The following is a 116,981-nucleotide window of genomic DNA, read 5'->3' on the forward strand; positions in this document are numbered from 1 at the left end:
GAAGAGAACTGTTGCTATTATTAATCTTAACATCAACCAGAAAGTCGCTAAATGTCACCAGCCAGGTATGGCCAAAAGTCGCTTAATTGGCCACACACAGTAACAGAGAAACTAACAAAAAAAAGATCATAAAGATAATAGTTGTACAACTGTGTGTACTTTTGTCTTCTTTCTAAATATTTTCCCAAAGGACACCAAAATGTTGCTATCTGCAGGCGGGAGCGTGCCTATGTTCCCCGGGTCCTATGTTCCCCGGTTGTTCCTGGGTCTTTGTATGCGACCGGGGAACTTAGGACCCTTTTTCTAAAAAAGGGTCCTATGTTCCCTGCATTGTATCTGGCGAAATTGCGAAATTGTGCCCTGACCAAAACCATCCCTAAACCTAACCTGTCACAGGGCATTGTGGAGCACTTTTTTTTGGCGAAATTGTGCCCTGACCAAAACTATCCCTAAACCTAACCTGTCACAGGGCGTTGTGGAGCACTTTTTTGGCGAAATTGTGCCCTGACCAAAACCATCCCTAAACCTAACCTGTCACAGGGCGTGCGGCAGCAGATAGAGCAACTCAAACGCGAACTTCCTTCCTTCGACAACTTAAACGCGTCTCTGTCATGAGTGTCTGCGTGCGTCTTACTTAGTCGCGCATTGGAAGCAGCGGGGAACATAGAACCCTTTTCTGGAAAAAGTGTTGTACGTTCCCCGCAGCGGGGAACATACAACACTTTTTTTTAAAAAGGGTCCTTAGTTCCCCGGTAGAGGGGAACATAGGACCCGGGTAACATAGGGACGGGGAACATAGGGATGACCCGCTGCAGGCAGCTTGCTAGCTATGATGGCAGCAACGATGTCTGCCAGACAGGAGAGAGTGGTCAGTGACGATCGAATCGAGAAAATGACAAAATGGGTCAAAGACCAAAAAGTTATTAACTGACAGCAGTGACAAATGTCAGACTGTAAACTTTCTCGAAAGAAAAGGACAAAATGGGAAGATGCTGATAATAACAGCAAAATGGAAAATATAAGAATTTCCAAGTAATGCTCAACTCAAGTGTGTGTGTGTGTGTGTGTGCGCGCGTTAAACTTCTTGTTGAATGATTTCAAATTATCTCTGAGTCTGAACTGAGGGAAAGGAAACCAAATTTTGAGCAGTCTCTCACGAGTTCAAAATACCAAATGAGGAGATTCTAAAAGAACAGACCGGTTTATGAAAGACTTGATGGGGGAGGGGCACAGCTAAGAATACTTGAGTGAGATTCTGTGATCCAAATTCGAGATAGAGCTTTTTGATAATGATAATTTGTCAGAGTAAGGTTGTGTAATCAAAATTTGAGAATGAGCTTTGTCAATCAATCAAGAATATTTGCATTAAGTTCTGTGATCAAAATTCAGAAACAACCTTTAATAATTGATAAAGAATATGTGAGTGAGGTTGTGTGATCCATCCAATTTGAGAATTAGCTTTGATAATAATGATTGAGAGCCTCTGGCCCTCTGTGGATCATGGCCGCGGGGCCAATTTTGCCTGGCCCCTTGGGGCCTCTGTGGGTCGTGGCCGCGGGGCCAAGTTGGCCTGGCCCCTTGGGGCCTCTGACCCTCTATGGATCGGGGCCAAGTTGGCCTGACCCCTCGGGGCCTCTGGCCCTCTATGGATCATGGCCGCGGGGCCAAGTTGGCCTGACCCCTTAGGACCTCAGGCCCTCTGTGGGTCGCGGCCGCAGGGCCAAGTTGACCTGGCCCCTTGGGGCCTCTTACCCTCTATGGATCGTGGCCGCGGGGCCAAGTTGACCTGGCCCCTTGGGGCCTCTGGCCTTCTGTGGCTCGCGGCCGCGGGGCCAAGTTGGCCTGGCCCTTTGGGGCCTCTGGCCTTCTGTGGGTCGTGGCCGCGGGGCCAAGTTGGCCTGGCCCCTTGGGGCCTCTGACCGTCTATGGATCGTGGCCGCGGGGCCAAGTTGACCTGGCCCCCTGGGGCCTCTGACCCTCTATGGATCGTGGCCGCGGGGCCAAGTTGGCATGGCCCCTTGGGGCCTCTGACCGTCTATGGATCATGGCCGCGGGGCCATGTTGGCCTGGCCCCTTGGGGCCTCTGGCCCTCTGTGGGTCGCGGCCGCGGGGCCAAGTTGACCTGGCCCCTTGGGGCCTCTTACCCTCTATGGATCATGGCCGCGGGGCCAAGTTGGCCTGGCCCCTTGGGGCTTAAGATTATTATTTTTGCAAAAGTAGTTTTGCTTGGGTCGCGGCCGCGGGGCCAAGTTGGCCTGGCCCCTTGGGGCCTCTGGCCCCCTGGGCCTGGGCCCGGTAGGCCCGGTCATTAATCCACCTATGTCTATTATACAGCATTATTCACATGTGAATAAAATAAATACAGTCTATTATACAGCATTATTCACATGTGAATAATATAAATACATTATACATTTATCCATCCATTTAAGCACAGTCAAAAAGGAACATATGCATTATACAGTCTGATGGCTGTCGGTATGAAGGACTTCCTGTGTCGTTCCGTGTTGCATTTTGGGATTCTGAGCCTTGCAATGAACGCGCTCATTCTCTCCGCCAGGTCCGAGTGTAGTGGGTGGGACGTGTTGACCATAATGGCTAGGAGCTTTGCTAGACTTCTCCTCTCTGACACCACCGCCAGAGAGTCTAGCTCCACTCCCACCACGTTACTGGCCTTCCTTACCAGCTTGTCCAGCCTGTTTGCGTCCCCCGCTCTCAGTCCTCTACCCCAGCAGGCCACGACGTACAAGATGGCGCCCGCCACCACCGACTCGTAGAACATCTTCATCATCTTTGTACAGACGTTGAAGGATCCTAGTCTCCTGAGGAAGTAGAGGCGGCTCTGTCCCTTCTTGTAGAGTGCCTCAGCGTGTTTTGACCCATTCAGCTTGTTGTCAATGTGTACTCCGAGGTATTTATAATCCTCAACCATGTCCACATCGACCCCCCTGATAGAAACAGGGGTCGCCGGAGTACTCCTCCTCCTTCCGAGGTCCACAACCAGCTCCTTGGTCTTCGTCACATTGAGCTGGAGGTGGTTCTTTCCACACCATGTGACAAAGTCTTCCATCAGTGCCCTGTATTCCTCCTCATCACCATCTTCAATACACCCCACTATCGCAGTCATCAGAAAACTTCTGAAGGTGGCAGTACTCTGACTGATAGTGGAAATCGGTGGTGTAGATGGTGAAGAGGAAGGGGGAGAGGACTATGCCCTGCGGGGCCCCGGTGTTGCTGACCAGTCTGTCAGACACAGTCCTGCAGTCGCACGTACTGTGGTGTTTCAGTCAGGTAATCAACAACCCAGTACACCAAGGGGGCCTCCACCTGCATCGTCTCTAACTTCACACCCAGTAGCCTGAGCCGTATGGTATCGAAAGCACTGTCGAGGCTGGTAGGCGAACTGGAGTGGGTCCAGGTGGGGCTTGATCATCGGGCGGGGTTGTTCCAGGACTAACCTCTCCATGGTCTTCATGATATGGGAGGTTAGAGCCACCGGCCTGTAGTCCTTCGACGTGCTGGGTCTTGTGCACTTGGGGATGGGGACCACGCATGAGGTTTTCCACAGTGTGGGGACTTTCTGCAGCCTAAGGCTCATGTTGAAGATGTGCTGAATCACACCACACAGCTGTGGGGTGCAGGCTTTGCGCACCCTGGGGCTCACACCGTCAGGACCCGCGGTTTTGCCTGTGTGTAACTTCTTTAGCTGTGCATTCACCTGGTCTGCAGAAAGACACACTGGGGGGTCTCAGGTGGTTGGGGGAGGGGGGTCGTCAAGCTAAGGGTGAGGTGTTACGTGGGGGGAGGTAGTCATTGGAGTTGGGGTGCTGTGAGGAGGGGGAGGGGTGGAATGGTTCGCTGAAGTTGTCAGCAGGGGGCCGGCTGGCTTGTCTCGGGGGGGGAGGAGCTTGTCGGAGCCACTGTGTCAAACCTGTTAAAGAACTGGTTTAGCTCATTGCCTCTCTCTTTGTCTCCGTCCAACCCCCTACCCCCTGACGGTTTGAGGCCGGTGATGGTCTGCATACCTCTCCAAACCGCCTTCATTTTGTTGTCCTTAAGCTTCCCTTCCAGCTTCCTCCTGTAGTTCTCCTTGGCCTCCCTGAGTTTGGTCTTCAGCATATCTTGTTCTTATTTTCCTTAGCTCAACTTTTGTAAACTCCTTTAGGATATATTGTCTATGAACTGTGCCCGGGAAATATTATTTCACTAAAACTGCCCTCATATATTTGTTGGAACATTTTTCATCACAGAAATAAACATCTTCAATATTAAGGTTTCTCAGACAAGGGGTAGTATTTGAATATAAAACATATTGAGTCAACATAGATTTTAAGGATAGAGGTATTGATTTGGTGATCTTTTGCAACAGATTTTTTGAACAACAACATTGATATTTTTCATACATTTTTTCATACGTAAACAAACTGCCACAACTGTCCATAAAATGTCTGACAGCCCAAATACCTACAGAGTTGCATTCTTCTATATATATGGATTTTTTTATCAACTAGAATGTAACGGTTATTCAAGACTGATCATACGTCCTCTTTTCCACGGACATGTCCTCTTTTGCGGGGCTGTCCGGGCCGTCCGGGCGGGGTTTCTTAAATGCCTCAAATGTCCGGCATTTTGAGTTAGGGTTGCATGTATTTTCAATGAACGTTCAGGGTTAAGAACGGGTTAAAAACAAAACAAATTGTGAAGGTGTGTGCACGCAGCAGTATTCGTGAGGGAGGGGCAGAGACAGAGAGAGCGAGAGAAAAAGGAAGCAAATTGGAACCTGGCAACTACCGACCTGTTTCTATTCTCAGTTCCATTTCGAAAGTAATGGAGAAAATAGTTTATGAACAGGTCAATAGTTACCTTGACACTAATAAACTCATGTACAAATTCCAATCCGGCTTCAGAACTAACCACTCCACTGACACATGCCTTCTCTATCTGACCGACCACATCAAACATGAGGTGGACGCGGGCAAATACTGCGGCATGGTCATGCTGGACCTTCAGAAGGCCTTTGACACCGTTAACCACGCTATACTGTTGGATAAGCTCAGAGCAATCGGATTTAACAAAACCTCATGGGGCTGGATGCAATCTTACTTGGAGGGGAAGGAGCAGGTGGTAGAGGTGAACGGCACCGTGTCCCCCCCCCCCCCCTCTCGGTGAGCTGTGGAGTCCCCCAAGGCAGTATATTGGGACCTTTACTGTTCCTAATATACATAAACGACATGTCATCGGCATGCGACTGTGAATTGTTTTTGTTTGCGGATGACTCTGCCCTGCTGGTATCCGACAAGGACAAGTCACATGTGGAGAAAATCCTCATCGCTGAACTCTGTAGAACTTGCACCTGGCTCGCTGACAACAAGCTATCCATACACTTGGGTAAAACAGAATCCATCCTGTTTGGGTCCCACATCAACCTTAAGAAAGTCAATGACTTCACCATAAAAGTGGGTGACATTGTTATCACCAGGAAAGATGAGGTCACCTACCTAGGTTCCATTCTAGAGGCTAACCTTTCCTGTGATAAAATGGCAACCAAGATAATCAGAAAGGTTAACCAACGAGCGAGATTTCTCTACAGAATCTCCTCTCTGGTCAACAAAAGCACTTTGAGGATTCTGGCGGGAACTCTCGTTCAACCCTTTTTCGATTACGCATGCACCTCCTGGTACCCTAGCACCTCCAAAACCCTCAAATCTAAACTCCAAACATCTCAGAACAAGCTAGTCAGGTTACTTCTAGACCTCCACCCCAGATCCCACCTCACTCCTACCCACTTCTCTGAAGTGAGCTGGCTCAAGGTGGAGGACAGAGTTAAACAACTTGCACTGAGCCTAGTCTATAACATCCACTACACCTCCCTGATACCGAAGTACATGTCAAACTACTTCCTTAACGTAAATGACCGCCATAACCACAACACCAGGGGGAGCTCCACTAACCATGTTAAACCCAGATTCCGAACTAACAAAGGTCTTAACTCATTCTCTTTCTATGCCACATCAATGTGGAATGCGCTCCCAACAGGTATAAAAGAAAGGGCATCTCTATCCTCCTTCAAAACCGCAATAAAAGTTCACCTCCAGGCAGCTACAACCCTAAACTAACACCCTCCCCGGATTGCTAATAATCAAATGTAAACAATCAAATGCAGATACTTTTTCTTATGCCTTCTGATCTCTCTCTCTCTCTCTCTCTCTCTCTCTCTCTCTCTCTCTCTCTCTCTCTCTCTCTCTCTCTCTCTCTCTCTCTCTCTCTCTCTCTCTCTCTCTCTATGTCCACTACTTGCTGTCCATATCCTACCCCCCCCCTCCACACCCCTGATTGTAAATAATGTAAATAATTCAATGTGATTATCTTGTGTGATGACTGTATTATGATGATAGTATATATGATAGTATATATCTGTATCACAAATCAATTTAAGTGGACCCCGACTTAAACAAGTTGAAAAACGTATTCGGGTGTTACCATTTAGTGGTCAATTGTACGGAATATGTACTTCACTGTGCAACCTACTAATAAAAGTCTCAATCAATCAATCAATCAAAGAGTGGAGAGACAGACAGAACACGAGCGAGAAGCCGAAACGTAAATGCAACTTCACGGATGATTTGCGGAAAAGGTATCCGTGTTTTCGTCCTGGCCATGACACATGGGAAGCAGAATGCACTGTGTGCAAAGCAGGAAAGTATATATTTGTGGCAAATAAAGATCTACAAGCCCATATCGACACTACAAAGCACAAAACAGCTGTGCAGGGCGAGAGCTCGTCTGCTGTTTTTTGTTTGAATTTAATTAACTTGTTTTTAGGCATTATTTATGTTTACATTAAATACAAGAGGTTATTTTGAATATTTCTACCTCTGCACTTTTTTCCAAAACTGTGAATGTTACAGCATATAAGTGTGACTTATTTTGTTATACTGTCAAGCAGTGTTGGCGTTAACACATTTTTTGTGTCTTTTTAACGCATTGAAATCAGAAAGGACGCAGATTTTTTTTTTTTTCCCATTTGTGGCCTACAGCTAATGTTTTAAAGGCCCAAGGCACATTCTAAAAATAATATTAAAATAAACAAAAACATAACAAAAGTGAAATAAAAAAGCTTAAAGGTGAAATGTAATTTAGAAAAAGTTGCAATGTTGACTAATAAAACAAAGCTGTTTTTTTTTCTTTCAAACTGTCATTGCTCAAAAATTAATATTGAATCAAAATCAATGTTATTATGAATTATTGACCTATCCAAGGTTCCAATTACTTCACATAAAATATTCCACTTTGAAAAATATTTTTGGTGGAAGGTTTTGCATATTTTGTGTGTTTGCCATAAAAAAACATAGTTTTGTTTGACAGAAAAAGGCGGAAAATAAACAAAAAAACAACATAAAAAAAACTAAAACATTTTGAAATGAGGAATATATCTGAAGTTGATGTAGACTCCAGAGATTTAAGCGTTAAATATAAAATGTATGTATGCCCTGGCACATCATTATCGTCATTTCATGACCGAAGCAAAACACTATTTACACTTTTATACTGAAATAAATACACCTACAACTTATTAAATAAAAACATAGAAAACACTACCAGCAGCGGTAAAGTTTAGATGCATGAAGGAAAGAGGAAAGTGAATGAATGTTTATATCTGAATACATTTACATATGCATACAAATTTGTCTTCTTTTTTTATTATTAGTTTTAATTAACTAAGTAACGTTTATGACAACCTTTTTCCAAAACACAATATAGAATGTGAGATATAACAGGACAATGCATACGTTTATCATTTGTTTTCAAAACGCTTACAAAAAAGTGGGACCCCAAAAATTTAATGTGGGACCCCATTTATATGACTTGATGGGATCCATGGGACCCCATTTTGAAAATTCCGAGTGCCAACACTGCTGTCAACAGAGGAGAAAAAATGCTTTATTTAAATAAATATATTATTTATAAAGCAAGTTCAAGTATCATTTTCAAATTTTCACCTAGTCCCGGCCTTGGCGTGCTGCCCGCCTTGGCACGCATATATGTCAATCAATCAATCAATCAATGTTTATTTATATAGCCCTAAATCACAAAAGTCTCAAAGGGCTGCACAAGCCACAACGACATCCTCGGCACAGAGCCCACACAAGGGACGTCGATGTGAATGACTATGAGAAACCTTGGAGAGGACCGCATATGTGGGTAACCCCCCCTCTAAGTACAGTTCCTAGTGGATCCACATAACAGTGAGAGTCCAGTCCATAGTGGGGCCAGCAGGAGACCATCCCGAGCAGAGACAGGTCAGTAGCGCAGAGACGTCCCCAACCGATGCACAGGCGAGTGGTCCACCCCGGGTCCCAACTCTGGACAGCCAGCACCTCATCCATGGTCACCGGAACCGGAATAACCCGGCGAGGGGGCAAAGGAGAAAAGAAAACGGCAGATCAACTGGTCTAAAAAAGGGGGGTCTATTTAAAGGCTAGAGTATACAAATGAGTTTTAAGATGGGACTTAAATGATTCTACTGAGGTAGCATCTCTAACTTTTACCGGGAGGGCATTCCATAGTACTGAAACCCCAAACAGAAAAAGGCTCTATAGCCCGCAGACTTTTTTTGGGCTCTGGGAATCACTAATAAGCCGGAGTTCTTTGAACACAGATTTCTTGCCGGGACATATGGTACAATACAGTCAGCAAGATAGGATGGAGCTAGACGTGTAGTATTTTATACGTAAGTATCAAAACCTTAAAGTCGCATCTTAAGTGCACAGGAAGCCAGTGCAGGTGAGCCAGTATAGGCGTAATATGATCAAACTTTCTTGTTCTTGTCAAAAGTCTAGCAGCCGCATTTTGTACCAACTGTAATCTGTTAATGCTAGACATAGGGAGACCAGAAAATAATATGTTACAGTATTTTAGATGAGACGTAACGAACGCATGAATAATGATCTCAGCGTCGCTAGTGGACAAAATGGAACAAATTTTAGCGATATTACGGAGATGAAAGAAGGCCGTTTTAGTAACACTCTTAATGTGTGACTCAAACGAGAGAGTTGGGTCGAAAATAATACCCAGATTCTTTACCGAGTCGGCTTGTGTAATTGTTTGGTTGTCAAATGTTAAGGTGGTATTATTAAATAGGTGTCGGTGTTGAGCAGGACCGATAATCAGCATTTCCGTTTTCTTAGCGTTGAGTTGCAAAAAGTTAGTGGACATCCATTGTTTAATTTCATTAAGACACGCCTCCAGCTGACTACAATCCGGCATGTTGGTCAGCTTTAGGGGCATGTAGAGTTGGGTGTCATCAGCATAACAGTGAAAGCTAACACCGTATTTGCGTATGATGTCACCGAGTGGCAGCATGTAAATACTAAAGAGTGCAGGGCCAAGAACCGAACCCTGGGGGACTCCGCACGTTACCTTAACATAGTCCGAGGTCACATTATTATGGGAGGCGCACTGCATCCTGTCAGTAAGATAAGAGTTAAACCAAGACAAGGCTAAGTCTGACATACCAATACGTGTTTTGATACGCTCTAATAAAATATTTTGATCGACGGTATCGAAAGCAGCGCTAAGATCAAGAAGCAGCAACATAGATGACGCATCAGAATCCATCGTTAGCAACATATCTTTAGTCATTTTTGCGAGGGCTGTCTCCGTAGAGTGATCTGCCCTGAAACCGGATTGAAAAGGTTCACAGAGATTGTTAGACACTAAGTGTTCATTTAGCTGCTGTGCAACAATTTTTTCGAGGATTTTCGAGATAAACGGAAGATGGGACACCGGCCGGTAGTTTACCAAGTGTCCTCTTTTTGGGATTTCAGAATATGGTCAGCCTAGGTTATTCCATATATTTAAAGTTAAAAGTTAAAGTTAAAGTACCAATGATTGTCACACACACACTAGGTGTGGTGAAATTTGTCCTCTGCATTTGACCCATCCCCTTGATCACCCCCTGGGAGGTGAGGGGAGCAGTGGGCAGCAGCGGTGCCGCGCCCGGGAATCATTTTTGGTGATTTAACCCCCAATTCCAACCCTTGATGCTGAGTGCCAAGCAGGGAGGTAATGGGTCCCATTTTTATAGTCTTTGGTATGACTCGGCCGGGGTTTGAACTCACAACCTACCGATCTCAGGGCGGACACTCTAACCACTAGGCCACTGAGTAGGTCAGTGGCCTAGTATATGTGTGTTGTGTGGAGAGAAATTGTGTTTAAACAACAATTTCCAGTAAAGTAGGGTCTGTCTGCCAACCAGGAAGTTAATTACAGCATGAGATGTAAACTACATTTCCCATGATCCTTTGGAATTGGAGCTTGTGCAATATGTTTGCCATGGCCTTTGTTGGCCGTCTATAGGCTGTTGTTGTTAATGCCATGGGAAGGGGTCATTTAAGCACCAACCTGCCGTACGAGGTAAGTAGCATAACGCCATTGTCGTTACATTTTCTTTGCTGTTTCAAGTTTTTGTCTTCATATCTTGTGTTTCCGTGACCAGAATTACAACATTATCAGCTAGCGAGCTAGCTAGCTACATAAATAAACGAGCGAGCAGGGCACATATATTTTTGGGACAACAAACATAAACCATTCGCCAGCTTTTTTCAATATACATTATTAGTGGATTTGAGAACATTAAATATATTTACGTATTAAATTGAGTCTCTTTGAGTAGGCTAGCAAGAGACCGCTTGAAAGTTGGCTATTACACAGACAGAGAGAGACTACATGCTAATGTAAATTTACAGGGGTAGTTTCCATCCATCCAGCCATATTTGAGAATAAATGCAAACATTAAACTCCCCTTTGAACTTCTTAACAATTTATTAAAACAGGACTTGGACGTGAGCCTTATTTCCCTCCGAATAATAGTTCATTTTACAAATAACTTTCATATAATTGCAGTGTTTCCCATACATTCATGTACTTGTTGTTGCCTGAGACGAATAATTTTGGCTGCCACAAATATAAAACACTTTATAATGGGACCGTCAGTGACTGTATCTTGTTGTTACAACTCTGTACACTAAATGGTATTGTTAACTCGTAACACACAGAGTTCAAAACGATTTAGCAAGAAGGATCTGTGTTGTCAACATACCAACTTTGTTGCTATATTTAGCAAATTCAGACCAATTGGGGGTTTTTTGCAACTTTTTCTAGTCTTACTGTTTTCATTGTTTTCTATTGTTTAATTGATCTTGTTATCACTTTTTGCAACTATTATGAAACAAACTAAAACGCTCCCTTTTGTCAGTTTGCACAAACGCTGAAGCTGGAGTTCCCCAAAACCTCAATTTTTTTTTGTGAACAAAAACATTTACAGGTAGACGAAACGGCCAAACTCATTGAAAAATATGTAATTTTAAAAAGACCCTTGACTAATTGCAACAGAGTCGCCATCTTTGGGAAGAGCAGGCTTTGGAATCCGAGAGTTTCCACCAAGAGGAGAAGAAAGCTAATTTACCTTGTACAAAATTTGAGATTGAGTATGGATTATGTAGTATTTTAATGAAATAAACTTACGATAGTGCATCGCTGGAACCCAACATAATTTTAAAAGCTCCTAAAATGTGTTTGATAGGACCAATGTATATAATCTTTCTAGTTTTGTCAGTCCCCCAAAGGCAGGGGTGTCCACAGTGTGTTTGGGGACATCTCCTTTTTTTTGCCTCATCATATTGCATAAACACAATTTATTATTTATAATGAGATGTTTTTAGTGCACACATTTGGTTTACCTATTAACACAAAGCTAATATATTGTTTTGTTCAGATAGCTTTGTATATATTGACCTACATTGGATAGTTTTTTAGTATCTTGTACAAAATATATTAATGACAGCGCAACTATGTCAGAAAAAAATAACATTAGGGGCTTTGTGGTTGTTGTTTTTTTTAAAGTTGTATTCATTAGCCTAAATAAGATAATACACACAAGTACATCTGTGTGGTAATTTTTCATGTGGCCATAGATTGACTGACTAAAAATCCAGGATTGGATCAAAAGCATCAAAGCTTCCTCATAAACTTTTATTCATCTCACAATGGGGAAATTATGTGGTTGTAGTGCCGATTCATAAAGTCCCCAAAAAAGTTTTTAAAAGTAAAAAAACAACAACACGACAACAAGACAGAAACATTAAAGAACACAAAGAAGGACATCAAAGAGAAGGACGTAAAAGAGAACAAAGGTGCTGCTACCAGCTGCCACTTCAGCAGCACCGTTTTTACATACAGCAACAAAATTAAAACGATCATGCTCCTTATCTTTCTTGCTTTCTTGTGTCTGGGTTATGCTAGGTTGCTGTGTGATCTTCTTCCTGCGATGAGAGCTGACCACCGGGTCAACCGTATCCCTTACGTCTGCAGTTGATGGATCTGCAGCTGGTACAGAGATGACAGACAGCGTCAGGGCCTTCCTGCGCAATGTTGCGACGGTTAGTGGTAACATACCATTTAAGGCCATGTCCACATGAACACAGATACTTATTAATAAACGCATACTTATCTCTGCGTTTAGACCTCTTGTCCACACGCAGACGCATACTTTTGTCTTTAAAAACGCAGACTTTTGCAAACGCTGGCTAATATATAATAGTATAATAGACTGTATTTATTCACATGTATTAAATACCTAAGTGTTTATTGTTTATTGTGAGCGAACTGTGGTGCTGAATTTCCCCCAGGGATCAATAAAGTACTTTATATTCTATTCTATTCTAAAGTGTAGAGTTCCAAGACTCTCTGCTTAGCGTATGCATGTACACGACACCAACGGAGACTTGTGATGAAGTTACGGTTGTGCACTGTCATTTCCAGAGCTCAACAACACTGCCTTGCTGCCTTTAAACACATTATAAGAGGAATTACTGTTTGTTTGAACGTAAACATGCTGCTATTTTCACTTTACATTGATTAAAAAGACACATCAAAATGGACTTTGCGACACTCCCGCCGGCGCTAATGACAGTCAGCTGTTTGGTTTGGGGCGTGGTTATTTACCGCTAGAATTCACCAACTCGAGTATTTCATATATATTTCATACATATATATATATATATATATATATATATATATATATATATATATATATATATATATATATATATATATATATATATATATATATATACATATGTGTATGAAATACTTGACTTTCAGTGAATTCTAGCTATATATATATTTATTTTATTTACATAAAATAAATACTTGAATTATCTATCCATTAGATGGCAGTATTGTCCTGTTTAACTTCTCTGTTCATGACTAAGAAATCATTTCGGCCACCGTGTTCAATGGAGAAGTCTGTTCTACATACTTACAGGCAACATACACCTTCCCCTTCGAACTGTCCTGGATGAACTGAAATTCTTGTTTCCATTCGTTTTGGAACTTGCAAGCGTATTTATATTGTGGGAAAGCGGACGTGAGAATAGGCTGTCCCCACTCAGTCTCGGATCCGCATTGAGCTGGAGGGGGCGTGGCCTCCAGCTCCGGCTGAATACCGGGAGTTTGTCGGGAGAAAATGTCTGCCGGGAGGTTGTCGGGAGAGGTGCTGAATAACGGGATTCTCCCGCTAAAAACGGGAGGGTTGGCAAGTATGTTACATACTAACTGTAACATTTGGGTGTAGCTTGCAGACACAGCGTTTGCAAAAATGTTAAATTGATGAACACCACTAATTGCGGTAATAATAACAAAATATATCACTAATACTTGGTTAATATATGAATCACGAAATGTAAATGGAGTATTGATGGCAATTTTTGAATGGTTATTGATTGGATTTTATCAGCGAAATAGAGGACCTCCCATTGGCTCTGCTGTAAGCGGACATTTATTAACGTTTATTTACAAGTTAGAATGCATTAAAAAAAAAAAAGTGGCAAAAACAAAGTGCTGTACAAAACAAAACAAACAAGCAAAAACAAAAAAATACAATAATAGAAGAAGAGAAGAAAACACATTCACACACAAACACACGTACACGCACACATACAGCACTATTGACAATAACAAAGCAAAAACAAAACATGGCATGGCGCTGAGGATTTGAGGTAAAACGCCACCTTTGAGGCGTCCACAGTGGCACCCATAGCTTGTTTTTTCGGTGTGTTTTCTAGTGGGTGGGGTTTGATGTGTCGAAGCCAGGTGTTTTCTTTTTGTTTGTTTTTTCACGCAGTGTCTCTGACGACTAGTGAGGTCATGTGATCTTGGGGACAGTTTGGAACATCCTACAATGTAGAAGCGCTTAATTTGTTCACCCTAACCACCTATATAGCACAGTATGGGTATTCTCACCTCATTGGAGCGTTTACAAAAAATATATATATATATTGGTTATTATCGATGTGGCATCATAATTTCCAATATCGACCCAATATTTATCAGACCGATAAACAATAAGAATTGTTATTGTTGTTTATGTTTCACAGGGATGTCTTTGAATGACGGACCACGGGTCAGAGTTGACAGCAAGCGCTATTTATGGGCTAGGAGCGTAACGTTTTACAAAAAAACAGTTTGGATCTTGTCACAGTTTTGTGGTTCGGTTTGGTGACGCACCGCTCATATTCCAAACTACTCATAAGTTGAAGTACCACGGTATCTCCTTTTGAGTTGATTCTCCGTCAAACACACCATCAGCAGCTTCTTCCTATTTTCATGGAAAATGTTCTGCCATTTCGATACTATTGTGATATCCTTGGCTGGGGTTATGGACTCATTCTGCTTAAATATGATACAGACTAGTAGTGCTGCTCTCCAACAGCTTCATCAAGTTGGCTAGCTACATGCTCGCTCACGTTTTTGATTATTTCCTTTGTTAATTCAACATCTATCATCCACTTCTTTTTCTCAGCCCTGTCCTTCACATTCACGTTCTTTCTTCTCATGGTTGGAAAAACAAATTCTTAGCTAAAAGCTAATGCTAGCAAGTCCAACACCGAATGATTTCGTCGGCTCATACGGGGTTCACTGTTTCATTCGCTATGCCAAATAGCGGTGGGTAGGCTCAGAATCCAAATTTTTTCACAAGTCACAACAGGCTGTCAATCATTTCAGACTGCAGGTTAGATAGATTAAGATGTGTGTTTTGTTTTTTGGGGGGAACAGGGGATCAAAGACTCCATATTGGGGATTGGAACAATCTCCAAACTGGATGCACGTATCCAGCAAAAAAGGGAGGAGCAGCGTCGGAGAAGGGCCAGTGGGGCTTTGGCACAGAGACGAGCACAGAGTGAGGAGCGTAAACCTGACAGGTATGTCTAACAGTTGCCCAAATTCCTTGGTTTCATATCCATTGTGGTTGCATGTTAGCTGAAGAGCTAGTGTGAAGTCAGCATTGTAATTGGCAAAACAGGATGGTGAAAGCCTGACCGATTTTAATTGACAACTCCTAGTAAAAAATTATGGAATCACCAGACTTGGAGGACGTTCATTCAGTTGTTTAATTTTGTAGAAAAAAACAAAAAAAGACATCACAAAAAACAATAGTCGTTTTAAATGGCAATTTTCTGGTTTTAAAAAACACTAAAAGAAATCAAGAATATATATTTAGTAGTCTGTAACAGTTTCATTTTTAGATTACCGGTAAGCAGAGTGAAAAAGCATGGAATCACTCAATTCTGAAGAAAATGTACATTTTAATTTCCAAAGCTAACACCTGCAAAAGATGAAATCTGTTAGTCTGCAGTTAGACATGACTGTTCACACCATGGAGAACTGTTGCACCAGGTGTATTGACACAAATCATGGTTCCAACATGAGATATGCCAATTGAAACAAAGGAGAGTATTATCAAACTTCTTTAAGAAGGTAAATCACCACACAATGTTGCAAAAGATGTTGATTGTTCACAGTCAGCTGCGTCTAAAATCTGGACCAATTACTAACAAAATGGGAAAGTTGTAAAATGCAAGCATACTGGTAGACCAAGGAACATTTTAAAATGCGTCAAAACAGAAAACTTGAAGCTGTATGTTCTGAAAACAGAAAATGCACAGCAAAACCGCCTGAAAAACAAAATGGGATTTAAATACAAAAAAGCTAAATGAACACCGTCATTAACACTAATAAACAGGAAAAAAATAGGCTCTAATGGGCTAAGGAACAGCAATCGTGGACTATGGATGACTGGATGACGAATCGCAAATCTTCATTGGGCAAAGGGATGATGCTGGAACTTTTGTTTGGTGCCGTTCCGATGAGATTTTTAAAGACAACTGTGTGAAGAAAACTTGCACATTTCCAAAGTCATTGATGATCTGGGGCTGCATGTCATGTAATGGCACTGGGGAGTTGACTGTCATTACAGCTTCAATAAATGCACACATTTACATTTTGGACACTTTTCTTATTCTGTCAATTGAAAGGATGTTTGTGGATGATGACATGATTTTTCAGGATGATATTGCATATGGCCATAGAGCAAAAACTGTTAACAATTTTCTTAAAGAAAGATATATGAGGTCAATGTCATGGCCTGCAAATAGTCTGCATATCAATCTAAATGAAAATCTTTGGTGGAAATTGAAGAAAATGGTCCATGACAAGACTCCAACCTGCAAAGTTGATGTGGCAACAGCAATCAGGGAAAGTTGAAGCAAGATTGATGAAGAGTACTGTTTGTCACTCGTTAAGTCCATGCCTCAGAGACGGCAAGTTATTATAAAAGCCACAAAGTACTAGTGGCGTGTTGATTTTTTTTTCCACTCTGTTTTACCTAAAAATTAAACTGTTACTGACTGATTTATATTCTTGACTCATTTTAGTGTTTCTTAAAGCCAGAAAGTTGCCATTTGAAATAATTATAGTTTTTTGTCACGTCTGTTATTTGCTTTTTTTCTCCAAAATTAAACAACTGAATGAATATCCTCCAATACTAGTGATTCCATAGTTTTTTCCCCAGCCTTTATTCCTCACGGGGGATTTTTTTTTTTTTAAACATCTACCTTGAATGATTTTCAAGAGTCATATATACAAGGGTAGATTTAAAGTCCTCCACGGACATCCACATTTTACTTGTTTTATCTTGATTTTTTTTCTTTTCTTTGCAGTGACCCTAAAGTAGCTAGCAGGATCTTTCAGTGCTGTGCCTGGAATGGAGGAGTGTTCTGGGTAAGATGTTCAACCTTTATCCTCTTTGAATCTCAGCACCATTGTGTATTGAACAAAAGGTGATCTCAGTTAACTTGTTCGCTTAAGATTTTAATATCACTGTCTTTCCAGCTTAGTCTGTTTCTCTTCTACCGGGTCTTTATCCCACTGCTGCAGACGCTCACTGCAAAAATTATCGGTAAGTATATAAAACTGCTAGTCAAAGAAGGGTGGATTGTTACAATTCCTGACAAGAAACAATCTTTTTGCTCCAGGTGACCCCTCACTCCACGGCAGTGTCTGGTCCTGGTTAGAGTTCATCCTGACCTCCGTCTTCGGTGCTCTCTGGGTTCTCCCACTATTTGTCCTCAGCAAGATAGTTAATGCCATTTGGTTTCAGGTTGGGTACTGATATTATACTATAATCTATAATGTAGGATTATTGATAATGTCTCGAAATTTGCTAAAATGAATAGGGGTGTAACGCTACATGTATTTGGATTCAGATTTTTACTATTGAAAGTTCGGCTTGTAATATAGGTATAATGATTTCACACACTCAGTAGCTGATCATCTACGTGGTTAGCATAAACTCTTTATGCAGTTGTTTCTGACCACAACAAATTAAAGGAGGGCCACATTATTATGGCGACCAGTTACTTCAGTAGCTGATCGTCTGCGTGGTTGTCGTGCTGTGCAGTTGTTTGCTTATTGTACTTTGATGGTCTGAATTGTCTCATGGATACAATTCTAATTTGTTTCGGATAAACTTTTATAGTCTGGTTTAACAGCTGATAAAGATAAGTACAAATTTAGCATTGCCTTAAATGCCGTCATCGCGACATTTTTACAACTGTATTTATAAAACGACCGTACTCTTTAAGCTTACTTATGTAGCGGAACATTTTCCCTGAAAATATACTGGTAGTGTCTAAAAACATTGTTTTTTTCCCACAGTTTCTGCCCATTTATTGTGTTTTGCTTACTTTCTTCATTAATGTCGAAGCGGCACAGCAGTTTTGAATGTTTCACTGCGATAGGCGATTGGAATAATTTTCTTTTCTCCTTTGACCATCAACCTATTCTTTTACCTTTTCATATAAACGTTGGACATTATCTGGAATATAAACACATGACTTTTAGACATATTGGATTGAACTGAAATGTAATTGTCAATGTCGTCCTTTTGTTTATTGTTCATATGTGATCATTTATGGTAAATGCAGTTTTTTTACATAACTTATAAAATATTAATAATATATAATTTTTTAATTTATTATACTGTAAATGTATTTGGATTGCTTTTTTGTTGGTTTTGTCTCTTACGCTTATTCTGGTCACCAAGAGTAATACGGCAAACCCATGTTTATCGCTGTTGATTGGTTCTGAATTTCAACAAAGTAGGAATTATTCATTAAAAATTTTATATTTTCATAGCTAGACCATAATAAACCTGTTTACGACTTTCTTCTACGACATGAAATAACACCCACACCTTTACAGGCCGCAAATATGAATGTGGCGAGGAACGACTATACAGTCCTCATTAGGCTGCAGTCAGCCTTAGCTTCTAGCGTGTTCATTGAGTAATAGTAAAGTCCGAAATGAGGCAGCAAACAATCTTAGTTGGGGCCACAACAATCCTAGGGCCCACCTGGTCACATTATAGCTACAAAAGCTTTTTATGGAAGAGGTTATTTGGTTAGAATGAGTCGGTGGTTCAGAATGTCGATTAGAAACCTGTTAATGTCTATATTTGTTGTTTAGATGAGTTTGCATCCCCATTCCCTTAGGCCATATAACGTTGAGGGTCGACATGTGTTTGAGGAAGTGCTGCACTGTAAAAGTTGGACTGAGTGTGAGTTATCATGGATGGTTACCTTTTCACATTTGAATTGAACGGTATCGATTCCCAGGTATACATTTTTCGTACTTTTGTGTGTTCAGATAGTAATAAATGTTTTTTTAAAATAATAAACTAAGTGTGAATGATAACTGTGTTGTCATGTTGTCATAGCTTGTTTTCTTACACTTCTGAGTCTCATTTGCAGTTTGTCCTTGGTGTGTTTCCGTAGTCAGTAAGGAGTTTTTGTGGTTTAGCTGAATGTGATAGCCTTGTCTTTTGTCAAGTCCCAAAAAGTATTTATACTGTAATTTTAATGTGCATCTCAGTTGTCGTTTTGATTGCCAAATTTACAGGAGTTCAAATTGGCATATAAAATCGCTAATGCTAATCAGTAGCATGTAGATCAGTGGTCCCCAACCTTTTTGTAGCTTCGGACCGGTCAACGCTTGAAAATTTGTCCCACGGACCAGGGGGTGGGGAATGTTTTGGTTTTTTTTGTCATAAAAAAAATACAATCGTGTGCTTACGGACTGTATCCCTGCAGACTCTATTGATCTACATTGATATGTAATGTATATATTGTGTTTTTTTATTTTGATTTAATTTAAAAATATATATATATTTATTTTTATTTTTTTTTATTATTTCTTGTGCGGCCCGGTACCAATCGGTCCACGGACCGGTGGTTGGGGACCACTGATGTAGATGGCATATCCAATTGAGCTCGGCATTTTGAAAAGTGGAGCTTTACTTTCGGGGTTGTATTTATCAGGCATGCTGGCTCAATTGATAAAGAAAATTGCAACATGACCTAGAGGTAGCCCGCTACAAATATTCCTGTTTGCCTGACAAGTGCTTGAGCTGGTGTCGAGTCTGAAATAAGACGTGACGTTGTGCGTAACAAAGGTATACTTGGTACCATTGGATTTTACCTGAATTGGTAAGACAGAATTGGGAATTTTGTACTGCTTGACCCTTTTGGGGTCGCGGAGGTGATGGAGCCTATCCCAGCTGCACTCGGGCGGAAGGTGGGGCACACCGTGGACAAGTCACCACCTCATCGCAGGGCCAACACAGATGTGCCTATCCCTAATCACATATATAATAATATCAGAGTTTTGAATATGCCACATTGTCTATCGTACAGTTTGTTTCAAATTGGGGGCATTAGAAGATACAAAATAATCAGTCCTCTTAGGACAGAGGTGTCCAAACTTTTGTCCATCAACGGCCACATACAAAAAAATTAAAGGATGCGGGGGCTATGTCGATACATTTTTTACATTGGATGCGGGGGCTATGTCGATACATGTTTTACATTAAAGATACTGAAACCAATACAATTTAGGTCAATCAATACATGCTAATCCATCTGAACCACACATCCACAACCTAGATTTGTGTCATAGGTATAACAAAGTACATTTGATATCTCACCCTCTTGAGATATTACATGGTTTGTTTTTAATATTATTCCTTACGATTATTATTAATATTCCGCCAACAAAAACTTTTTTGATAGTCTGAGCAAAATCGAAAATGTACCGTATCTTGCAAAGAAATGTTTATCATGACAGAAAGCACGGAAATCATCAACGAGCATATGCAGTAAGACACACAGGCCGTCTGCCATTTTGTTTTTCTGATCCCTTTTTAAACAAATTTGCGTCGGCTCCATTTTGATTGGTTAGTGAGACAGTTGCATTGATTGGCTGAAATAACAACAATTAGCCTAAATGTCTGGGAAAGTTGTGAGGGATAAGTTGGCGGGAATTAGTTGAATTGGTGTGAATTGTAGGGAATGCAAAAGTGTAGAATGAAAGCTCAAGTAATGGTTGAAAACTGCCCGCACAGAGTTTCACAAACCACATAGCAGTCAGAATAATCTTAATCATTCTGACCTCTTTGCAGGATATAGCTGACCTCGCATTCGAAGTATCTGGCTGTAAAGCGCAGCCGTTCCCCAGTGTAAGCAAGATCATTGCAGACATGCTCTTCAATCTCCTCCTTCAGGCACTCTTCCTCATTCAGGTCAGTACCTTGAATATGTGGTTGTCTTTGATTACTAGTCATTCAGAACCTGTTTTTCTATTTATCTCAATGTTCTTCCATCTCTCTCAGTTGTAAAAAACCTACCATAAAAAAGTATGGAGTGGTGATATCGTTAAGGGTGTTAACGCGTGGTCTTATATTATCAGTTTGATATTGGGAATTATGTTGTCACACCAATAATCAGATAACATAAAAAAAAGCCACGACACCGATAAAAACAAAAAAATAACCCTCCATTGAGGCAAGTTTACACAAAACCAATGTTTCCCCTAATTTTTCATGTGTCTTATCAAAAACACATAAAATGTGCACAAATCTGGTCACACTAGCAGCACACCTGTCCCAAACCTGACATAACCAGTTAAATGTCTAGCAAAACAGTGACACGCACGCATAACACATTGCTAATGTCATTGATTGGCTGCGTGTGACTGTATCATAGTGTAATGACCTGGCATTTACAGTTTGTGTGGTGTTGGAGCTGTCAGACTTTTTGTGTGGCTGTAAACGCATCAGTGGCTAAGTCTGAGGTTGTCTGTTGGCGCAAGTAAGAAAGAGAGAGTGGCTGCTGTTGATATGATAGATTTGGGTGTGGTTTGTACGCCAGAAAATGAGCCTTTTTGATAGATAATAGTTTTTTACTAATGTTTTTGGTGTGGTTTAGGCCGACAATAAACCGCTATGTTCAATAAATTGATCGATGGACCTCCTGTCACTGAAGTGTCTTGACAGACATTACAAAAATTGAACAGCGTTGACGAACATTGTTTTACATTGTTTCAGCTGTTGTGGCTGCTGTGTCTCACCTGTCAATTCACATGGTTGCATTGCAAAATTGTACATAATGAATTATGTGTTTACTTTATTTAGGTAATTAGTAGGATTTTATTTTGTGCACAGTTTAGAATTGGGACGCATAAGCATTGCACAGGCCTTCGAGGGAACATTGCCCCTAGCTTACTGTGCGGTAGGTAGGTGGGTTAGGGTCACAAATGAAGTGGTCCTGCCACGTAGGATAATTCCAGATTGTCTGTAAGGTCACATGACCTCACTAGTCATCGTAATAGGACAGCTCACATGCCCATTGAACCAAATGCCCGGCAAACACTCGAGGAAATAAAAACAAACCTGGCTTTGACACATCAAACCTCACTGGCCACACACTAGTATCCACACTGAAAAAATAAGCTATGGGTGCCTTATTCCGGTGCTAAGTGAATGCAGACCACCTGCAACAAGTGCTTAGCGGTAAAATTGTGCAGGTAACAATCTTGTAAGTAATGTAGCGTCCTGACAGAAGCTCTTATTAAACTTTATTTCCTAAAATAATATGCCAACAGCAGCACTCATTACACGTTAGCGTGACAGCGCTCGCCATGCCAGTAAGCACAGCAACAACACACCACTTTTCATGACGGTAACGAGGTTGCATTCAGGAACACCCAAAATTTTAAGCATCAAACTTTACTACTCTAGTTAAGTCAGGTTTTTTTGACAGTTCTTGTTTGTTCTGTATTTCTGCAATAATTAAGATCATTTGTGGAATATTGTATTTCTTATATAAAAATGTATTAGTTAGATATTATTAAATGTATATCCCTAAAGTATTTAAATTACTAGTCTGTTCAACTTGAATGTCACAAATGTGCCTAAAAATAACAAGGCATTGTTGTTTTAACACATTTTTTTAAGTTTAAACATTTTAAAGTACCAGTTTGGACACCGTTTAGGCTTTAATTTTTAAACTTCGGAATTGGTACTAGTATCAGTTCAAACGATGCCCATCCCTAATCTGGACATAAACTGCACTGATTTATGGATGTGATGTTAGCTCTATCATTGTAGTGATGTCATATTTGGTTCGGACAAATCTACAGATACAGTTTGTCAAATCCACCTTTTTTTGACTCTTTCTTACTTCCAGGTCTGCACAAACTACACTAACAATCTACATCTTCAAAATAATAAATATAAATAAGTTATCTGTATCGGTCTTAAAAAGCAGGAAGTTATCTGTATCTGTACCGGCTTTAAAAAATATGATTGTGCATCCCTATGTAATTGAATGAAGTCATTATTTCCACCACTGTTCATTGTAATCTGATTGTGTCCTCTAGGGCATGATTGTCAGCCTATTTCCCATCGACGCCATTGGACAGATGGTCAGCCTATTACACATGTCTCTACTCTACTCCCTGTACTGCTTTGAGTATCGCTGGTTCAACCATGGTGAGATATCCTCATACTTTCCACGCACATGTAAATGATATGAATGTTGAAATGAAACTGAACCGTGTGGGCATTTATGTTCTAGGCATTGAGATGCACCAACGGCTGTCCAATATTGAGAGGAACTGGCCCTATTACTTCGGCTTTGGTTTGCCCATGGCTTTGCTGACAGCCTTGCCTTCGTCGTACATCATCAGGTGAGGCCTCAAGTACACTGGGAATATTTTTGTCGTATTCCATTGCTGGCATGATTATATTTTGTTCTTGGCACAGCTTCACTGTGGGTGTGACAGTCTGTTCTAGTAGAATGATGATGCTAGGAGTTAGGCTTTGTCATAACGGATTTACAGAATCTCACAAAAATTAGTATACCCTCTCATTTTGGCAACCATTTTTATTCCAGCAGGGTTTCCAATTTATTTAAATTGGGCTATAGGAGTGGTTTCTAATTCCAACTTTGAACAGTAGAAGGCATTGTTTCTCGCCATAGTCAGAAAAATAAATGCTCTTCTGTTAAAAATTACAATGAACTCCATATGCTCGATATTGAGTCCCTTTGGGAATTACCAATGTCGCAGTCCAATTCATACAAATTCAACCAATCCCTGCATGCTACGTGCTGTTTATAACCACAGCTTTGTAGCACATTATGGCCAGTCAACAAAATTTTCGCCAGCGAAACGCACACGTCAACTGTCTAATCAAAATGTATGTACATTTCTTGTGTTGACAAAGCAGGAACAACAATGTGAAACAATATATCAACCATTTATTGCTCAAACGGCACAATTGACGTCCTCCTGCGTAGCGCAGACCTACTTCCTGTTCCTGTCTAAAGCGCTAAGCCTCCTTGGTAAGAATAGCAGGGTTTCCCCTACATGTAACTGATCGTGGCGCACGGCCACTGCAAGATAAATTCTGCCACACCTTCAAAATATATATACCGGTATATATATATATATATATATTTTTTTTTTTACATGAAACCAAATTTAAGTTATTTGTTGTATGAATGGATACACGCTATAACGTCTATTATTTACGAACTATTAGTCAAAAGTTTGAAAAACATCTCAAATATCATAAACGTTCCTCTATGCTTTATTTTGGGGGGAAAAAAGGTACATCTACTGTAAATCGTCTATCTCTCGCGCCCTAAACAGAGTTGGCACTCGGCTAAGGCTGCAGCTAACGATTATTTTTCTATCGATTAATCTATAGATTTTTTATATTTTTTTCGATTAATCGGTTAATCTATAGATTATTTCTTTCGATTAATCTATAGATTATTTTTCCTTTTACCGATTATTTTTTATTTTATTTTATTTAAAATGAAGATGAAAAAATAAATGTAGGCCAGTTTTTTCAAAAGGCATGGCTTTTATTTACAAAAAAAAAAAAAGTATGGCCACTCAGTCAACATTGACAACAACATGACAAAATATTCTGTAACAATGTAAACATTTAAAACTTTTAACATTTAACAAAATTAAATGTAGCTTATTTGCTTTTTAATGTGCAAATATAAAAGTAAACATCCAGTGCAAATCTTAATATTCTGCAATAGAATAAGCATTTCAAAAGTAAAAGTATTGCTTATTTTGCTTTAAAATGTGCAAAAATAAAGATAAACATCCAATACAAAAAAGTGCAAAACGAAATATTCTGTAACAACAGTGTAAACATTTCAACAAAAGTGAAAGTATTGCTTATTTGCTAAAATGTGCAAAAATAAAGATAAACATCCAATACAAAAAAGTGCCAATCTAAATATTCTGGAGCACTGTAAACATTAAGTATTGCTTTTAAAATGTGCAAAATAAACATCCAGTCCAACACAGTACACAATAACCAATTCTACTCATTCCAGTGAGTGACTAACAGTTGTAATGAAGAAAGGTTAGCATGTCTACATGCTCTGGTTCTTTTCTTGTTTACAATATTCCCAGCAGCTGAAAATAGGCGCTCAGAAGGGGTCGATGTGGCTGGAACTGAGAGGTAGTTAGCCTTCACCTCAAACCAGGACTGCGAGTGAGCTGAGCTGCAGTTTAAGTTTCTAGAAGGTCAACGGGCTCACAGTGATGTTACTAGTAGTTGACTGGGAGGTGTTTATTATCATTTGGGGAGAGTCCGCTGCCTGATGCTCACCTGCTAAACACCTATCTGCTCGACGCTGAAGCGCTGACTACATGCGCTCTGAATACGCACTGCTGATTGGCTGGTAACGTTTTGAATACGCACTGCTGATTGGCTGATAATGCTTCGTGTGTACCAATCAGATGGTTGTGTGGGTGGGACAATGCTGCGTGCTGAGACAGAGGCAGAGGAGCGAAGCAGCTTGTTAAGACTTTAGCAGCTAAAGTTAGCTTTAGCTTAGAAACTCGTTCGGTACACCCCCGTGCCGAACCGAAAGCCCCGTACCGAAACGGTTCAATACAAAACACGTACCGTTACACCCCTAGCAGATACAAATGACACATTCATGTTTTTGTGTAATGATGACAACGTATGCTCGCGCGGACGATTGACGAGTTGATGGTTTTCTTTTCAAATGTTCGTTCATAGCCGTTGTGCTGCTATGATAGGCCATTTCCGCTCGACACAGTGTGCATACAACAACATTATTAGGCCGTTTATTGAAATACTCCCACACTTTTGGCATGCTTTTCCCCCCTCGCTCGCACCGCTCGCATCGTCTGCTTTGATCGTCTGCTTTGCGGTCCGCCATGACGGTAGTGTGACGTAAATATGCGACGCGCCGACGCACAAAAACGGCGTCGACGTATTTACGTAACCGATGACGTCGACTACGTCGACGCGTCGTTTCAGCCTTACTATACTGTATGTGCACTGCAATTGGCCATACTAATTTGAGTTAGCTTGTCTATGAGCTGGTCCATTTTATGTTAGCATTAAGCTAGCGGCATTAGAGCTCAACCTTCTTCATACATAATTTTATTGCTTTTTTCAGTTTATTCAAAATTATATTATTAATTTAATGTGATTCCTACATGTATGTTCACTTCATGTGTATATATAATGTACTTTCCTTAGTGTGCTTAGTTTGACAGTGACTTTATTGTGGAGAAGGGCAACAAAAAACTTCAAGTTATTTGTTTCACTCTAATTCAAAAGACTGTTCACATATTTGGCAAACTAAATTGCAACATTCAGGGAGGGCAGAATATAGTGTTACCTTTTACAATAAGCAACAACAATAGAAATTACATCCAACAAAGAGATCACAGCCTACCAAATCAAATTCCTTGCGTGTTAAACATACTGGACAATTACAGCTGATTCTGATAATAAAAGAAAAAATAAGGTTATTATTAATAACTAATAACTAGGGCTGTCAAATGATTAAAATATTTAATCGCGGTTAATTGCATTTTGTTCATAGTTACCTCAAAATTCATCGCAGAAACATACTTTTTATTCATTAATAAGTGTACCTTAGATAGATCATTAAGTTTTTAATACCATGACTGGACAATTAATTTGCTTTATGAGATGTTTTTAAACATTATGCTTTTTGGAACAGCTCAACACAAAAAGGTTATAAACACATTTTTAAAGAGAATTAAAAAAATACCTACAGTGCGTCGGTTTCTTACCATAATTCCTATTTTGTAAGAATACAGAATTTGTATTCCTGCTTTAGGAGCACTTGCACTACACTTCCATGTTTTTGTGTACTCAGAGGGGTACGAAGTCTTTTTCAGGTTACACAATGCTAGATGATTGTGCTCACCTTTCACTTGCCACCCACTATCCACCATCCTGCAGAGCGAACAGCTCCTTCTGTGAAAAGGTGACCTTGGTTTTGGGTCTGCTCGTGGTAGTGCTTAATGAGAAGAGCTGCAATATGGTGGTGGCCAGGGACTATGAGTGGGTTCTTTTCACTTGACTTAAGTTTGAGTCACTACTGCGACCTCCTACTCTAAGGAATCTGTTTTTATCCAGGTAGGGGTCTAGGTTTTTGAGAAGACTGGTTCGGGGTAGATTATCATGTTTTTGCACACACTTCATTTCTTTAGCATACACATCCTGTTTTACTGCTTGAATGATAATGTTTTGGGCTTGGTTTGATTCGTCTACAGTGAGTCTTGTCTCACAGTAGTGCCAACTGATTGATTTTCCTTGGTAACGATTTGAAGTGCAGTAGTCTTGAAACAGAACGTTGGAGAGACTTCCAGGTAGAAAACTTGTTGAATCTGTCAGAGCCAAGTTGTTTGGTTGAGATAGTGGTTTTGAGTGTGGACATCCAATTCTGTGCTAGGCTCAACAAGATCATAAGAGTCATTTGAGGGACTTTGATCTTGAAGCAGTGAGCCTGTTACTCAGGGGTAGCTGGTAAGCAGGAACAAAACGAGTGGTGTGATCTGCTGGGTTCTGACTGCTAGGTATGTAATGCCATTGGCTAAGCTGAGAAGATTTGCGGATTCTTGTAACACGGATAGTCCATCCATCCATCCATTTTCTACCGCTTGTCCCTTTTTGGGTTTGCGGGGGGTGCTGGAGCCTATCTCAGATGCATTTGGGCAGAAGGCGGGGTACCATGTAGACATAAAATCTTCTAGTCTCGTTGTGGATATAACCTAGGACTACTTTACTGTCTGCATAGAATGCAGTGTAGTCTATTTCAAAGCCTAATTCATCTGTGAAAAGATCTGCAAGCTCGACTGCTAACACAGCAGTACTAAGCTCTAATCTTGGTATGGTCTGATCTGGGCTTGGTGCTAGCTTTCCCTTTGCCTTACCTAAAACAAAGCTTACTTCACAGTTCGTAGCTGCATCTGTTACTCTTAAAGAGGCCACTATGGCCAAAAAAACACCTTGTCTTGTAAAGGGTTTTGTCTCGTCTGACACTCTAAAGGTGAAGCAGTCTTTCTTTAAGTCCCAGAGGAGACGCAGGCTATGTTGCATGGGGACTGAATCAGCTTCAAAGTCCAAGTCTTTTAGATCTCTGGCATGATCTTGTGAAGGAAATGCCTCGAGTACCTCTTTTCTGTTAGCTGCTATTTTATCTTACGGTACATATTTTGTCTTAGATTTGAGTTTGCAAGTGTGTCACTGGTTCTTTGTAGTAGGGACCATTTCAACATTGGGGAGGGATTTAAGTCTGTCGTCTACGTAGAAGTCGTGTGTGACCAACTGCTTGACATCTGGATCGCAATCTGGCTGGTTGCGTAGAACAGACTGATGTAAGTCGTATATGGCCCCTGCTGGTGATGGCTATTCCCAAAGACGTGGACTCTCATCCTATACTCTACAATGTCCTTTGGAAATGTCATTGTCACGGAACCACAAAAAACGTCTTGCTCTCGAACATTGTAACAGTAAAACATCTGTTCAATGTCGGCTGTGAAGGCAACAACTTCCTTTCTGAAGCGTATTAGGACGCCTAATACGTGAGTTATTACGGTCTGATCCTGTCAGCAACACATCATTTGGTAACACATTCGCGTACTTCGTGCTGCTGTCAAAGACAACCCTAATCTGTTTGGGATTGCAGGGGTGATAGACACCGAATAGTGTCAAATACCAACATTCGTCTTCGTCTTTCAGTGAAGGGGCAAGCTCTGCATGTTTGTTTTCAAATATTTTGTCAATAAACGTGATGAAATGTTCCTTCATTTCTTCTTTTCTTTTAAAGCTACACACGAAAGACATTAAGCGGTTTAGGGCATGCGGTCTGTTGTTAGGGAGTTTTTGATGCGGCGACTTGAATCTTAATGGAGCTGTCCAGCTGTGTCTTTTATTTTCAAGAATGCATTGTCGGCTGCTACCCACGGTTACCTGTGGGTAGCAATGTTTCATTGAACTGTCCCTGTCAAATAAATACATAAATAAATCCATCCATTTTCTACCGCTTGTCCCTCTCGGGTTTGTGGGGGGGCTGGAGCCAAACCAGCTGCACCCGGGCAAAAGGCAGGGGTACGCGTTAAGCAAAATGTGCCCAAAAAGTGCAGTTTTCCTTTAAGCACAACATTTTGGCCGTACAATAACTGAGACAGTACATGATAACCAGGGGAAAAGTTTGAAATGGAAAAGTTGCGCTGAAGCATGACCATAAGAAACTAAATGTGTGTTCTTTATTTTTTACGCAGTGGCTGCTTGTTTTCCATTCTTTTCCCGCTCTTCATCATCAGTGCTAATGAGGCCAAGACACCCACAAAGCTTTAGTAAGTGCATCAAAGCAAAAAGCTTTGTTTCCCTTCCACCACTTCGCTCATCCCGGTCTGTCTCATTTGTAGCCATTTTCAGCTGCGTCTCTTCTCGCTGGTTGTGCTAATCACCAACAAGCTTTTCCACAAGACGGTCCACCTGCAGTCCTCCATGACATCCTCTACGTCCTCCGAGAGGCTGACGTCTCCGCACACGTCCCCGGCCAGACAGAGGCTTGCGCCCGCCCATTGATGACATCACTTGGAGGAGCCGTGCATAGTAATCATTCTTCCAGAAGGGGTTTTACGAACTCAAGTGTGTTGCACAAAGAGAAAACGTCTTTTTATCTAATCTCTTGGCTCTTTGTGATGCATACATTTTGTTCAAAGTGTCTGTTTGAATTCACGCTGTGTCTCGAACTCAAAAAAATAATAATTTCCTTTTAGGGTTTTTTATTTTATTTTATTTTTTATGTGCCATCTAAGCGGACTCTCCTTTTAGAAATAGCAGCACAATGCATCGTATAGAGCAGGGGTGTCCGAAGCGAGACCTGGAGGCTAATTGCTTGATTTTTATTGTAATATACTATACAAGTATACATCAATGAAGGACTTTGAGTGCCTCGTTAAACAAAGATAACACTATTAAAACTAATTGTTCAAATATACTTCTCGTTGTGTATCTTCACCTACACTGGTTTTAGAGATTTTTTTTTATTAAAAAAAAACTTAAAGAAAGGGTTTGGACTTTGGACACCCCTAATGTAAAGTTTGAAGGAACGTTTTTGCTTTTCGAAGCAAATAGGTTATATTTTTTACCTGTTTGTCTCATTTCTTTTTGTCTATAATGTGCCAGCAGTTCCGGGAAGGACTGTGTTCCGTCAAAGGGAGGATGTTGTATTATTACTTATCTTATATTTGAATTCACAAATGAGAATCTGCAAGGATTTGGGACCTGTCATGAGACAAACCAAAAACAACATGGTTGTTACAGGATGATGAATGGTTTCCTTTGTCAAAATCCGAAGTACTTCTTGCAAACTACAAGGTGACCAAGAAGCTGTCTCACTGTTTGCAGATATCATCAAAGTGATAAATGAGATGACCGTGACATGTGCAATTTATTTTCACTGCTACAAAACTAAAATATTGACAAACCACTCTTGCTTTCTCCAAAATTCATGTTAGTATATATTCTACTTTTTTCTTTAGTGCTGTAAGTAATACTGAAGGTCCAACCACCATGCAATGACCCCACCCAGCGCTCAACTGGTTGCCGAGCGGCCTTTTTGACCACACAAGTATAACTATTGTTAAAAGTATTGTTTAAAAAAAAAAGTGTGAGTGAAGTTTTGTATTGGAAATGCATCTCATTTCAATAAATAAAATCAGTATTTAATATTCACCAAAAATGTTGTACTCAGGGTTGAATCATAACATTATCAATCATTGTTATGATTGATATTGTTAATTATAACAATGATTGTTATGATTAAACAATCATGACAATGACTCTACGGAGACAGCCCTTGCAAAAATGACTAATGATCTATTGCTAACGATGGATTCTGATGCGTCATCTATGTTGCTGCTTCTTGATCTTAGCGCCACTTTCGATACCGTCGATCATAATATTTTATTAGAGTGTATCAAAACACATGTTGGCATGTCAGACTTAGCCTTGTCTTGGTTTAACTCTTATCTTACTGACAGGATGCAGTGCGTCTCCCATAACAATGTGACCTCGGACTATGTCAAGGTAACGTGCGGAGTTCCCCAGGGTTCGTTCTTGGCCCTGCACTCTTTAGTATTAACATGCTGCCGCTAGGTGATATCATACGCAAATACGGTGTTAGCTTTCACTGTTATGCTGATGACACCCAACTCTACATGCCCCTAAAGCTGACCAACATGCCGGATTGTAGTCAGTTGAAGGCGTGTCTTAATGAAATTAAACAATGGATGTCCGTTAACTTTTTGCAACTCAACGCTAAGAAAACGGAAATGCTGATTATCGGTCCTGCTAGACACCGACATCTATTTAATAATACCACCTTAACATTTGACAACCAAACAATTACACAAGGCGACTCGGTAAAGAATCTGGGTATTATCTTTGACCCAACTCTCTCGTTTGAGTCACACATCAAGAGTGTTACTAAAACGGCCTTCTTTCATCTCCGTAACATCGCTAAAATTTGTTCCATTTTGTCCACTAGCGACGCTGAGATCATTATCCATGCGTTCGTTACGTCTCATCTAAAATATTGTAACATATTATTTTCTGGTCTCCCTATGTCTAGCATTAAAAGATTACAGTTGGTACAAAATGCGACTGCTAGACTTTTGACAAGAACAAGAAAGTTTGATCATATTACGCCTATACTGGCTCACCTGCACTGGCTTCCTGTGCACTTAAGATGTGACTTTAAGGTTTTACTACTTACGTATAAAATACTACACGGTCTATCTTGCCGATTGTATTGTACCACATGTCCCCTGCAAGAAATCTGCGTTCAAAGAACTCCGGCTTATTAGTGATTCCCAGAGCCCAAAAAAAGTCTGCGGGCTATAGAGCGTTTTCTATTTGGGCTCCAGTACTGTGGAATGCCCTCCCGGTTTGATTGATTGAGACTTTTATTAGTATGTTGCACAGTGAAGTACATATTCCGTACAATTGACCACTAAATAACACCCGAATAAGTTTTTCAACTTGTTTAAGTCGGGGTCCACTTAAATTGATTCATGATACAGATATATACTATCAGATATATACTATCATAATACAGTCATCACACAAGATAATCACATTGAATTATTTACAATCAGGGGTGTGGGGGGGGGGGGCGTAGGATATGGACAGCAAGTAGTGGACATAGAGAGAGAGAGATCAGAAGGCATAAGAAAAAGTATCTGCATTTGATTGTTTACATTTGATTATTAGCAATCGGGGGAAGGTGTTAGTTTAGGGTTGTAGCTGCCTGGAGGTGAACTTTTATTGCGGTTTTGAAGGAGGATAGAGATGCCCTTTCTTTTATACCTGTTGGGAGCGCATTCCACATTGATGTGGCATAGAAAGAGAATGAGTTAAGACCTTTGATAGTTCGGAATATGGGTTTAACGTGGTTTGTGAAGCTCCCCTCTGGTGTTGTGGTTATGGCGGTCATTTACGTTAAGGAAGTAGTTTGACATGTACTTCGGTATCAGGGAGGTGTGGATTTTATAGACTAGGCTCAGTGCAAGTTGTTTAACTCTGTCCTCCACCTTGAGCCAGCCCACTTTGGATAAGTGGGTAGGAGTGAGGTGGGATCTGTGGTGGAGGTCTAGAAGTAACCTGACTAGCTTGTTCTGGGATGTTTGGAGTTTAGATTTGAGGGTTTTGGAGGTGCTAGGGTACCAGGAGGTGCATGCGTAATCGAAAAAGGGTTGAACGAGAGTTCCCGCCAGAATCCTCATGGTGCTTTTGTTGACCAGAGAGGAGATTCTGTAGAGAAATCTTGTTCGTTGGTTAACCTTTTTGATTACCGGTAACAGTTAGAGATGCTACCTCAGTAGAAGCATTTAAGTCCCAACTTAAAACTCATTTGTATACTCTAGCCTTTAAATAGACCCCCTTTTTAGACCAGTTGATCTGCCGTTTATTTTCTTTTCTCCTCTGTTCCCCTCTCCCTTGTGGAGGGGGAGTTACACATGGATGAAGTGCTGGCTGTCCAGAGTCGGGACCCGGGGTGGACCGCTAGCCTGTGCATCGGTTGGGGACATCTCTGCGCTGCTGACCCGTCTCCGCTCGGGACGGTTTCCTGCTGGCCCCACTATGGACTGGACTTTTGCTGATATGTTGGATCCACTGTGGACTGGACTTTCACAATATTATGTCAGACCCACTCGACATCCATTGCTTTCTGTCTCTCCTTGAGGAGGGGGAGGGTTAACCACATATGTGGTCCTCTCCAAGGTTTCTCATAGTCATTCACATCGACGTCCCACTGGGGTGAGTTTTTCCTTGCCCGTATGTGGGCTCTGTACCGAGGATGTCGTTGTGGCTTGTGCAGCCCTTTGAGACACTTGTGATTTAGGGCTATATAAATAAACATTGATTGATTGATTGATCAAGCTAAAAAAAAATATTTTGGTAACGTTCGTAAAAAAAATAATCACTAAGGCAGCGTTCCTTTTATTTTAGCATATTTCAATCAAAGTCATGACGTGTCATGTTTTGACCAATAGATGGTGACATTAACGGTTGCCAGATGCGAAATGACAAAGCTATGTTCCAGAATGTTAGATCGCATTTTTGATGAATTGGTAGTACATAACCGATTTGACGTTGCTCGGTAAAACAAAGTCTGTAGTAAAACCACTAGAGACTTTGTTTAGGGTACCTTGCAAATAGTTTCGGTACATCCGACCCAGTGAAGGATGTATCGTGTGTGATAGCGAAAGGACATCATTCCGATCATCACTTTACTTGTGGCAACGCGAGGCTACATTAACTTCACTAAGGACACGTCACTACACGCCTGCGTAAGGCAGGGAATATATGCGACTGACAGCTTGAAAAGCCAATCAGAGCCTTGTATGATCATGGTTGACTGACGCTCAACCAATAGGGGGGGGTACAGAGACTTGGTTGGGCGGGAACTGTGTGTGTTCGGTTGTGTACAACGCCTGTGATTCACGGGAGCCGAGCGGGTAAGTGGCTAATTCAACATTGATAATAGAATATTTTTACTCGGAGACAAGATTAAAAATAGAAGTTAGGTTGTTTTGTTGGCTTTTTAGTTGGTATTCACAATGGGGATTTAACTAGGATTGGTAAACGGGCCAGGACTGTACAGTAGGTACATTAGCTGGAGTCCTTTACTAGCCGTGTACACTCTTGCTAGCTAACCAGCACTACAATACTATATTGGAAAAGTGTGCACATACTTGTGTTATTTCATTGCCATTGTGCAATAAATGCATTTAACTTATTTACCCAACAGTTTGTCAACAGCTCTGTGGTATTTCATTGAAAGTTGTCATACTTTAGCTTTAGAATAACGTTGAACTATTATCTATGTTTTTGTGCAAAACATTGCAAACGAATGCAGACTTCCAGCAGAAGCATTTTTTAAATTTCTGCAGTACATTCCCAATAACTTATGCACCTTCTTGTTGCTGACAAGTCAGTGCGTGGCCTTGTCTGGTTGGACAGTTGCAAGATGGAAACGTGTCGGTCATGTGTATTTTGACAGCTTTTTAATTTCATCAGGGCAGTTAAGGTGAGCCATCAAAAATGACCAAAATGGGCTTCCTGCGTTTGTCCTATGAGAAGCAGGACACCCTGCTCAAGCTGCTCATCCTTTCTATGGCTGCTGTCCTATGTGAGTATTACTACTACTTCAATACTTCTACTACTTCAGTACTTCTACTACTACAATACCACTACTACTCAAGTGGGGATGTTGCACCCTAGGTTGTTGTAAAGTTTGAAGATTTTTTTTCCCTGTCATTTAAATATGTAAATCATAGTGGCAGAGGGATTAGTGCGTCTGCCTCACAATACGAAGGTCCTGAGTAGTCCTGAGTTCAATCCCGGCCTCGGGATCTTTCTGTGTGTAGTTTGCATGTCCTCCCCGTGACTGCGTGGGTTCCCTCCGGGTATTCCGGCTTCCTCCCACCTCCAAAGACATGCACCTGGGGATAGGTTGATTGGCAACACTAAATTGGCCCTTGTGTGTGAATGTGAGTGTGAATGTTGTCTGTCTATCTGTGTTGGCCCTGCGATGAGGTGGCGACTTGTCCAGGTTGTACCCCGCCTTCCGCCCGATTGTAGCTGAGATAGGTTCCAGCGTCCCCCGCGACCCCGAAGGGAATAAGCGGTAGAAAATGGATGGATGGAAAAAACAATGCAAAAAAAGTACAGACGTCCGATAATGGCTTTTTTGCAGATATTCCGATATTGTCCAACTCTTCATTACCGGGTTGAGGTGGGCGGAGTTGGAGGGGGGCAGGGTTTGGTGGTAGCGGGGGTGTATATTGTAGCGTCCCAGAAGAGTTAGTGCTGCAAGGGGTTTTGGGTATTTGTTCTGTTGTGTTTATGTTGTGTTACGGTGCGGATGTTCTCCCGAAATGTGTTTGTCATTCTTGTTTGGTATGGGTTCACAGTGTGGCGCATATTTGTAACAGTGTTAAAGTGGTTTATACGGTCACCCTCAGTGTGACCTGTTTGGCTGTTGCATAAAGTCGTAGATATTAAGTGACTGGGCCGGCACGCAAAGGCAGCGCCTTTAAGGTTTATTGGCGCTCTGTACTTCTCCCTACGTCCGTGTACACAGCGGCGTTTTAAAAAGTCATAAATGTTACTTTTTGAAACCGATAACGATAATCTTGAAACCGATACCGTTAATTTCCGATATTAAATTTTAAAGCATTTATCGGCCGATGATATCTGCAGCCCAATATTATTGGACATCCCTAAAAAAAAAGTTGAGTTAAAATAAAAAATAACATTATCCAACACTGATGAGGCATGTCTAAGACTATCTACACCTATCAAAAATGCAAAATGATTTGTTTCACCAGGTTAGCAAACCTCTAACAATTCACTCAACACAGACGTCACAAAGTCATCAAAGCTCAACTTAAAAGGGGAACTAAAATTTTCTGGAATTTTGCCTATTGTTCACAATCCTTATGATAGAAAAGAACACTTGTGTTTTGGGTTTTTTGCATTCTAATTTGTAATAGTCAGCTCGTTCTAGGTGGCGAGCAATGCTGCTAATGGGAGCAATACATTCTGCCTCTAAATCACTCTAAAAATGCATTCAAAAACCGCCAACTATACTTCATTTATTTACGTTCCGTAACCACTAGGGTTGTGAACGATAAACCGATGCGACCGAGTATTCGGTTCAACAAGTGAGCGATTAGATTGCATCGGTAGCAGACTCCTCAATCAATGCGAATAATCCATGAATTCCTAGCTGAATCGGTTATAGAGTCATGGATCGGTTATCGTGAGACTTTGTATGGGTTGGCTAGATTACAATATGCGTCAGCGTCTCTAAAACAACGCGAGAGCTGAAGCTTCTCGCCAAACGCGGTAGCCGCCTAGCTGGTATTAGCACGAGTGATAAACAAGAGACAACACGGAAAATGAATGTGGAGGAGAACGAAAGCGTCAGTCTGACCGAAGGTGATAATGGACCGAGAAAGATTTTCAAAAAACCCACTACAGTGGTGGAAAGAGCAGCAGGACTTGCCACTGCTGTCATCTCTCGCTAAAAGATGCTGCATCCCGGTGTTGTGCCGGGAAACGCACCCCTGCCGTAAAATGCACCCCCTGACGCGGGAGCGCGCTGACGTCACTCGTTTCGAAAAGTATATCTAAACTCGGCTGTAATGATCGAAGTGGCTGAAATCGCCTCTTTTAAATCGCCTCTTTCGGCATAAAAAGTACATAAAGTGAAATAATCCAAGTTTTCTTTACTTGTGGATGGATTAAAAATTGTGAGCCTTTAATGATTTCGCCGTCATTCAAGTGGCTGAAATCGCCTCTTTTGGCATCAAAAAGTACATCAAGTGAAACACGGAATCTGAACGTGTGTTCAGTACTGCGGGAGACATTGTCTCCACAAAACGTAGTCTGCTCAAACATGAGCATGTGGATCAGTTGATTTTCCTTAAAAAAAATCTGCCCTCCAAAAAAACCGAGGACAGTGATGATGAAAATGCACAGGCATAGTGTAAGTGAACTACTGCTTTTTGACCTGAGAAACGGTACCTCACACACAGTAGTTTGATTTTTCTTTTTACATATGTATTTATTTTCTCTATTATTTTACACAAAGCACTTGTCACTGTGCTCATTGTTGCCACATTTTGAGATGTGTTATAGGTGTGTAACTTGTTTACATTGTAATGTTGCACCTTTGTTACCTACCTATAGTGTTCATTGTTACCTAGCTCTAGTGTTCAAAACACTATATGCTCAGGTTGAAATATTGAATCTTTGTTACCTACCTCTAGTGTTCAAAACTATGCTCAGGCTGAAATATTGCACTTTGTTGTTACTATTCTGTGCTACTTTTACCTCTGGAGTTTCCATCCTACAATTCAGCCAGAATTTTTTTGGTCCATATGTCTAAAGATAAATACATTGACATGTGATTTTGTTGTTCTGTTTTTTTTGCCAGTGCCATAAAGCCACAATGCTTGGGGATTTGGAGTCTTGAATATTAACCGTCAAATCGAATCGTATCGTTCGGAATCGAATCGAATCGGTCTGTAATAAAAGGATATCGTTTTTGAATCGAATCGTAACCTGTGTATCTAAATGCATATCGAATCGTTTATCAGAGAGAGATGTGCAACCCTAGTAACCACTATAATAACCAAGCTGTAGCGACATTGTTGTTGTAAGAGCGAAAACTGAGGAACTGTTTTTCTAGCATAGTAACACATTGCGTTGCTCACAGAGACACACAGTCTCACACTGCTACAAATTTAGCAAGAGGAAAACTAGCTTCTGCGTCAGCAGTCGAATAGCTTTTGAGTTTGTAATACACAACACAATGTGATAGGAGCCCAATCTGTACTGACTGAAAAACATGAACAATCATATTTCAGCATCTGTAAAGTAGGGGTGTCAAAAAAAGATAGATTTTCAGGTTAACTGCAATTCTTTTTTGTAACTATTCTTAATGGTTTGAAAAAAAAATCTATTTTGATTTTTTTCCCCCCATTCTGTCCTGTCCTAACCTGACTCTCGCCATATCCTTGTAGTTAGCTGAGCTCCACACAAGGATCTGGGACTTCTCAATAGGAGATGTATTTCAGAAGGCGGGGCCTTGTAAAAAAAAAATCATTGTATGTGATTGGATAAACCACTTGTCCGTTATCTTGAATGATGTGCTACTTCAACCACTCACATCGAAATTAACCCGTGATGCTGATGAGAGCGACGCTGGGAAATCCAAAACAGAACAGCAGACATATTGGATAACGACAGAGCGAAAAGTTAGAGAAGTTTTACTGAAACAACACAGCAATGTCAGTAGACGATCGATGTCGCAAAACAGTTGCAATAGCAGAATCAATGTCAGCACACGACTCCTCGCTGCTTTCCCCCATTGTTGTTTGAATCAAACAGTCGCTTCTATGAAATCCGCCCCGGCGATCCTGAATGGTTCATTATTTTTTGCTATCTTTAAGGAGTTTGCAATGCCCTCAAGACCAGATCCTTGTGTGGAGCTCAGCAAACTACAAGGATCTGGCAAGAGTCAGGTTAGTCCTGTCCAGCCACTCGGGCAAATCATATTGTTGATGTAGATGCCCATATTTGCTGTACAGATTTACTTTATAAAAGAGAAGTGTTGGATACTTCTCTTGTTGCCTTATTTGTATTTAACTTTATTAAATGTTTGGGTATAATTTTACTAAACAAAAACAAGTTTTCTTTTAAGTAATTTAAAATTGTTCAGAGCTGTTTATCCATTTTATGGAGGAATGTAGGTAATCGAATCGTGTGGTTCCCAAAGATTCACAGCCCTACTGTAAAGTATTAGCCCACATTTCATGTTTTTTTGTACACAGCTAGCTCGACAGTGTACGTAGTTGTAATAACAAGCATAATTGTCTGCATGTTGATGCAAAGCTCTTCGGGTAAAGCTACCATATATGGATAATCCGCTGATGTCGCTAATAGGAAAAACATCCCAAATGAGGATAATTCCAAACGGATCGTTTAGCAGAAGTATGAAGTAAGGTGAGATTGTTTGTTTTATAAATATCGCAGCAAAGCCTCCATGGTTTAATTTTTTTTTACAAATTTGGGGACTTATGCAGATCCCAAATACACAAAAGCAGGTACCAGTAGGTAAGAAACGTAGGTTTTGCATAATAGGGCCCCTTTAAAATCAAAAACCTAATTAAAGTTTTCATGTTTTAAAAAAAGCTAGTTTCAACCAAATTAAGGCAATAGTTTGTTTTTAGTGTATGCAAACATGCCAAGTGTGTGTGTGTATTGGGGTGACAAACGTTGAGTTTAGGGTGGCATGAGGGACCCTTTAGAAGTCTTGTATATGGGTGCCCAGAATTTGGCGATACACTCCTACTGCTACTACGTGTACTACTATTGTAATTAACAACTCCTTTCTTTCCTCAGCATTCTCCACCAGACTATTTTCCGTCTTGAGGTTTGAAAGTGTCATCCATGAATTTGATCCGTAAGTGGCGACCCCTTGAGCGGTGCCAGGATCGTTCTAAAACAATAAATTACATTACACTTGTCTCTGACCTTCAAGGTACTTCAACTACCGTACGACACGGTTTCTGACAGAAGAAGGATTTTATAACTTCCATAATTGGTTTGACGACAGAGCATGGTATCCACTTGGTAGGATCATCGGTGGCACCATTTATCCAGGTAGGAACAAGAGAAAACAACATAATGGCTCTCTGTGTATGCTGTGGTACCTCGTTTTTCATTCCAACAGGTCTGAGAAAAACTGAATCGTACAAAAACCAAAGTAATTTATGCTATAGGAATTAATCCATCCATCCATCCATTTTCTACCGCTTATTCCCTCAAATCGACCAAAAACACCAAACACGTTTTATGGAAAATAATTATAATTTAACATGCATAAAACAATATAAATTGATATTTCTGAGCGGGACAAGCGGTAGAAAATGAATGGATGGAACATTTAAACATCACTTTTGTCTGTATTGAAAAGTCTTGTTAGTAAAGAGGAGGAGGAGGAGGGGTGGGGAGGGCCACTACGCCAGTTTTTCCCACAGATTAACAATATACTTGTGGTGGTGGGGGCGCGTCTAGGGGTGTGGTGCGGCGTGACCAGGGCAGCGTCATTAGATTGTATTCACCTGATGTCACGTCCAACTCATTAACTATGCGAGGCTCGAAGTGGTGGGCCAGTGTGAGTCTGTTGTCATAGCGTTTTTCAAAGGCATTTTGCTTTTGTCGAAGTAAAATATGCTATGCTTGCGATGTTTTGGGCTGGGGGAACCGTTAAAATTGCGCAAAGGAAAAGTTTCTTTAGAGTTCCCCGAGAGGTAATCAAGAAGGACGACAGATGTCAAGATTTTACGAAAGACGACGAGACAAGTGGCACGCAATCCAGACCATGGGAACAAAGTTGAAGAACGCACAAGTTTGCAGTGATCACTTTAATGGTTTGTTTCAGGGTTTTCTCTTAATGTAACTGCTGTATTTTTCGGACTATAAGTCGCTCCGGAGTATACGTCGCTTCGGAGTATACGTCGCACTGGCCGAAAATGCACAATAAAGAAGGAAAAAAACATATATATGTCGCAGTATAAGTCGCATTTTTGGGGGAAATTTATTTGATAAAATCCAACACCAAGAATAGACATTTGAAAGGCAATTTAAAATAAATAAAGAATAGTGAACAACAGGCTGAATAAGTGTATGTTATATGACGCATAAATAACCAACTGAGAACGTGCCTGGTATGTTAACGTAACATATTATGGTAATTCAAATAACTATAACATATAGAACATGCTATACGTTTACCAAACAATCTGTCACTCCCGATCGGTAAATCCGATGAAATCTTCCTCCCCGGTGTCGCCTCTGGTATGCGCCGTTTCCTTTCTTTCTGCTGCTAGATCGCCGTTTTCTGACGCATATTTCACTACGTCCAGCTTGTAATCTGCAGTATATGATTTCCTTTTCGGTGCCATTTTAGTTCAGCCCTTCTCAGTTTTTATAAGTTACCGCCAATGTTGAAATAATCCATTTTAATAGCTACGGATGTAGCAGCAGTTAGCATCCCATGACCCACAATGCACTTCTGCCATGACGCACAATGCACTTCTGCCATGACCCGCCCCCTCCGAATTCTTATTGGTTGACGTGTGTGACGATTGCTGACGTGTGTGTGACGATTGCAGACATTTGCTTCGTCTCTTACGCGAATGAGATACATAATATTATTTGATATTTTACGGTAATGTGTTAATAATTTCACATATAAGTCGCTCCGGAGTATATGTCGCACCCCTGGCCAAACTATGAAAAAAACTGAGACTTATAATCCGAAAAATACGGTAAATGTGGCACACCGCCATGGCAAAATCATTGCAGCCAAAGCTTAAAAATATGTTGGGTTTTTTTTCCATGTGAAAAAAAAAAAAATGTATTGTTGCCCCTAGGAAAAGTCACACAAAGTTTTTAACTTTTATTTACGAAATTGTGATAACAGCCTGTAATCATAATTCCAACAGTTTTTACCTCCCGTGCACAAACCTTCGTCTCCATGCTTCCTTGACACACAACACTTCCTCATTCCCGACCAATCTGCTTTCAGGCACAGACGGTATGTTTGGGATTATGGGAAAAATTAACATCAAATCAAAACCATACGGACATAAAACATTACCACTGGCATGTGGTTACAGTATGAATACTTATATATATATATATATATATATATATATATATATATATATATATATATATATATATATATATATATATATATATATATATATATATATATATATATATATATATATATATATTTGGGCTGCAACTAACGATTAATTTGATAATCGATTAATCTGTCAATTATTACTTCGATTAATAATCGGATAAAAGAGACAAACTAAATTTCTATCCTTTCCAGTATTTTATTGAAAAAAAACAGCATACCAGCACCATACTTATTTTGATTATTGTTTCTCAGCTGTTTGTACATGTTGCAGTTTATAAATAAAGGTTTATAAAAATAAAAAAATACATTTAAAAAAAAAATTGCCACTGCGCATAGCATAGATCCAACGAATCGATGACTAAATTAATCGCCAACTATTTTTATAATCGATTTTAATTGATTTAATCGATTAGTTCTTGCAGCCCTAACATATATACACTATATATATGTATATGTGTATATGTATATGTGTGTATATATGTATGTATGTATGTATATATGTATGTATATATATATATATATATATATATATATATATATATATATATATATATATATATATATATATATATATATATATATATATATATATATATATATATATATATATATATCAGTGACGTGCTGTGAGGTCCATGGCTGGTGAGGCACTGACTTCATCACAGTCAGATTTACAAACATATGAACCCTAAAGAGCAGGGGTGTCCAAACTTTTTCTACTGAGGGCCGCACACAGAAAAATTAAAGCATATGGGGGCCACTTTGATATTTCAAACCATAACAAAATATATGCATTTTTTATTTATTTTACCTTTAGGGGTCCGGGACCATAAAGGGTCTCAGTCATTAAAATGTTAAAAATAAGTCAGATTATTATTATTTTTAAATTATTTAACGCTTACAGTAAATCTCTATATCAACTTCAAGTTGATATAAAGTAATACAAATTAAAAACAATGTTGTATGACTTTTCTGTCAAAAACAACTTAGCTTTTTTTATAGTAAAACTGAAATATGCAGTATTTAGTAATTAGAGCCCTAAAAGATCAATAATGCAGGACACCCTTGATTTTAATTATTTCATATTTTTGAGTAATCACAGTGAAAAGATAAATAAAAAAATCACTAAATATATTTGGGATTCAAAAGGTGTCCCACTCATAAAGTGATACATTTTTATTAGGTTTTTCTTTTACTTTCAACACTTAAGTTTCGAGATCAACTTCAGATATATCTGTCGATTTTATGCTGGAACAATTATTTTGTTTGTTTTATGCGCTTTTGTCAAAGAAAACTTTGATGTTTTTATATGGCATCCACACATATGCAATATTTACCACATAAAACATTTTAAAGTGAAATATTTGAAGTAATTGGAGCCCTGAAAATAATTCATTATAACATGGATTTTTTGTCATTATATATTTTTTTTGAGCAATGGCAAAAAAAAGAAAAATAAAGAAAGACAAAAGAAAAAAAAACAGCCTGCATGGCAGCTTTTGTGTCAACATAGCAACTTTTTCTCGTTAGATTTCACCTCAATCCACTTTTTTTAATGTTCTTTTTTAGTTTTACAATAGTATTTCCAGAATGTGTGGCGGGCCGGTAAACAATTAGCTGCAGGCCGCAAATGGCCCCCGGGCCGCACTTTGGATACCCCTGCTAAAGAGTATCTTATTCACCATGTGATTGGCAGCAGTTAACGGGTTATGTTTAAAAGCTCATACCAGCATTCTTTACACATACACACTGTAGCACACAAAAGAGCACATTTAATAAAAAAAACATTATTATGGTCTTACCTTTCTTGCTGGACATCCACACAGCCAGCGTGTGTACCACGCCGTTTGAAAAGAACGGGTCTTCTGTCCCGAAGTCAAAAGCAAATCTTTTAGCTCCGGCGTTGGTCTACCTTAAATTATTACCTCCTGCTTCAATTGAAAGTCCAGTTTAGAAAACTGTTTTATTTTACATATGTAATCCTCCATGTTTTTAATAAAAGTTCAAGCGAGAGGAAGTAAACAATCGCTGCACTTATTGCTAACTTTTTTTTTTTTTTTTTCTGCGGCCAAGGAATGATCTCTGGGATCACTACTGCCCTCTACCACCAGGAGGCCGGATCACTGCGAGCCTCAGCCAGGACGTCTTTTGCAGCAGTTTTATGAACGCTCAGCACAAAAAATACGTTACACACATACAGTTGTTGACAAAATACACTGTACATGATATACCTCAGCTAACTAAACTATGCCATAGTTTAGTTAGCTGATATAATTCATATAGCAATACAGTCTCACTGCACAGCAGGCCAGCAGTTAGCCGAGTCATTGCGCACAATCCATGTTGAGGCACAACTGAGTGACGTGCCTCAACTGGCTGCTAATCACCGCACCGTCTCTTCTCTGTATTTGAACGGCAAATGTGAAAATAAAAATAATCTAAAACTGGTGACTGATATATATATATATATATATATATAATGTGTATGTATGTATGTAGCCTATTATTTGCGCACTATTGACAAGTAATGCACTGAAAATTCAGCCGACAAAAAATACTTTAATCAGCTCAAACAGCGCTGCCAAAACATAATTTTGTGATGAAGTAATAAACAGGATGCACGTGATTGTCTGGACCCTAGTCATCATATCTGCGATGTGGACATAACTTTAATGTATCCGAGATACACCCGCGGACAGCAACCTACTATCCATTCATCCATCTTCTTCCGCTTATCCGAGGTCGGGGTGCGGGGACTCGAGGGAATCCAAAAAGGGCTGGTACGCCGAGCTGCTGTTATGTGCGTAAGCGTAAACAACAGTCAGGACCCGTCCCCCCATCTGAAGGCAGATGGAATATCCCCTTTCGTCTACTGAGTTAAACTCTAACATACAGGCCCCGAGCCGGTGGGGCAACAAGAAATGCCACCCCAGCCCATCACCTCTCACCACTAGCAACGGCAAAGTGGTTGCCTCTTGAGGGGACTGGTTCCAGAGCCCTTGCTGTCTGTCGGTGTGAGTCCGACCTGATCCAGCCGTAACTTCTCCACCTAGCGCACCAGCTCACGAGATGACGGTCCACACCCCAAGAGCTAGCTTCTCTAGCACAGAATCGAACCGCCAAGGACCCTGCTAGAAAAAAAAGATGCTAGATTTGTTTCTATGCGTTTTTAGTAATGACAAAAAGTCTCTAGAGTAGACACTTAAAACATTTTCATCAAAGTACATTGTACAATAAGTAGCAACAATTTAAAATAGAGCAAAACTACATAATATAAAAAAATATACGTTAATATTAATAATAGCACAGATTTGTCTTTAAATCCCCACTTAAGAACTTTCAGTTTTGGTAGATTTTGGCGGCGCCAGTTGACCACATTTCCCCTGTACTGTACATATAAACTGACACGATAATACCACAATGATTCAGTATGACTGATCTTTCCACAGCAGGAAACTACATATTTTACTCAAACTTTGATTTGCGGTTTGCAGTCATTGCATTGTTTCTTCTTTCTACAGTACTTTTGAGTTTGTTGCAAGACTGGTCGTGTCAGTGTGGAACTGCGAGCTATCAAGCTGGTGGCTATTTATTGTTCCCATGCAAATTTCCGATAACATTAGCATAATTATTGATTTGAGCTCGCGCCAGCGATTGAAATTCGAGCCAATGTTGATCCTTCGCTGTCTTTTTATCCAGGTAGCGTCCCTTTTTCTTTATTTGTTTCCTTTGACAAAACTTTTAGTTTTTTGTTGTTTTGCAGCTTCTGCCATGATAGCAGTAATTACACGTATGCGGTCGAATTGACATCCGTCTTTTAACAAATGGGAAAAGAGGGAAGTGACATATGCCGTAAAGCAAGTCAGCACATGTGTATTTTTTTGTGTCACCCTCCACAAAATTGCTTATTGCCAGTGAAAGCGATACAGACCCCCTCAGGCCATGTCAGAGGTGTCATTCAACTGGTTGTAAAGTGATGTATAATCCCAAAAGCTATGAAAATATTTTAGGAAGGTTGAAAAGTTACTTAGTGCTGCTTCAAATGTATGTATACATTTTTTGAGCATTTTTAAAGAAAATCTTAAAGCAAATTATATCATGATGTCATGATGACCATGCCCCACCACACCCACACCGCCACAGGTATTTTGGCAATCTAGGGGAAGCCCTGTGTTTGATATACTTTTAACATTAAGTATTTCCTATTAAAATATTATGTTGATATTATTTGTAAAACAAATAAAAATCTGGCGCTCTTAAAACACATTTTTGCTACGAGTGTTTCATAAAACACCAACTCGGCGAGTCTAAATAAAATGTGAGCAAAACCTAAAATAGTTTTAAGCTTTTACCAAAGGCATCAATCACAAATGAAGTTTTCAGCACATACACAACGTTGACATCTATAGTTATATTTTGATAAAGACGGGGAAAAACACACATACTTGTAAACAACGCTTGCAACAACAACAACAACAAACACGGCTGTAGGCGCAAAGTTAAATCATAAAATGCAACTTAACCCGAGCAATCCGGGAGATTCTCGATACGAATTTCCTTGACCCAGCCACACACAAAGAAGTTGCAGACCTCCATCTTTTCCAAGTTTTTATCTGTTTTTAGTGTAGATTGATGTCTGGCGCACCAGATAGTTGGACATATCTGGGAATGCGACCAACAAATAATCTTTGAGGTCACTTGACAAATCTTTTTTGGTAACGTACATGGATCTCTGCCATTGCAAATTTTTATAGTTTGCTTGTATCTGCTTTTAGTAGTAATATTTGGGCCGCTTGCGTACTCCGATAGTTAGCACTCTGTTTGCTGCACAGTAGCCATGTTTGTTTGGTGGCCCACCACTTTGTTTACTTTCGTTCAAAAGTAATGTGACTGAATACAACCTATATGACGGCATCATAAAATGTGCATAATCTGCAATGTCTTTCATTACCATCCTCTTGCGATAGGAAGCTAGCAAGCTAAAGGCTTACTAAGAGTTGTGTTACTCATAGAGGGGCCGTATTTCCCATAGGTTCATGTAATTGTGGCCACATGTATAATATAAAGCTACCAAAAGTAAACATTTTAGATTTTGTGATACAATAAGTAACACTTTATCTTCCAGCTGACATATGTGCTTCCATCTCCTGCAATCATGTTATACAAAACATCGACTCCGTTATTTGTTTTAAAATTAAAAGTTTGAGCAACATGCTTCCATAGTTAGTCAACACACACAGTGGTGTGTGTGCCGCAGGAGCAGGGGACACACTGAGGAGTACAAAGTTAGAGGTCCGCATTAGTTTCTACAGAGTATGGGGTGTCCAAATTGTGCATTTTCTTGCGTCTATAAAGTTGAATATCTAGGGCACAGGTGTCAAACTCGAGGACCTGGGGCTAAATTTGGCCCGTCACTTCGTTTAATGTAGCCCATCACAAAAGCCTGCAAATAATGTGCATCAATAAAGCACTTCATCTTTCTTGCTTAAGTGTTCGTTCTTTCAATTTTGACAGAAAAATTACATGTAATACATGCAATTGCATGTCTTTTAAAGTACCAATAGAGTGGAAAAACAAGTTGCCTCTATATTGAAGCTAATGTCATATCTATCTGATTTATGACATCGAAATACTTGCAAAGTTAGAGTAAATAAATACGATCCAAATAGTATCAATCTCACAGAGATTCCTGAGCCATTTAGGGAGATAATGAGCTCGCCAGTCGCGTAATCGTGTGACGTAGGGTTAGAAACGGCAGATCCCTTCCCCCACCAACAACAATGCAAATCATGCAGACTATGTGGGAGCCAACAATGACTACTTTTGGACAAATGATAGTCCAGAATTGTATATTGTTGGTCCTGAATATAAGGAGGGTGAGTTACAAGTTTTAAAAGCTCTGCTAAACAGATCCAGCTTTAGTAAAACACTAAGCATCATGTAGCAGTGCTAAACAAAACATACAAACAACAAACATAATAAAACAATAACTTACTGTACAATGTCTGCTCTTACTGTGATGACGACTGATAGGATGTCTATATATTCCAGTTTAAATCAAGAGTTAATTTTAATCCTACGAAGTTTTAAAATAGTTGCTGCTGAGACTGTGTTTGCCTCCATCCCCGGGTATAAACTGAATGTCACAGATGAACAACTTCTAGATTCATGGATAAATCCTCCTATTATCCAGATGAAAGGCATGATTTATAATCTAGAATAACTTTGACGACCCGAGACGCGATGCAGCAGTAGCAAAAACGACAGAAAAATGGGTTATACTTGTATAGCGCTTTTCTACCTTCAAGGTACTCAAAGCGTTTTGACACTATTTCCACATTCACCCAATCACACACACATTCACACACTGATGGCGGGAGCTGCCATGCAAGGCCCTGACCACGACCCATCAGGAGCAAGGGTGAAGTGTCTTGCTCAAGGACACAACGGACGTGACGAGGTTGGTAGAAGGTGAGGATTGAACCAGGACCCCTCAGGTTGCTGGCACGGCCACTCTCCCAACCTCGCCACGCCGTCCCTAAAACAAAGCCATCACCGACTCTATACTACCAAGCTGCATGAGCTTCTTCTTGTTCTTCTTTAAGGTTTTACGGAAGTTTGCATCCATATATGTTGCATTACTGCCATCTTCAGTCTCTCCTTAAGTCCAGTGCAGCATAAACTATAGTTAGCTCTCAGTTATCAGTGTTATAATACTTTGTCTGCGTTAGTGTTTATAATAACATTACTAATAATTGATTACTTTTCATGTCACGAGATGTAAATAGAGTGTTGTTGGTGGGTTTTGGATGGTTATTTAGAGAGTTTTGTGGGCAAAATAGAGAGGAGCGCCCATTGACTCAATGATTGTTAGCTTACTTTTTATTTAGTTGTTTATTTACGACTTAGAATGCCTTCCGCCCGAATGCAGCTGAGATAGGCTCCAGCACCCCCAGCGACCCCGAACGGGACAAGCGGTAGAAAATGGATGGATGGATGCATACAAAAAAGTAAAATGTGTTCATGTCTCATATAAGGATTGTGAATGATAGACAGCACATCTCTCTCTAATTTTTGAATATTTCCAGTATGACTGATCTTATACTATGGTCAGAATGCAGAAGCGTTCCTCCAGTGACGTCAATCTCCGGAAATAACCGGAGATTGACGTTTGAAAATATTCGGAGCAGAATATTCAAAATGGCTGACTGACTTTGTGGCATTTTGTGATGTTTAGACGGTATTTTCACATACTTTGCGGATTGTAAATACAATTCGATATGATTAATGGATACAATGAAACACAATTACCGTAAGCACATAAAGTCAACTTGTTTTTCCACTTTACTGGTACTTTAACTTTAATATTATCTGACCATGCAACAAACGTTATGTCAATCAATCAATCAATCAATGTTTATTTATATAGCCCTAAATCACAAGTGTCTCAAAGGGCTGCACAAGCCATAACGACATCCTAGGTACAGAGCCCACATAAGGGCAAGGAAAAGTCACCCAAATGGGACGTTGATGGGAATGACTATGAAAAACCTTGGAGAGGACCGCATATGTGGGTTACCCCCCCCTCTAGGGGAGACCGAAAGCAATGGATGTCGAGTGGGTCTGACATAGTATTGTGAAAGTCCAGTCCATAGTGGATCTAACATAATAGTGTCAACATGTGTTTCAAGCATTTTTTGTAAAATAAATAAATAATCGTCTTGTCACCCTGACTCATAATTTCAAACCAAGCCCGTAAAAACGTGTGCTGTCAGATGATTATTTTTTTAAATCAGATTAATCAATTTGGATTCATCATGATTAATCACATTATTACTTACTTGCATAATTGATATTACTTACGATTATGCCATATGATTGTTAGAATGTCATACAGTTAATTTTTAGATGTTTTCTTGAATGTCTGTCATTAATTTGCTCAAAACTTGCTAACAGTTTTATCTAAAATACCATCTGGGTGTATTTTGAAGTAAGATTGGCCTGCGAGTACACCAGTCAAAGTCTTCTCACTCCCGTATGCATTGACCAGATTCCTGATTGTATAGCAACACACGCCTTTCAGGTAACCATCCACGCTTAAGGTGAAGGAACGTGCGTTCGTTTTGTGATTCATCTATGTTTATACATGATTATGCAATTATTTTTTGTGATTATTCACATTAGTTATTTTTTGACAGCCCTACAAAATGCATCAAGAAGTGTGCAGGCGGTTATTCATTAATATTCATATATTTTTACTGTTTCAGACTCTTGAGGGCAGTCATAACTGCAATGTGATAAACATTTGTTTGACATCCAAGAGAAACATTGGTTTATTTCATATGGCTAATTTTGGATTTTTTATTCTCTCCCTCACTAGGACTGATGATCACCTCAGCTGCCCTGTACCACACCTTGCATTTTTTCCACATCACCATCGACATCCGCAATGTCTGCGTGTTTCTTGCTCCCTTGTTCTCCTCCTTCACCGCCATCGTCACCTATCACTTCACCAAGGAGCTGAAGGTATTTTAAATGAAGGATAACTTGCCACAATGAATGACATGAATGTTCATGTATGCATTCATCGAATAGTGACTTTAAGGGGTCAGATTTTGATTTTTTTCCTACATTTTAAACACCTCCTTGTGGTCTACATAACATGTAATGGTGTTTGGTCAAAATTTTGCATAGACAAAGTTTTACAAAACACCGTTTTCAATCTGCTTTCTGGCCCTCTCTTCAGGATGCACCGTTTTGTGGGCGATCTTATTTACGTGGTTCCACTTCGACAGCGTCTTCTCCCGGTCATTTTTGTTGTAGTTTTCAACGCTTTCATAATGAGTCTACTGACTGATTACGTTTAAACTAGGGTTGTCCCATTTACTAATAATTTGGTACTGGTACAAAAATGTATATCGATACTTTTTGATATTTTTCAAAACTTTTAAAAATAAAAGAAAGTACAAAAAATGTCCATATTGACAAATCTTACAATACATTAAACATATGTTTCCTATTGCACTTAAATAACAACTTTAGAAGGTTAAAAGGCATTAAACACATTGGGCTTTTCTTGTTGCACTCAAAGAACAATTTACAATTTTCCATACTACACATAGTCTGCCATAATCAAGTATTAGGTTAGAATAGACCAAAAGCTTTATTGACATATTAAATTCTTCATGATTTATGGATGCCAGTCATGGTCTGTGCTTTAAGAAAAATACAATTATTAGTAAATACTAAAAACGAAACTATGGATAAAAGTACACATATAAGAATATAATTAAAGATAAAACCGAAATTGTAGGAATTTGTTACAAAATTCACTCATTTCACTTGCATTAGTTGATGCTAATTGGGCGGTTTTAGCTCCGCTAATATTTGGCATCAAGCCAAGCAGCTGTGTGCGCATCTACGTATCTATATGTGCGCAACAGAAGAGCTGGTTTACTAATGAGAGTAGCATATTTGTTTGCGAGAATGGCAACGTGTTGGCCGAATGACGTCACTGAGTGAATGGGCGAGTAAAGAGAGAATGAGGGAGCGGGTGCACTTTGCAGTAGAGTGACGAACGTTCCCTGTTGTGTCCTGCAAAAAGAATAGTAAAGTGATTGTCACGACTCGGCGGCCTCGTCAGTCTGACCCAAAAGCAGGGCTTAGCACACCCCCCCGACGAAAACATCGACCCTGTAGGGGAACGTCTGCCCTGTGCTCCTCGACTACGGTCTGCACAGGAGCTGAACAGCTAGAAAGGTGTAACAACGACATTACCTGTCACTCTTTATAGCTCCTTGTGCAGATCTGAATGCTTATTATTTAAATTTTTACCTACGTTTGAAGCAAAGCTGGTAATACTAATTGTCACATTTGGCAAGGCGTGTTCTTAAAGCAACACTTGCAGCGCGGCGCATCCCTGTTTAAAGCGTCGCCTTTATTGTTAGTTTTGAAACCCAAATACTTTAATATTGCGCTTCACGCACCCTCTTTATTAACCAGTAGAATTGAAGTTTTTTTCCATTCTTCTCCACGATATTATTGCTTGTAAGCACTTTGTGTGTGCGTTTTGACACACTCAACATCACCTGTAGTACCCGCCGTACAGCAGAGTAAACGGTACCGGTATTTTTCAAAGGTAGTGTAGTACCAAGTTTCCAGTTAGTACCACGGTATTTTACTAGTACCAGTATACCGTACAACCCTACTTCAAACTATACGCTACTTTGTATACTTAGATCTGACCAATCTAAGTATATGAGCATGAACTGATGAAGCCTACTTGGAATAAAGGCAAAACGTCTAAGACACACCAAACAGTCCAGTTGCGGTCGATTGAATGCCCTGAGATTACAATGACCTGGATGAATGAGAACACCCGTAGACAACAAAAGGATAGCGAAAAAGGAGCTTATTGACCACAGCATCAGACTACATTGGCGAATGCACACATAGCTGTTCAAAAATGGAGCAAATTCCAAACGGATCATTTAGCAGAAGTATGAAAGAAGGCAAAATTGGTTTGGAAATATCTCCGCAATGCCTCCTAGGTTTAATTTGAAATTTTTGGGACTAATGAAGATCCAAAATACACAACATTAGGTACCAATGGGTAAAAAAAAATTGGTTTTGTATAAAATAGGCCTCTCTAATATTAGCTAATTATTGCTATTTACTGGTCTTTTGTCTGTTTAGGATGCGGGTGCTGGGCTTCTGGCTGCAGCCATGATCGCTGTGGTGCCTGGTTATATCTCTCGTTCTGTTGCTGGCTCCTATGATAATGAAGGTTTACATTGCATACACATTACATGTAGATTGCATTTTTAGAAGCCCCGAAAATAACATGTTTTTTTTTTGCCATATGTCCAACTTAGGTATTGCCATCTTCTGTATGCTGTTGACTTACTACATGTGGATCAAGGCCGTTAAGTCAGGATCTGTGTACTGGTCCTCGATGTGCGCTCTTGCCTACTTCTACATGGTGAGCAGATCAAGCAAACAAACCAAAGACTACAGGTGTCAAAACTTTTTCCACACAATTTGATGACGGAAAAAACACAGTTTGCGGGAGGGCCCTTTATTTTAGCTTCTAAAGATATTGCAATTAGGGAGGAATGTGCCCATTGATCAGCCGACTTTCGTGAAAAAATACATCATCATTGCCGATAAATACCTTTTTAAAGCAGATCACAAACGCTAATCCTTACTAGATGACACATTAGCAGCTCATTATGTGTCTCTATACACAATGAGGAGAAGCTCCTCTAAGTTAATATTAATCACCTACATTATGGCAAATTAACTGAATTTTTAGTATCTCAAATATGTTTATCAGGTATATTATCACTGAAGGACGAGACTAAACATGTTACACACTGAGAGCAAGCCAGGAGCAGGCATGCTAATAGCTCAGCTATCAACTAAGCTAGCTTTTAACAACACCGAGAAATAATTGCTTGGTAAAGTTTAAGAAGTGTAAATGGAAGCATGTTACAGCAGAAAGTAAGCAGATGTTACCAGTAAATGGCTTATGACCAAGTCCAGGGTGTGTGCCCTGTTGTGTGACGTACTTGGTGGGTAGGAGTTTGGGGAAGGGTCTATAAACACAGAATGGGAGGGCTGCTAAAAACAAAGGTGTGCTGCTCAAATGACGTGTAATTGTTGTTAAAAGCCACTCAATTTAATTTCAGTGAGTTATTTAAAATTGATGCAGGTGGAACTGAGTGTATGGGTACGTCATTCACTAATGGACAGTTGAGCTGTTGCCAGGTTGGCCGACAGCGTGTGGGTTCCAGTTCTGTTTAAATGCCCCAAGGAGATGCTGTCCCTCCGAAACACATCGAAGTTGTCGATGAAGGTGCGAGCGACAGGCAAAAGAGAGCTAGGTGTTGAGGCTAAACAGCCTGCTGAAGTTGCCTATCCCTCTGCTACAGGTGGGGGTGGGACTGGAGATAAAAGTGTTTGCCTGGAACTGAGCGACGGTGGTGAGGAAGTGGATGAAGTCCTGCTTTAGGACTGCTACCTGCGGATGTCGTTTGCCCATGTGTAAATTATGTCCCTTTTCGTCGTTTCGTGAGATTTCAGGATGTCCGGTATTTTCTCTGTTACGTCCATAACGGTGGAACCGAAGAACGGTAGGGTGAACGGCCCGGCCCCATCATGCGGACGTGCCGTACAATGAAATCACTGATAATTAAGGTTGTGGGAACGTCCGCTTAATCGTCAGAGAAGCAAGCTAGTTCAGGTTTCCCGCCTCCCACAACAGTACCCGGGGTGTGATCCCTCGTCAGAAGAAGGGAGGGGTGGAGTGCCAGCGCCCCATGCCCTTAATCAGCCGCCTGCACTGGAAGGAGAAGGAAGAGTGGGGCGGCGACGGCCCCTTGTATTGGACATCCGTCTGCTGAAGCACAGGTAGCTGTAAATAGAGGGATGGCTGCAGTGTCTATGGCACGGGGGCAGGTGCAGCTTCCTGGTGCAGGTCAAGGGTAGTCGTCTTCTCACTCACGGACAGAGCCGCGCAGTGGCAAGCTCAGGAGTGAAGGAGCCACACAGTGAATCTTGCTCGGCGGCCTTCTGCGCCTGCGAACAACCACCTTGGTCCAGGAAGCCCCCTTACTTGGAGTGAAAAACACAAAAGGCAGGAAGAGGTCAGATCCCAGAAAACTGTGTCTCCATTTGCAGAGGGGGGGCTCACCAGTCTGCGATGTTGCTAGACAGCTGGACACCGCCGGAAGACGAGACTTTAGGATGGCCAAGAGTGAGTCTTTCCTCTGCATCTCGTCCGACATGTGTTGGATATATTTATGCATGTGAGACATCTTTTTAAGTAATTGTTCCCGTGGTTTAGCATCCTCATGCATGACTAGCAGGTGATACAACTTTTTAACTTTCGTGTGAGATGGCGTCATCTTTATTCATTGTTGCCAGTAACGGATTCACAAGTCCAATTATTAAAAGTAATCTTCCACATAAGCGTTTTTAAATTAACGTGTGCATTAAGAGAAGGAAAATAAAAATCTAATATAAATAGATTAAGAACGTTAAAAAAATGATAAAAACAGCGCATGCGCTAAAGTGTTTATACAATCATGTAGATCTCTCACTTCCGCTTTAATCCGCATCCAGATGGTCATTGGCAAACTTAAAACGGGCCTTGACATGACCTGGCTTGAGCAAAGGGACATTGAGTGTGCTGCGAGATTTTGGTGTAGTTATAAAACAAACAGTAATTCTTAGAACAAAACTTTTTTAATGACCGTGTTTACTCACACAATGTATTTTTTGCATGTTGGTATCGACATCTCAATAAATGGTAAATGGGTTATACTTGTATAGCGTTTTTCTACCTTCAAGGTACTCAAATCGCTTTGACACTATTTCCACATTCACTCATTCACACACACATTCACACACTGATGGCGGGAGCTGCCAAGCAAGGCACTAACCACGACCCATCAGGAGCAAAGAGTGATGTGACTAATGTGGCGGAAGCCGGGGATCGAACCAGGAACCCTCAGGTTTCTAACACAGCCACTCTACCAACTGTTTTATTGTAAAAATCAACCGAATGTATTTTTCTTTTGTCGGATTTCTTGTCCCTCTCAATCTTTATCCATGCGTATCGTCTAATGGTATTTTTTGTTGTTTTCTTAAGTGGGCATTATTGACATGTTTTTGTGTGTGTAGGTTTCTTCCTGGGGTGGGTACGTGTTCCTGATCAACCTGATCCCTCTTCACGTCCTGGTTCTGATGCTCACAGGAAGGTTTTCTCACCGCATCTATGTGGCTTACTGCACCGTGTACTGCCTGGGCACAATCCTGTCCATGCAGATCTCCTTTGTTGGTTTCCAGGTAATGATCGGTTTGAGAGAATGATTTTTAGAAATGTTTGGTAGAATTCAGTGACCTACAGTTTGTCTATCGCTCCCATTTAGCCCGTGCAGTCATCTGAGCACATGGCGGCCTTCGGTGTGTTCGGCTTGTGCCAAATTCACGCCTTTGTAGACTACCTTCGCAGCAAGCTCAACGCTCAGCAATTTGAGGTGCTGTTTAAGAGCGTCATCTCCCTGGTGGGCTTCTTCCTGCTGTCCGTGGGCACGGTTCTCATGCTGACAGGTGGGTACTAAGATGCCTTTTGAACTAGATTGTTTCCGGAGGAGCACACAAGTAACTAAATGTCATTGATTGCTGTGCCCCCAGGAAAGATCTCTCCATGGACTGGTCGTTTCTACTCCCTGCTGGACCCTTCGTATGCCAAAAACAACATCCCCATCATTGCCTCTGTCTCTGAGCACCAGCCCACAACATGGTCCTCCTATTACTTTGACCTGCAGCTGCTGGTCTTTATGTACCCAGGCAAGTGTGCACTTGAACAACACATTCCTTCTTTTGACACTATTGTGACCACTTGTAAAATCTAAAGACAGACCTCAGTGGTTCCACACGATAGTAGGCTATTTGTGGTGGCGCGAGCATGGCAGAGGGGCAGTGTTATATTTAATGTTTTATTTAAAAACTATTTTTTTCTTTGTAGCTTATAAAGCCAGGCCTTGAAAATAAAAGTTGTTAGTAACACACTCTTTGTTGCCCCACTACAGGTGACAATTCCAGGGATCCCAAACATCTGCTATTTATCTTAATTCAGGCTATTCTTCTTGCCAAAGTGGTATTTTTTTTTGGAAGATATTTTCTAAACTAAAAAACACTATTTATGCTGTGGTACAGTCATGAAAAGGAGGTGTAGTTTTCAGTTAAATGGCATTTAATACATAGAAACCATTGGTCAGTTTTTTTGCATTTTTACAGAATTTCTATTATCGGAAATGCATCTTAAAAATTGTAAAATCGGTGCCCCCTGAAATCCCTAAAAGGGCCCCTTGACCTCCAGCTTTTCAATTCCTGTATTTTTATTTTACCAAACTGGGATCCCTGTATTATAAGAGGCCTTTCTCACACATCTCAACGATGTCACGTTCAAAGACAGAAAGCCGTTTTGCCTCTGCTATTAGGAGAAGGTTATTACAGTGTGACTAACAGAAAATAACGCGAAAGACAGATTTTTACTTCTGGAGGCTGTAAACTTAAACTTTTGATGAGCCTTTTTTTTCTTCTCTTGATTCTGTTACAATCCACTAGCATACTTGTAGTTTTCCCTCGGGCTCAAGATTTTTTGTTTATTGTTCTCTGACATATAAACTAATATTATTTCATACAGCTGTTGTCTCGGATGTTATTAGATTGGACAGGTGGTCAAAATAAAGTATCCATCCATCCATAGGTGCACCCCACACAGGTCTTCGAATGCTCTGAGCACTAATTTGTTTCCTTTCCTTTTTCAAACAGTTGGTCTTTACTACTGTTTCAACAACTTGTCAGATGCAAGGATTTTCATCATCATGTATGGTGTGACCAGCATGTACTTCTCAGCTGTCATGGTACGTCTTGTATAAGCTCACTTGGATTGTTTTACGCAAAGTCAGCTTCACCTCTGTGTATCTTCAAATGGAGAAGAAGAATGTATATTAATGAAGTTATTTTAAAAGAAACTTACTATTGTCCACCTCTGGGATCCAGTTTCAGTTTAAACACCATTGAAATAAGCAGGTCGGAACCATTTTAAGTAAGGTTGTTATGATCTGATATTAATATTGGCTATCAGTCTGATATCAGCAATATCGGCCTGCATCTAAAACGTCTGATATTGAAACTCTAATACAAGCTGTCTGTTCTGCTCCTGCTAACGTCTCTTTTTGCTCGCTTAGCAGACATAAAACAGCTTGTGTCAATGTGGGAGCCTTTTAAGAGTCGTTATTTCAAAACACCTGTAAATCTGAACAAAGTATATCAATATAGCTTACATGAGATATAAAATAACTTTTGTGTGACATTCAAACATAAAAGAAATGCATTAAAATAAATGCAATTGCTTGATATCCCAAAAATATGCTACTTGTTAGCATAGAATATATATATATTTTAAATTGTATAAACAAGGAGGTCTTCAACAGGGAGTCCGCAGCGGTACCGTACGCAGGTGGTTGTGAAATTTTTGGTTAATTATACTTTTTTAATAAATATTTTTTAATTCCCTCTACAAATTTAAATGTCTTTAAATACACATTAAAATGTATCTAATACATTGTAGTGTAGTTTATAAATGGCCGTGCCATGGCCACTCTTCTATTGGCGCTCTAGTCACCAGCCAGCGACTGGCGCTCTAGACGTCAGCTTGCAATTTGCGGTTTAGTCGCCAGCTAGCGATTGACTCGCTAGCCGGCCTGTGTTATACTGAATTATTTATTTATCTTAGTATTGCGCAATAACAACATACCCTTAGGATCAGTTTAATTTAAAACGCAATTTTGCACAGAACACATTAGGGTGTCCTCGCTCCATCTCTGTCAGTTTGGGGGGCCTTGGCCTGAAAAATGTTGAAGACCTTTGGTTTAAACACTTTGTAGCTCAACAAAAGACAAGACTGGCACATTTAGCCTAATGGCAAATACTACTTCCTGACTACAGCAACACACCTAGGACAAACTGAAATGAATGCCTACTTGCAAATGAGACTCAGAAGTCTAAGAAAACAAGATATAACAACTAAATAGTATACAGTTTATTCCTGCCTCCTCTCATTTACTTCTATCCAGCAGTACCAGGATCCAGCATACAGAGCTACAAAATAAGTAAACAATATTATTGCTGATATTGTATCAGATCGAAATTTGTATCGGCCAATATCAATGCCCGCAATATCGGTGTCATATTTGAAGTGACAAAGTTTTATTGGGACCCTATATTTTTAAGGCAATGAATTTATAGTTATGGTAAATACTATCATTAATGTTAGAAGAGTGACAAGAAGGGTATGATAGACCCGCGCTGTCTAAAATAAAAATAACTGTTTACGGCAAATCAGTTAATACAACCAATCATTTAGGCGTATCTAGGGAGTCACACCCAGTTCATATCCTTTGTGGAAATGTACATCTTGTTTCTTGTCTCTTTAGGTTCGTTTGATGTTGGTGTTGGCGCCTGTGATGTGTATCCTGTCCGGCATCGGTGTGTCTCAGGTACTCACCACCTACATGAAGAATTTGGATGTCAGCCGGCCAGACAAAAAGAGCAAAAAGCAGCAGGACTCCACCTACCCCATCAAAAATGAAGTAAGTAGTAGTGTGTAAACGTGAGTGTGAATGTTGTCTATCTGTGTTGGCTCTGTGAAGAGGTGGCGACTTGTCCAGGGTGTACCCTGCCTACTGCCCGAATGCAGCTGAGATTGGCTCCAGCACCAACCGTGGCCCCGAAAAGGGACAAGCGGTAGAAAATGGATGGATGGATGGGTTTGATTGACTCCGAAAATCAAAAGGTACCAGTTAGATTGATTTGATCAACCTTGGACACAATGAACCCTGTTGAAATGCTTTGAAAGAAAGCAATGCTGAGCAAGGCCCATTTAATTTCTATTGTGTTTTTAGCAGTTAATTATAGCTTTACTTCTTACTTTTTTCTATTTTATTTTGATGACTTGTGATTAGGATTGCAAAGGGGTGGAAAGTTTCCGGTAAATTTCCGGAAACTTTCCGGAAATTTACCACGAGAAGTTAAGCTCGGGAAGTTTGGAAATATTGACCATTTTTTGATTATTCAAAGTTGGACACCGTCCATAGGAATTAATGGGAATATATGGGAATTAATGGGGAATTACAATAATTATATATTATTGGGCACTTGTCTATATGCTGCTGCATCTTTGTGGCATTTTTGACGTAGCTCCTTGCACTGTATTTGCAAATGTACACAGCCTTTCCGCCTACATTGGTTGGGGTGAAATGTCTCCACACATCAGATGGTGTACGTAGTATTATTCTGTTTGTATTTATTTTTTCTTGTAAAACACTAATGCAATGCCACACACATATATAAAGTCAGCTAAACAATTGGAGTAGTCTTTAAAAATATTTTACTGATGGACAAATGAATAGAAATAGGCCAGATGAATAAATGAACACTCAATCAGCATGCTAAATCAAACTATAACCTACATTCTTGTATGACAACAAAATGGCTAGCAGAACAGAAGGCAGAGGAAACTACACATTTTGATTTAGTATTTGCTAGTTGAACTTTACAGATCACAAAAAAGGTAACATTGTTAGCATAAATGAATGGGATTTAACATAGAGAAAATTAGCATCACGGCTAACAGAGAAATATTTTCAGTTCATTATGAGACTGTGGTGGTACATAAACCTAGCTAGCTAGAGATATTGGCCCCAGGCAATTACACCTCTATTCAACTTAAATACCATATATCAAATATATTTACCCCAGTAATATCATCAAAATTTACCTGACTGGATGAAGTCATTGGGCTCAAATACTAGTGTGGCTTCAATAGCCCTGCTGTAGTGTGTAGCATGCTGGGAATTATCTGTGCATGTGATGGAAGAATGCACTGCACATGTGATGGAGGAATGCACAGTGAAGGTTTGAAATTCAACTGAATTTGCATTAAATCAGGTTGTTTTAGCTAATAATCATGCTGCAAGATCTAGCATGTTGCGTTAAATGTCTATTCCCATTAAATTCCCATTAATTCCTGTTAATTCCCATATATTCCCGTTAATTCCCATGGAAAGTTTCCAACTTTGAATATTCCTGGAATTTTGCAACCTTACTTGTGATGTGTCCAGTGTCTCACCTTGTTGGCTGTATTGAATCAGTTGATGTTATTTTAGCAGTATAGTCGTGGTATAGTCATCCCGACCGTGGTAAACGAAAGTAGGATTACCGGTATTATGAATAAATCCAATATTTTCAAGAGCAAAAACTGTTTACGACATTATAAAAAGTATTTTTCACATATTTAGAGCCCTCTAAACAGTAAATAACACCTATTTAGTCACATTTACACTCGTTTCACCCAATATAGTAGTAGCCTTGAGCGTGTTCTACAAGCGTCATTGCTATGGCCACCAACACGACCACTACAACATGACATTGTGGGTAAGTCCACTTAAGTTAGAACTGGGCTTCCATATGCTGAAACCACAGCCATCAATTGTTATGCCAAAGGTTGGTCAACTTGACAGTTGCAGCTACGACCATAAACTGTGTTGTTAGCATTCCGTTTTTCTTAGCTTATCATTCCACATCACTCACCCCAACGGCCAACCAATGTCATGTGGAGAAGATGAAGTGCATCAGTTCATCAGCTGCTTATAGCAGTCCTGTTAGCAATAAGTGGCAAGCCGGTACTGGTATGTCTAGTGTCTTGTCTTTTGACAGCGCTCACGCCAAAATCCCACCAATGTGGAGATGTTATTGATGAGGCAGGAGTTGAAGATGAAGTTACTCAAAACTTTTTTCTGCCAAAAGTTGGTCAATTTGATTGTCGTGGTGTAGATTAGCGGCCGTGTTGTTGTCAACATTGTTCACCCTTAACCCGCAAACAGATGTCTGGCTTGGTAAATAGCTTTATTGATCGCCACAACATCATAATAGACAATAAAAGAAATACTTCACTGTAATACATATAAGACTTAATTTAGGCTAAAAATATGTCAAATCTGCTTTAAAAAAAAAACCCTGTGACATTGCGAGCACAGACTGTAATGCAGGGGTCCCCAAACTACGACCCGCCAGCGTCCAAAATCCGGCCCGCGGGAAGTCTCAAGTTTTTTTTTTTTTTATTTGTCCCACCGCTTCCATGCTAGCTACCTCTCTTTGTTTATAATGTCTATTTTCTGCTGGATCTACTCTCTATTTTAAGCTGTCTTTTTTATTTTTTTTTTTTGCTGCAGCTGTTACATATACTGTACAGCAGGGGTATCCAACTCATTTTAGCTCAGCGGCCGCATGGAGGGAAACCTGCGCACCCGTGACTATTAAAATCATGGCATTAAAACTAAAAAATAAAGACAACTTCGGATTGTTTTCTTTGTCTTACTTTGGCCAAAAATAGAACAAACACATTCTGAAAATATTACAATAACAGTATAGAAAAAAATACCAGACAGCGGTAAAATTTAGATCAGTGGTCCCCAAACTACGGCCCGCCAGCGTCCAAAATCCGGCTTGCGTGAAGTCTAATTTTTAATTTTTTTATTTGTCCTTTCTAATGTATTTTCTACCGCTTGTTACTCTCGGGGTCTCCGAGCCGCTCAGGCAAATCATATTGTCTAAAAATGCATTTTCCCATCGATAAAAAGTTTGGGGACCCCTGCTGTAATGCATATATAACACAGAACATTTTAAGTACAGTGGTGTCTTGGCATTCAAGTTGAGTTGGTTCTGTGACGTAGATCGTAACACAAAATACTTGTATCTCAAATCAAAATTCCCCTTTAAACAATTGCCTCTGGGGCTATAAACCCCACAAAACACCACCATTTTAACATGCTTTTTAGTAAGAAAAAAATGAATTTCTAGATTACGGTACCTCCTCTGTCTAAAACAGGGGTCGGCAACCTTTACCACTCAAAGAGCCATTTTGGCAAGTTTCACAAATTAAAGAAAGTAATGGGAGCCACAAAAAAAATTTAAAATGAAAAACACCGCATACAAAGCTTTAATGCTTTGTGCTATGTTAACCAGGGGTCTCCGACACACGTACCGGCACGCACTTTAATGTGGAAATTTGATGTTAGTGCAGCCCGCGAGTTTTGAATGAATGGCGCTTGATAGCGTCATATTTGCCAACCCTCTCATTTTTCCCGGGAGACTCCCGAATATCAGAGCGTGATGACACTGCATTCGGCGCCCTCTTCAGTCTGCCCTAACAGTGTACCTGCTCGACCACACGTAGAATACAATTTCAGCTTGCTCACGTAAGTGACAGCAAGGCTACTACCTCAGCAGCCACACATCTTACACTGACGGTACCAATACCCAGAATCCCATGCAGCCCTAACTCTTCCGCTCAACCAACGCACGGAGAGGGGGGGGTTGATGTGTGGGGGGATTTGGTGGTAGCGGGGGTGTATAATGTAGACCGGAAGAGTTAGGACTGCATGGGATTCTGGGTAATGGTTGTGTTGTGTTTATGTTGTGTTACGGTGGGATGTTCTCCAGAAATGTGTTTTTCATTCTTTTATGGTGTGGGTTCACAGTGTGGCGCATATTTGTAACGTAACAATGTTAAAGTTGTTTGATACGGCTACCGTCAGTGTAAGCTGTGTGGCTGATGAGTAAGTATGCTTTGCTGTCTCCTGTGTGTGCAAGTAATAACAACATGCAACATGTGGCTGGACTGGTACGCTGTATGTAAATGCTATAGAGAACAATTACTGCAGTGCAATTAGAGCACGCCCTTTATTTAGTAATTAGAGTGTAAATAGGATTATTATTATTGTTTCCCTGGGAGTAATCTATGAGAGACACTGAGATCCATAATTCTCCTGGGAAAATCGGGGGAGTCGGCACGTATGTAGCTGAGCCGCATCAGAGTGGTCAAGGAGCCGCATGCGGCTCCGGAGCCGCGGGTTGCCGACCCCTGGTCTAAAACAATACAATGGAATGTAATACAAACAACTACAGTAGTTTTATGAAGTAATGTTATAATAATGTCTGTCATTTAGATATTATTTTAATATTCCTTGCTGGTGTTATAGATTCATTCTACTTCAATATGGTGCAGACTGGCAGTGCTGCGCTCCCAACGGCTTCACCAAGTTAGCTAGCTACACATGATTATGACAAAAATAATAATCACAATTATTTTGATTGATATTGAAATCACGAATAATAACACAATAGTTCATTAAATTGAAATGCATTTATTGTACCACCACAACTTAACTTTAAATGTAATTTAATAAAATGGATATAAATAAATAACAAGTAAAATAATAATAATTATAATATATTAAATATTACTATTTGAAAAAACAGTAAAATTAAGTTTTTCCATTGTTAATTTTTTGAATTATGTTTTTTACCTGTTATACTTATTCAACCACAATAGTGTGTGAGCTTTTTGTGTCATTGATACAATTTATTAAAATGTTTGGTAATTAAATGCAAAACAATCTTCACATATATTGGTGAAATACATCTTTGGACAGTGTTGACCAATATTTTAATTCAATGCATAAAGATTTTATAAATGTATCAATAAGTGTTTTAAGTACACTATGCTTGTGTAAGGTACTTTTTCAAACCTTTATTTGGTTAGCACAGTTAGACCGGATGTTGCGGGAGAAGGGAAAAGTGTGCTGCTGTTCTTAGCTTGACAAGTTTTGAGACGGCTTAAGAGAAAGCCGCTCAAGTAGCGACTGCTGTCCTCCTGTTGTACATTAATGTTACATCAAAGATGTATTTTACTTCAAAACAGGCAGATGAGATGTGTTCTGGGTGAATGGATTGTTCTTGCTTGCTTTGGCTTCTTAGTTCAGTCGGTGGTTCAGGTGGCTGTCTCGATATTCTTTTTTAATTCTTGGATTGTTTTCCTTTGGGGATGAATGAGCTGTCCGGGGCACATTATTTTCCCAAACAAATGTTCCTTCTACTCACAATGACAGCATTTCAGTCACATTTATGTACATTTCCGTGGTATTCTGCGTTCAAAGACGGATTCCTTTTTATTGGCCAATTCTGTGAATCCGTCCGCGGTTACGTAAATGTGGAAATCATATGGCCTTACTTTTTTTGTTGTGTTTAGTGATTATTGGATAGGCATACTAGCACTGTGTCAAATAAGAAGTAGGAACTATGGTGAGATCCCACTGTTTTTTCACGCATTCGCTCCTCATCTATTTCACTGTTATTCATCTGGTTTTTTTTTCCCAATTATATTTTATGATCATGAGAAGCCATGATTGAAATCGGAATTTGATTTAATTGTCCAGCCCTAAGATCATGTTTTCGATGATTAATTTTTTTAAATTTACTGGATAATATCCACTTCTTCATACCACTCAACTTCCTTCGTTGCCATGGTTGAAAATCAATGGTATGTCCATCTATAGCTATAAACTAATGCTAGTGAGTGAAACTCCAGGGGTTGGGCTGATCACAGTAGTCCAGTAGTTTGTTTCCTAACAACAATTGCAGCCTCACTTTTTTGTTCTCTGCAGACCCTCTGACATCCTTCCACAGTCTTGGTATACAATATGCATGTTAGGTTGATAGATACACAGAATGGACTTACGGAACGTTTGATTATCATCAATATGTTGCTTTGACACAGTTAATTGCTGACAAAACAATGTTGTCTGTCCAAGGTTGCCTCTGGAATGATTCTAGTCATGTCCTTCTTCCTCATCACATACACCTTCCACTCTACCTGGGTGACAAGCGAAGCCTACTCTTCTCCCTCAATTGTTCTGTCTGCACGTGGAGGCGATGGCAGTCGCATCATTTTTGATGACTTCAGGGAGGCCTACTACTGGCTTCGTCACAACACTCCTGAGGTCAGTCAAAACCAAAAACCGAAACTTGTCTGCTGTCACTTCCGTTTTGCTTTATGAAAATCCAGGTCAAACCGCTACTCATTTAACTTGGTTGAAATCCATTTGTCAGGCAAATCTACTGTCAACTGAACCTGGTTGCACTTTTTTTATATTAATATTGTATTTTTTTTATGTTGGAAAACAACAGCAAAAGTAGAATGTTGAAAATGTGAGCAGAAAAAGGTTTCCTCTTGTTAATTCAACCTGAAGTGTTGGTTGCAATTTATTCAAATAAGATGTAAAAGCATTGGCCAATAATTGTTTAGTTGTTTTTTTGTATACATCATTTATTTATACCTAATTCCCTTACAAATAATAACATCTATATAGAAAACTTCACTTGCAGTGTCCAGTATCAAGCATTTATTTCACAGTCTCACTGCTTGATTTTGTTTTTGCCAAAAAGTTACTGAAGCGATTTCAACACACTGAATCGTTTGGGATCGTATCATTCTAAAAAAGTAACATCCCTGAATTGTATCAGCAACCACAAATTCTGAATCGAATTGAATCGTTGTTAAAACGACTCTTTACATCCTTAGCAGTTAGGTTTGGAGTGCACACATGCATGTGCACAGCATGGCAGCGTGTAAGTGTGCGCCGGTAACGACATGAACATTTCATATAATGGTTATCGAGACCAAAAGTATCTCGTTTATCATTATTATGGTATTGTTGAATGTGCACACACTAAAATATTTTTCACCAAATAGATAAATAAACAATATACTTACCTTAGCAGAAGAAACATTTAGGGCCTGATTTACTGAAAGTTTACGTGGAATAAAAAACATGCGAAGCTGATCTACTAAACGTGTGCAGAGTGGATTGCGTCTGATAAGTGAGCAGAATAAGGCATGCAATCCATTTTACACGTCTGTCTTCAATAATATGCAAAATATATGCTGATCATCAAAATGCCCACAATACTGTGAGAAGAAGATTCAAATCTAATTATTTAGCACACGTAATGTCATTTATCAACACTCACCACTGTTTTGCGAGCACTATTTTTGCGTTTTATTTAGCACTGCAGGATCAGTGCTCCCGCTGCACAGACAGACGATGGATAGATGACAATTCTCCACCCGACATTTGTGTGTCAACATTTTGGTGGACGGTCAGAAATAAAAAATATCAAATATAATGTCTATTCAGCAACATAATTTTATAGCTGCTTGAGGGGTTGATTAAAAAACATTCAACCGATATGTTTTGGCGTTCTTAAGTATTTTTTTTTATTTAGTTCATTTTTTTCACATATAGAAATATTCTTTAAAAAAATTTTGTTATATGAAAAAAACTTCTTTAAGTTTGCATTTATTTGCTTCAGCCTCTCTCCAAAAATGGCCATAAAAAGTCGTGTCATGTTTCCTGCATCTTTGAAAACAGCAAAACGCCACAAGTATGAGCATGAGGTGCAGGGAATGAGAGTGTCTTTGTGGTGAAAGCCAATTATAGTACAATGCGTTTAAGTAAGTTTAGATTAGGGTATGTCTTTCAATGTCAATCAGCGACGCTAACGATTAGCGGTGTTAGTTAATACTGGTAATCCCTCGTGTGCGCTGATTTTAAAGATAATTTATGACACACACTGAAAGAAGTCCCTCATCTACATCTAGAGGCAATAGCAAAATAAGTCAGAGGATTAGTGAATAAGACAATTTGGAACTGCCAACAATTTAATATACTAACCATCATACACAAAATACTACTACTACTACCTGGGGTGTCCTGATGTACTGTACAACTTTTTCACTTCCGATACGATACCGATACTGGAGCCTTGCATGTTGGCCATTACCAGTATAGATCCAAGCTTATATTAGAGATTTTATATGCAAGCCAATACCATCCGATACTTTTTTTTAAAATATCGGACCGATAGCAATATCAGATTAGGACACGCCTATAATTTACACTTCATTGCGTGTATGCTATATTATCGAATTTATGCGTCATAATGCAGGACCAAGTCAGCACGTTTAAAGTGTGTTAGGAAACAGATGTTACGACGCAACCCACTTTATATAGTTTGAGTTACATGCTACAGACAGGTCCCCCTTTCAATGTGTTTGAGCAAATGTCAACACGCCAAATCTAAAATTACTTTTTGTGGCGGTTCAAATTTACAAATGAATTTAATGTAATGTATAAATTATGGTATGGGGAAACACTGAATTAAATTGTTACATTTGGTGCACGTGTGACTGTGTGCTCGCCACGCCCCTTGAATAAATTAGTGTGAGAAAGGCTGAGCTGATTAGATTTGGAGGAAAAGTGTCTGAATTGTTTTGTCATTGTTCAGGATTCCAAGGTTATGTCATGGTGGGATTATGGCTACCAGATAACAGCCATGGCTAATCGAACCATTCTAGTGGACAACAACACGTGGAATAACACGCACATCTCGAGAGTTGGACAGGTGAGCTAGACGAGGAAATGTTGCTTTGTTAACGAGAATTAATTTGATAAGTTTATATTTTGTTTTTTTAGGCTATGGCATCCACAGAAGAGCGTGCCTATGAGATTATGAGGGAGCTGGATGTCAGTTATGTTCTGGTTATCTTTGGAGGACTTACAGGCTATTCCTCAGATGGTACGTCGCCAAGTCAACACATTTCCCTTGATTTTACCAGTTTTATGGATATACTCATCAATGATTTTCCTAGATTTTAAATGTAATCGCTCATCTACAGTTAGTTGTAGGGGTGCAAGTGGATTGAGAAGATGATAGATGAAAATAACACAATAGGTTACATAATCCAAAGGAAGGTTTAGTACTTCTTCAAAAATGTATCTTGAAATTACTTGGGTTTATAAAGAAAATAATAATAATTTTCTCCTAATGTAATAGTAGGGGTAACTAATTTGATGTAAATTCAGGCAGCTAAGCCTCGGTATCGCTCAGTCTGTCCTAAGAAACAAATGTGGGTTTTGAGGGGAAAAGGTCGGGGGGGCTTTTATCTTTTCTTTTAAATCCGTCGGTAAAGTTGAATCAAATTAGGTATGTGTAACACAACCTACACCCCTTTGCAAATATGCAAAATGGTTCACTCAATACAGACGTCATAACGTCATCAAAGCTTACTTCTATACAATCACTCACAGCTCCAACATTGGGGAACCAGGATGAAATGATAGAAGAAAGAAAAAAATCATTAATCCATTTGTGGCCGCTTTGGACAAAGTTATGTTTAAATTTCACTTTTGCATCTCAAAGTACATAACTGTTGTGTGTGCAAGGACCTTTTGATTTTTATAGACCGTGATGGCATAACTCACGACTGACGCACAAATAATTATAATCATAATAAGAATTATGTATTATCAATCAATCAATCAATGTTTATTTATATAGCCCTAAATCACAAGTGTCTCAAAGGGCTGCACAAGCCACAACGACATCCTCGGTACAGAGCCCACATACGGACAAGGAAAAACTCACCCCAGTGGGACGTCGATGTGAATGACTATGAGAAACCTTGGAGAGGACCGCATATGTGGGTAACCCCTTATGATTATTATCCACTGATGATAATCCTACATAAATCAGATAATCTCTACACTTTGAAGTAAATGAAACTTGACATCAAAATAATAATTGTATTCAGGTGAATGATTGGTTCAAAGGTTATCAAAACTCAAATTTAACTTTTTGGATTGATCACTTTTTTTCAAAACAAAACACCAAATATCTTGGTAGGGTTTAAGGATGTTTTAAGGAGTCTTTAGCCCTCTTAAAAAGGCCTAATGACGTCACTCATTCCAATGCTTCAATAAGAAATAATTGATGAAACTAAGACCTAAACAAGTAAGTACTGTGGGGTTTCTGATCATGCAGTGCGTCATCTACTGTACTTCCTGGTTATCATGTTAGGAAGGCATGTACTGTATGGAGAACGCCAGATCCAATGATGGATGGCTGGGAGTGTTTACATGCGCAATGGAACTGGTTTAATTATCTAGATATGTTCGTTCCATATTTAAAAAGCCAAAAATCTAAATAAGGTTTTTACATGTTTTTAAAAAGCTAGTTTAAACCAAATTAAGTGAATAATTAGTACTTGTTTGTTTTGATTGGTTTAAAAATGTCCGACTAACAGACTGACACCTTTTGGGGGGAAAAAAACAAAACAAACAAAAAAACAGCGTTCACGCTACATGTTCTGTTGTACAGTACCGCCCTCCGCTATACAAACTTATAAAATTATAAATAAACTGCATTAAACTTTAGCATTTTAAGTGTAACTAAGATCTTTATAATAATTATGGATTTGGTTTACATAGAACTTTTTTAGACACTCAAATTAAATGAGATTGTAATGTGGTTGTTATTTGGACAGGAGTTTTAGAGTAAAAGGCAGCACGGTGGGCCTGGGGTTAGTGCATTTGCCTCACAATACGAAGGTCCTGAGTTCAATCCCGGGCTTGGGATCGTTCTGTGTGGAGTTTGCATGTTCTCCCCGTGACTGCGTGGGTTCCCTCCGGGTACTCCGGCTTCCTCCCACCTCCAAAAACATGCACCTGGGTATAGGTTGATTGGCAACACTAAATTGGCCCTAGTGTGTGAATGTGAGTGTGAATGTTGTCTGTCTATCTGTGTTGGCCCTGCGATGAAGTGGCGACTTGTTCAGGGTGTACCCCGCCTTCCGCCCAAATGTAGCTGAGATAGGCTGCAGCACCCCACGCAACCTCGAAAGGGACAAGCGGTAGAAAATGGATGGAGTTTTAGAGTAGGTTATGAAAAAAGGTTACACCACAGAAACTTTTAAAAAACTATATAAAAAAAGGACTTCATAAAACACTGTTTAATGTTTAAATGCCTAAAAATACACATAGCACCGGCAGCTATTATCTCTATGGTGTGTAATGTTGACACAGATATAAACAAGTTCCTGTGGATGGTCCGCATCGGGGGGAGCACAGACACGGGGAAGCACATCAAGGAGCATGACTACTACACGCCCACGGGAGAGTTCCGAGTGGATCGCGAAGGCTCTCCTGTGCTGCTCAACTGCCTCATGTACAAGATGTGCTACTATCGCTTTGGCCAAGTGTACACTGAAGCCAGTGAGTCCAAATGTCTTAGCTTGTCTTTAAACACAATCTGATGAACAGACTGACAATTAATGTCACAGATCTGAAACGCTGATGATGCACTCTTATTTATTCCCGACTGCCTAATTGTCTGTATCTAATACCAAAGTTAATGTTTGCAGAGCGCCCGCCAGGTTATGACAGAGTCAGGAATGCTGAGATTGGCAACAAAGACTTTGAGCTGGATGTGCTGGAAGAGGCCTACACGACAGAGCACTGGCTAGTTAGGATATACAAGGTACTTTACAAATACCATCTTTGCTTTACATCCACAGATGTTTTTGTTTACCTATGAATACTCTGAAACATATCTGCAGGCACTGTAGGACACAGAGTGTCCAATATAATCCCTAATTTATCTTGTAGAGTTGTCATGATACCAGAATTTTAGCAGTCGATACAGATATCTGTTAACTTCCACGATTCTCAATGCTTCTTCATTAGCATGATAAAAATACAAAAAATGGCCATTTACTTTTAAATTCACTTCTTAATTGAAGTGTTTCAAAGTGTCAAGTGTTTAAGATTAATGTCTGTCTAAGTTTATGTATTAGCTGCCAAGAGGTAAATATACATTCAAAAAAAGAACAACAGTGTTCTATAGTCTCCCAGTGTATCAAAACAAACAATACTGTTTGTGTTCATCAAAAACAACTAATGTGTAATAAAACTAGGGTTGTCAAGCGATTAAAATATTTAATCACGATATTCAAATGTTGTTCATAATTAATTTAATTGCAATTAATCACAGATAAATATAATTGTTCATCATTAATAAATGTACCCTAAAAAGTGTTTTAATACCATGACTTGACAATGAGTTACTTTATTAAAATGTTTTTAAAGGGGAGCTGCACTTTTTTGGAATTTTTGCTATCATTCACAATTCTTACAAGAGACAAAAAAAAAAGTATTACATTTTTTTTTTTGCATTCTAACATGTAAAAATCGTCTTATTCTTGGTGGCTAGCAATGCAATTAACAGGAGCAATCAATTCTACCTCTAAATCACTTTAAAAATGCATTCAAAAACCGCCACCAATACTTCATTTACGTTCCGTAACCTGTATAAAAACCAAACTGTAGAAACATTGTTATTGTTAGAGTGAACACTGAGGTACTATTTTTCTAGGGCAGTAACACATCAGCATGCTTCGGTATTTGCAGTAAAAGCTAACTACGGAAAGATTTAAGCTAGCTTCTACGTCAGCACAAAACGCTTTTGAGTTTGTAATGCACAACACTGTGATAACACACCAATCTGTACTGACTGAAAAACATGAACAGTCTTCTTACAGTATCTGTAAAGTATTAGTCCACATTTTATGTTTTGTTCGTACACAGCTAGCCAGACAGCATCTGTACTGTAGTTGTATTAACACGCATGAAGTGCTGCGTGTATAATGATCAATATTAAAGTGTCACTCACTCAATGGCCAGTTTTGCATTTGGTCCAGCTGGCCGGGACATTTTTCCAGTTCATTTTGGTAAGCACTCCATTTATGCCAAAATAGCTTCACTTCAAGTTCCACATTTAAAGCTTGGAGTCACGCCGACCTCACTCTCACTGCTGCAGTCTGCTCCAATGTCTCACCCTTCCTTCGTGCTGGCTTCTAGAAGCAGAAGTTCATCCTCTGTATATTAAGCTTCAAAAATATAAGGTTGTACTTTTCATTTGTCCAAAAACAGTCGTCTTCGTTGTCTAGTACTAAGTCTGCCATGTTTAGAAAACACACTTGGGTTTGTTTCCAGACATGGTAACACACATTTGTTGCCAGAAGTCGAAGTGCGCTGCTATGGAAACGGAAATCAATGCCAAAATCAGTTCCGGGAATGATTGAAATTACTAAAATCTGTTAAATATTGTACATTTTACATCTAGATATGAATGTGTCTGTTATTACATTATATATATAAAATGTTGATGGAGGGCTGTGAAGGCTACAACAGTGACTCCCATTAGCGAAATTTTTAAAGCATTTTTTATCATCTTTAAAATCCTAAAAAAAAATGTGTTCATGTCTCTCATAATGTTTGTGAACAATAGGCAAAATTCCCCCAAAAAAGTGCATTTACCCTTTTTAAATATTAAGCTTTTTTTAACCCTTGTGTGGTGTTCCTATTGTTGTTACTCAGCCAGTGTTTGTGGGTCTGGTGGACCCATTGCATTTTGTGGCTTTTAATCCTCACAATCAAATACTTTTATGTTAAAATACTGACTTATCCCAAAAAACATCTGTAATGAAGTGCTTCGAGAGGCTGGTAAAGGAATACATTGTCTCCAGACTTCCCCCCACATTCGACCCATACCAGTTTGCTTATCGTCCTAACCGCTCCACAGAGGACGCCATCTCCTCTGCACTCCACCTGAGCTTAGCACATCTTGAAGGAAAGGACACACACGTGCGGATGTTGTTTCTGGACTTCAACTCGGCATTCAACGCCATCATCCCACAACACTTGGTGTGCAAACTGGCCCCCCTTGGATTCAGTACCCCCCTATGCAACTGGCTGCTTGACTTCCTCACAGACAGACCCCAGTCTGTGAGAGTGGGCAACAACACCTCTAGTGCCATCTCCCTGAGCACCGGCTCCCCCCAGGGCTGCGTCCTGAGTCCGCTGCTGTTCACGTTGATGACCCATGACTGCTGCGCCAGGTCCACTACTAACCACATTGTGAAGTATGCGGACGACACAACAGTAGTGGGCCTCATCCGTGACAACAACGACATGGACTACAGGGAGGAGGTGAAACATCTGTTTGACTGGTGCAGAACCAACAACCTGGTCCTGAACGTCGACAAGACCAAGGAGATCATGGTCGACTTCAGGAAGCACCAGTCCAGCCACGCTCCACTCTTCATCAACGGCACAGCGATAGAGATAGTAAGCAGCACCAAGTTCCTGGGGGTGCAGATAACTGACAATATGACCTGGTCCCTACACACCGGAGCGCTTGTAAAGAGAGCTCAGCAGCGCATGCACTTTTTGCGTTGGATGAAAAGAGCACAGCTCCCTCCCCCCCTTCTCACCACATTCTACAGAGGCACTATAGAGAGCCTGCTGACCAACAGCACCTCTGTCTGGACTGGAGCCTGCAGTGCCTCAGACTCGAAGTCTCTCCAGAGAGTGGTGAGGATGGCGGAAAAGATCATCAGGACTCCTCTTCCTCCTATCCAGGAGATTGCGTGCGTGCGTGCGGGCGTGTGGTACACAGAACATCAATTTCCACACTTCTATTAGCCCCGGGTCTAGTGGACCCCGGACATCTTATATGTAATAGAAATGTGTAGGGGGGGGTGTATGGTGTGTGTTCATTAAATATGTATTCTGATATATGTTCTTCACAGAAAATGAGCCAAAGCCAGTGAGTCTCAGTTTGAAAAATTAATTAATTGTATCATTTTTATTTTAATAAAAATCGAAAACAGGTCCCACAGACCCGAACACCACACAAGGGTTAAACAGCTCAACACAAAAATGACATCAACATGCTTTTAATGATTACATGAGCTGCGTTGGTGTCTTGCCAGATTTTGTATTTTGTAGTACCGGTAATACAGAATTTGTATTCCTGCTGGAGAAGTATTTGCATTTAGAGCCGGAGCTACACTGTGTTTAGATACCAGTTTCATGCACCTATAACACAAAATATGTATTTTTACAATCATGGTTTGATTGTCAAAAATGTTTGGTAATGTAATCTGTGATATTTTTACCTGAATAAATGCTTCTGGTATTTTGTACACGACATGTTGCACAAGTTAATGATATTCATATTTCTGCATGACAATGTTTTAACCTTCTCTATGTATTGATACAATATAATATTCAGCCTGCTAATCATTCTGTAATTGAGGACCAAACATCATAATGTTATAAAATATACACTTTATTTCAATCTGCCACAAAATTTCCTATTCCTCAATTGATGTACAAGCATGTATTTAAATAGGAATATCACATTACATTACAAAACATCTTTGACAAAGCATGATTGTAATGTTAGACATTTCTTCATTATTATGGTAGTTAGACCGGATGTAACGCGTAGCGCTTTTATTTTGAAGCTGGAAGTGTGTGATTGGTTTGGTTTCTGCCTTACTTCCTGTTGGAATAAATAAAGCAGTAGTGTTCAAAGTGTTGCCAAACCACAGAAGAGTGTCTCCAAGCTGTGTTTTCCTAGCACTTATAGAAGTGCGCTTGGTGGCCGATCTCTGCTCCCACTCGAGCGGCGTTTACTTTTGTGACCGCTCTTATTTTATTACTAAAGAAATTCATGATGCAGAATACACCTCTTTTACTTTTGTTATGTACCTCTACTCGCTAAATATAGAATAGAATAGAATGCCTTTTATTGTCACTATACACAGGTACTACAATGAGATTAAAAGCAACTCCAGTATCAGTGCGACAGTCTATAAATATGCAAAACATAGAAAGGAAAGAAAAAGAAAAATAGTGCAAAAGGAGGTAAGGTGCACAGTCCAGTCCTGAGAAGGAATGTTCTGAATGTGTTGTTTCAATATTATACTATATACATATATACAGAAGCATTCAGACTGTGGGTGGAAAGTAAAAATTGCACACAGAGAGGTGCTAAACTATAAAATCAGTGCCTATGAGAGTTCACCGTGGTTATGGCTTTAGGGAATATAGCAACAAACTGGCTGAAGTGCATCACAGATCAATTCTGCTATGTCCTATGAGGTGTCACGCCACACCTTCAGATATGCTACACTTCCCTTCAATCATCAATTTTGTTCTTGGGCGAGGGCCAACCAGAAGCGCCTAATCCACATTTGTGACAGACTTCCATGATGTTTGAGCTTTTTTTTTCCTTCCAGGTTAAAGATTTGGACAACCGAGGCCTTTCAAGAACATAAGATGAGATAAAAGAAATATCCTGTGAACGCACAGCACTGAACACCTTCCCACTGTGATCAGCAGACCAGCTGGTCAACAATACTTTTATACTTTTTTGTTGACGGGAAGAAATTTGCAAAGAGATTCTTTTTTTTTTGTGGGTGTGAATCAGTTTTTTATAGTTATAATGAAATGTCTCGTATGGAATCCAAGGGGAGCAGGTTTCACTTGAAACATCCTGACGCCATGAAGCCTAATTTGACAAAAGTGGCCAAAGGCAGCAGTGCTCAATGGAGCACCTTTTTGATTGGTACAGTGTGGTCAAATAAAACTGGATCATCATTGGGAACAGTGTGTCAGGTGTTTTATTTCTCTCTGGGGACACTTAAAGATATACTGTGTACTCTACTTTCCACCGATACGTATTGCAACTTGGCTGCCAATATTTCAAGTTAGTACTGTTGCGGAGCGAAAGATTCTCACTAAAGACAGGCTTTGGTGGAACTTCACATTTTTTATTGAACAGCTACAATATAGTAGAAACTAGGACTGGGTGGATCGGTGTAAATCTTAATAGCATTATTGTACCAAAAAAAGACAACTCTTTTTTTTGTTTTGACTTTTTTGTATGTACATGGTTGTTATTTTGCACTAGTACCTTTTTTCTTTTGTAATTCAATGTAAATGTAATGGGAATTAATTGTGATTATTGTCCCGCCTGAATGCAGCTGAGATATAGGCTCCAGCATCCCCTGCGACCCCGAAATGGACAAGCGGTAGAAAATGGATGGATTGTAAAAACATTTTTATTTGAATAAAATATTTTCCTGTATCATCATAATCCACTAACTCAAAGCAAAAAACTAGTTTTGTGTTGTTTTTCACTAGCAACTTTTTCTTGCATATTTCAATGCAGTTAAACGTATTGTAAACACATTTTATTGTAATTCTATTCATCCATCCTCTAGGAGTCGCGGAGGGGGGGGGGGGGGGGGTTGGCTGGACACAATTATTTAATGATTGACATTTCAAGTCCAAAGTATGGGCATCCTTTTCGACAATACTGTTTTTACTTGGTATTGGATCGCTACCCAAATTTCAAGTATCGGACACAGTATTTATTGTAAATAATGTATTTATTGTGAATAATGTAAATAATTCAATGTATATACCCTGATGATTATCGATTGTGTGATGACTGTATTATGATGATAGTATATACACTACCGTTCAAAAGTTTGGGGTCACATTGAAATGTCCTTATTTTTGAAGGAAAAGCACTGTACTTTTCAATGAAGATAACTTTAAACTAGTCTTAACTTTAAAGAAATACACTCTATACATTGCTAATGTGGTAAATGACTATTCTAGCTGCAAATGTCTGGTTTTGGTGCAATATCTACATAGGTGTATAGAGGCCCATTTCCAGCAACTATCACTCCAGTGTTCTAATGGTACAATGTGTTTGCTCATTGGCTCAGAAGGCTAATTGATGATTAGAAAACCCTTGTGCAATCATGTTCACACATCTGAAAACAGTTTAGCTCGTTACAGAAGCTACAAAACTGACCTTCCTTTGAGCAGATTGAGTTTCTGGAGCATCACATTTGTGGGGTCAATTAAACGCTCAAAATGGCCAGAAAAAGAGAACTATCATCTGAAACTCGACAGTCTATTCTTGTTCTTAGAAATGAAGGCTATTCCACAAAATTGTTTGGGTGACCCCAAACTTTTGAACGGTAGTGTATCTGTATCATGAATCAATTTAAGTGGACCCCGACTTAAACAAGTTGAAAAACTTATTTGGGTGTTGCCATTTAGTGGTCAATTGTACGGAATATGTACTTCACTGTGCAACCTACTAATAAAAGTCTCAATCAATCAATCATCAAGTGAAACAGCCTGTTGAGTGACCTTCACAATAAGATACATCTGGTTTACTAAAATAAAATACATAGGTTTTTTTCTTTTCCAGCATTCCTGTTATGTTATTTTTGTTCATTTAAAAGCATTTAACTTAAAATCACTCTAATGTGCTTCGTGTCATCAACATGCTGTCAGCATGAATGCCTAATTGTGACTATTTTGTATGTGCCTGCTATTTATTCTCTTAAAAACTCACTCCTGTTACTTTCAGTCCCTTTGCTGAATAATCTCAGTTAAGGAATTCTGTGCAAAAATTAAATAATGTTGCTCCGGATGGGCCAATACATATACTTTTAAATGTTCTTCTAGTCAGACAATATTTTTGGAACAATGGTGGAATGTTGTACCAATGAATGTTTGCCAGCAGCAATAACCACATTGGTGTTATTGTTGACTCGTTCATTATTTGTGTTGATTATATTGAAGGTGGAAATTAGTTTTACTGTACATTTCTTACTCAAACCCATGATACTGATATTAGTTTTGTTAAAATCAACAAATATTTTCAGTATATATATGGTTATATTTTGTATGTATTACCTTCTATTTTTGGCGAAAAAAAGGAGTAAGTTGCCTTGAAGACGTAATGACCTCTGCGAGCGTTTATTGTGGAATTATATTTTGTTTCAAAAACATTCAAAAGTTGTTCGTCATCGTCTCGTTGCGGATTTTATTTTGAGACATACCATTGGTCAGTGTCACGTTCTCGCGAGACCTCTCTGGCCAATCAGCGTGTAGCAATGCCAAGTCAAATATTCGAGTTCAAAAGCTGACGGACTGTTCATGGCTCGTTGGCTTCACTCTGGAACCTTCTGAATTTTATGAACGACAAAACTTCAAAGGTAAACTTGTTTTGATATTAGCCATATAAGTATTTTATGATAACGAGATAATTGTTGGTGATTTGTGTTTTACGATGACAAATAATCGACTGACAATCTGCAACTTCGCTAATTTGTATCACTATTTATTTAATGACTTATTAATATACTGTATTTGATTCATATTAGCCTGGTAAGGTTAATATTTATCAGTTATCTGTTTAGTTTAAAAATATTTCAGTTGTGTTGTTTATAACGTTGTATTGTAGATATAGTGAAAATCGTTAACCGTTTCAGGAAACAAGTCAATGGATAATACTAAAATGATGTGAATAAGAGCCAAAATAATTTATTTTTCATTGCTGAATGTGTACTTTTGGTTTTGTTCAAACACGTGATACAATGGAATGGTTGTCTGTGTGGTGTTTGATGATATGAAGATATCATATCGCGGTTATTGTGACCGCAATTATCGCGGTTATATTGATTGATTGAAACTTTTATTAGTAGATTGCACAGTGAAATACATATTCCGTACAATTGACCACTAAATGGTAACACCCGAATAAGTTTTTCAACTTGTTTAAGTCGGGGTCCACTTAAATTGATTCATGATACAGATATATACTATTTTCATAATACAGTCATCACACAAGATAATCATCAGAGAAATAGACATTGGAACAGTGTAGGACTGACTTGGTAGGATATGCACAGCAAGTAGTGGACACAGAGAGAGAGATCAGAAAGTATAAGAAGTGTCTACATTTTATTATTTACAATCCAAAGAGGTATGATGTGGAAGGGAGGGTGTTAGTTTAGGGTTGAAGTTGCCTGGAGGTGTTTTAGTGCGGTTTTGAAGGAGGATAGAGATGCCCTTTCTTTTACACCTGTTGGGAGCGCATTCCACATTGATGTGGCATAGAAGGAGAATGAGTTAAGACCTTTGTTAGATCGCGGTATTGTTGAATGTGCTCCAAAATACTTATATACCCCCTGAAATCTTGTAACCAACGTTTATTTAAAAACAAACTAATAAATAAATCAGCAACACCCAAAATGTACTATCCTTGGTAGGAGAAAGAAGTGCGGTGTCGTGCGAAATGTACAGTACAGTACCGCATGTCCACCTAGAAAAATTATAGCCTTCTTTTTGCATGAAGACCCTGTAGAAATAAAGGAATTATATCAAAATATTATATTGTTCTACGTTGTCATTTAAAAAGCTATGTTTTAAAACACTTGCACAAATGGATTAATATTATTCATCCATCCATGTGCCAAATTTTAGGTATTAGTTGTAATACCTCTCACCATGTTTTAAAATTGCTATCCTCACCTAGTTGTGTTCAATCATTTTTGAATGGCTTCCTTAGACTCCCCCATTGAATTCAAAAACAGGGATATTTATTCTTGTGGATACATGACCTACAAATATTGTTTGAAAACAGGTGATTGGACGTTATTTCTTAACTTACTCTACAGCAAACATTGCATTAGTCCAGGGGTCCCCAAACTTTTTGACTCGGGGGGCCGCATTGGGTTAAAAAAAATTGGCCGGGTGCCGGGCTGTCCCGCGGGCTGGATTTTGGACAGTGGCGGGCCGTACTCAGCCCACGGGTCGTAGTTTGGGGACCCCTGCATTAGTCCATGTTTGTTATGTTACACATTAGTCCATTTTTTTCCACGAGTGTCCATTGATAATGTTCATTCACAATTCCCAGGATGACCTCATACTCCAAAGGTTGAATCTAAAATTAAATACAAATATCCAAAGCACAATACTTATTGACATAAACTACCGTTCAAAAGTTTGGGGTCACATTGAAATGTCCTTATTTTTGAAGGAAAAGCACTGTACTTTTCAATGAAGATAACTTTAAACTAGTCTTAACTTTAAAGAAATACACTCTATACATTGCTAATGTGGTAAATGACTATTCTAGCTGCAAATGTCTGGTTTTTGGTGCAATATCTACATAGGTGTATAGAGGCCCATTTCCAGCAACTATCATTCCAGTGTTCTAATGGTACAATGTGTTTGCTCATTGGCTCAGAAGGCTAATTGATGATTAGAAAACCCTTGTGCAATCATGTTCACACATCTGAAAACAGTTTAGCTCGTTACAGAAGCTACAAAACTGACCTTCCTTTGAGCAGATTGAGTTTCTGGAGCATCACATTTGTGGGGTCAATTAAATGCTCAAAATGGCCAGAAAAAGAGAACTTTCATCTCAAACTTGACAGTCTATTCTTGTTCTTAGAAATGAAGGCTATTCCACAAAATTGTTTGGGTGACCCCAAACTTTTGAACGGTAGTGTATGTACACCAATGTTTACAATAGCTGTATTTGCAATACATTACAGTACATTGCCTTCTTTTTAGCTTTGGAATTTCAAATATAAAGTATCGAAATCCGAGCAAAAAACATACAATACATCATAGCAATGCATACCTTTTTGAATATTTGATGCTTTTTTCCCCCACATAGCAGTCATTGCAATGGAATCAATGAATGTGGCTTTTGCAGGACTGTTCTTATTGTGCTTGCACATTATGACAGCCAGATACGCATTGATTACCCGCATGATGAAAGATTGACTCTTTTAAAGATGATAATTATAAAGTTAAATAAAATCACTGTACCTTGCTTTCCAACTCCATGTCAGGACCCACTTTGTTAATGTCCCAGTAGTACAGGTTGTAAGAGGGGTTTATGGCAGCACATAAATATTCTGTATCCCCTACTAACTTTTTTGTAATTAATAAAATGAGTCCAAATGTACACATTTAGCTGTAAATGATACTAAAAATGTACATAATAAACCACATGATGTTAGTACATAATTTGAGGGTAATAGAAGGGGGACACATTTTATGGCAGCACCGAAATATTATGTATTCTCTACTAACTTTTTCTGTCATTAATATAATTAGTCCAAATTCACAAGATTTGTACAATGCCAAGTCTGTACGTATAATCCGCATGATGTTATAGTACATAGCTTGAGGAAAATAAATGTAAGTGGGACACATTTTCTGGCAAAATATACGTGTTTTTTTGTTTTGTTTTGTTTCACATGGAATTGACTCTACCCTGTAGTGTTTGTTCTCATTATATTGGTGTTATTTTTTAATCTATCAGAAATGAATAATAAACCAAATTACAGGTTGTTATTAATGTACTTTCCATAAAATAGGTAGGCTGATCAACCGCTTTGCAGCATTCCACCGTATACAACAGAGAAGCTTGTGCAGCGATGTGAATACAAATACAACACGTAATGTTTTAGCTTTGGAATTTCAAATATAAAGTATCAAATCTGAGCAAAAAACATACAATACATACAATACATCATAGCAATGCAGTTCAGATCAAAGCATTTATACGGGTCGGAATGTCACATGTTGCACCAACAACATTTTTGACAATCAAAGCATGATTGTAATAATCCACATTTTGTATCATTGACATAGCTAATAACACGGAAGTGCCGTCACTGTCTGAACAAGGAACAGAGCTCAGCCCCCATGTTTGCTCCCGCGGCAGGGGATACAAAATATTTAAGGGCTACAGAATTTTGCATATCTGAATGCAATATCTGATAATTTCTGTTTCAGGACTAATCAGCGTATTATCATGAACAACACTGCAGTTTCAAGACAAAAACACCCAAATCGAAAAGTAAGTTTATGTTCTTCATCTGGCTCTAATATTGAAATAGAAGTTAAACATTTCTGTGTTCGTTTTAGGGAAAGGAAAACGCCCCGCATCGTGATGGAAGCACATCTTTAATCAAAAAAGGCCTTTTAAAATCAACATTGACAGTGCCATTGCAGCCTAAAAACCTAAATGAGGAGGAGATACTGGTAAAAAATGGTCCCCCTAAAGCCACGTCCGAGCAAGCCGACACAAAGATCAAGTCTGTGCTGAAAGATGTGAAGAGAGAAGCTGTTAGCGGAGCTCCCAGTCAGGTCAGTCTCAGCCAACGAGTCCCTCCCAAAGTTGCGCCTGGCTTGTACAAAGGTAAGATTGTGCAGTCCAAAATTGGATCCATTTGGAAGGCAAGTGCAGTACCAAAAACAGCAAGCCAAAGTGTGAAAACTTTGGCAAAAAGCAGGTCCACGTCTGTTCATGGTGTCCCTGGGCGTGGCCCCGAGAAACCTGCACCGCCAAGGTCTAAGTCTGTGTCTGATGGACGTGTTCACCGCCTCGAACCCACAGTCGCCAGCCGCCGACTTCAGTCCACTCTCCAGACAATGACTACTGCAACAGCGCTAAGGAACAATAGCTCCAGAAACGCCACCACAGGTCCTACCAAGACAAAGGTTCCGGTAACAGACAAGATCAGAAAGCCGCCTGCAACGAGCACCCTCAGTCAATTCAGATCCACGGAAACGGCCGAGGAAAAAAGGTACAGTGGGGTGTACACTTTAGAGGGAGGGTGGATTACAAATCAACAAACGTGTGATACAATGTTGACTAATGCAATCGCTACTTCACATGCTCGTGTAAAACTTGTAAGTTGTATGTGGGAGCGTGTTGGGTGGACGATCATTGACACAAACCGGCAGATGTGTGTATCATATTTTTATAAATATTGCAATTGTTCCTCCACGGTTACATTTGGGATATTCAAGTGCATTTGCACAGCTTGAGAGGGGGCACATGTGCAGTTTAGCCAACCGTAATAGAATTGTTCCTCCATACACTGTAAAAAAAAAAAAAGTTGAGAAAACGCACATTTTCAAGGCAACATGATGCAACAAGATTTTTGCGTTTTCTCAACTTTTGATTACTATTGTTGACTTAACTAAGATTTACAAGTTGAGATAAGAGTTAAGTCAACTCGGATCTTCTTATCAGTAATATCACATATGATCACAAGTTAATATCACATGATCACAAGTTAATATCACATGATCACAAGTTAATATCACATATGATCACAAGTTAATATCACATATGATCACAAGTTAATATTCCATATGATTTGTGGCTTTATTCTTTTGTAAAACGGACCAAACTCGCCGCAAAATTAACTACAACAAGGTAGATTTTTCAAGAAAGATTGAAAGATCCGAGTTGACATAACTCTTATCTCAACTTGTAAATCTTAGTTAAGTCAACAATAGTAGTCAAAAGTTGAGAAAACGCAAAAATCTTGTTGCATCATGTTGCCTTGAATTTTTTTTTTTCACAGTGCAGTTACAAGCTGTGCACACCCCAAATGTGTGTGTATGTGGAAGTGCGTTGGGTGGACGATTATTGACTTAAACACATTTGTGGTGCGTAGCCAATCTGTATTGCGATCGCTCCTCTATAGCTGTGCAAGTGCGCACACCAAATGTGTATAAATGTGAGCGTGCGTTGGGTTTACAGTTATTGACACATGCATGCGCACATAGGAGCCTACTGATATTGCAATCGCTTCTCCGCAATTACATTTAGTTTGCATGTGTATGTTGGGGCAGGAGCATTGGGCGGATCACCAATATAAATGTAGACACATGCATGGACAATAGACACAGCCTTGCGCACACGTGCACGGCTGGAGTGTAGCCCATTGTCTTGCAATCCCTCCTCTACAGTTACATTTCGGATGTGCACATCTTATTTGCGTATTTAGGGAGACGATCTAAGCAGACGATTACCGATACAAACTTGGAAACATGCATGTGCAGTGTAGCTGACCGTTTTGAAATTGCTCCCCCATTTACATTCCACTAACTTTCATTACTGCGAGAAATAGGAAACTTCACATGAATTGCTGGTTTGCAGTCACGTGACCTAGAGGCACGCCTGTAGAGTCCTATTAGGCTGCTGTTTATTTACCTGCATCAGTGTAGATTTGGGCGTACTTTGAAAGGTTTGGAGGCAAATATGTATGCGATCATGGAAAAAATATTTAAAATGGAATGGAGTAGATTTATACTCTTTTAAGAAAAATAATTTTTGAAAGATTTGAACCATTCATCACCAAGACCTTTCTGCTCGCTACAACCTCACTTCATTTGACACTCACACAGATTTAGAGGATAAAACATTGGAGGCACTTCATGTTCTTATATCTAGAGGGGTCAACAAACTAAGCATTAATCTGCGAAAGACAAAAGGTGGATTTATTCGTGCATCGCTATGTAACGTATTTGATTAACATAACGAGTGCCGTGCTGCTGTGATCGTGACGCTAATGAGAAAAAGGATGTTTGTTTGCAGTTTATTTCCTTCCATTCATCCATTTTTTGCCGCTTGTCCCTCTCGGTGTCACGGGGGGTGCTGGAGCCTATCCCAGCTGCACTCAGGCACACTGGACAAGTCGCCACCTCATTGCAGGCAGATTTCCTGCTACAAATATTAGTCTGATCTACAATTCCTGTCTGCAGTTGTTTTTATGGTGTGAAGTTCATATTTTGTCTCATTATTTAGCTATAGATGTCCCTGTTGTTCAGCAATCTTTGCTGGCGATATCAAGATTCTGTATATGCCGTTGAGCATACAAGAGATTTATTCATCTAGTTTAGTAATACTATTGAGGATATTTACTTGATGCTAAAGAATATCACCAAAGACGCAACAACAACAATAGCTAAGCCTTTTAGTTTCTGTTATGAAAATTTGCAACGAAAATATGGTAGATTGGACCAACAATCACGTTTATTAGTAGGACTTAACATGACGTTAGTTTATTTGCACAACCAGGTCGCCATAGTTATATTTAGGCATAGCGACCACAAACTAATGCGATCGCTTGTCATTTCTTTACGTATAGTCCTGCTCTCTAACACTAGTAATATAGTGGAGAATAAACTCGATTGCATCTCAGAAAATTTCTCAACCAATTTAAATGTTCAAACATTTTACAAAGTAATGAGAAAGCATAGTCCGATTGTATTCCACACGATGATGAAGGTTATATTTTTAAGAGCCATTTCCTCTGATGCACTTTAATTTTTTTCCCTGACTTTATTATCTTTATGAGCCACTTTCTTTCAGGACTCTATGAACACTCTTTCCGGTCACTCTTATTTGAACTACTAGAACACCCAAGAACAGAACAGCAATACGGCATTTTTTATTCAAACTCTACACTCACTCTCACTTGTTTTAATGCTACGCTCAAGCTGCTTGACCATCGTGTGAATTAAGCAGCGGAGAAGAAAAACGGATGTAACGTCATATGCAACCCAGCAATTCACACAGTCAAAATAAGGACCTGTCATTTAACGAATGCGATCGCTCCTCTGCATGAAAAGTAGAGCGCATATGATTAAATGTGGCCCATGTAGAGACAGGGATGACATTCTGTCTTGTAAATAAGACAAATGAGATTAGAATATTTGTGTTGCAAAATAACAAAACATAAATATATTCTCTATGAAAAGTGTTGTTAGGTGACTTCTGATGTGATTATATTATAATGGCAAACACTACACTCTTATTATTATAAAAAGATGCTTGTTTCCTAATGAATACTGTTTACTTTTTTTGTTGCAGAGCAAAACTAGCAGAGTGGTTGGCTTCTAAGGGCAAGACCCTTAAGAGACCTGCCATGACCACAGCGCCCCCCAAAACTAAAACCTTGTCAACAGCCAAGGCTGACAACCAAATTAAGTCTGTCACGTCCAAGCCAGAAGCAGAACCGAAGCCAAGTTTTCACACGGAAAACTCTACTGCGGCATGTCCACCTGTACAGGAAGCTGTGATGTCATCCAGCCAGACTTCAGTCATAATGAACACTACTTTGGACCTTCTGGAAAACTCTAATTCCGATCTGTGTGCTCTACAGGATGGAGTTGATAGTGTAAGAAAAGTATAGTTTTTTGGTTGACGCTTTTTATGTGTAAACACTCGTCTTTTCCTCAGATTGTTGTCAACCTGTGTGAAGCTTTGGAAGCCTTGCAGACATCCTCACAAAGTCAGGAAAGTAAGTTGACTTCATTGTGTACAAATCCGTGGAAGCTTAAAGGTTGAGCCTTAACCGTTACGAAACTACTCTGTGTGTGTTTGGTTTGTTTATCTGTTGCTTCTAAAAAGGCTACAAGAGGGTTCACTTTTGTGGAATTAATTAAACAAAGTGAACCCTCTTGTTAGACATCCATTCACTCTCTTTGTGTCTGTGGGTGAAAGCAAGGCCGCTTGCATACACACACAGAAGTTGAGCTTTGTACCGAAACATGAGGTAATTAAGTGCAGGATTTCTCAACCTTTTTTACCTCGGGGTCCACTACAGAGGGGCCTGGGGCCCACTCAAATATTGAAGGGGAACTGCAATTTGTGGGGGGTAATTTTGTCTATCATTCACAATCATTATGAAAGACATGACGATGGTCCTTTTTTTTTTCATTATAAATATTAAATAAATGCAATCAAAAGTCCGCTTCCAATGGAGCCTATATGAGCCGTGCAATGGAGCCTCTAAAGCCCTTAAAAAAACACAGAAACACGACCATTGAAGTCTTATATACACAATGTAAGTATTTATGTAATGTAATAACAGGCACATTTATAATATTTACGTATTTTGATCATTTTAAGCATATGCGGCTAATTAATGTCAATACCGCATCATCAGAATCAGAATAGTTTTATTGCCATTGTTTGAGAACGGGTTCACAAACTAGGAATTTTTCTTGGTGCAAACGTGCGACATAAAAACATATAACATATATTTGGTAATAAAAAGAGCTGTAACTGAGCTATCAGATAGACTTAGAAGGAATTCAAGGAGCTGCTGTTAGGAGTTATTGTTCATTTGCCTAATGGCCGAGGGGAAAAAACTGTTCAGATGGCGGGAGGTGTGGGTCTGGATGGACCGTAGTCTCCTGCCTGAGGGGAGAGGGGAGAATAGCGTGTGTCCAGGGTGAGAAGAGTCAGCTGTGATCCGACCCACACTCCTCCTGGTCCTGGAGGAGAACAAGTCCTGGAGGGATGGGAGCTTGCAGCCAATCACCTTCTCAGCAGCACGTACGATGCGCCGCAGTCTATTCTTATCCTGGACTGTGGCGCCGGGGAACCACACTGTGATGGAGGAGGTCAGGATGGACTCTATGATGGCTGAGTAAAACTGCACCAGCATCTCGGTCGGCACCTTAAGTTTCCTCAGCTGCCGCAGGAAGTACATCCTCTGCTGGGCCTTCTTGATGAGGGAGCTGATGGTCAGCTCCCACTTGAGGTCCTGGGTGATGGTGGTGCCCAAGAAACGGAAGGAGTCCACGATGGGGGTGGGAGAGTCAATCAAGGTGAGGAGGGATGGTGGGGCTGTGACTTTCCTGAAGTCCATGATCATCTCCACTGTTTTCTGGGCGTTCAGCTCCAGGTTGTTGAGGCTGCACCAGGACGTCAGCCGGCCCACCTCTCTCCTGTAGGCGGACTCATCGCCATTCGAGATGAGCCCGATGAGGGTGGTGTCATCCGCAAACTTGAGCAGTTTTACGGATTGGTGACTGGAGGTGCAGCAGTTTGTATACAGGGAGAAGAGCCAGGGGGAGAGTACACAGCCCTGAGGAGTACCAGTGTTTGTGGTTCGACTGTCCGAGACAATCTTCCCCAGCCGTACGTGCTGTCTTCGGTCTGTCAGGAAGTCATTAATCCAACTGCAGAGGGAGTCGGGCACGCTGAGCTGGTAGAGCTTGTCTCGTAGCAGTCCAGGGAGGATGGTGTTGAAGGCAGAGCTGAAGTCCACAAACAGGATCCTAGCGTAGGTTCCTGGGGAGTCCAGATGCTCCAGGATGAAGTGGAGGGCCAGGTTCACTGCATCATCCACAGACCTGTTGGCTCTGTAGGCGAACTGCAGTGGGTCCAGGAGGGGGACGGTGATGTCCTTGAGGTGGGGCAGGACCAAGCGCTCAAAGGACTTCATGACCACAGACGTCAGCGCGACCGGCCTGTAGTCATTTAGTCCTGTGATCCGTGCTTTCTTGGGGACAGGGACAATGGTAGAGGTCTTAAATCAGGACGGCACGCGGCATAGCTCCAGAGAGGTGTTAAAAATGTCAGTGAAGACAGGAGCCAGCTGGTCCGCACAGTGTCTGAGAGTGGAGGGGGAGACACCATCCGGCCCGGGGGCCTTCCGCGTATTAAGCTTCAAGAACTGCCGGCGTACATCCTCTTCTTTGATGGAGAGGGTCTTTACAGTCTTATGATGTTTTTGGAGTCCTTTAACTCCTTTAATGAAGTGCTGGCATTGGTGGGGAGTGTGATGGTGGGGGGAGCATGGCTTTGATGAGCTGAAGGCCGTTCATGACGACAGTAATGGGTGTTGAGGCCCTGAGCGAGAGTCCGGTCATTCAGGGCCTGGGGGGTTTTGGGCTTGTAGTTCGTAAGGGCCCTTAGACCTCTCCAAACTGCCGCAGAATCATTGGAGCGGAACTGTTCCTGTAGACGGTTAGAGTACACAGATTAAGCTTTCTCCACTTCCCTGGTGAAGTGGTACTTTGCTTCTCTGTATGTACTTCGGTCCCCGCTTCTCCACGCAGCCTCCTTCTTTTTGCGTAGCTGTCGGAGCTTGGGTGTGAACCAGGGCTTGTCGTTGTTATAACAAACCCTGGTGCGCGTTGGAATGATGCGCGCCTCATTGAACTGTATGTATGAGGTCACAGTGTCCGTATACTCGTCCAGATTGTTCGTGGCCGCTCCAATTGCCTCCTAGTCTGTCGTTTCCCAACAAGCACGCAACTCGTCCACAGACTCGGCATGATGTTTGTTGTTGTTTTTTCTACATCATTGATTATTACTCACTGCAGGAGAGCCAACAAACATAATAACACATCACTTACTGTACAATGTCTACTGTCTTTAGGATGCCGACTGCTAGAATGTTCATATATTCCCATTTAGGTGAAGAATGTGTCATAATCCTCATGTAGGAGGGGCACTAAGCATCTTTTAGTGTCGCCTGTTTCGGGTCCTAAATGGCTGTCAAAGTGTACCAACTTGTCGGAATACCTACTCAGACATTTGACGTCCAGGTGAGATGCAAGGTTTATGATCTAGAATAAATTTACAGGGAGCAAGGAAGCGAGGAAATAGCAGACCACTCGACGTAAACATAGGAACACAGAAGTGATCACTGCGCAGCTATAAATAGCTTGTCTGCTTTAGCCTTTATAATAACAATATCACTAATACTTGGTTAATACTCAAGTCACAAAATGTAAATGGAGTATTGTTGGCGGTTTTTCAATGTTTTTATTGGATTTTATGTGCGAAATAGAGGAGCTCCCATTGTCTTCGTTGTAAGTGGACTTTTATTTACAAGTTAGAATGCATAAAATGTATCCATCGTCATGTCTTTCATAATGATTGTGAACAATAGGCAAAATTCCAAAGAAAAGAGCTGTTTTCTTTAACACTGAATTAGTCATCTTACTCTTGATTATATTTGTATTCAATGATTATATCCAACCTACTTACAGTTTACAACCTAATATGAAACCATGTTTTAATCACAAAGATTATTTATTGAATACATAACCATTAGTCTTAGGTCAGGCTAATTAGAAAAATAAGTACTAACCAAATATACTGCATAAAAAGGGACTCATAGATAACTGACAAAAGTACAAATAAACAAAATTATAAATGAAAACATTTTACTAAACTGTCAGTAAAATTAAAGTGCAAATGAAAATACAGCTTGCACTTAAGAACTTCCCTGTGACGTTAGCTCCAGACTTCTTCTGTTTGTGTGATATTGTTATTACTGCCACAAGTGGTGGGGAAAGTGTTTTACAACTGAGTACCGCAATGTCCCACTTTCCTGAAAGTTTCTTGAAAATCTGCCCAAAATGTTCTGAATTATGTTGCTAACTCAGAAACAAACACAAACTTCAACGATTACATAAACTTTATCTTTATCAAAAAACTGTTATACATTTTGAAAAATACATGAAATACTGTACTGCACAAAAGGCTCTAAAATACAGTGGAAAAACTTGCATTGCTAAACAGCGTCCCCCATCGAAAATAACAAATCAATTTAATCTATGATTGGTCCCACCGAAACAGCACAATTTTAACATGTAACATGCTTTTTAAACAGAAAAACAACCTTCAGGTAATGTATGAAAAACCATACAATAGATTGAGGTACAAACTGCAGTAGTTTTATTAAGTAGTATACTAATAATAATGTACAACATTTACTTTGGAGAGTGGACCTCTATGATATCTCCATCCAGCTGCTTCTCCATCAAACACACAATCAGCAGCTTCTCCATATTTTCATGGATACAATTCCACCGTTTAAATATAATTTTAACAGCCACTACTTCTTCTCAGCACTGTGCTTCACACTTACTTTCTCCCTTTGGTTGGAAAAACAAAGTTATGTCCATCTTTAGCTATGAGCTAATGCTGGCGTGTATGACACAATGTTTTAATCGGATCTTAAGGGTTTCTCTGTGACATTCATTACGCCAACTAGCGGTGGGGAGACATGTGACTCGAATTTTTCCTCTCAACATAAAGCATAACAATGATCTGAGAGCTCGTATAGTGAAAAACTGTATTAATGTGTTTACATTATACAGATGTTTATGTAATTCCATCCATTAAATAATGAATTATGTACTTATCAAAATAAAACCACAAAAATATACTTTTTTACAGACATCAAATTAAAAAGATGGTTTGTGTAAGGTAGCATGTTTATATACTGTGTATATATATAATCGTACATGGGCTATGAAAGTGATTGGACTGTCACTAAAACCACACAGCAGCAGCCACTTTGAACAGACTATAAAATATAACACATATTACACTCACTAATTATTACATTCTTTCTACATCATTTGGACTCCTGATTTTCATGTCTTTTTCTCTTAGATTTCTACATGTGTTAATAGAGGCATCCAATGTGTGATTTGCTGATGTCACTCTTGATTACAGTTGTTTGCGTTGCCTTTATGACTGTATGACCTCACTGCCTGTAAAAGCTCTCACTGATTTTCTTCCACCTGACACCTTCACGTCATACCTTTTGGTGCCTTTGCTGTTCCCAAATAGAACTTCCGCAGGCAACAGATGCAAATGAAGATGCCGAAGAGGAGGTAGGCGGCATGGAGGACAGAAGTGTCAAGAAGGCGTTGAAGAGTGAAGGCGTCCATGAGCGAGTGAGCAATGAAACGGGGCAGAAAGTGCTGACCAACCACAATGACGATGACGATGATCAAAGTGATGAGGACATGAAGACCCCTCATCGGGGTCAAGCCTCTGTGGTTAAATACAGTGTGAAGACGACGCCATATTTGCAAAGGTACAATAATTGATACTTAAAATATGCACAGGACATGTAAACAATACCAAAATAAATATTTAGTTCAGAATGTGTTTTTTAAATCCATCCATCCATCCATTTTCTACCACTTGTCCCTTTCTGGGTCGAGAGGGGTGCTGGAGCCTATCTCAGCTGCATTCAGGCGGAAGGCGGGGTACACCCTGGACAAGTCGCCACCTCATCGTAAATGTACAAAAAAATTAAATCACCTGACCCTTTTTAAGTTAAAGAGGCTGTTAGTAACTTGCTCTGAGTAACATTTTTCCAAGCAAAAAATATAACTAACACCATTGGCTAGGTTGTGTTAGTGGTTTAACTTTTTTTACAATTGTTTATACTTTTCACAATTACTAAGTTTAAAAATGTTTACCGGCTCGGATTAAATAATTGGTGTTTACGGCGGTCACTCACCCTGTCTAGTCCACACGTACGCGCAGGGGCCGTGTGAACACAAAAAGCAGTCTAAGAGAGGCAATGGACAATTTGCAGCCATGTTGTTGTTATGATAGAATATAGACTACATTCTGTGATAGCTAACACCAGCTATCCAAATTGCCATCATTAGCTAACAACACAGTGTCATTTGTAGTGTAATGCGCGCGTATGTTAGAGGCGGGAATGTTTGGGAACCTCACGATTCCATTAAAAATCAATTATTGATGCGTCTTTAATTTATATATATTGATGCCGTTTTACAATTGTTTTGTTTCACTAATCACGTTTATTAAATTAATGGAAATGTGTGCAAAACTGGAACATAAGTGCCCAATAAAGGATCCGGTTGGATCTCTCGGTGAGGTGACTCGCTGCAGTCTGCCAAATTTTACAACTGTCTGCATTACTTTATGTACAATAAATAAAACGAACATCCATTATTGATGTTTACTAATCGATTTTAAAATCGTACATGTCCGAATTGCAATGCATCTAAAAATCGGTTATTTCCCCCACCTCTAGTGCATGTACGTTCTAGAAGCCGTAAGAGGGTGGAATATACTGTGCCAAATACCGTGCAAATTTGGCACTCTCTTGGCATCTGTATAAATGTTGCAAACAACCCCTTTAAGCTCATTAAGCAGTACGTTGAATGATGCAGACACATTTGTTACTTGATCATTTCTGATACGCTTCCAATATGCAACTATTATTATTTAATACGTATTCATATTGCCAAATGTGCTGTTTTAGACAGCAATGTTGTTCAATTAAGAACACTTTTTATGTTTGTCTAGCTTGTGGGCTATTGTGTGATTAGCTGATGTGCAGTTGCTAGCTCCTAATAACCTATAGCCTACTATGTTTACCTTTTGTAAATTTTAATGTTGGATGTTAACTGGCTGTACAGTTTTGCACATGCAACCGTTATCTGATAAAAAATATATATACTTTTTTTTTTTTTGCTGGTATGGGATTAATGTCGGATACCGACACCCTTATTCAAAACTAAATGTAAGAAGTAGCAATAATGCTCTTTTTATCTGTTTAAAAATATTCCATTTTCCTTTTAAAAATATTGTCAAGTAAAAGTCAGCCTTACCAGAAATGTTGAAGTAAAGTGGTACTAAGGTTGTCGTTAATAATCCGAGGGCGAAGGAGAGCCACGCTGATGCCACTTTTGTACTTTGCCGCAAGTTTTTTTCTCAAATTTGTTAGTGTTTCCCACCTTCTTTTTCCAAAAATGCTGATAGTAGCAACTTTTCCATAATGTATAAGAAAACTGGCGAAAGTTTGAATTGAAAACCAAGGTACCCGCGTACAAAGCATTTATACCTCATTGTTGTATACAACACTTCTCGCTTTTATGTGCGATACTTTGGCTAACTTATTCCTCTTAAAAAATTCTGTTTTGCAGTGTAAAGAAGACGTTGGAAGGGGAGGTCCAAACAAGCTCATCCCGTAACAAAAGCAACATCAAAGATCTGAAGTTTCTGACGCCGGTGCGTCGTTCCTGCCGCATCCAGCGCAAGTCTTCACAACTGCCCCCGATGCTGGCGGACCACGACCTGTGTGTGTCATCACTGGCTGAGCTGGTCCAGCTGGATGATGACTTCAATGCTTACATTTACAGGAAAAACCCTGCTCTCATGAAAGAGCTGCCAGACCAGCCCAAATCGTAACTCTCAAAGAAATCTATATATAGGTATGAATATTTCGATATTTATATTTATTGGACTGTACTAATAGACACCTTATACTGATGTTTTCTAATTGAATGTACTCCATCTATACAGATCATTGTTTTCAACAAACATTAACAAAGTTGACACACTTTTTTTTTTTTTTTTCCTGAAACTTTTTCCGAATTACCTTTTCAATACAATGTATACTTGTAGTGCACTGCAATAAAGGCAATATTGTTTGACCTGGTAACAAAAACAGCCTACTGAATGTAGACTTTTGTCCTCACTTGAAATGTGTACTAAGTGGGAAATTGGTACACCCTAGCGCTTTTGATTTGTGTATAGTGCATGTAATTGTTACACCCCAGTGCTTTAGATACGAGGACAGTGCAAGTATTTGTTACACTCCTAGTTCTCTAGAGTACACTACATGTAATTGTTATGCACCTAGTGCTTTTGATATGAGTAGAGTATGTGTATTACACTCCTAGTGCTTTTTTAAAGTGAAAAAAATGAACATGTCTTGTAAAAAGGTTTTAATCCAAACATTTGCAATAATAACAATCATAAAACTCCACGCTAAAATACAGAGGAGATTGTATGAGTAAAATAGGTGACAAAGCAAATAGTTTTTTGTTATATCTAATATGCCACAATCCTGTTGAATTAGTTAAAAATAAAGTTAAAGAAATTAAACTTCTGCAGGATGAAAATGGCCTCCAGGCTGAACTTTGAACTCACTCGTGTTACACTCAGTGACTATCCGGGTCACGGCACCAATGCATCTTCTTGCGTTGAGTCAGTGTTTCCTGCCTGGGTTCCTTGATAAAGATTCAAAAGCACGAGCCAATGAGCTGAAAGAGGTGACTTTACTTGGAGTCAGAGTTCATGGATAGCGGTTTTGAGATATGAAATACCTAGCATATACTAAATGAGCTAATGATGCTATATTGTTGTATTGTCGTCCAACATGGCTAAGTTCCGTTTTGGAGACGTCACATCAACAGCTCTATATAGTGTTTCTCACCTTTATCAATGTGCTGGTACTTGATCACAAGTTTCTTAGACATAGACTTAGACTTAGACAAACTTTAATGATCCACAAGGGAAATTGTTCCACACAGTAGCTCAGTTACAAAGGATGGAAAGGATAATGCAGGTATAAAGTAGACTAAAAATGTACCGTAGTAACAATATAAAATATAACATATATGTAATATTTACATATTATATATACAGTATATGATATATACTGATACATTATATTATATTATAACAATTACCATGTACAATCTTACAGTATATGTAACAGCTGCAGCATAAAATAGAGAGTAGATCCAGCAGAAATTATACATTATAAACAAAGATAGGTACAGTAACTAACATAGAAGCGGTCAGGTACTAGACAGATATCATCTATTGCTGTATGGCGAGTGATTATACAGCTGGATGGAGTGTGAAATGAAGGAGTTCTGGAATTGAACACTGGGGGAGCGAAGCTGAAGGAGCCTGTTGGCGTATGAGCTTCGCTGTCCCTCAGTTGTCTGGTGGAGTGGGTGGGCAGGATTGTCCATGATGACGAGCAGTTTGTCCAGTGTCCTCCTGTCCCTCACTGACACAAACGCCTCCAACTGCGCGCCAATAGTTTGGCCGGCTTTCCGGATCAGTTTGTCAATCCGGTAAATGGGATATACTTGTATAGCGCTCTTCTACCTTCAAGGTACTCAAAGCACTTTGACACTATTTCTACATTCACACACTAATGGCGGGAGCTGCCATGCAAGGCCCTAACCACGACCCATCAGGAGCAAGGGTGAAGTGTCTTGCTCAAGGACACAACGGCCATGACAAGTTTGGTAGAAGGATTGAACCAGGAACCCTCAGGTTGCTGGCACAGCCACTCCCCCAACTGTACCACGCTGTCCGGTTTAAGTCCCTTTTGCTGGTGCTGCTCCCCCAAAAAAACACTGTAAAGTACAGGGCACTGGCCACAACAGACTGATAAAAGAACTCCAACAGCTTGCTGCACACATTAAAGGACCTATGGTTCCTCAGGAAAAAGAGACTGCTCATGCCCTTCTTGTATACAGCTTTGCTGTTGTCCTTCCAGTCCAGTCTGCTGTTCAAGTGGACTCCCAGGTACTAGTACTGCCCCACTACTGCCACCTCCCGAACCTGCATCTTGATGGGCTGGATCTTTGGTCCCATAGTGGCTTCCTTTGCAGTTCTATTTACTTTTGAAGAACAAAATATCTATTAAAAGTCGGGCGTTTAAAAAATCAATCCAAGGTACTACGTGAGACCTCATATTGCACCGTCAATGCAGCGCTGCGACACACAGCTAGTGTATGGAGAGCTAAACAGTTGTGGAAGATGAGTGGGGGAATATGGATCATGTAGAAATAACAAACATGTCAAATGTAACAGTATAGTAAGTCATACAGTGTCTTATTGAGGATGTGTAGTCAGAAATCACACATTGTACGAAATATTACAGAAGCAAGAAAAATAGAATTGGAAATGAATGAAAGCAAACCTCCCATACCCAAACCTTACAATGAATTAATTAACGTGGACCCCGATTTAAACAATTTGAAAAAGTATTTGGGTGTTACCATTTAGTGGTCAATTGTACGGAATATGTACTGTACTGGGCAATCTACTAATAAAAGTTTCAATCAATCAATCAAAAAACCCAACGACTACAAGACAGAGTCAGCAATTACAGAAGTGGATAAAATAAATGTTCATTTGAAGATAGTGAAATACATTCTGGATAACTTTTTTTAATCGGACTAGATAAATAGTAGGGCTGTGAATCTTTGGGTGTCCCACGATTCGATTCAATATCGATTCTTGGAGTCACGATTTGATTCAAAATCGATTTTTTTATTCAACTCAACACGATTCTCGATTCAAAAACGATTTTTTTTTCCCGATTAAAAACAATTCTCTATTCATTCAATACATAGGATATCAGCAGGATCTACCCCAGTCTGCTGACATGCAAGCAGAGTAGTAGATTTTTGTAAAAAGCTTTTATAATGGTAAAGGGGCGGCGTGGCGAAGTTGGTAGAGTGGCCGTGCCAGCAATCGGAGGGTTGCTGGTTACTGGGGTTCAATCCCCACCTTCTACCATCCTAGTCATGTCCGTCGTGTCCTTGGGCAAGACACTTCACCCTTGCTCCTGATGGCTGCTGGTTAGCGCCTTGCATGGCAGCTCCCGCCATCAGTGTGTGAATGTGGAAATACTGTCAAAGCGCTTTGAGTACCTTGAAGTTAGAAAAGCGCTATACAAGTATAACCCATTTATAAAGGACAATGTTTTATCAGCTGATTGCAATAATGTAAATTTGTTTTAACTATTAAATGAACCAAAAATATGACTTATTTTATCTTTGTGAAAATATTGGACACAGTGTGTTGTCAAGCTTATGAGATGCGATGCAAGTCTAAGCCACTGTGATACTATTGTTCTTTTTTTTATTTTTTATAAATGTCTAATGATAATGTCAATGAGGGATTTTTAATCACTGCTATGTTGAAATTGTAACTAATATTGATACTGTTGTTGATAATATTCATTTTTGTTTCACTACATTTGGTTTGTTCTGTGTCGTGTTTGTGTCTCCTCTCAATTGCTCTGTTTATTGCAGTTCTGAGTGTTGCTGGGTCGGGTTTGGTTTTGGAATTGGATTGCATTGTTATGGTATTGCTGTGTATTGTTTTGTTGGAGTGATTAATAAAAAAATTAAAATAAATAAATAAAAATAAAATATTTAAAAAAAAATGAGAATCGATTCTGAATCGCACAACGTGAGAATCGCGATTCGAATTCGAATCGATTTTTCCCACACTCCTAATAAATGGTATGACAAAAGTGGAAATGGGTGTGAATGAGTGCAATAATGTAAGTCCGACTCCGAGCAGAAGATGGCGGTAGTGCACTACTAAGATGGATGCCAACCGCCGGAAACCCGAAGAGGTAGTCGCCACTGTTGTGGACCATTTAGAGACCGCTCTTTTCCGGTGCTTTGAGAGCTACAGCTAGGACAGTTAACTCATTAGAAAAGTACAAATACAAGTATAAATATCACTCCCTTCGATTTAAGGCAAACTAAAATGCAGAATCGCTGCGCTGCTCCCAACTGTACCAATGCCAAACGGGACTCCTATTCACTCTTCCGCTTCCCGCTCGACGCAGAAAGGTAAGACACAACTACATCGACGCTAAAGCTGGCAATGTGTGTCAGTGCGACTGCAATGTATTTTTATTTGAACGCAACTATCCCCACTTTGCTCTATAAACAAACTAACTAGAGACAGATGTTTGCTATGTATTTCATGTAGGTGTGTAAGATTGGTCATGGCTTTATTTGACGAATGTTCAGTCAAGTGTACTGGTATATCACATGTTAACATTTGCACCAGCCTACATGTCCGAAAAGGAGCAGGAAAAAGCACAGCTCAACATCGGTACTCTTTATTGCTGAACAATTTGCGTTGACTGATTTTTCATTTGTTTGATAAATAGAATCAAAATAGGATAGGATAAACTTCATTTATCCTACAAAGGGTAAAGTATGTGGTTGCAAACAGTACACAAAAGATGAAGGTAAAACACATGAAAAACAAGAGAGAAACATCAAATAACATAAAGCAGATACCATACATTAAAAGAGCACATTTATACTGTTGACTGTGAATTAGTATGTGCAATAATGTTATGTTACTCACTGTGCCTTGTATATCCATCCATTAATTTTCTACCACTTGTCCCTTTTGGGGTCGCGGGGGGTGCTGGAGCCTATCTCAGCTGCATTCGGGCAGAAGGCGGGGTACACCCTGGACATGTCGCCACCTCATCACAGGGCCAACACAGATAGACAACATTCACACTCACATTCACACACTAGGGCCAATTTAGTGTTGCCAATCAATCTATCACCAGGTGCATGTTTTTGGAGGTGGGAGGAAGCCGGAGTACCCGGAGGGAACCCACGCTGTCACGGGGAGAACATGCAAACTCCACACAGAAAGATCCCGAGCCCGGGATTGAACTCAGGACTACTCAGGACCTTCGTATTGTGAGGCACATGAGATAGGCTCCAGCACTCCCCGCGACCCCAATAGGGACAAGCGGTAGAAAATGGATGGATGGATGCACTAACCCCTGTTCCACATATAAAAAAATGTTCATGTTTTTATTTTAGCTAAGTACCGTGTGACTTGTTGATGGGTGGACTAGCAAAGTAAGATTTTCATTGCACGGCAAACTGTCTAACTGCATATGACAATAAACAATCTTGAATCAGAGGTGATGCAAGTCGCTGCCGCTTCAGCAGTGCCATACAGCTACAAAGTAAAACACGCCGAAAAACTCACCAGTGTTTGGGACTCTTTGTTTAGCTGCCCGCATGCGCAGGATGATGCACGCTCAAACGGACTAGTTTGTTAGGCGCAATCTTTAACCGTACGAAAACAATCCAAAAGAATATACAAAAAAACGGTAGAAACTATTGGCATTTTAGTTTTTTGCCAAAAACGAATAATGTTAAAAGTGGGTTGTATGAAATCTGGGGAATTTAATGTAAATGTAGTTATTGTTTATATTGTTGTATTTAATGTACATCAGGGGTCCCCAAACTCTTAATTAACTGTTGTACGTTGAAGGTCGAGTCTGGACCCCACGAATCGGTCACGTTTTAACCGTGTGACCTAATTTCTTAACAGCTTTTACCAGCACCTATGGTAGGCCTTAAATCATTATAAATGTAAAAAATGTATATTTTGTCACTGTTTGATTCGCCAGGACATGATCAGACTAGAGACACTTCAGCTTGCTTACAGGCGGTTGTTCTTTGTGTTGCGCAATTTGTGTGTTTGTTGTGCTGTCTGTACCGTTATTGTATTCAGTGTTTTTTGTAGTTGGATTCAAGATCCCAATAATATGTTTTACTATTAGTTGCCAAAATACACTAAGCAATTAAGTTAAATAGAGGGCCACAAAATATGGACCTGCGGGCTGCGAATTTGATGCCCTTGCTGTAGATTGTTAAATTATGCGCAAAGTAAGTTTGTTGATGTAAATGTTTTGTTTTCCTAAAATCTTTGTTTTGTGTTTTTTCTTACCGATTTTAAGCATAATTCACAAATCAAAGACAAACTAAAAAAAACGTATTGAACAAATGACGCTGTATTTACCTGGTATCAAATAGCCATCGCTACAGAACACTTAATTCTGCTATATTTGAGAAAACATTTGGCTCTGCGGTAACTTTTGTGTGACCTTTTTTTCCCCTTCACATTTCAGGTGTAAAACATGGGTGGAAAAATGCCAGCGGGAAGATCTTGCAGGCAAATCCCCAGAGCAGCTGTTCAGATACTACAGACTTTGCGGGAAGCATTTTGAAAAGTTGACTGATAGCGTAAGTTATGTGATCAGGACCAATCCACAGAGAAACCATTGCTTTTCCCATTTTAAAGTATAATGTTAAACACTCAAAAAGTGGCTATCATAAGTGTTAATGTGCATTTGTTTTCTTAGAGTGACCAAAGCATCGTGATGAAGGATGACGTCATACCAACTATTTTTAATGAACCCGAAAACCCTCCAAAAAAATCCACGAAGCGCAGTAAAGAGATGGTATGTAACGTTTAAAATATTTATGGCATTAACATTAGGGTTGTTTGGATCATGGTTTTATGCTGTCGATACAGACCATCCATGAAAAAAATGTCTGATACAATATCAATACAGATCACACGTATTAAATGTACATTTTTCAGTGGATTTGTAGGGAGTGTGATTAACACTATCAACACAATATTTAAACTGGTTCCTTTGTTGTTGTTTGATCAAAACAATGTCAATAGTACATAATAAATAAACAAAAACTACTAGCAAATACGCATTTGGGATAGTGTGTCTCAGATGGTAGAGTGGCCGTGACAGCAACTGGAGAGTTCCAGGTTCGATTCCAGCTTCGTTACTCAGTAGTTGTGTCCTTTGGAAATACCCTTCTTGCTTCCACTTTATCACACTGGTGTATGAATGGGAATGAATATCTGGTGGTGGCGTGGCAATTTGGCAGCCACACGTCCGTCATGCTACCCCAGGGCAGCTGTGGCTACAAATGTAGCTTACCGCCATCAAGGTGTGAATGTGGAGTGAATTAATAATGGGTTCTCTGTGAAGTGCTTTGAGTGTCTTCAACAGCGCTAGCTATGTAAATCTAATCCGTTGTTATAATCAATTAAATAATTTAATGGATGGATGGATGGATGGTATAGTGGATTGTCCGAAGCTTAAGCAGGCAACAAAAGTAGTTTAGTACAACAAATTTATTTACCCAATATCAGAAGTGCAGGTTGAATTGAGTTGTCCGTGCAAGCAGACACAATGTACTCCAGAGTACACAAGACACACACAAGCCAAAATCACTCTCTAGTCCCGGTCTTCTGCCATTTTTTATATGTCTCTTGTGCGTCACTGTTTTTATCTCGTGCGTCACTGTTTTTATCTCGTGCGTCATGATTGTTTTGTTTTGGTTTGTCTGTTCCAAAACAACCTCGTATCTCTTAGTCATATTTGGAAAATCTAAACATTCTGTAGACAGGTTGGCATAACTCCATATTCACCTTTGTCCCACAACTGGTCCATTCAATGGCACAAAATAGAAGAGAAATGAAAATGAGCAGACATTCTTAATAGACAAGAAATATAGGTCAAAAGGTCAGAAATTCTACGACATACCCTCCTTCCAGGGTCCTAAGACCCTGGGCCATACCAATTTCTGACGTAGACCACTAACTTAAATCTCTACCACAGATAGAGGCAAAAACCTCAATGTTTTTATACGAGGCAAAAATTCCGTCTATGACCCTCCTTCAGAGCGATCGCTGTTACCAGCCTGCAGTAAAACCATCTCACAGAACACAATTAGTGGCCTACCCTTTGATTTAGTAAAGGAATAACAAATACTTTGATCATGAACATAATTAGATGAATGTATATAGACTTATGACTGTAAGACATTTGCAAAAATATTTTTCCCGGCATTTGCAATGAATGTAGTTACCAATATCGTTAATTACCAATTGATTTTGAACACACAACTGAATTTCGTATGAGTCCATGTTCGATTAGTGCTCGTATAGATGGCTCGGTGGTGCCTCAGGCTGGTGGCCTGCCAACACCTCGTTGGGCTTTTGGCTGCCTTGTTGAAGAAAGAGATCCACTCAAACAGTCTGTCTCTCTCTTCTTGGGGTGTGGTTCAGTCCATTGGGCAGACTGTTTAATGGCATGTGCGTGCTGGCCGCTTTGGGGAAAATTGAGGTAGTGTTGGAGCTGTGGGGGCTTTTGGGAAGGCTGGGGCAGAGTATGGGGCGTTTGGGCTTTGGTCCAGGCCCTCGGCTTGCTTCAAGGCCTCCTCGCTGCTTCGGCACTCCCGACACCTCCTTCCACAGCTGCTGGAGTCCCGACGGACACATATTGGCTGGCAACCTTAGTCGTTCTCGTCATCGCTGGCAAGGTGTTGTCTCTCCTATCGGTTCCTTCCAGTCAGGTATCGGGTGTTGGTCCTGGATTGGCTTTGACCGTGCCCCTCTTAGCGAGTGCAAGGGAATCTGGGGTGGCTGCTTTCATCCTCAAATCTGCACAGAGGAACTGGCACACAAATTCTACATTTTGCAAACATACCATTTTGGTCTCATGGTCTTTCCGCCTTCCTAGAAAGCTGCTGGTCCTGGGAAAGGATGATCTGTATGCAGTTCATTGGGTGAAAAATTCAAAGGCCGTAAAAACAGTTTTATTCAGGGACATTCGAATGATCATTAACGCTAATGGAAATCATGTCAATCAAATTCAATTTGGTCTGTGCGCAGATTTTAGCCAATTTGTTTTGATTTTTTGGTTCCTCCTTTCAACCTTACCTTGTGACTGACGATGATAACCTGTTTTCTAAAAATGGGTGCCGTTGTTTGACCTAATCTTTTTGGGGAAACCATGTCGGGATATTAGATCATTCACAAAACATTTAATTACTGAATTGGCATCCTCCTCTGAGGTTGGAGCTGTTTCCGCCAACCACTGCAATTGTCAATCCAAATCATTACGTTCCCTTATTCTTGTACCGGATTGATCATATCGATTAAACAAAACCTCAACACGCTCAAACTTGACCCAATCCAACCTCACCTCCCCCCTCTGTCCCTCTCACAGGGTCCGTGTTAGTCGTAGTTATAGTAATAGTAGTAGTGGTAGTAGTAGTAGTTTCAGAAACATCCAAGAAAAAGAAAGGCAGCTGATAGTCAAGCGCAGCAAGAACAGAGGCGGAGGACAGGTCATGTTTGAGGTCACTGTTCGCTTTTGCAATAGTACTTTGATATTTTACAACACCTAGTGAATTATTGTGGCCACAATAATCCTGTTCGTGACGCCAATTTGTGTAGTGGATTGTCCGAAGCTTAAGCAGGCAACAAAAGTAGTTTAGTACAACAAATTTATTTACCCATTATCAGAAGTGCAGGTTGAATTGAGTTGTCCGTGCAAGCAGACACACACAAGCCAAAATCACTCTCTAGTCCCGGTCTTCTGCCATTTTTTATATGTCTCTTGTGCGTCACTGTTTTTATCTCGTGCGTCACTGTTTTTATCTCGTGCGTCATGATTGTTTTGTTTTGGTTTGTCTGTTCCAAAACAACCTCGTATCTCTTAGTCATATTTGGAAAATCTAAACATTCTGTAGACAGGTTGGCATAACTCCATATTCACCTTTGTCCCACAACTGGTCCATTCAATGGCACAAAATAGAAGATAAATGAAAATGAGCAGACATTCTTAATAGACAAGAAATATAGGTCAAAAGGTCAGAAATTCTACGACAATGGTTTTTGCCCTTGTGTGTCCAGGGAATTATTCCCTAAATTTATAAACATTGACAAACACAACAAAAAATCATTTTATTAAAAAAAGATATTGACCTAATCACTGTAATATCGACCAGAGCCGTGTATAGAGTATGGCCAACTTGGTATCAGAGTAGGTCCCAAACATGGCGTCCTGTAGTCACGTGAGGGTTTTTTGACCAATCAGAGTATGGCCAGACGAACTCCTAAATGGTTGGTCAAAAGCCCCTCACATGACTACAGGGCGCCATGTTTGGGACTAATTCTGAAACCAAGTGGGCCATAATCTCTCTATTCATGGCTCTAGTACAGACCATTCACTGATACTACCCTTGGTATTCCCACCACCCATTTTTGGATCGATCCGCCCTCCTCTTACATGTTGTGTATTAATTGTGTCAATACTGACACAAAAGTTATATTATTCTCTCTTTCACTCTTACTAGACTACTTGTTAATTTGCTGTTCATAACTGCTTACTTTCTGCTGTAACGTGCTTCCATCTCCTCTTCTGAAACTTTACCAAGCACCTATTTCTTGGTGTTGTTTCAAGCTACCTCAGCGATTTTTAAAAAGTATATATTCATAAACATGCATAAAACTGAAACAAAACGAGCAAAGGGAGACATGCAACATTTAGGCCGTCAATCAACAGATTCTCTCACGTTGTCACACATTAGAACAGTGTGCAATAAATTACTTTAAAACATATTTGGCTCTATGCAGACAAACTCAGTTTTTGTCTACATCATGCTTTTAAACTGAAGAAATAACTGAGAAAATTATACAGTGTTTATAATGTAATGTAATCGTAATATATACCGTAATTTCCGGACTATAAGCCGCACCTGACTATAAGCCGCACCAGCTAAATTTAGGGGAAAATACAGATTGCTCCATATATAAGCCGCACCCGACTATAAGCCGCAGGGTTTTGATGTGTAATTACCGTAGTATATAGGGGTTCCTGCTACCACGGAGGGGATTGTCGGGACAGAGATGACTGTTTGGGAACGCAAAGCGTCCCATTTATTAACTATAAATCTTTCAATCATTCAATCAAACTTTCACATCTTTGACATGGCGAACAGCATTCGTGCAGAGTACAAATAATACAACGGTGCAAAGTAATACAAAGTGCTCGCATGTACGTTATCAAAATAACCAGCCTACCGGTATATGAAAAGTCAGTCTTTAATCATTGTGTCATCGTCTTCCTCCTGCGTACTAAAACCACCGAAATCCTCTTCGTCGGTGTCGGAGAAGAACAGGCCGTATATAAGCCGCACCGTTGTATAAACCGCAGGGACCAGAACGAGGGGAAAAAGTAGCGGATTATAGTCCGGAAATTACGGTAGTAATAATGCAAGTAACCATTTAAAACTATGTACATTTGTATCTCTCATCACTGTAGAATTGCTTACCAATGTACTGTTTTAGTAATCCTAAATACATAAACAAAAATATAAAAAGGACTCATTTCTGTAAAAAAAAACAACTTAAATAAATACTGAACATCTTCTTAGTGCATTTTTTTTCCGAGTTGTAAAAACAAGGTCGAACATTGTTTTTTTGTGATAGTGTGATCACGGCATTCTCGCTCATTTGTCCGTGTTGATGGGCTCATATTGTCTACTGATTTGAAGTTGAAATATTACCACAACGGGACATTTGGCTCTGTAATCATATTTGTATGAACAATTATGATTGCCGAACATGTCTGTCACTCAAATGTCGGTGATATATTTGAATATTTTAAATTATTTCCTACAACTGGGTCCAATTAAATCTTTTGTTTTTTGCTCTTCAAGCCCTCCTGTGACCAGGGGTTTATTTCCTGAGTTTGTAAACAATGACAAAAATAACCAAAGGTTTTGTGATACTAAAAAAATATCGATCTAACCACTATAGTATTGACAATATAATGATACATACTACATATCGTTACGGACAATATTTGTATTGATCTGCCCACCTTTGTTCACATTCAAGAGCTCTAGCATTGTCATTAGCGGTTAGCATATCCTTCTACTGCGTGTATTGTAGCATCTTTAGCTATTCCTCGTACTCCAGTGATAATGTACATTTAAGAAACATAGTTTATTCGTCGTCGTGGAGGCGTGGATTGTTGACTTAGCGTGACGTTAGCCGCTAGCATGAATGCTACATTGCGTTGAGGACACGTTTAAGGCTGAAACGACGCGTCGACGTAGTCGACGTCATCGGTTACGTAAATACGTCGACGCCGTTTTTGTGCGTCGACGCGTCGCATAATGACGTCACACTACCGTCATGGCGAAGCGCAAAGCAGACGATCAAAGAAGACGATGCGAGCGGTGCGAGCGAGGGGGGAAAAGCATGCCAAAAGTGGTCAAAAGTGTGAGAGTATTTCAATAAACGGCCTAATAATGTTGTTGTATGCACACTGTGTCGAGCGGAAATGGCCTATCATAGCAGCACAACGGCTATGAACGAACATTTGAAAGAAAACCATCAACTAGTCAATCGTCCGCGCGAGCATACGTTGTCATCATTACACAAAAACATGAATGTGTCATTTGTATCTGCTAGGGGTGTAACGGTACGTGTTTTGTATTGAACCGTTTCGGTACGGGGCTTTCGGTTCGGTACGGGGGTGTACCGAACGAGTTTCTAAGCTAAAGTCTTAGCAAGCTGCTTTGCTCCGTCTGCCTCTGTCTCAGCACGCAGCATTGTCCCACCCACACAACCATCTGATTGGTATACACGAAGCATTATCAGCCAATCAGCAGTGCGTATTCAGAGCGCATGTAGTCAGCGCTTCAGGGTGGAGCAGATAGGTGTTTAGCAGGTGAGCATCAGGCAGCGGACTCTCCCCAAATGATAATAAACACCTCCCAGTCAACTACTAGTAACATCACTATGAGCCCGTTGACCTTCTAGAAACTTAAACTGCAGCTCAGCTCACTCGCAATCCTGGCTTGAGGTGAAGGCTAATTAGCTCTCAGTTCCAGCCACATCGACCCCTTCTGAGCGCCTATTTTCAGCTGCTGGGAATATTGTAAATAAGAAAAGAACCAAAGCATGTAGACATGCTAACCTTTCTTCATTACAACTGTTAGACACTCACTGGAATGAGTAGAATTGGTTATTGTGTACTGTGTTGGACTGGATGTTTATTTTGCACATTTTAAAAGCAATACTTAATGTTTACAGTGCTCCAGAATATTTAGATTGGCACTTTTTTGTATTGGATGTTTATCTTTATTTTTGCACATTTTAACAAATAAGCAATACTTTCACTTTTGTTGAAATGTTTACACTGTTGTTACAGAATATTTCGTTTTGCACTTTTTTGTATTGGATGTTTATCTTTATTTTTGCACATTTTAAAGCAAAATAAGCAATACTTTTACTTTTGAAATGCTTATTCTATTGCAGAATATTAAGATTTGCACTGGATGTTGACTCTTATATTTGCACATTAAAAAGCAAATAAGCTACTTTTAATTTTGTTAAATTTAAAAAGTTTTAAATGTTTACATTGTTACAGAATATTTAGTCATGTTGTTGTCAATGTTGACTGGGTGGCCATACTTCTTTTTTTTGTAAATAAAAGCCATGCCTTTTGAAAAAACGGGCCTACATTTATTTTTTCATCTTCATTTTGAATAAAAAAATAATCGGTAAAAGGAAAAATAATCTATAGATTAATCGGAAAAAATAATCTATAGATTAACCGATTAATCGAAAAAATAATCTATAGATTAATCGATAGAAAAATAATCGTTAGCTGCAGCCTTAGACACGTTTGTTCGCTTGTCGCTGTCAAATTTGTGGAACATAGCTAGAATGTGTCATCAACATTAGGGTTGGGTATCGAGTATCGAGTATCGATTGGAACCGGGACTAACTTTCCGATTCTCCCGGTATCGTTCAAAAGTTTAAATTTCGATTCCTATTTTCGATACCCAGTCCGCCGACCGGAAAAAAAAAGAAAAAAAAGTCAGCCGAACCGGAAGAAGAAGCCGCTGAGCACCAACGAAGAAGCACCCACCGCCGGAAGTGTTAGCATAGCCGAGCGAGTCAGTCAAGCTCAAGCATGGATAGCGGGCGTCGGCGTTCGAAAGTGTGGCTTTACTTTACAAAAAAAAAAAGAAATAACCGCGAAATAACAGAGCTCCGTGTCCATCAAGAAACGGGTGGAGAGAGAGCTGCATATGTACCAGGACGTTCCACCGATACTTATGTCTGACGACCCTGCTGCATGGTGATGGTCCGGTGGAACCAACAAAAGACTTATCCTTTGCTGTCAGATCGCGCTTTCTCCTATTTATGCGTTCAAGCTTCTTCCACACCCAGCGAACGTGTATTTTCCACAGCAGGAGACACTATCTGTCCAGAACGCTCACGCATCCTGTCTGAGAAGGCGGATATGGTCATTTTCCTAAACAAGAACTGTCTCTGATTTTATACTGTACCTGCTGCTAATCTGGACTGGGTTTTGCAAGCTGTTTCTTATTGTTTATTTGCTTTTCTGCACCAGGTTAGCCCATCAGTGGGAGCACGGTAACATTTTTAAGTACCTGCAGCATCATACACTTGTGTGTGTAAATGTGTTTTCATGAGGTTTTCAAAAATAAAGCTCTCTTGAGGAAAGTGTACCCCTGGGAAAATGTATTCATAATTTATAATATTTATATTCAAGTTCATAGATTTGATATTTATATTCTAGTTGAAAACAGCCCTGTGAGGAATTTATAGTAAAGTTCATAAAAAATTAATAGAATTAAAATTGATGGAGAATGTCAGACTATTTCATTCAGAAAGACTGTAGGTTAGCTAGTTCATTTAAAATATCCTAAACTTTTTTTTGACCCTGCCTCTTAAAAGAATCGGAACCGAGGATCGCCAGGAATCGAAATCGAAACAAAGAACCGGAATCGGAATCGTTCGAATTCAAACGATACCCAACCCTAATCAACATGCATTATCATGACATAACTGTAGTATTTAAAGCTCTGTTGTCAGCCAAATTGATATAATTTTTCATCGTCCAGCTCGCAACGCCAGCGGGCAGTATTGCAGTTTCCCTTAAGTGGTTGCAATAGACAGTTTCCCTTAAGTGGTTGCTGTAAACAGGTTTGACTATTTTCTGGGCACTAATTCGGTGGAATGGCTCTACGATTTCTAAAACCGGCTCATATTACAACGTTGTTTAACTTATTTACTCACTTCACTCCATAATTTCACTCCACACACTGATATTTTAGTTTAATTGTCTGTATCATTTTCTAAAAGTATATTTGATGTATGTATCTTTTTGTACTCTTAAGGAGGAAGACACAGAGAGTAAGGGAGGAAAAAGTAAGTAGATATATTCCTCCTACATTTTTTGCAAGAGTGATTATCTGTCTAATTCGACTTCTGATCATTGCAATTTGTATTCACACCTGCAGAACTCAAAGAGTCCCAAGATGACACAACTACGGAGGGTCCTCAGGCCTCTTCGAAGGAAGACAAACAGAAAGAATATCTCACATTGTTATTTGAGGCCCTTGTACTTTTAGGAGAGCAGAACATTCCTGTGACGACGTCCGACGGTAATAAACAGGACACATTAAGCAATTTTGAGGCGTTGCTCCAGTATCGCAAGAGTTGTGAAGATGAAGCGATGAAGAAGGTGCACGACACCAATACAGAGTGCTGTTCATCGCTTCAGCTGAGTCAGCTGACTGAATCGTGCGAAAGATGCATCCGCCGTAAGTTGATAGAGGAAGTGATGCAAAACGGCCTGTTCTCAATTATAACTGAGGATTTGGTAAAGATTTCAGAAGGTTGGTTCCTCCCTGTGTTCTTGCGCTATGTGGATCAGTCTAACCATCAATGTGAGAGGTTTGCTGGCTTCTTGTCTTTTGATGGAGATGCGGATGTTTTGGCGGAAAAACTTTTGTCTGAAATGGTCGATGAATGGGGTTTGAACATGGAGCAGTGTAGAGGCCAAGCCCACTCGTGCTCCTGGACACACCTAACTAAAGTCAAAGCATTTGCCACCAAAGTGATGGAGAAGTATCCGCTGACGGTGCTTACATTCCGACCCACCCACGCCTTGAACATATCGCTAGCCAATGGTATGGCTTTGTCTGGAGTCCAGCTCGTCATGTGCACCTTGGAGAAAATTGAATCTTTCTTCAATCACTCCTCGTTACTGTGCTTGGAGTTGGAGCATGCTATCTCCATCATCTACCCCGACAAAGAAGAGAAGGTCCTGGAACTGAAAGAGATTTGCAGCACCAGCTGGACTAGAAGACACAATGTGTTTGAGGTGGCAGTGGAGCTCGTCGAGGCTTTGCTGCTGTGTGTGGACAGCGTACACGACAACGAAGACTTGCGATGGAGCGATACGATCACGTATAATGCCTTGGAGATCTCGAAAGCTCTGGCAGATTTTGAGTTCATTATGGCTTTGGTTGTTCTGAAAAACACCATGACGCTTTTAAAGGCCTTTGGGAGGAACATTCAAGGGGATGCAACTAACACCAATTTTGCAGCCAACAGTGTGAAAGCAGTGTTACACTCTCTTAAGGAAGTGGCCGACAATATCGAGGTGTACCATGAGTTCTGGACCGAGGAGGCGGTCAACCTTGCTGCTACAATGGAGATTGCAGTAGAACTTCCTCGGTCACTCTTGAGGAAGCATCCGTCCGACTTCCTTCAACCAGAGACTTACTACAAGCAGCACCTAGCCATTCCTGTAGTGCAACACGCGCTCAACGAAGTTAGCGAACTCTTCACCGATGACCACATGAAGGCTCTGAGATGCTTGTCACTGATTCCCTCGGTCATAGAAGAGAACAAGGCCACTCAGCCCGAGGAAGAAAACATGCTGGCGTTCAAAAACGACATACCGAACGCGGCTTCTCTCACCGCCGAGCTACATTGTTGGTGGGTTAAATGGAGCAAAAAGGGTAAAGGAGAAACCCTGCCTTCTAGCCTGCATGAAACACTGCAGCAAGCGGACCTCAAGTTTTTCCCAAACATGCTTGCACTCTTGAGATGTTTGGGCGTCCTGCCTACATTAGCTTTGGAGAGCAATTTGAATGTGGCATACGAGCGCTTCAAGGCATACATGGAAAACACTCCTGACATCGCTAAATCCAAGAGTCTAGCTTTTCTGAAAATCAACAATGACATTGGCTATGACTTGGATTCAATGGTTGAAGTCTATATGAAGATGTACCCTGTTGGTGACGACTCTTCATAGTTCTGACTTGTTCTGCAATTTAGTCACTTGGTCAAACTTTTGGGCTTTAAGGCCACTTTTGATGTTTAGCAGTAGCAAACAAAAGTTAGCTTGTAAGTAAAAAAGTATAAAATACAATTCAGGTGGTCCTGGTTTTAAAGGGAAAATAAACCTTTGGGGGAATGTTGCCTATCATTTACAATCATAAAATACAAAATCACATGTCTTTTTTGTTAGGATTGTAAAGATAAAAAACACTTGCAAGATGTAGCTAATGAGTCACCCTTGTAGCCTGTAACAGACACATTCATAACAATATGTACAAACCCCGTTTCCATATGAGTTGGGAAATGGTGTTAGATGTAAATATAAACAGAATACAATGATTTCCAAATCCTTTTCAACCCATATTCAATTGAATGCACTACAAAGACAAGATATTTGATGTTCAAACTCAAAAACTTTATTTTTTTTTGCAAATAATTAACTTAGAATTTCATGGTTGCAACATGTGCCAAAGTATTTGGGAAAGGGCATGTTCACCACTGTGTTACATGGCCTTTCCTTTTAACAACACTCAGTAAACGTTTGGGAACTGAGGAGACACATTTTTTAAGCTTCTCAGGTGGAATTATTTCCCATTCTTGCTTGATGTACAGTTTAAGTTGTTCAACAGTCCGGCGGTCTCCGTTGTGGTATTTTAGGCTTCATAATGCGCCACACATTTTCAATGGGAGACAGGTCTGGACTACAGGCAGGCCATACCCGCACTCTTTTACTTTGAAGCCATATTGATGTAACACGTGGCTTGGCATTGTCTTGCTGAAATAAGCAAGGGCGTCCATGGTAACGTTGCTTGGATGGCAACATATGTTGCTCCAAAACCTGCATGTACCTTTCAGCATTAATGGCACCTTCACAGATGTGTAAGTTACCCATGTCTTGGGCACTAATACACCCCCATACCATCACAGATGCTGGCTTTTCAACTTTGCGCCTATAACAATCCGGATGGTTCTTTTCCTCTTTGGTCCGGAGGACACGACGTCCACAGTTTCCAAAAACAATTTGAAATGTGGACTCGTCAGACCACAGAACACTTTTCCACTTTGTATCAGTCCATCTTAGAGGAGTTCAGGCCCAGCGAAGCCGACGGCGTTTCTGGGTGTTGTTGATAAACAATTTTCGCCTTGCATAGGAGAGTTTTAACTTGCACTTACAGATGTTGCGACCAACTGTAGTTACTGACAGTGGGTTTCTGAAGTGTTCCTGAGCCCATGTGGTGATATCCTTTACACACTGATGTCGCTTGTTGATGCAGTACAGCCTGAGGGATCGAAGGTCACAGGCTTAGCTGCTTACGTGCAGTGATTTCTCCAGATTCTCTGAACCCTTTGATGATATTACGGACCGTAGATGGTGAAATCCCTAAATTCCTCGCAATAGCTGGTTGAGAAAGGTTTTTCTTAAACTGATTGGCAACACTAAATTGGCCCTAGTGTGTGAATGTGAGTGTGAATGTTGTCTGTCTATCTGTGTTGGCCCTGCGATGAGGTGGCGACTTGTCCAGGGTGTACCCCGCCTTCCGCCCGATTGTAGCTGAGATAGGTTTCAGCGACCCCGAAGGGAATAAGCGGTAGAAAATGGATGGATGTTCAACAATTTGCTCACGCATTTGTTGACAAAGTGGTGACCCTCGCCCCATCCTTGTTTGTGAATGACTGAGCATTTCATGGATTCTACTTTTATACCCAATCATGGCACCCACCTGTTCCCAATTTGCCTGTTTACCTGTGGGATGTTCCAAATAAGTGTTTGATGAGCATTCCTCAACTTTATCAGTATTTATTGCCACCTTTCCCAACTTCTTTGTCACGTGTTGCTGGCATCAAATTCTAAAGTTAATGATTATTTGCAAAAAAAAAAAATGTTTATCAGTTTGAACATCAAATATGTTGTCTTTGTAGCATATTCAACTGAATATGGGTTGAAAATGATTTGCAAATCATTGTATTCCGTTTATATTTACATCTAACACAATTTCCCAACTCATATGGAAACGGGGTTTGTACAATATTTACCGTTACCGTATTTTGGTAATTATAAGCATTACCGGACCTTATTTCCGGGGCGCATTTATTTCAGTGCCCATAGCAACGCACTTTGTAATTCTGGCAACAAACGTGTAGTTCTACTTCTGGAAACGAACGCGTGTGTGTGTTCTATGCATGGCAGACTTGGTAATAGACGACAAAGATGACTATTTTTAGACAAATGAGGATTTAAAACCTTAACGTTTTGAAACTGAACATACGGAGGATAAAATGCTGGTTATAGAATTTAGCGAGCACGAAGTGAGCGTGACAACGTTGGAGCAGATGGTAGTCGAGAAAGTCAGGACCGACGTGACTTCACGCTGCAAATGTGGAACTTTGAGCCAGAAATGGAGTGCATACCCAAAATCAGCTGGGGAAAAAAAACGTCCCCAGCCAGCTTGACCAATCAGACAACAGTCGCTGTAATACTGATCATGATACATGCGTCATATCATGCTTGTTAGTACAACTACATACAATGTTGAGCTAGCTGTATACAAACAAAACATGAAATGTGGGCTAATATTTTACGGATACTGTAACGTGACTGTTCATGTTTTTCAGTCAATACAGCTTTGTGTCCTATTGTATTGTGCTGTGCATTACAAACTCAAGCCATTCAGCTACTTACGCAAAGCTATCTTGCAGCTAATGCCATAGCAAGGCGATGTTACTACGCTAGAAAAACAGTTCCTCTGTGTTTGCGCTTACAAAAACAATGTATCTATAGCTTGGTTATTATACAAGTTACAGAATGTAAATTAAGTATTGTTGGCAGTTTTTGGATGCATGTTCAAAGTGATTTAGAGGCAGAATCGATTGCTCCCATTAGCTGCATTGCCAGCCACCTCGAGCCGATTATTACAAATTAGAATGAAAACAAATTTTTTTGTTCCTTTCATGTATTGTGAACGATAAGCAAAATTCCCCAAAAAGTGTGGTTCCCCTTTAAATGTGAAAGCATGAATTATCAATACAGTGTGACCTCAGGTTTGTTTTTAGTGAACCTTTCCAAAAAGTTAGACAAAAATGAATTGTACAAAAACCAAATCATCTTTCCCATAAGTAACAATGCAATTCAAATGATTCCGTTGCAAACACCCAAAAATATGAACACACAACACTTTTAGAGAGTGATTATAGTTTTGCATGTAGAGAACTATGGAACATACATAGAAATGACAAATGCTATGTATAAATGAACATTAAACATACCTTTTATTGAAGCCTTTTGAGCGGAGAAATGGAAGAGGAGGGGAGAGCCACACAGATGCAGCCTTATCTGTACTTAACTACGAGTGCTGCCACTCGCAATTTTCTTTGGTCCCATGGTGAATTATTTTGCAGTTGTACTCAATAAAAAAACACAGAGACTGAGTTACCAACGTATGGAATTCTTTGTTATAGGCACTAAATTCCACTGAATGAGTTTGCATGTTTTCCCCGTGACTGCGTGGGTTACCTCCGGGTACTCCGGCTTCCTCCCACCTCCAAAGACATGCACCTGAGGATAGGTTGATTGGCAACACTAAATTGGCCCTAGTGTGTGAATGTGAGTGTGAATGTTGTCTGTCTATCTGTGTTGGCCCTGTGATGAGGTGGCGACTTTTCCAGGGTGTACCCCGCCTTCCGCCCGAATGCAGCTGAGATAGGCTCTAGAGCCCCCCGCGGCCTCGAAAGGGACAAGCGGTAGAAAATGGATGGATGAAGGATGTGGGCAAACCCACTACCATATTTTTCGGAGTATAAGTCGCAACGGCCGAAAATGCATAATAAATAAGGAAAAAAACATATATGTCGCACTGGAGTATAAGTCGCATTTTTTGCGGAAATTTATTTGATAACACCCAACACCAAGAATAGACATTTGAAAGGCAATTTAAAATAAATAAAGAATAGTGAACAACAGGCTGAATAAGTGTACGTTATATGAGGCATAAATAACCAACTGAGAACGTGCCTGGTATGTTAATGTAACATATGGTAAGAGTCATTCAAATAACTATAACATATAGAACATGCTATACGTTTACCAAACAATCTGTCACTCCCGATCCCTAAATCCGATGAAATCTAATACGTCTAGTCCAGGGGTGTCAAACATACGGCCCGCGGGCCGGAACCGGCCCCCAAGGAGGTTCGATCAGGCCCGCAGGATAATTTGAAAGTGGAAAAAATGCATAAAAGACATGGAATTAATATTTTAAATTCGCTGCAATTCATGGATTATCCGCTAAGGGGCGCACTCTTTCCATCAGAGTAGAAGACAAGCCGCATCACTGAGACAGACTGAAAACAGCAGACGGTATCAATTTTCTCAGTGATGAATATCAATAAAACAAAAATGCGTTCAAGGCTCACAAACAAGCACTTAAATGACATTCTGAAAGTGACAGCTAGTCAGGACATGACACCTGGTGTTGATGCACTTGTACAGGCCAAAAGATGCCAAGTTTCAGGAACAAATACAAGTCCAGACTAGACTAACACCTTTAAAATGCTGCCTTAGATACTGTTTGCATTGAAAGAATACAGCTCTGTGAAGATGAATCCTTACTGTGGTGATTTAAAAAAATGTGCACTTTAATGTTAGTCAGCAGCTTCAAAACAAAAGTTGTGTGATGGAATTCTACTGTTCATACAACTCCATACATTTTCAGTATGTATTGTATGTGTATGTATGTTTCATGTATGAAGTTTACAGATTTACAGGACAGGCGAACACTTTCTTCATTACACATTTAAAATCACTCTCCTTAGTTTGTAAGGTGTACGCAGGGATTACATTTAGATTTTATATGCGTATGTGTAAGTGGTTTAAAAATTCCTTTCTTTAAAAGTCTCATTTAATCTTAAAGTGCATTACTATATTTTTCAGTACCAATTAAAGTTTTGTGCCTTTGTACAATCAGTGGGATCAGTTGCAATGCATATTTGTGAATGATAAAAGTAAATTGCACATTTGTCTAAGGAAATATGAGGTGTTTCATGAAATGTTTTGTAAAAGGATAGTTCATTAAATTTCAATATTTTCCTAATGTTCTTGTGCTTCTTTACACCAAAACAAAGGAAAGACATGATATTTTGGTTATTTATAGCAGAGTATGGTATAATTTTAATGGTCCGGCCCACTTGACATCTCCCTAGGCCGTATGTGGCCCACGATGCGAAATGAGTTTGACACCCCTGGTCTAGTCTCTTATGTGAATGATCTAAATAATATTATTTGATATTTTACAGTAATGTGTTAATAATTTCACACATGAGTCGCTCCTGAGTATAAGTCGAAAATGAAAAAAACTACGACTTATAGTCCGAAAAATACGGTAGTTTGTTATGTGCAATGTTTGGCTGTATGATTACCAAAACGGCAGACAAAAGTTTTGGCAAATATTTGCATTGAAAAACCAAATCATACAAAAACCACTCTATTGTACAAAACAGATGTGTAATAGTGTCATGTAGCGTATTAAACAAAAAAGACAGTGAAAGTGGAGCGAATTTAGACCTTGTAAGATGCTCGGTGGTGAAGTCAACATTGGCTTTGTGGCCCCTCAAATGCTGTGACCATCATCAAGAATAAATGTTATCTTGCAACAACTATGCAGTGTAGTGGGCTCATTATTGACATTTCATGTCTGTCCCATCCTGCAACACCCCTTCCAGTGTGCTAGACCAGTCGTCCCAAAACTTTTTGAGCCCAAAAACCAGCTCTCGGTCCCGTAGTCCTCTCACATAAAGTGACGGTGCCAGATAGTAATATGAACAAAGGGGGAACTCATCTGAATGCAACATTAGTGGAACCCCTGTCCTTGTTTCTCTGCAACACATGTTGCTTGCAATGATGGAGGAGGCTTGCTTAAAAAAGTAAAAAGGATGTAATTTCAAACTAATTTATTTCCAGCCCAATACGAACCCGTCTGACCGGGTTGGAGACAGACTGCCCTAGATAACCACAGGGATGAAGATAAGTTCTCTTTTAATTAGAGTTTGAAATATTCCTGTATAATCTTTTTAAATTTTACTTGTGAGTGACTAATTCAGGTAAAAATTGTTGACGTATACATACTGTAATACACAATTCCTTATTACAATGGAACCCGTTTGTCGCCAACCTGTCCAAGCTAACCAACAAACTCATCAAATCCACCGTTCTTACTAAAAAGTGCCCGCTGACATCAAATTCAAGACCCAGAGGGATCATTTCTATTAAAGAAGGAAACTCTTTTATGTTCACAGGTGTTGCAGCATCGTTGGCTTCATCCTTACCGCGGTTTGCAACATTTACGCGGATGTTTAGAGGGCGCTAACTTTCCAATG

At 39.9% G+C, this 116,981-nt stretch overlaps 4 protein-coding genes across 6 annotated transcripts; all 4 read left to right on the forward strand.

The window, feature by feature from the left end:
* The first annotated feature begins 10,263 nt into the window (after positions 1–10,263).
* Positions 10,264–30,798, forward strand: ei24 (EI24 autophagy associated transmembrane protein). The gene is made up of 11 exons (XM_062048376.1): positions 10,264–10,416; positions 12,304–12,440; positions 15,118–15,263; positions 17,061–17,121; positions 17,233–17,299; positions 17,376–17,500; positions 20,858–20,977; positions 23,116–23,227; positions 23,313–23,424; positions 29,341–29,415; positions 29,488–30,798. Exons 2-11 carry the CDS (start codon positions 12,399–12,401, stop codon positions 29,648–29,650), a joined length of 1,023 nt encoding a protein of 340 aa, XP_061904360.1. The 5' UTR covers positions 10,264–10,416; positions 12,304–12,398; the 3' UTR covers positions 29,651–30,798.
* A 3,142-nt stretch (positions 30,799–33,940) lies between these two features.
* On the forward strand, positions 33,941–75,632 carry stt3a (STT3 oligosaccharyltransferase complex catalytic subunit A). Of its 3 annotated transcripts, none has more exons than XM_062048377.1 (18): positions 33,941–34,089; positions 34,652–34,763; positions 39,548–39,608; positions 39,687–39,808; positions 50,245–50,390; positions 52,560–52,650; positions 52,739–52,845; positions 55,551–55,715; positions 55,799–55,979; positions 56,064–56,219; positions 57,207–57,298; positions 58,874–59,029; positions 65,090–65,278; positions 67,626–67,742; positions 67,814–67,916; positions 70,202–70,390; positions 70,540–70,655; positions 75,265–75,632. In XM_062048377.1, exons 2-18 carry the CDS (start codon positions 34,676–34,678, stop codon positions 75,301–75,303), a joined length of 2,118 nt encoding a protein of 705 aa, XP_061904361.1. In that variant the 5' UTR covers positions 33,941–34,089; positions 34,652–34,675; the 3' UTR covers positions 75,304–75,632. The 3 variants fall into 3 exon arrangements, with proteins under 3 accessions (XP_061904361.1, XP_061904362.1, XP_061904363.1); XM_062048378.1 differs by lacking the exon at positions 33,941–34,089 and adding an exon at positions 34,102–34,234; XM_062048379.1 differs by lacking the exon at positions 33,941–34,089 and adding an exon at positions 34,111–34,238.
* Positions 75,633–77,947: 2,315 nt separating this feature from the next.
* Positions 77,948–93,697, forward strand: si:ch211-266i6.3 (cytoskeleton-associated protein 2). The gene is made up of 7 exons (XM_062048380.1): positions 77,948–78,051; positions 81,653–81,716; positions 81,785–82,446; positions 85,530–85,836; positions 85,899–85,959; positions 91,044–91,293; positions 93,167–93,697. The coding sequence occupies exons 2-7, from the start codon at positions 81,672–81,674 to the stop codon at positions 93,429–93,431; spliced, it is 1,590 nt and encodes a 529-aa protein (XP_061904364.1). The 5' UTR covers positions 77,948–78,051; positions 81,653–81,671; the 3' UTR covers positions 93,432–93,697.
* A 3,709-nt stretch (positions 93,698–97,406) lies between these two features.
* thap12a (THAP domain containing 12a) lies at positions 97,407–110,966 on the forward strand. Its single transcript, XM_062048381.1, has 5 exons — positions 97,407–97,642; positions 99,748–99,862; positions 99,982–100,080; positions 108,659–108,689; positions 108,782–110,966. The coding sequence occupies exons 1-5, from the start codon at positions 97,557–97,559 to the stop codon at positions 110,584–110,586; spliced, it is 2,136 nt and encodes a 711-aa protein (XP_061904365.1). The 5' UTR covers positions 97,407–97,556; the 3' UTR covers positions 110,587–110,966.
* The last annotated feature ends 6,015 nt before the right edge of the window (positions 110,967–116,981 follow it).

Source organism: Entelurus aequoreus, linkage group LG05 (assembly GCF_033978785.1).
Source record: "Entelurus aequoreus isolate RoL-2023_Sb linkage group LG05, RoL_Eaeq_v1.1, whole genome shotgun sequence".
Taxonomy (NCBI): Eukaryota; Metazoa; Chordata; class Actinopteri; order Syngnathiformes; family Syngnathidae; genus Entelurus; species Entelurus aequoreus.

What these genes read in the sequence shown, in the direction of transcription:
- si:ch211-266i6.3 (XM_062048380.1), top strand. Translation starts at nt 81,672, where the DNA reads ATGAACAACACTGCAGTTTCAAGACAAAAACACCCAAATCGAAAA. An exon ending in AAAAACACCCAAATCGAAAA is followed by an intron (nt 81,717 to 81,784) that starts GTAAGTTTATGT and finishes TGTTCGTTTTAG; the next exon opens with GGAAAGGAAAACGCCCCGCA. An exon ending in ACGACGCCATATTTGCAAAG is followed by an intron (nt 91,294 to 93,166) that starts GTACAATAATTG and finishes TCTGTTTTGCAG; the next exon opens with TGTAAAGAAGACGTTGGAAG.
- thap12a (XM_062048381.1), top strand. Translation starts at nt 97,557, where the DNA reads ATGCAGAATCGCTGCGCTGCTCCCAACTGTACCAATGCCAAACGGGAC. An exon ending in TTGAAAAGTTGACTGATAGC is followed by an intron (nt 99,863 to 99,981) that starts GTAAGTTATGTG and finishes TTGTTTTCTTAG; the next exon opens with AGTGACCAAAGCATCGTGAT. An exon ending in AGAGAGTAAGGGAGGAAAAA is followed by an intron (nt 108,690 to 108,781) that starts GTAAGTAGATAT and finishes TCACACCTGCAG; the next exon opens with AACTCAAAGAGTCCCAAGAT.
- ei24 (XM_062048376.1), top strand. Translation starts at nt 12,399, where the DNA reads ATGACAGACAGCGTCAGGGCCTTCCTGCGCAATGTTGCGACG. An exon ending in TCCTGCGCAATGTTGCGACG is followed by an intron (nt 12,441 to 15,117) that starts GTTAGTGGTAAC and finishes TGGGGGGAACAG; the next exon opens with GGGATCAAAGACTCCATATT. An exon ending in GAGGAGCGTAAACCTGACAG is followed by an intron (nt 15,264 to 17,060) that starts GTATGTCTAACA and finishes TTTTCTTTGCAG; the next exon opens with TGACCCTAAAGTAGCTAGCA.
- stt3a (XM_062048377.1), top strand. Translation starts at nt 34,676, where the DNA reads ATGACCAAAATGGGCTTCCTGCGTTTGTCCTATGAGAAGCAGGACACC. An exon ending in TCTCCTTTGTTGGTTTCCAG is followed by an intron (nt 55,716 to 55,798) that starts GTAATGATCGGT and finishes GCTCCCATTTAG; the next exon opens with CCCGTGCAGTCATCTGAGCA. An exon ending in TTCGTCACAACACTCCTGAG is followed by an intron (nt 65,279 to 67,625) that starts GTCAGTCAAAAC and finishes GTCATTGTTCAG; the next exon opens with GATTCCAAGGTTATGTCATG.